Source organism: Triticum urartu, chromosome 4A (assembly GCF_056163025.1).
Source record: "Triticum urartu cultivar PI428250 chromosome 4A, HENAU_Tu73, whole genome shotgun sequence".
Lineage (NCBI taxonomy): Eukaryota > Viridiplantae > Streptophyta > Magnoliopsida > Poales > Poaceae > Triticum > Triticum urartu.
The window spans coordinates 562,843,560-562,987,738 of record NC_141876.1 but is presented as its reverse complement, the minus strand read 5'-3'; positions in this window follow the sequence as shown (position 1 = coordinate 562,987,738).

Below are 144,179 nucleotides of genomic sequence, written 5' to 3'. Positions count from 1 at the left end.
AGCGTGCGCTCAGGGACGTATATGCGTTGGAGCCAGTCGCCCCAAAGTTCAACCCTTGGTCCTCCTACCCGATCACCTTCGATCGCAGGGACCACCCCACTAGTATCCGTCATGGTGAATTCGCCGCCCTGGTCCTAGACCCAATCATTGACGGATTTCACCTCACTCGAGTCCTTATGGATGGCGGCAGCAGTCTGAACCTGCTTTATCAGGACACAGTGCGCAAAATGGGTATAGACCCCTCAAGGATCAAACCCACAAAAACGACCTTTAAGGGCGTCATTCCAGGTGTCGAGGCCCATTGCACAGGCTCAATTACACTGGAAGTGGTCTTCGGATCCCCGGATAACTTCTGAAGCGAAGAGTTAATCTTCGATATAGTCCCGTTTCGCAGTGGTTATCACGCGCTGCTCGGGCAAACCGCATTTGCTAGATTCAATGCGGTACCGCATTATGCATACCTCAAGGTCAAGATGCCAGGACCTCGCGGAGTTATTACAGTCAATGGAAACACAGAGTGCTCTCTCCGAACAGAGGAGCACACCGCAGCCCTCGCAGCAGAAACGCAAAGCAGCCTCTCAAGGCAATCAACCAGTTCGGCGCTTCACAGCCCGGCCACGTTCAAGCGTGCTCGGGGCAATCGGCAAATAGACCGCCTGGCGCGATCAGCGGTGAAACTCATGCCGCGCATACATAATTACGCATTAAAAATACCATGGGCATAGGTGGGGATGGGGGCACAATTGCGGCACGTCCCAAGACGCGGCCTAAACCGCACTAGGGGCTTCCCGTTTGGTTATTTTTCTTTTTCTTTCAGGACCTTAATCTCTGGAAACACTATTCGGCAGCACTATTGCCGAACACATGATGCAGCAACCAAGGAGGCAGACAGCTACGTTATACCACGGAATTCCCAGGTTGATTACAGTAACGAGTGAAATATTCAATTTAATATCATTCCTCAGCTTGCCCTTGGAAGGGACATAGTCCTACTCTTTGCTTATCGCAGTATCTGTATCAATCTGCCTTTACGCAATTTTTTGAACAAACAATGCATGACATTACGATTATTATTGCATTCTTGTTATATAAATATATATATCTTTGTGTTCATTAATGACGCCTTGCAACCGTAAACTTTGGTACGGCCAATACACCAGGGGCTTATGTACCCCACAATGCGGTGTGAAAAGTCCGAACACTTTCACAAGTGCGGCACCTCGAACTTATAGCATTATATGCATCAGCTCCGAATCATGTCTTTGGTCAAATGTTGGGTTTGCCCGGCTCCTATGTTTTGGTACCTTACGTTCCGCTCTATCGGCTAAGGTAGCGCTAGGAGAACTACTGCGATTGTGCCCCGGTTCTGCTGGGTTCAGCACCTCAGTAGAGGAAGCTAAAACTGACTGTCATGATAAGGCGAGAGACTAGTCGCTGTTCGGTGAGGTTTTCGAGTCCCTAAAGACTTATGCCGCTTAGAGCGAGGGGCCGGCCCTGTCCGGCTTAAAGGCGTGTATCGCGCCCCAAATTCAGCCTTCCGAATACCAGGGGCTTCGCCGAAATTTTAAATTATAGAATTCTATGGCTAAGTGAGAGTGATAAAGCATTATTAGTCCGGTTGCCTTGTTCGCTGTGCTGAGCACCTCCCTCAAAGGACCCAAACATGGGAACAAGAGTGCTCAGGTTTATCCCGAACACCCCAGCACTCGTGGCATGGGGGCAGAAGCCGAGGACTAGCCATCTCTCAGATTGGATAAATAGCCAAACATAAGGTAATATTTTATATTCAAACAAGCGTTGCATAGCGCATATGAAACAAGTTTTCATAAATACAGGATAAAACGAGCAAGTCTCATTCAAATATTACATCTTTTGAACACTCATCCGCGATAAGACGGGCACCCGGCAGAACACCCTCGTAGTACATCTCGGGGTGGCGGTGCTCCTTGCCCTCCGGCGGCCCCTCCTTGATCAGCTTCACGGCGTCTAGCTTGACCCAGTGCAATTTCAGACGGGCGAAAGCCCGGCGTGCACCTTCAATGCAGACAGATCGCTTGACGACCTCCAGCCGTGGGCAGGCATCCACAAGCTGCCTCACCAGGCCGAAGAAGCTGTTCGGAAGGGCGTCGCCAGGCCATAGCCGGACTATAAAGCTCTTCATGGACTGATCGGCCGCCTTATGTAGCTCGACCATCTGCTTCAGCTGGTCGCTCATTGGCACCGGATATCCGGCCTCAGCATACTGAGACCAGAACAGCTTCTCCGTCGAGCTTCTGTCCTCGGTCTGGTAAAATTGTGCGGCATCGGACACACTGCGGGGCAAATCTGCGAATGCTCCCGAAGAGCTCCGGATCCGGGTAAGTAATCGGTAATTTACTTTTACATGCTTGCTTTGCATATAGAAAGACTTACCCGCCGCTATCTTCTTCATCGCGTCGATCTCTTGGAGGGCCTTTTGGGCTTCGGCCTTGGCACCTTTTACACTCTCGAGGGCCGCGGCAAGCTCAGACTCCCGCGTCTTTGAGTCAAGCTCCAATGCCTCGTGCTTCGCCACGAGAGCCTGGAGCTCTTGCTGCACCTCGCCCACCCGAGCCTCGTGCTTCTCTCGCTCGGTGCGCTCCTTGGCCGCTTTATCTTCGGCCTTGGTTAGTGCTTGCTTCAGGGCCGCCACCTCGGTCGTGGCCCCTGGCAAACATACGATGATCCTGTCATTTTGCAATCGCGTCCTCTTTTATATATACATATCTATAGATAGGGTATTACTTACCCTTGTTCTCCTCGAGCTGCCTCTTGGCAAGGCCGAGCTCTTTCCTGGACCCCTCGAGGTCCTGCTTCAGTACGGCGACCTCCGCAGTCAGTGCGGCGGACGCCAGCAGCGAAGCCTGCATATGCATATTGACACACTTATATTAGACTCCTGCGATATTATTTGATCCTATGTTCGTTTTTTCTTTGTGAACACCGAACAAAGCATCAGGGGCTACTGTCTATGCGGTAATATTCCTACTACATTTTAAAACACTTACCTCGAAGCCTGTTAGAAGGCTGGCACAGGCTTCAATCAATCCGCTCTTGGCGGATTGAACCTTCTGGATCACTGCACTCATGATAGTGTGGTGCTCCTCGTCGATGGAAGCGTTGCGAAGCGCTTCCAGCAGATTGTCCGGCGCCTCTGGATGGATAGAGGTCACCGGCACAGGCGTCTTGCCCCTCTTAGAAGAAGGCCGCCTGCCCGAGCCTGGAACTGCTGGAGGTTCCGGCGCGGTGTTCGGCTGAGAGCCGAACTCTAAGCTCTCAGGGGCCCCGTCCCCTCGGCTCCCGGAGTCCGGAAGGTCGCCTTGAGGCGCCTCCGGGACTGTCTCCCCTCGATCCGGTGCCTCTTGAGACAACACCTCGGCGTCATCGGCAGGATGAGGGGAGGTGGCGGTCGGGACTGGATCGCTGTCCATGTCCGACGAGCCCAGGGAGCCGTCCGATGATACCTCGATATTGGCTCGTGGCGGCCTGCATAATTATGTTCGGCGTTAGGGAAAGCAGTGCGACAAAGGAATCCTATGAGTTACTCTGGTATCCGAATACTTATGATCTCCCCGAGGGCTTGGCCCTAGGCAACCACTCGTCTTCGCCTTCGTCGGCGGCGATGGAACTGTCCGGAAGGAGAGTCCTTCCCTTCTTGGACCCTTCGGCCTCCCCATTTGGGGCGGCCTTCCTTTTCTTGCCTCCCCCGCCTGGAGGGGGAGCATCTTCTTCTTTCGCCTCGTCTTCGGGGGAGGAGTGTGCCGCAGAGTTATCGGACGATGAGTCCGATAACACCTGGCGCCGGGAACTCTTTCGGGTTCGCTTGGCCTTCTTGGTCTTCTCCGGCACCTTGTAAGGAGCCGGAATCAGCATCTCCATCAGGAGAGCGCCCGCAGTATCTTCGGGCAAAGGGGCCGGATAGTCGATCTTCCTCGACATCTCCACCCAGTCCTTTCAAAGGCATGGAGATTAGACCCCGCACATAATTAAGCTAGGGAAAATAAATGTCTTACGGGACGTATTGAACTCACCGAATGCGCTAGGCGCTTTGCGCTTAGTCCGCGGTCCTCGGCGAGAGAAGGAGGGACCTCGGCGCCCTTGAACAGCACCTTCCAGACGTCCTTGTGCATCGTGTCAAAGAGCTCGCTCAGAGTCTGGTGCCGGGCCGGGTCAAACTCCCACAAGGTAAAATCCCGTTGTTGACACGGGAGGATCCGGCGGATGAGCATAACTTGGACTATGTTGACAAGCTTGAGCTTCTTGCTCGCCATACTCCGGATACATTTCTGGAGTCCATCTAGCTCCACCAACGAACCCCACGACAAGCCCTTCTCTTTCCAAGAGGTGAGCCGTGTAGGGAATCCGGATCGAAACTCGGGGGCTGCCACCCATTTGGCGTCATGCGGCTCGGTGATGTAGAACCACGCCGATTGCCATCCCTTTATTGTCTCCATGAAGGATCCTTTGAGCCATATGACGTTGGGCATCTTGCCCACCATGGCTCCGCCGCATTCTGCTTGTTGGCCTTGTACCACCTTCGGCTTGATATTGAAGGTCTTTAACCACAGGCCGAAGTGGGGCCGGATGCGTAGGAAAGCCTCACACACGACGATGAATGCCGAAATGTTGAGGATGAAGTTCGGGGCCAGATCATGAAAGTCCAGCCATTAGTAGAACATGAGACCACAGACGAATGGATGGAGGGGAAACCCTAGTCCGCGGAGGAAGTGGTGGAGGAAAACTACCCTCTCATGAGGTTCCGGGGTAGGGACGATCTACCCCGCAGCGGGCAGCTGATGCGCGATGTTCGCGGCTAAGTATCCGGCTCCGTGCAGCTTCTTGATGTCTCCCTCCATGACGGAGGAGACCATCCACCTGCCTCCCACTCCGGACATGGTTGGAGAAGGTTGAGGTGGGAAGTGTGGACTTGGGCGCTAGAGCTCGAGTGTGCGAAAACAGATGAGCAAGGGAGGAAGAAGGCGTGGATAGAAAGGTGAATCCTTATCCCTTTATATGGGCGGACGAAACTAAGCGTCCCCACTTGCCTGATAAAACTTGCTTATCCCCCAAGCGCCGTAGTTGATGGCGCGGTTGGGCTACCCATGCACGTATTCATGAGAATCCCGTAATAAGGGGACATGATCTCTGCTTTGACAAGACGTGTCGAAAAACTGCCTCGCGTTATGTGCGGGGCTGGTTGAAGGGAACGGTTCGAATAATCACCGGGCCATGACCTGACGTCATACTATTAAGACAAGTCAGCAAATTAGATCTGCGAAAATATTATTCTCTCTACGGTGGGATGTGGAACTTATTTTGCAGGGTCGGACACTATCCTCGTATTCCAATTCTTCTGTGATGTATTCGGAGAAGGAACCCGCCTTGCAATGTCGAAGACAATACTGCACGCCGGACTCATCGTCATTGAAGCCTGGTTCAGGGGCTACTGAGGGAGTCCTGGATTAGGGGGTCTCCGGACAGCCGGACTATCTCCATTGGTCGGACTATTATACTATGAAGATACAAGATTGAAGACTTCGTCTTGTGTCCGGATGGGACTCTACTTGGCATGGAAGGCAAGCTAGGCAATACGGATATGGATATCTCCTCCTTTGTAACCGACCTTGTGTAACCCTAACCCTCTCCGGTGTCTATATAAACTGAAGGGTTTTAGTCCGTAGGACAACAACCACAACATACAATCATACCATAGGCTAGCTTCTAGGGTTTAGCCTCTCCGATCTCGTGGTAGATCTACTCTTGTACTACCCATATCATCAATATTAATCAAGCAGGACGTAGGGTTTTACCTCCATCAAGAGGGCCTGAACCTGGGTAAAAAACATCGTGTCCCCTGCCTCCTGTTACCATCCGGTCTAGACACACAGTTCGGGACCCCCTACCCGAGATCCGCCGATTTTGACACTGACAGGCACCTTCAAGCCTCCGAGTGCCCGCCTCTCCTGCTACGTGGCTGCCTACACTGGCATGCTTTCAACAGTAAGATTATAATTTTCAACATGGTGGCAGATTCATTCAGCTGGGTGCAATCTCCCATAGCCACCAGCTCGGCACATCTGCTTCAGATGGATGGTATGCTCGGCATCAGCTGTATAGATACCGCTACCATGAACATGAAAGCATGGGTGTTGAAGGACTACAAGGCGGAAGTATGGTCATCAAAGTACTGGACTGAATTTCGATGGAAGATGGTAAATGTGTTCAGTGTCTATTCGGCAAGGTTGTGTCTGAGAACGGAGATATGTTGCTAATCGGTCGCATTTGTTGATTCCTCTCCCTGTTTCACTGTGACAACAAGGGCGGGTTGATCCAGAAATTCCTATGGGAGAACGTTGATCCAAAGCTTCTCGGGATCTCTTTCAAAGAGAGCCTAGTCAAGCATCCGTTCTTCCAGACGAAAGATGGCAGCCGTGTGAGGCTGTCACGTTTTCTCCGAGGGCTGTAAGGGAGCTAGCACTGGTGCTTCCTCTTGATGGTCTCCTTGCTTACTATCACTTTGAGTATCTAGCTAGAAAATACTCCCTTTGTGACCTAAAACGTCTTATATAAGTTTACAGAGAGAGTAATTCCGGACGGAGGGAGTATGATCCAAATGTTAGTGCATGCCTGCACTCACCATGCTTGTTCAAAACTTTCCTTTATAGTTTTTCTACTCTATAACATATGCCGAGAATGTGTATAAAACCTTGTGGAAGATGCAAGGATGATACTGATCTACTTTAACCTCAGTAAGAATCTGTTATGTGAATTGCAAATTGTAGTGTTTTACAGAACTACAATCTACAAGATGGGGAAAATGTTTTACAGAGAATTGTGGTAGCTTACAGATAACAAAACTGATGGATATGCTTGCATGAATAGTAGCCATTGTCCTTGGTACTGAAATAGCAGAATACCAGGTGGTTACCGGTAGGTTCTCGTTAAGCATTAAAACTTCTGGAGTTTCACTTCTTGAGACTTAGGGGTGTGCATTGGACCACTTTTATCAAAATGCCAGTGTACCTATCTACTGCTTCAGCATATTTACCGCTAAAAGTGCTCAACTATTCAATGATTATCTATATGTGGAGTGCTATCAGCACGTGCTTGGTTAGTTGTCTGGCACCCACCATATTAGGTTTGCTTGTATTGGTAGAATCCCAGTTGCAGTTTGCAGTGACAGTTTGAGAATATGCATGCCAAAACCCTGCAAGTTCCTTCGCAGAGGTCTGATACTTTCTCGAACTGGAAGGAAGTTGTGATAGTATCCTGGACTTGCAGTAATGATCTTAGATAGAATCCAGCAAGGAACTACTAGTGTGCCGCAACACTGGTTAATTTAGTTTATTCCCATGGCTTGTGTCCACTTCCAACTTCATGCTAGAATGGGCTGACCCATTCTCAGTGGTTCATTTTTCACTTTTTCTAATCTTGAGAAACATCGTCATTTAGCTTCTGTTTATCCTAGTTGCCTTTTTTCCACCAGACTCGCAGGAAAACAGGTCAATAGCTGTAACATTATTTTGGAACTGAATGGAAGCCTCTCCACATTTGAATTTCCCATTCCATATGAAATTCCTGCAAACTTCAAGTTTCAAAATGCGGATGGGTAAACTACCAAAGGCTGTGGCTGCACCGCGCATGCGTTTTGAAATACTCTGTACTTGAGGCCCCTCACTGTCCATTTCTTCACACCTGCTACATTAAGTTTGAGGACATTTCTTAAACACAGAATGTGATCTTTTCTTATTTACGGGGCATTTGTGAGTTATTTGTAATATCCTGTCATATGGGTATATTTGCTTCCTTCTTGTTGGGCAGCTGACGTGGCCGTCTACAAATATGTCAGGATCTGAACCACAAAAACAGAATGACGCGTTATCTAAAAGTAGCACCACCATCTACGCAGAGCCGAGCTGAATTTTTCATGATGTGATCTCACAGTTACTTCCACAAGAGTTGAGACAGATGGTACGCCTGACATCAGTTATATAGATGACGCTACGGCGTCGGTGAATGTCCAAGTACCGCTGGAGGACTACGAGATGGAGGGTCTGGTCACCGAGGCAGCGGACTGTTGCAGAGAGTATGAGATGATTGTGACACGAGGAACTTCTCCTTGCTTATAATTTTCTTATATGCAAGTCTTCGAAAGATGATTGATGTTGTTTTTCCTCCATGATAAAGCTTGCATTCTGATACGATGTGACTTGCAGCTTGTTCCTCTGTTCTGTTTCGGAAGGTGGTTCAAAAAGTAGATAAACGTAAACCTTTTTTTGTGTCGAAGATAAACATAAACAAGGGAACGAAGGTTTGCCTCCTCTGGATGTGCAACAGCATAGCCATTGTTTTTTTAAAAGCATAGCCATTGGTGGTGCTGACGGGGATATGCACCAGGGGTGGCCCATCTAGAGGACCTGGATGGAGCCTAGTGCAGGGGCCCGCAAGGCCCAGCAGAAGGGCGAACCGAGCAAAAAAAGAGTCAAATCACACCATCTCTATAATAAGTAAATGCCTTTTTTTTCCTGAGGTTGTCGGAATTATCCACAATAATATATTGGCTACAATTGAGGTCTTATCAATGAAATTTCCATTTACACGGGATCTAGGCATAATTCCCAACCCATTCCATATAGAATTGTTTTCATTCCTTCATAAAATAACATGACTTACGGTCATTTGGGAGCAACTAGTTAACGAGCACTCCTTCAGGAGCCTCGCAACGATCAGTGTCATTTGGGGCGCTCTCAACCATTTGCCATGTGTCGCGCTCTGGGCGCCCCCTTCGGATTTTATTTTAATTTTATTTTTCTGCACACGTTTTTGGTTTTTTAAATGGTTTTTCCGAGTTTTTTCGACGTTTTGGTTTTTCACCTGTCTTCCTTAGCTTTTCGACAAAAATAAAAAAACATTGCGCAAAAAAACACGTTTTCTTTTTTTTCTTCCGCGAGAGTCACGGTTTTGCTTCTGCAAGAGGCACAACTATCGATCTGTTCGAGATGGCCAATTGAGTTGGCACGCAGAGCGAAGCCACCGAACACAAAAATTTGACCCGGGAGGAAAGTTTCCCCTGATACAACATCGTTGTTGATGATAGAACGAGCCATCCGACCTTCTGTCGACGGCACAGTGGAACTCTCAATGAAAGCGAAGGAAATATGCCCTAGAGGCAATAATGAAGTTGTTATTTATATTTCCTTATATCGTGATAAATGTTTATTATTCATGCTAGAATTGTATTAACTGGAAACTTAGTACATGTGTGGATACATAGACAAAACGTAGTGTCCCCAGTATGCCTCTACTAGACTAGCTCATTAATCAAAGATGGTTAAATTTCTTAACCATAGACATGTGTTGTCATTTGATGAACGGGATCACATCATTAGAGAATGATGTGATGGACTAGACCCATCCGTTAGCTTAGCATAATGATCGTTTAGTTTTATTGCTATTGCTTTCTTCATGACTTATACATGTTCCTCTGAATATGAGATTATGCAACTCCCGAATACCGAAGGAACACCTTGTGTGCTATCAAACATCTCAACATAACTGGGTGATTATAAAGATGCTCTACAGGTGTCTCTGATGGTGTCTGTTGAGTTGGCATAGATCGAGATTAGAATTTATCACTCCGTGTATCAGAGAGGTCTCTCTGGGCCCTCTCGGTAATGCACATCACTATGAGCCTTGCAAGTAATGTGTCTAATGAGTTAGCCACAGGATGATGCATTACGAAGTGAGTAAAGAGACTTGCCGGTAATGAGACTAAACTAGGTATGGTGATACCGACGATCGAATCTCAGGCAAGTAACATAGCGATGACAAAGGGAACAACGTATGTTGTTATGCGTTTTGACCGATAAAGATCTTTGTAGAATATGTAGGAGCTAATATGAGCATCCAGGTTCCGCTATTGATTATTGACCGGAGATGTGTCTCGGTCATGTCTACATAGTTGTCGAACCCGCAGGGTCTGCACACTTAACGTTCGATGACGATTTGCATTATGAGTTATGTGATTTGATGAACCGAAGTTTGTTCCGAGTCCCGGATGAGATCACGGACACGACGAGGAGTCTCGAAATGGTTGAGACATAAAGATTGATATATTGGAAGGTTATGTTTGGACACCGGAATGGTTTCGTAAAGGTTCGGGCATTTTCCGGAGTATCGGGGGTTACCGGACCCCCCCGGGAGTTAATGGGCCTTCATGGGCCCTAGTGGAGAGAGGAGGTGGTGGCCAGGTGATGGCGCGTGCCCCCCTTTCCTTCTCTCCTCCTCCTCCTTCCCTCCTTCTCCTAATGGGAATAGGAAAGCCCTCCTTCTCCTAATGGGAATAGGAAAGCCCTCCTTCCACTAATGGGAATAGGAAAGGGGGGCGAATCCTACTTGGACCGGGAGTCCAAGTAGAAGTCCCCCCCCATGGCGCGCCCCCTTGGGCCGGCCACCTCTCCTCCCCCTTTATATATGTGGGAGGGGGCACCCCAAAGGCACACCAAGCCTTCTCTTAGCCGTGTGCGGTGCCCCCTCCACAGTTACACACCTCGGTCATATCGTCGTAGTGCTTAGGTGAAGTCCTGCGCCGGTAACTTCATCATCATCATCGCCACGCCGTCGTGCTGATGGAACTCTCCCTCGTCCTCAACTGGATCAAGAGATCGAGGGACGTCATCGAGCTGAACGTGTGCTGAACGCGGAGGTGCCGTATGTTCGGTGGTTGGATCGGTCGGATCGCGAAGACGTTCAACTACATCAACCGCATTACTAAACGCTTCCACTTTCGGTCTACGAGGGTATGTGGACACACTCTCCCATTCGTTGCCATGCTTCTGCTAGATAGATCTTGCGTGATCGTAGGAATTTTTTGGAAATACTACGTTCCCCAACAGTGGCATCCGAGCCAGGTCTATGCGTAGATGTTGTATGCACGAGTAGAACACAAAGAGTTGTGGGCAATAATAGTCATATTGCTTACCAGCAACGTCTTACTTTGATTCGGCGGTATTGTTGGATGAAGCGGCCCGGACCGACATTACATGACCGCATTCATGAAACTAGTTCTATTGACGTGCTTCGCACACAGGTGGCTAGAGGGTGTCTGTTTCTCCAAATTCAGTTGAATTGAGTTTGACTACGCCCGGTCCTTGTTGAAGGTTAAAACAACACACTTGACGAAAAATTGTTGTGGTTTTGATGCGTAGGTAACGGTTTTTGCTAGAAGCCCGTTGCAGCCATGTAAAACTTGCAACAACAAAGTAGAGGATGTCTAACTTGTTTTTGCAGGGCATGTTGTGATGTGATATGGTCAAGACGTGATGAGATATAAATTGTTGTATGAGATGATCATGTTTTGTAACCGTTATCGGCAACTGGCAGGAGCCTTATGGTTGTCGCTTTATTGTATGAAATGCAATTGCCATGTAATTGCTTTACTTTATCACTAAGCGGTAGCGATAGTCATAGAAGCAATAGTTGGCGAGATGACAACAATGCGACGATGGAGATCAAGGTGTCAAGCCGGTGACGATGGTGATCATGACGGTGCTTTGGAGATGGAGATCAAAGGCACAAGATGATGATGGCCATATCATATCACTTATTTTGATTGCATGTGATGTTTATCTTTTATACATCTTATTTTGCTTAGTATGGCGGTAGCATTATAAGATGATCTCTCACTAAATTTCAAGGTATAAGTGTTCTCCCTGAGTATGCACCGTTGCTACAGTTCGTCGTGCCGAGACACCACATGATGATCGGGTGTGATAAGCTCTACATTCACATACAATGGGTGCAAGCCAGTTTTGCACACGCAGAATACTCGGCTTAAACTTGATGAGCCTAGCATATGCAGATATGGCCTCGGAACACTGAGACCGAAAGGACGAACGTGAATCATATAGTAGATATGATCAACATAGTGATGTTCACCATTGAAAACTGCTCCATCTCACGTGATGGTCGGACATGGTTTAGTTGATATGGATCACGTGATCATTTAGATGACTAGAGAGATGTCTATCTAAGTGGGAGTTCTTAAGTAATATGATTAATTGAACTTTAATTTATCATGAAATTAGTACCTGATAGTATTTTGCATGTCTATGTTATTGTAGATCAATGGCCCGTGCTACCATTCCTTTGAATTTTAATGCGTTCCTAGAGAAAGCTAAGTTGAAAGATGATGGTAGCAACTACACGGACTGGATCCGTAACTTGAGGATTATCCATATTGCTGCACAGAAGAATTACGTCCTGGAAGCACGACTAGGTGCAAGACCCGTTGCAGGAGCGACTCCAGACGTTATGAACGTCTGGCAGAGCAAAGCTGATGACTACTCGATAGTTCAGTGGGTCATGCTTTATGGCTTAGAACCGGGACTTCAACGACTTTATGAACGTCATGGAGCATATGAGATGTTCCAGGAGTTGAAGTTAATATTTCAAGCAAATGCCCGGATTGAGAGATATGAAGTCTCCAATAAGTTCTACAGCTGCAAGATGGAGGAGAATAGTTCTGTCAGTGAACATATACTCAGAATGTCTGGGTACCACAACCACTTGACTCGACTGGGAGTTAATCTTCCTGATGATAGTGTCATTGACAGAGTTCTTCAATCACTGCCACCAAGCTACCAAAGCTTCATGATGAACTATAATATGCAAGGGATGGATAAGATAATTCCCGAGCTCTTCACGGTGCTAAAGGCTGCAGAGGTAGAAATCAAGAAGGAGCATCAAGTGTTGATGCTTAACAAGACCACTAGTTTCAAGAAGAAGGGAAAGGGAAGAAGGGGAACTTTAAGAAGAACGACAAGAAAGTTGTTGCAAAAGTGAAGAAGCCCAAGTCTGGACCTAAGCCTGAGACTGAGTACTTTTACTGCAAAGGGACTGGTCACTGGAAGCGGAACTGCCCCAAGTATTTGGCAGATAAGAAGGATGGCAAAGTGAAAGGTATATTTGATATACATGTTATTGATGTGTACCTTACTAATGCTCGTAGTAGCGCCTGTGTATTTGATACTGGTTCTGTTGCTCATATTTGCAACTTGAAATAGGGGTTACAGATTAAAAGAAGATTGGCTAAGGACGAGGTGACGATGCATGTGGGAAATGGTTCCAAAGTCGATGTGATTGCCGTCGGCACGCTACCTCTACATCTACCTTCGAGATTAGTTTTAGACCTGAATAATTGTTATTTGGTGCCAGCGTTAAGCATGAACATTATATTTGGATCTTGTTTGACGCGAGACATTTATTCATTTGAATCAAAGAATAATGGTTGTTCTATTTATATGAGTAATATCTTTTATGGTCATGCACCCTTGATGAGTGGTCTATTTTTGCTGAATCTCGATAGTAGTGATACACATATTCATAGTATTAAAGCCAAAAGATACAAGTTTAATAATGTTAATGCAACTTATTTGTGGCACTGCCGTTTAGGTCATATTGGTGTAAAGCACATGAAGAAACTCCATGGTGATGGACTTTTGGAATCACTTGATTATGAATCACTTGATGCTTGCGAACCATGCCTAATGGGAAGATCACTAAGACTCTGTTCTCTGGAATAATGGAGCGAGCAACAGACTTGTTGGAAATAATACATACTGATCTATGCGGTCCAATGAGTGTTGAGGCTCGTGGCGGGTATCGTTATTTTCTGACCTTCACAGATGATTTGAGTAGATATGGGTATATCTACTTGATGAAACATAAGTCTGAAACATTTGAAAAGTTCAAATAATTTCAGAGTGAAGTGGAAAATCATCGTAACAAGAAAATAATATTTCTACAATCTTATCGTGGAGGTGAATATTTGAGTTATGAGTTTGGTCTTCATTTTAAACAATGCAGAATGGTGTGTCCGAATGTCCTAACCGCACTTTATTAGATATGGTGCGATCTATGATGTCTCTTACATATTTACCGCTATTGTTTTGGGGTTATGCTTTAGAGACGACTGCATTCACATTAAATAGGGCACCATCTAAATCCATTGAGACGACACCATATGAACTGTGGTTTGGCAAGAAACCCAAGTTGTCGTTTCTTAAAGTTTGGGGCTGCGATGCTTATGTGAAAAAGCTTCAACCTGATAAGCTCGAACCCAAATCGGAGAAATGTGTCTTCATAGGATACCCAAAGGAGACTATTGGGTACACCTTCTATCACAGATCCAAAGGCAAGATATTTGTTGCTAAGAATGGATCCTTTCTAGAGAAGGAATTTCTCTCGAAAGAAGTGAGTGGGAGGAAAGTAGAACTTGATGAGGTAATTGTACCTTCTCCCGAATTGTAAAGTAGTTCATCGCAGAAATCAGTTCCAGTGATTCCTACACCAATTAGTGAGGAAGCTAATGATGATGATCATGAAACTTCTGATCAAGTTACTACCGAACCTCGTAGGTCAACCAGAGTAAGATCCGCACCAGAGTGGTACGGTAATCCTGTTCTGGAGGTCATGTTACTTGACCATGACGAACCTATAAACTATGAGGAAGCGATGATGAGCCCAGATTCCACGAAATGGCTTGAGGCCATAAAATTTGAGATGGGATCCATGTATGAGAACAAAGTATGGACTTTGGTTGACTTTCCCGATGATCGGCAAGCAATAGAGAATAAATGGTCTTCAAGAAGAAGACTGACGCTGATGGTAATGTTATTGTCTACAAAGCTCGACTTCTTGCAAAAGGTTTTCGACAAGTTCAAGGATTTGACTACGATGAGACCTTCTCACCCGTAGCGATGCTTAAGTCTGTCCGAATCATGTTAGCAATTTCCGCATTTTATGATTATGAAATTTGGCAAATGGATATCAAAACTGCATTCCTTAATGGATATTTTAAAGAAGAGTTGTATATGATGCAGCTAGAAGGTTTTATCGATCCAAAAGGTGGTAACGAAGTGTGCAAGCTCCAGCGATCCATTTATGGACTGGTGCAAGCCTCTCGGAGTTGGAATATACAATTTGATAGTGTGATCAAAGCATATGGTTTTATACAGACTTTTGGAGAAGCCTGTATTGACAAGAAAGTGAGTGGGAGCTCTGTAGCATTTCTGATATTATATGTGGATGACATATTGTTGATGGGAAATGATACTAAATTTCTGAATAGCACAAAAGGATACTTGAATAAGAATTTCTCAACGAAAGACCTCGGTGAAGCTGCTTGTATATTGGGCATCAAGATCTATAGAGATAGATCAAGACACTTAATTGGACTTTCACAAAGCACATACCTTGATAAAGTTTTGAAGAAGTTCAAAATGGATCAGTGAAAGAAAGGGTTCTTGCCTGTGTTACAAGGTGTGAAGTTGAGTCAGACTCAATGCCCGACCACTGGATAAGATAGAGAGAAAATGAAAGTCATTCCCTATGCCTCAGCCAAAGCTTCTATCATGTATGCAATGTTGTGTACCAGACCTGATGTGTGCCTTGCTATCAGTTTAACAGGGAGGTACCAAAGTAATCCAGGAGTGGATCACTGGATAGCGGTCAAGAACATCCTAAAATACTTGAAAAGGACTAAGGATATGTTTCTCATTTATGGAGGTGACAAAGAGCTCATCGTAAACGGTTACGTTGATGCAAGCTTTGACACTGATCCGGATGAATCTAAGTCACAAACCGGATACATATTTATATTGAATGGTGGAGCTGTCAGTTGGTCCAGTTCCAAGCAGAGCATCGTGGCAGGATCTACGTGTGAAGCAGAGTACATAGCTGCTTCGGAAGCAGCAAATGAAGGAGTCTGGATGAAGGAGTTCATATCTGGTCTAGGTGTCATACCTAGTGCATCGGGTCCAACAAAATATTTTGTGACAATACTGGAGCTATTGCCATGGCGAAGGAATCCAGATTTGACAAGAAAACCAAACACATCAAGAGACGCTTCAATTCCATCCGCGATCAAGTCAAGGAGGGAGACATAGAGATTTGCAAGATACATACGAATCTGAATGTTGCAGAACCATTGACTAAGACTCTCTCACGAGCAAAACATGATCAGCACCAAGACTCCATGGGTGTTAGAATCATTACTATGTAATCTAGATTATTGACTCTAGTGCAAGTGAGAGACTGAAGGAAATATGCCCTAGAGGCAATAATAAAGTTGTTATTTATATTTCCTTATATCATGATAAATGTTTATTATTCATGCTAGAATTGTATTAACCGGAAACTTAGTACATGTGTGGATACATAGACAAAAGAGAGTGTCCCTAGTATGTCTCTACTAGACTAGCTCGTTAATCAAAGATGGTTAAGTTTCTTAACCATAGACATGTGTTGTTATTTGATTAACGGGATCACATCATTAGAGAATGATGTGATGGACAAGACCCATCCGTTAACTTAGCATAATGATCGTTTAGTTTTATTGCTATTGCTTTCTTCATGACTTATACATGTTCCTATGACTATGAGATTATGCAACTCCCGAATACCGGAGGAACAACTTGTGTGCTATCAAACGTCACAATGTAACTGGGTGATTATAAAGATGCTCTATAGGTGTCTCCGATGGTGTTTTTCGAGTTGGTATAGATCAAGATTAGGATTTGTCACTCCGTGTATCGGAGAGGTATCTCTGGGCCCTTTCGGTAATGCACATCACTATGAGCCTTGCAAGCCATGTGTATAATGAGTTAGCCACAGGATGATGCATTACGGAATGAGTAAGGAGACTTGCCGGTAATGAGATTGAACTAGGTATGGTGATACCGACGATCGAATCTCAGGCAAGTAACATACCGATGACAAAGGGAACAACGTATGTTGTTATGCGATTTGACCGATAAAGACCTTCGTAGAATATGTAGGAGCCAATATGAGCATCCAGGTTCCGCTATTGGTTATTGACTGGAGATGTGTCTCGGTCATGTCTACATAGTTCTCGAACCCGTAGGGTCCGCAAGCTTAACGTTCGATGACGATTTGTATTATCAGTTATGTGATTTGATGAACAAATGTTTGTTCCGAGTCCCGGATGAGATCACGGATATGACGAGGAGTCTCGAAATGGTCTAGACATAAAGATTGATATATTGGAAGGTTATGTTTGGACACCGGAATGGTTTCAGAAAGATCGGGCATTTTCCGAAGTACCGGGGGTTACCGGAACCCCCTCGGGAAGTTAATGGACGTGATGCGTCTCCAACGTATCTACATTTTCTGACGCTTTTCCTCTTGGTTTGGACTCTAATTTGCATGAAACTAACCCCGGACTGACGCTGTTTTCAGCAGAACTACCATGGTGTTGTTTTTGTGCAAAAATAAAAGTTCTCAGAATGGAACGAAACTTTTCGAGGAATTTTTATATAATATATAAGAATTTCTGGAGCCAAGACCTACCGAAGTGGGCCCCTGGGTGGGAACAACCCACCAGGGTGCGCCACCCTCTCCTGGCGCGCCCAGGTGATACGTCCATTTTGCATCATGCTTTTATATCGATATTTATTGCATTATGGGCTATTATTACACATTATGTCACAATACTTATGCCTATTCTCTCTTATTTTACAAGGTTTACATGAAGAGGGAGAATGCCGGCAGCTGGAATTTTGGGTTGGAAAAGGAGCACCTATTCTGCACAACACCAAAAGTCCTGAAACTTCACAGGAGCACGTTTCAGAATACATAAAAAATATTGGGTGAAAGAAGTACTAGAGGGGGGCCACCCACCATCCACGAGGGTGGGGGGCGCGCCCCCTACCTCGTGGGCCTCATGGCAGCCCTCTGATGCCCATCTTTGGCTATATGGAGTCTTTCGTCCTGGAAAAAACCACAAGCTAGCTCACGGGACGAAACTCCACCGCCACAAGGCGGAACCTTGGCGGAAACAATCTAGGGCTCCGGCGGAGCTGTTCTGCCGGGGAAACTTCCCTCCGGGAGGGGGAAATCATCACCATCGATCCTCTCATCGGGAGGGGGTCAATATCCATCAACATCTTCACCAGCACCATCTCATCTCAAACCCTAGTTCATCTCTTGTATCCAATCTTTGTCCCAAAACCTCAGATTGGTACCTGTGGGTTGCTAGTAGTGTTGATTATTCCTTGTAGTTGATGCTAGTTGGTTTATTCGGTGGAAGATCATATGTTCAGATCCTTTATGCATATTAATACCGCTCTGATTATGAACATGAATATGATTTGTGAGTAGTTACGTTTGTTCTTGAGGACATGGGAGAAGTCTTGCTATAAGTAGTCATGTGAATTTGGTATTCGTTCGATATTTTGATGAGATGTATGTTGTCTTTCCTCTAGTGGTGTCATGTGAACGTCGACTACATGACACTTCACCATTGTTTGGGCTTAGAGGAAGGCATTGGGAAGTAATAAGTAGATGATGGGTTGCTAGAGTGACAGAAGCTTAAACCCTAGTTTATGAGTTGCTTCGTAAGGGGCTGATTTGGATCCATATGTTTCATGCTATGGTTAGGTTTACCTTAATACTTCTTTTTGTAGTTGCGGATGCTTGCAATAGGGGTTAATCATAAGTGGGATGCTTGTCCAAGGAAGGGAAGTACCCATGCACCGCTCCACCCACATATCAAATTATCAAAGTACCGAACGCGAATCAAATGAACATGATGAAAACTAGCTTGACGATAATTCCCATGTGTCCTCGGGAGCGCTTTCCTTTATATAAGAGTTTGTCCAGGCTTGTCCTTTGCTACAAAAAGGATTGGGCCATCTTGCTGCACCTTATTTACTTTTATTACTTGTTACCTATTACAAATTACCTTATCACAAAACTATCTGTTATCGATAATTTCAGTGCTTGCAGAGAATACCTTACTGAAAACTGCTTATCATTTCCTTCTGCTCCTTGTTGGGTTCGACACTCTTACTTATCGAAAGGACTAAGATAGATCCCCTATACTTTTGGGTCATCAAGACTCGTTTCTGGCACCATTGCCAGGGAGTGAAGCGCCTTTGGTAGGTGGAATTTGGTAAGGAAAAATATATATAGTGTGCTAAAATTTACTGTCACTTGTTACTATGGAACATAATCCTTTGAGGGGCTTGTTCAGGGTATCTTCGCCCCGACCATTAGATCAAATAGTTGCTCCTAAACCTACTGAAAATGTTTACTTTGAAATTCCTTCAGGTATGATAGAGAAACTACTAGCTAATCCTTTCACAGGTGATGGAACATTACATCCCGATTTGCGCCTAATCTATGTGGATGAAGTTTGTGGATTATTTAAGCTTGTAGGTATGCCCGAGGATGTTATCAAGAAGAAGGTCTTCCCATTATCTTTGAAGGGAAAGGCATTGACATGGTTTAGGCTATGTGATGATATGGGATCATGGAACTAAAACCGATTAAAATTGGAATTTCATCAGAAGTTTTATCCTATGCATCTTGTTCATCGTGATCGTAATTATATATATATATATATAATTTTTGGCCTCGCGAAGGATAAAGCATCGCTCAAGCTTGGGGGAGGCTTAAGTCAATGTTATATTCATGCCCCAATCATGAGCTCTCAAGAGAAATTATTATTCAAAAATTTTATGCTCGGCTTCCTCTCGATAATCGCTCCATGCTCGATACTTCTTGTACTGGCTCTTTTATGATGAAGACTATTGAATTCAAATGGGATTTATTGGAAAGAATTAAACGCAACTCTGAAGATTGGGATCTTGACGAAGGTAAGGAGTCAGGTATAACACCTAAGTTTGATTGTGTTAAATCTTTTATGGATACCAATGCTTTCCGTGAATTTAGCACTAATTATGGACTTGACACTGAGATAGTAGCTTCTTTCTATGAATCCTTTGCTACTCATGTTGATCTCCCTAAGGAGAAGTGGTTTAAATATAATCCTCCCATTGAAGTAAAAGTAGTTGCACCTATTAAAGTTGAAGAAAAGACTATCACATATAATGATCCTGTTGTTCCTACTGCTTATATTAAGAAACCACCTTTCCCTGTTAGAATAAAGGATCATGCTAAAGCTTCAACTGTAGTTCGTAAGAGTAATACTAGAACACCTACTCCCTCTAAGAAAATTAAAGTTGAACCTAGTATTGCTATGGTTAAAGATCTCTTGGCTGATAATATTGATGGGCATGTTATTTACTTCTGTGATGAAGCTGTTAGAATTGCTAGACCTGATACTAAAAATAAACATAGACCTATTGTAGGCATGCCTGTTATTTCTGTTAAAATAGGAGATCATTGCTATCATGGCTTATGTGATATGGGTGCTAGTGCAAGTGGAATACCTCATTCCTTATATAAAGAAATTATGCATGATATTGCACCTACTAAGATAGAGGAAATTGATGTTACAATTAAGCTTGCAAATAGAGACACTATTTCACCAGTTGGGATTGTTAGAGATGCTGAAGTCTTGTGTGGGAAAGTTAAATATCATGCTGATTTTCTTGTTCTTGGTTCCCCACAAGATGACTTTTGTCCCATTATATTTGGTAGACCCTTCTTGAACACTGTTAATGCTAAGATAGATTGCAAAAAGGATGTTGTTACTATTGGTTTAGGGGATATGTCTCATGAGTTTAATTTTGCTAAATTTCGTAGACAACCCCATGATAAAGAATTTCCTAGTAAAAGATGAAATTATTGGTCTTGCTTCTATTGCCGTGCCTCCTAATGATCCTTTAGAACAATATCTGCTCGACCATGAAAATGATATGTTTATGAATGGAAGAAGGGAAATAGATGAAGTATTCTTTAAACAGGGACCAATTTTGAAACACAACTTGGCTGTTGAAATCCTAGGGGATCCTCCTCCACCCAAGGGTGACCCCGTGTTTGAGCTTAAACCTTTACCTGATACTCTTAAATATGCTTATCTTGATGAGAAAGAGATACATCCTGTTAATATTAGTGCTAACCTTTCAGAGCATGAATAAAATAAATTATTGAAAACTCTAAAGAAGCACCGTGCTGCTATTGGACATACTCTTGATGATCTTAAGGGCATTAGTCCCACTCTATGCCAGCACAAAATAAAATTGGAGAAAGACGCGGAACCGGTTGTTGATCACCAACGACGGTTAAATCCTAAGATGAAAGAAGTGGTAAGAAAAGAAATACTAAATCTTCTGGAGGCTGGTATAATTTATCCCGTTGCTGATAGTCAGTGGGTAAGTCCTGTCCATTGTGTCCCTAAGAAGGGAGGCATTACTGTTGTTCCTACTGATAAAGATGAACTGATCCCACAAAGAATTGTTACAGGTTATAGAATGGTAATTGATTTCCGCAAATTAAATAAATCTACTAAAAAAGAACATTACCCTTTACCTTTTATTGATCAAATGCTAGAAAGATTATCCAAACATACACATTTTTGCTTTCTAGATGGTTATTCTGGTTTTTGGCAAATACCTGTGTCAAAAGAGGATCAAGAAAAGACAATTTTTACTTGCCCTTTTGGTACCTTTGCTTATAGACGTATGCCTTTTGGTTTATGCAATGCACCTACTACCTTTCAAAGATGTATGACTACTATATTCTCTGACTTTTGTGAAAAGATTGTTGAGGTATTCATGGATGATTTTTCTGTATATGGAACTTCTTTTGATGATTGCTTAAGCAACCTTGATCGAGTTTTGCAGAGATGTGAAGAAACTAATCTTGTCTTGAATTCGAAGAAGTGCCACTTTATGGTTAATGAAGGTATTGTCTTGGGGCATAAAATTTCTGAAAGAGGTATTGAAGTTGATAAAGCTAAAGTTGATGCTATTGAAAAGATCCCGTGTCCTAACGACATTAAAGGTATAAGAAGTTTCCTTGGTCATGCCGGTTTTTATAGGAGGTTCATTAAGGACTTCTCTAAAATTTCTAGGCCTCTCACTAATCTCTTACAAAAAGGTGTTCCTTTTGTCTTTGATGATGATTGTGTAGAAGCATTTGAAATACTTAAGAAAGCTTTGATTTCTGCACCTATTGTTCAACCTCCTGATTGGAATTTACCATTTGAAATTATGTGTGATGCTAGTGATTATGCTGTAGGGGCTATTCTAGGACAAAGGGTTGATAAGAAAATAAATGTTATCCAATATGCTAGTAAAACTCTAGACAGTGCTCAAAGAAATTATGCCACTACTGAAAAAGAATTTTTAGCAGTTGTGTTTGCTTGTGATAAGTTCAGGCCTTATATTGTTGATACTAAAGTAACTGTTCACACTGATCATGCTGCTATTAAATATCTTATGGAAAAGAAAGATGCTAAACCTAGACTTATTAGATGGGTTCTTGTGACACCCCGGCTCAGAAAAAACCGGAACGCCCCATATTCTAGCCCAGAGATCAAGGAGAAGTCTTCTGGAATACGACACTGCTTAGCATAGAACAAACTAGCTTACTATTATTACACGAATATGATTACAAGGTCTTCGATATTACAATGAATAACATCGGCACGGCGACACTACGCCATCCTCAGTTGCTCTATGCCAGCAGCAGAACAACTCGAAGCAGCGGAAAAACTTCTAACAGCGGAACAACGACAACGGTGGTGAACTCCAATCTGCAGGGACTCTGGCTGGAACGCTTATCCTAGCTACACAAAGGGCTACATCCTACGCTTGAGCAAACGCTCGCGAACTGACGAGGAAGCTGAGGGAGTAGCGAGTGGAAACGCTGACTCTGAAACTCCGGATGGATGTGGCGGAGGAGTTGGAGAAGCTGGCGGAGACTGAGGTAAAGCGACACCAAGCAATCTCCTGGCTCAAATGGCGTCTCGGACTAACTCAGAAATAAGAAGACACTCGGCCGTCATGTAACGAGACATGGCTAGGATAGCCGGGTCATCTTGAGGGTTGACGGAGGGAAATTGGATTCGCCTAGGATTCTCAGCGATGGTGGGATAATATTGATAAGCACGGTTCTCCTGCACCATGCTCTCTTGGTGACGAAGACCGGTGACTCCTGCCATTGCGGCAAGCTGAAAGACACGCTCAGGAGTAGCGCCGTAACCACCATGGAAACTGTAGGTGCGCTTACCGACATGAATCGGGGCTGAGAGATGAACATGAGCAACATATTCCCGAATTCTTCCTCCAGCAGAAAACTGGAATACTTGATAATGAGGTGGATCTCCGAGGGGATAAATACTACGCCACATGTCGCCAAGGAGGGTGGCAAAGCTGAGAGGTGCAGGAGTGGGTTGAACTCAATAGGAACAGCACCAGAAGCTAAGGGAAGAGCACTGAACTCATGGAAGTTGACCGCCATCTACGGATGAAACAGGGGTTAATGGTAACCGCAATAAGACTTCTAGCTCACGAACACAGGAACAACACCAAACAAGCAAGCAATCCAGGCATGACCTGCAAGCTGGCATGACACGCCAGGTCAGTACATTGAATGTACTTGCAAGCTCACAATAACCAGAAGCATTCAAGACAAACAACAGCATGGCAATTGCAGTTTAAGCAGGAATTATCATGAGATCATCAGGATAACGTAACATGAAAAACATGAACATAATACTGCTAGAACAATATGATCATGGCAAGAACATATAAATCTGATGATACTAGCATGCAACATGATGACACTACATGCACCATTTATTCTGCTCGGGTTACTTCATAACCATCACATGCATCACTTACCATCCTCGGACATCACACGATCATCTCAGGATCAAATCAAGCTTGGTATAAACAATACCATAGTAATCATTAAATGACCACAAGGAGCTTGATCTTTACCCATGATTCTCGCACAACATCACGAATATCCAACAACTCAGTATCCTCGATACCACGGTGATCATTCCAGTGATCACAACCATGACCAACACTTGGTCGCAAACGGTGATATTTCCGGCGATCACAACCAACTTATCTCATCATCGAACCGGGGTTGTCATTAATCAAGTTATTATTAATACTGTTGACTCACGGTGTGACCGACACGAACTGGGCCCTTATCTGTGGGCGCGGCTATCGATAGATTTAATATACACACTCTGTAGAGGTTAGCACACTGTACCCACACCACGGAACCCTAGCCTCGCACTCCCATTCGGGTGGACCAAAGCGTTCCGACAAAACCGTTCTACTGCCATGACACTCCCCAACCACTCCGACCAACTCCCCTTTGGGCTAAGTCCTGGGTGGCCTCGTGCCTACCAAAGGCACCAACAGCCACCGTCGTGGCAAAAACGGTCCCAAACAGGGACATGAGCTCAAAACCAAACACGGGCACACAAGGCTTATGCCGTCCTACCTGATCAGGGTAGCGCCCGTGCATAACCTTCCCTCACGGGAGGCATCGGTGAGAGGCATGAAAATAGACCCAGTTAGGACCCCCCATAGGGTAAGCGTGGTTGCACTGGTCAGATCGATTTGGTGGCACCATGACTCAGCCAATAGTGTTCAAGTTCAATTTAATCCGGTTAAACTTGTATGCAATATGCTGAGTCATGATAAAATAACATGATGCATTTACAAAGCATAAGCATGATGTCAACATAGTCACGGGATGTAACATAACTATCCACCACGTCAACTAGGAATAATCTCCAACTAAACATGGCATAATGACGAGCATAGATATTACAAGTGCAACACTACTCATAGCATAACATGACCACTAGCATCAACCATAGATATCATGCATAAACATAACAACAATGCAAGCATTTAACCGACGGAATGCAATGAAACATATATAACAACGGTACTCGGGACAAACGGCAGTCATGCACCGAAGACCATCACCACTATCAACATATACTACTAGCAAGCATAAGCATAAAGAATACTAGCAACTAGCAGTGAAGGAACAATGCTTATTAACAGTACTCGGTAACCGACATTAGTCATGCACCAAAGAACATGACCAACCCATCATGTAGTACTATCAAGCATGGCAATATGAAAGTAATACTAGCAACTAGCGGGGCATGATAACCAGGTGCATAACCACATAGCAAGTAAGTAAGCACTAAGACAGAAGCATTATTGGAACAACGATAACCATATTTTAAACAAGCAATCATTTAATAAATATTCAAGTTGAAAACCATGGCTACTACATGACTATAATGCAAGTGGGTATTGTGGCTTGCCTGGGGATGAAGAAACCACCAGGAAGAAGTGCGGTGAAACCGTGAAACGAAACATCCGACGATACGTTCTCGGAGGGGGCTGATTAGAGGCAAGGCAAAATGGTCAATTTCACTGTGAGAACACCTAGTGAAAATGTTACCAAAAGATAGAGCTCGATGAGACAAAGAAGTGAGCGCTGGTTTCACCTCGATCGGAGTTACGGTTGCGGAGTTATGAGGTGTAGAAGATCAGGGACCTATTGGTGAATTTTTTTCAGCAAACAGGCCCCTGGAGGAAAAACTGAATGCGCCTTTGGTCTGAATACGTTTTCTGCGAAGAGAAACGTATTTTCAGCCGCAATAGATAGTGAATACGCTTTCCCAAAACGGAAACGTATTTCCAGAAAAACGTCTCCACTTATCCACGTGGACCAGGGGGAGGAGAGGCTTACTGGTGGGGTCCAAGCCCAGGGGGAGGGCCAGGCGATCGTCGTCTTCCTCCTCCCATGCTCGCTCGTGACAGAGAACAGGGGAGGGACACAGAGGCACTGCCGGCGACGTGGCGGCCGACTTATGCCAGCTCTGGACCGACCGAGCACACCGGCGGGTGAGCGGGGCCACGCCGCACCCGCTCCAAGAAAGAATAGGTACGGGGGAGGCCTGGAGCTGCGGTGGTGGTTGGCTACAAAGAAGAACAGGGGGCGGGCGCCGACGATGGAGCAGACTGCTTCGGCCACCTCAAACCAAGGCGCGGGCACCGGCGGCTTCGGGGTGGAGCACTGCACCCATTCATAGGCAAAGGAGGCGCCGGAGAGTGGTGGAGAGTGTTGAAGCTTAAGCCTGACGACAGTTTCGTCAGTTAACTGTAGCATTTCAGGCTGTTGTCGACAACGGCTAGTTCTCTGTCAGTTAGCTGTTTAGGATTAGTTTTGCTTCAGCAGAATAATCGGTCAGCTCGTTGAGATAGTCGTCGAGCTGATCCAGTTAGTTTGTAGGATGGTGATCGTGTGTCCATGGGATGGCGCGGAGATAACGCACGAGGCACGGCATCCTCGAGGGAGTGGCTCAGCGATCGTGGGATGGCACGATCAGTAGGCTTAGTCATGTCCTGATTTTGTGTTTTCAGTTAGCCTGTAAGCAACTACAAATAAGGAAGGGAAAAACAAAAAGCAGATCAGTTGTGCGCCGCGGAAAATCCTCGTGTTCATCTCTCTCTGTGTGTGTTCGTGAGCTGGGTTTTCACCACTTAGCCCTTACATTTGGCATCAGAGCGGTTATCGTTCCCGGTGACCATGTCGAGCGCCTCTCCGGCGACGATGGAGAGGCTGCGGAAGGAGAAGGAAAAGGAGGATGCGGTGGCGGCTGCAGGGGCTGCGGAGCGCAGGACGTCACGGATGCCGTCACGACCGGCGCGGCACCGTGGACGGAGCCCTACGCGGAGGGGCGACGGCCACGAGATCATCGTCCACGAGCGGACGGTGCAAGAGCGCGCCGCTCCGAGCAGCTCCATCATCTGGCCCATGTTCACCCAGACCAACTACATGGAGTGGGCGTTGGTCATGCAGATCAACATGGAGGCAAGCCTCCTCTGGGAGGCCGTGGAGGGCTTCCCGGTGAGCGTGCCGAACGACAAGGCAGCGCTCGGCGCGATCCTGCGGTCAGTGCCGCCAGAAATGGTGGGCACGCTCGCAGCCAAGAAAACCTCGAAGGAGGCGTGGGAGATGGTCAAGACCATGCGTCTTGGCGTCGCTCGCGTCAAGTAGGCCACTGCACAGCGCCTGCGGAAGGAGTTCGCTCAGATCCAGTTCAAGAGCGGCGAGGGACTAGAGGCGTTTGGGATGCGCATCGACACGCTCGCAAATAGCTTGCGTGTCCTAAGCGACATCGTGGAAGAGGTAACTGTGGTTGAGAAATTCCTGCAAGTTGTGCCCTCACAGTTCACGCAGATCGCCATCTCTATCGAGACATTGCTCGACACCAGTCTCCTCATGGTGGAGGAGCTGATCGGACGCCTGCGCTCGGCCGAGGATCGCTATAACCTCGGTTAGGGCAACGGCGGCAACGGTGGGTAGCTCCTGCTCACGGAGGAGCAGTGGAAGGCCCGCAGCAAGGAGCAGGGCCAGAGCTCGGGCAGCTCTGGCAGTAACGGCAAAGGTCGCAAGGGCAAGAAGAAGAACAAGCCTCACGGCGACGGCGGTGATCGCACGCCGGCCGGAGAACGCGACATGTCAACCGTGAAATGTTACAACTGTAACAAGAATGGCCACTTCTCGCGCGACTGCACCGAGCCTCGCAAGGAGCGCAAGGAGAAGGCAAATCTTGCCCGTGACGCCGATGGCAAGGAAGAAAAAGCTGTGTTCCTCGCCGAGCTGTCCGTCATCACCACCGAGCCCCAAAGGCGCGCCGAGCACGTCCTGCTCAACGAGGAAACGTCACAGGCCCGCGCTGCCGAAGACGAGGGTCGCTGTGACACGTCCTGGTACCTGGATACCGGGGCGTCGAACCACATGTTGGGGCGGCGGGAGATCTTCTCCGAGCTCGACATCGGCACGACGGGGACCGTGAAACTTGGCGATGGATCGGAGGTGCAGATCAAGGGAAAGGGCACCATCGTCTTCAAGACCCGCAGCGGTGAGCACATGACTTTGAATCAGGTGTACTATATACCTCGTCTTTGCAGCAACATCCTCAGCCTAGGGCAGATGGACGAGATCGGCTACGACACGCACATCCGCCATGGCTGGCTTCGCCTTCGCGACGCCAACGATCGTCTGCTCGCGTGCGTGAAGAGGAACAAGGGGCGCCTGTACGTCCTGCATCTGACATCGGCGCGGCCGGTGTGTCTCCTCGCGAGCGGCACGGACCCTGCCTGGCTGTGGCACGCCCGCTACGGCCATCTCAACTTCCGCGCGCTACGCGAGTTGGGGCGCAAGGACATGGCGAGCGGCATACCGCTGCTCGATCGACTGGACCAGGTGTGCGATGGCTGCGTCCTGGGCAAGCAGCATCGGCATCCCTTCCCGCAGGCCACATCGTACCGCGCCACCAAGAACCTGGAAATGGTGCATACGGACTTGTGCGGTCTGATCACGCCGGCGACAGAGGCGGGGAACAACTACTTCCTCCTCATTTTCGACGATTGATCATGGTACATGTGGCTGGAAGTGATCAAGGCCAAGGACGAGGCGTTCGAGCGCTTCCGCAAAGTCAAGGCACGAGCAGAAGCTGAGTCCGGGCATCGCTTGCTTGGTTTTCGTTCGGATCGCGGTGGCGAGTTCAACTCGACTGCGTTCCGTCAGTTCTGCGACGAGGGCGGCATCAAACATTTCACCACCGCTCCGTACACGCCGCAGCAAAATGGCATCGTCGAACGGAGGAACCAGATGATTGTCGAGATGGCGTGCTGTCTGCTGAAAAGCATGAGCGTGCCCGCGACATTCTGGGGTGAGGCGGTGAAGACAGCGGTGTACCTGCTGAACAGGGCACCCACGCACAGCGTCGACAGCATGATGCCATACGAAGCATGGCATGGCCGGAAGCCAGCAGTGTAGCACCTTCGCACTTTCGGGTGCGTCATCCATGTCAAGCGCCTTGGACCAGGGATCGTCAAGCTTGCCGACAGATCTGCTCCGATGATCTTCGTCGGCTACGAGGAGGGCTCAAAGGCTTACAAGGTTTATGACCCTGCCACGAAGAAGGTGCGCGTGACGCGAGACGCCAAGTTCGAGGAGCAGCGGAAGTGGGACTGGTCGAGTGCAGCGAGTGCCGCGACGCGGCCTCTGGACGAACAGTTCGTGGTCATCTACCCAGATGACCTCACGACCACCAATCCCGCGCCTCCTCCATCCAGTTGTGAAGCTGGATCTTCGTCGAGCAGAGCCGCACCGAGCAGAGGCGCATCCGTGGCCAGCGGAGCCACGGCCATGACGAGCACGCCATCGGGGAGAAGCACGGAGACGCCGCGTCACGACGGCGTGGAGCGGGAGGTCACCGCGCCACGATCGCCATCACCTGCATCCACAGAGGATGGCTGGGCCACACCTCCTAACGATGACTACGAGGGCCACGACCTCGACCACTCACCATAGAAGTATCGCAAGATGCGGCATGTACTTAGGAAGCTAGATGAGGATCGGGGGGAGCTCGCGCAGCTCTGCCTCACTGCGGCAGAGGAACCAGACGGCGTCGACGAGGCGCTGTCCGAGGGGTGCTGGAAGGAGGCCATGGACGCTGAACTTGCCGCGATCCACGACAACGCCACCTGGGAGATGGCAGTGCTCCCACCTGGACACAGAGCCATTGGGCTCAAATGGGTGTACAAGGTAAAGAAGGATCCTGCAGGTCACATTGTGAAGCACAAAGCGCGACTCATGGCGAAAGGCTACGCGCAACGGCAAGGCGTGGACTACGACGAGGTGTTCGCGCCGGTGGCGCGCATGGAGACCGTGCGTCTGCTCCTGGCGCTCGCCGCGCACCATGGGTGGGCGGTGCACCACATGGATGTCAAGAGCACGTTCCTGAACGGCAACCTACAGGAGGAGGTGTATGTTCATCAGCCTCCAGGGTACATCGACGACAAGAACAGGCACGGTGTGCTGCGGCTGCGCAAGGCGCTGTACGGGCTGCGGCAGGCACCGCGTGCCTAGAACGCCAAGCTGGACTCGATGCTCATCTCGCTTGGGTTCGAGCGCAGCCCACTCGAGCACGCCGTGTATAGGAGAAACACTCGTGCCTCGACTCTCATCGTCGGTGTATACATGGATGACCTGGTGATCACTGGGTTTGACAAGGGTGACATCGACAAGTTCAAGGAGGAGATGAAGTGCAAGTTCTCCATGAGTGATCTTGGACTTCTATCTTACTACCTCGGTCTCGAGGTGGTTCAGAGAGGTGATGCGAGCACTCTCTGCCAGAGCGCCTACGTCGGCAAGATCCTCGCTGCGGCCAGCATGGTCGGCTGCAAAGCGTCACACACGCCCATGGAAAGCAGGCTGCCACTGCGCAAACGGGACTCTGGGGGAGTCATCGACGCGACACTCTATCGGAGCATCATGGGCAGCCTCCGCTACCTCTGCAACATGCGTCTCGACATCACGTTTGCTGTCGGCATGGTGAGCAGGTACCTGGAGGCACCGGGAGCACCACACTGGGCGGCGGTGAAGCAGATCCTCTGTTACATCGCAGGGACGGCGGGATACGGATGCTATTACAAGCGAGGTGCAGGAGCACCGACGCTGATCGGCTTCAGCGACAGTGACCACGCCGGCGACAAGGACGATCGCAAGAGCACCACTGGCATGGTGTTCTTCCTCGTCTCAAGTGCTGTCACGTGGGCGTCCCAGAAGCAGAAGATCGTCACTCTCTCGTCTTGCGAGGCAGAGTATGTGGCGGCGGCATCGAGCGCATGCCAGGGCATGTGGCTCTGTCAGCTCCTGGGAGATCTGATCGGCGACGCTCCAACGAAGGTGAAGCTGCTCGTTGACAACATGTCAGCGATCGCACTTTGCAAAAACCCCGTCTACCACGAGCGCAACAAGCACATCGACGTCAAGTACCACTTCATCCGCGAGTGCATCGAAGATGGAAAGGTGGACGTTGATCACGTCAGCACTGACGACCAGCTTGCTGATACTCTCACCAAGGCGCTGGGCCGCGTCAAGTTCATCGAGATGCATCTGAAACTCGGCGTCATGGAGGTCTGAATCTGCTCGCCAGGCTTAGGGGGAGAATTGTTGAAGCTTAAGCCTGACGATAGTTTCGTCAGTTAACTGTAGCATTTCAGGCTGTTGTCGACAACGGCTAGTTCTCTGTCAGTTAGCTGTTTAGGATTAGTTTTGCTTCAGCAGAATAATTGGTCAGCTCGTTGAGATAGTCGTCGAGCTGATCCAGTTAGTTTGTAGGCTGGTGATCGTGTGTCCGTGGGATGGCGCGGAGATAATGCACGAGGCATGACATCCTCGAGGGAGTGGCTCAGCGATCGTGGGATGGCACGATCAATAGGCTTAGTCATGTCCTGATTTTGTGTTTCAGTTAGCCTATAAGCAGCTACAAATAAGGAAGGGAAAAACGAAAAGCAGATCAGTTGTGCGCTGCGCAAAATCCTCGTGTTCATCTCTCTGTGTGTGTGTTCGTGAGCTGGGTTTTCACCACTTAGCCCTTACAGAGAGGTGGTGAGACGCGGCGACCGGGGAGGCTCTAGAGAGCTCGGGCGGTGGAGGTACTCGGCGAAGCAGGGGCTCCGGCGAGGGGGCAAGAGGGTGGGGCGGCTGAGTGGGACGAGGGGGAGTCGGTGGACAGGTCAGGGAGGTGAGAGGAAGCTTGGGTTGGCTAGAATCATGCCGAGGCCGAGGTGGCCATGGAGGACGAAGGTGATCCGAGGCGAGGTGGGGCGATTCCAGAGAGCAAATGAGGCGAGGGAGGGAGCGATGAGGAGCGGGGGACCTCGGGCATGCCTTATATAGCTGCGGGGAGGCTTCTCGAGCTCACGGGCGAGCTCCCGACCAAGCTTTAATGGCGGGTAGAGGCTGGACGCGGCACAGGCATGGAGCTAGCGGCTCATTTATGGCGAACCACGACAAGGCACCGATGCAGGGCGACGCAGTAGAGCACGGGCGAGCTCCAGGGCATGAATTGAGGTCAAGACGAGGAGGGGGGAGACGAGCACAGTGGCCGGAACAAGCCAGAGCACGCCTGCAGCCATGACGCAAGCGTGATCACCATGCGCACTGGTGCAAGCGGCGCTCTTTGGCATGGCCAACCATGTCCAGTGGATGGACCCTGGTGCCCTTAGTCCAACTGAAGAAATAAATCGGTCCAGGGGCAAAGAAGAGATTTGCACTTAGCTCCAAAAGTAATTCAGTAACAAGGTGTTTGTAACTTGCTGCGGTTAAACCAGCTGGGTAACGTGGTAACTAGTTTTTCTGATGATGATCAAATGCTAAGGTGATGCTAATCACAAAAAATCAGACTAATAGGAGGAGTTTAGATGATGGTTTCAGTAGAAAGTGCAAAACTGGCCAGAATTGGGGATTTGGATGATGCACTCACATACTTGATCTCTGTGAGCTGAAATTTGGCAGAGAGGGGTTTTATGATGATATAAAGCTGCTGTAAAAATTTCATGCCATTTGGAAATACCAAAGTGGCACTTGCTTCACAAAGCTTCATTCTGGATAGAAACTTGGAAAAATTACACAGGGTAATTGGATCAACCAATTGAGGTAAACCTTGTTGGGAGTAGTTGATATAGGTATAAGAATGTCCTGGTAAAGTTTCAGCTCAATTGAAGCAATATAAAATATAGTTGCTTCACAAACTGAAAATCTGACCAGAAACTAAGATTTGGAGCTGGGCTCACATAGATGAGTTACATGAGCTCATATTTGTTGTAGAGTCATTATTTGACCCTAGGAAAGACCCTGCAAAATTGAAACTCATTTGGATATGCCTAGGATATAACTCCTTCACAAAGTTCCTTCCTGGACAGAAACTTTGGAAAATTGCTGAAAAATATTTACTAGGAAAATTGAGCTGAATTTTGGCATGAGCCAATGATATGGACAGGTAAAGATGTCCAAAAAATTTGGGGTCAATCAAGCAAATATTAATAGCACTTCCTTTGCAAAGTGCCATTTAGGGCAGAATAGGAAAAGAATTATTGGAGGATTATTTTTGAACATGGAAATTAAATATTTTGCCATATTTGAGGAATATATGACCCAAAAAATTTATGAGAATTATTTGGGAATTTTAGGAGTGACAGAAATATAGGTTGCTTCACAACCTAGGGTTTTAAGGGTTATTCCTTTATCAGAAAAGGAATATTACCAACCAAAGACAATTGGGTTAGGTCAAGGATGGAAATGAGATGATCTTGGGATGATGATGAGGGTGACAAGCCACTAGAAAACCTAGGAAGACATGATCTTCCCAAGTTTCAGACCCACATAGCCATGGAAAAGCAAATCAAATTAGGAAATCCAAGAAAATCAAAGGAAAAAGAAAAGGACTGAAATCCAGGCTGTTACAGTTCTCTTGCTACAAGAATTTGATTTGCATATTATTGATAGAAAGGGAGCTGAGAACCTCATTGCAAACAACTTGTCTAGGTTAGAGAATGTTCTTGATGACCCACTACCTATTGATGATAGCTTTCCTGATGAACAATTAGCTATCATAAATGCTTCTCATACTGCTCCATGGTATGCTGATTATGCTAATTATATTGTTGCTAAATTTATACCACCTAGTTTCACATACCAGCAAAATAAAAAGTTCTTCTATGATTTAAGACATTACTTTTGGGATGACCCACACCTTTATAAAGAAGGAGTAGATGCTGTTATGAGACGTTGTGTACCTGAGCATGAACAGGAACATATCCTATGCAAGTGTCACTCTGAGGCTTATGGAGGACACCATGCTGGAGATAGAACTGCACATAAGGTATTACAATCTGGTTTTTATTGGCCTACTCTCTTCAAAGATGCCCGTAAGTTTGTTTTATCTTGCGATGAATGTTAAAGAATTGGTAATATTAGTTGACTTCAAGAAATGTCTATGAATTATTCACTTGTTATTGAACCATTCGATGTTTGGGGTTTTGATTATATGGGACCGTTTCCTTCCTCTAATGGGTATACACATATTTTAGTTGCTGTTGATTACGTTACTAAGTGGATAGAAGCTATTCCAACTAGTAGTGCTGATCATAACACCTCTATTAAGATGCTTAAAGAAGTTATTTTTCCGAGGTTTGGAGTCCCTAGATATTTAATGACTGATGGTGGTTCACATTTTATTCATGGTGCTTTTCGTAAAATGCTTGATAAATATAATGTTGATCATAATTTGCATCTCCTTATCACCCACAGTCTAGTGGTCAAGTAGAATTGAGTAATAGAGAGCTTAAATTAATTTTGCAAAAGACTGTTAATAGATCTAGAAAGAATTGGTCAAAGAAACTTGATGATGCATTATGGGCTTATAGAGCTGCATATAAAAATCCTATGGTTATGTCTCCGTATAAGATGGTTTATGGTAAAGCATGTCACTTACCTCTTGAACTAGAACATAAGGCATATTGGGCCATTAAAGAGCTCAATTATGATTTCAAACTTGCCGGTGAGAAGAGGCTTTTTGACATTAGCTCACTTGATGAATGGAGAACCCATGCTTATGAGAATGCCAAACTATTTAAAGAAAAAGTTAAAAGATGGCATGACAAAAGGATACAAAAATGTGAGTTTAATGTAGGTGATTATGTATTGTTATACAATTCTCATTTAAGATTTTTTGCAGGAAAACTTCTCTCTAAATGGGAAGGTCCTTACGTCATTGAGGAGGTCTATCATTCCGGTGCCATAAAAATGAACAACTTCGAAGGCACAAATCCGAGGGTGGTGAACGGTCAAAGAATCAAACATTAGATCTCAGGTAATCCTATAAATGTTGAAACAAATGTTATTGAAATCGTAACCCCGGAGGAATACATAAAGGACACTTTCCAGAACGTTTCAGACTCTGAAAAGGAATAGGTATGAGGTACGGTAAGTAAACCGACTCCAAAACATTTCTAATAGCAATTTTTCTCCGTTTTGGAATATTTAAGAAAATATGGAAATAAGAAGTAGTCCGGGCAGGACACGAGGCGTCCACGAGGGTGGAGGGCGCGCCCCCTGCCTCATGGGCACCTCGTGTGCTCTCCGGACTCCGTTTTCTTGCACGATACTTCTTTTGGTCGGTAAAAATTCACTATATAATCTCCCGAAGGTTTTGACCATCGTACCACGCAAACATCGTCTGTTTTTGTTTCGAGTTGTTTCTGCTGCAGATTTAGAGCAAGATGTCTTCTCAAGAGTCAGTCAGGGAGAGTCGGGTGTCTCATCCGATACCAGGGCCAAGAGCAAACAGTGATGCCGACCACTTTGGTCCATCAACTGAGAAAGAGATGGAGGCCGACTTGAAAAGGATAGATGCCATGGAGGAGGATCAGGAAGTTACTTCTCATTTCCGAGCCAATTCCACGATGGGGGAACTACAGAGCTCAGCTATTCCAAACTCGGTCATCCCTTCCAACGTTAGATTTCTTTCTTATGAAAATATTAAAAAGAGTGTTACTTGTTCTCCCGCGGCTATGCAACATCCTTGGGTGAAAGGAGCTTTAGCTGTCACGGGCAAGCTTCATAAGGAAATAATGGACCTCAAGCAGCAAGTCAATAAGCTTGAGGAAGAGAATCGTATCCCGAGGGGCATCATCGCCAAGAATATCACATCACCACCCCCGAAGAAAGAGACATGAGAACATGGCTATGGGCACTCCCCTTGGCAACTACCAAGCTTGGGGGAGTGCCCTGGTATCGTATCACCATCACACTTTTATCTTTACCATTTTTTCTTAGTTCGATCCTTTTGGTAATATCTTGATTTAGTAGAATAAAGTTTTTAGTATGATCTAGTTTTGAGTTTTGCTTTATGATCCTTCTATGTAATCGAGTCCGTGAGCTATATATAATAAATATTAGTGTTGAGCAAGGGCTTGATTATCTTGCTATGATCTTGAGGGAATAAAATAAAAGAGAAAGAATAAAAAGAATTAAAGAGATCATATGGATCTTATGGAGAGTATTGACTTCACATATAAACAGTGTGATGAATAAAAGTTGTTGAGAGTTGACAAACATAGTTTTGGTCATCGTTGCAATTAATAGGAATTAATAAAGAAAGAGAGGTTTTCACATATAAATATACTATCTTGGACATCTTTTATGATTGTGAGCACTCATTAAAATATGATATGCTAAAGAGTTGACATTGGACAAGGAAGACAACGTAATGGGTTATGTTTTCTTACATCTGAAATAAATTATATTGTCGTGGATCATCCAACATGTTGAGCTTGCCTTTCCCTCTCATGCTAGACAAATTCTATGCACCAAGTAGAGATACTACTTGTGCTTCCAAATATCCTTAAACCTAGTGTTTCCATGAGAGTCCACCATATCTACCTATGGATTGAGTAAGATCCTTCAAGTAAGTTGTCACCATTGCAAGCAATACAAATTTCTCTCTAAATATGTATGATTTATTAGTGTGGAGAAAATAAGATTTATACGATCTTGTGATGTGGAAGAAATAAAAGCGACAGACTGCATAATAAAGGTACATATCACAAGTGGCAATACAAAGTGACATTCTTTCGCATTAAGATTTTGTGCATCCATCCATAAAAGCACATGACAATCTCGGCTTCCCTCTGCGAAGGGCCTATCTTTATTCTTGTCTTGTACTTCATGCTAGAGTCACGGTGATCTTCACCTTTCCTTTTTACATTTTATCCTTCGGCAAGCACAATGTGTTGGAAAGATCCTGGTATATATGGCTAATTGGATGTGAGTTTTCATGAACTATTATGGTTGACATTACCCTTGAGGTAAAAGGTTGGGAGGCAAAACTATAAGCCCCTATCTTTCTCCGTGTCCGACTAAAACTTCATACCCATAAATATTGCATGAGTGTTAGCAATTGTGAAAGACTAAATGATGGTTGAGTATGTGGACTTGCTGAAAAGCTCTTATATTGACTCTTTCTGATGTTATGATAAATTGCAATTGCTTCAATGACTGAGATTATAGTTTGTTGGTTCTCAATAAAATTTCTGATTCATACTTGAAATTGTGAATGAATTGTTACTTTAGCATAAGAAATCATATGAAAATATTTATATATGTTGTTGTCCTAAGAATGATCATGATGCCCTCATGTCCGTATTTTATTTTATCGACACCTGTATCTCTAAACATGTGGACATATTTTTCGATATCGGCTTTCGCTTGAGGACAAGCGAGGTCTAAGCTTGGGGGAGTTGATACGTCCATTTTGCATCAGTCTTTTATATCGATATTTATTGCATTATGGGCTATTATTACACATTATGTCACAATACTTATGCCTATTCTCTCTTATATTACAAGGTTTACATGAAGAGGGAGAATGCCGGCAGCTGGAATTCTAGGCTGGAAAAGGAGAAAATATTAGAGACCTATTTTGCACAACTCCAAAAGTCCTGGAACTTCACAGGAGCATGTTTCAGAATATATAAAAAATATTGGGAGAAAGAAGTACCAGAGGGGGGCCACCCACCATCCACGAGGGTGGGGGACGCGCCCTACCCCCTGGGCGCGCCCCCTGCCTCGTGGGCCCCCTGGCTGCCCTCTGATGCCCATCTTTGGCTATATGGAGTCTTTAGTCCTAAAAAAATCATAAGCTAGCTCACGGGACGAAACTCCGCCGCCACGAGGCAGAACCTTGGCGGAACCAATCTTGGGCTCCGACGAAGCTGTTCTGCCGGGGAAACTTCCCTCCGGGAGGGGGAAATCATCACCATCGATCGTCTCATTGGATGGGGTCAATCTCCATCAACATCTTCACCAGCACCATCTCATCTCAAACCCTAGTTCATCTCTTGTATCCAATCTTTGTCCCAAAACCTCAGATTGGTACATGTGGGTTGCTAGTAGTGTTGATTACTCCTTGTAGTTGATGCTAGTTGGTTTATTCGGTGGAAGATCATATGTTCAGACCCTTTATGCATGTTAATACCCCTCTGATTATGAACATGAATATGATTTGTGAGTAATTACGTTTGTTCCTGAGGACATGGGAGAAGTATTGCTATAAGTAGTCATGTGAATTTGGTATTCATTCGATATTTTGATGAGATGTATGTTGTCCTTCCTCTAGTGGTGTCATGTGAACGCCGACTACATGACACTTCACCATTGTTTGGGCCTAGAGGAAGGCATTGGGAAGTAATAAGTAGATGATGGGTTGCTAGAGTGACAGAAGCTTAAACCCTAGTTTATGAGTTGCTTCGTAAGGGGCTGATTTGGATCCATATGCTTCATGCTATGGTTAGTGAGGGAGACCTGGATTAGGGGGTCTCCGGACAGCCGGACTATACCCTTTGGCCGGACTGTTGGACTATGAAGATACAAGATTGAAGACTTCGTCCCGTGTCCGGATGGGACCTTCCTTGGCGTGGAAGGCAAGCTTGGCAATATGGATATGTAGATCTCCTCCCTTGTAACCGACTCTGTGTAACCCTAGCCCCCTCCGGTGTCTATATAAACCGGAGGGTTTAGTCCGTAGAACAACAACAATCATACCATAGGCTAGCTTCTAGGGTTTAGCCTCTACGATCTCGTGGTAGATCAACTCTTGTAATACTCATATCATCAAGATCAATCAAGCAAGACGTGTGGTACTACCTCCATCAAGAGGGCCCGAACCTGGGTAAAACATCGTGTCACCTACCTCCTATTACCATCCGCCTTAGACGCACAGTTCGGGACCCCCTACCAGAAATCCGCCGGTTTTGACACCGACATTGGTGCTTTCATTGAGAGTTCCACTGTGCCGTCACCGTAAGGCTCGATGGCCCCTTCGATCATCGGTAACGATGCGGTCCAGGCGGAGGTTTTCATCCCCGAACAGATCTTCGTATTCGGCGGCTTCGCACTGCGGGCCAATTCGCTTGGCCATCTGGAGCAGATCGAGAGCTACGCCCCTGGACATCAGGTCAGGTTCGGAAACTTAAACTACACCGCTGACATTCGTGGAGACTTGATCTTCGACGGATTCGAGCCCATGTCAGGTGCGCCGCACAATCACGACGAGCATGACGTAACTCTACCGTCGGACAGTGTTCGGGAGATCGCATCTGCAACTACTCCGGCCCTCAATCCGGAGAAAATTGCGCCATCTGAGGAAGAGTGGATAGACCCCGCCATGGAGGCCGCACTCTCAGTGGCGATAGAGCCGAATACTGACTTCACCCCTTGCGAGAGCCGTGTCGCTGAACAATTGGATTCGTCCCCGGCCATAGGCTCCGAACCGCCTGCGTCCGTGCCTATCGAATCCGATTGGGCACCGATCATGGAGTTTACTTCCATGGATATCTTTTAGCACTCGCCTTTCAGCGATGTGCTAAATTCATTAAGGTCTCTCTCCTTGACAGGGGAACCTTGGCCGAACTATCCGGCTAGAATGGGATACGGACGACGAAGAAATTCGCTCCCCACCCACCACCCACTTAGTAGCCGCTGTCAACGATCTAACCGACATGCTCGATTTCGACTCCGAAGACATCGACGGCATGGACGGCGATGCAGGAAAGGATCATGAACTAGTGCCCACAGGGCACTAGACAGCCACTTCATCACATGACATATACATGGTGGATACACCCAAAGAAAACGATGACGAGGAACGGGAGGAGAAACCGGAGGATGACCCCTCCAAGAAGAAAACAAAGCGTCGGTGTAGGCGCCGCTCCAAATCCTGCCTCGGCAAAAACAATGATAACAGCGCAAGAGAAAATAACACTCCAGTCAACTCCAGAGGAAACGACGACCACATTGCCCCGGCGGCAGAGCACAATGAAGCTGCAAACGGCGAACATAGTATGGATCCGACGTCCAAACACGGCGACGCCGCGGATAAATCTCATCAACCCCCCTCCGGGGAGGAAAACAGTCCGGACGAAGATGCACACATCATCCCGGAAAGGCACTTGGAACAAGTGAACCTCCGCAGCTGGCTTATTGCCACAGCGAGGAGTCTGAAGAAGCAGAAGCAAAGGCTTAAGGCGGCACAAAATACGCTCAACAACAGGTGGAACAAAATGCTCGACAATGAAGAAAAGCATGGTGGAAGTTACCACACAAAAAGCTATCCAAAGCGCAAGCTATTACCCGAATTCGACGATGAGGCCTTAGAGCCCACACAGCTGAAAAATGAAACGGCCAACTGGCTAGATAAACCACCTTTTGACCGTGATAGAGCGGCTAACAAGGTCGCACATAAGTCAACACACAATCTACATGAGGACTTGTGCCAAAAATCCAGTATGACCAGATTCATCTATGGATCTAGGAAGTGCGCTCCGGCACAAAATCAAAACCGAATACTACAACCGTCTGAACGCCATGATACATCCAAATACAGGGGTGCCGCACACCCCCTATGTTTCACCGATGAGGTGCTGGACCACGAATTCCCAAAAGGATTCAAACCAGTGAACATAGAGGCGTACGACGGGACCACAGACCCTGGGGACTTTATCCTCCATATCCATATGGCTCGCGGAGATGATCTCCATGCCATTAAGTACTTGCCCCGCAAGCTTAAAGGACCAGCTCGGCACTAGCTGAAAAGCCTCCCCAAAAACTCAATTGGAAGTTGGGAGGAGCTCGAGGATGCTTTTCGGACTAATTTTCGAGGGACCTATGTCCGACCTCCGGATGCAGACGATTTAAGTCATATAATCCAACAGCCCGGAGAGTCAGCCCGAAAGCTTTGGAACAGGTATCTCACTAAGAAGAACCAAATCGTCGATTGTCCGGACGCCGAAGCCTTAGTAGCTTTCAAACACAGCGTCCGAGACGAATGGCTCGCCAGACACCTCGGCCAAGAAAAACCGAGAACAATGGCAGCCCTGACAAGCCTCATGACCTGCTTTTGCGCGGGCGAAGATAGCTGGTTAGCCCGCAGTAGCCCCAGCGACCCAAGCACATCCAAAGTCAGGGATGGCAATGGAAAACCACGCCGCAGTAAAAGCAAGCGTCGCAATAAAGAAGACAGCCCAGATAATACGGTGGTAAACGCCGAATTCAGGGGCTCTCGACCAGGTCAGCGGAAAAAGCCTCTCAAAGGCAGCAGAGATGGACCATCTAGCCTAAACAAGATTCTATACAAACTATGTCAGATTCATGGCACCCCCGATAAACCTGCAAATCACACCCACAAAGAATGCTGGGTCTTCAAGCAGGCCGGTAAGCTAAATGCCGAACACAAGGGGGGAGACACCAAGCGAAGATGAGGAAGAACCTCACCAGCAAAGCACTGGAGGACAGAAAAAATTCCCACCACGGTTAAACAGTAAACATGATCCATGTGTAGAAGCAAAAATGCACTCTGAGACATATGCGCCGTAGAGCCCGTCACCCCCAAGTTCACCCCCTGGTTGGCCTGCCCGATCACTTCCGATCGTAGGGATCACCCGACAAGCATCCGACATGAAGGATTGGCTGCCTTGGTGTTAGACCCAATAATAAACGGATACCATCTCACACGAGTCCTTATGGACGGTGGCAGTGGTCTAAATCTGATATATCAGGACACAGTCCGCAAAATGGGGATAGACTCGACAAAAATCAGCTGCAGTAATACTACCTTCAAGGGAGTAATACCAGGCCCAGAGGCCCGCTGCACGGGCTCTCTATTACTAGAGGTTGTATTCGGTTCTTCCGACAACTTCCGAAGCGAAAAGTTAACTTTCTACATCGCTCCATTACGAAGTGGCTATCAAGCACTACTCTTAAGAGCGGCTTTCGCTCGTTTTAATGCAGTACCGCATTACGCTTCTCTCAAGCTTAAGATGCCTGGTCCACATGGCATCATCACAGTTAGTGGAAATATTGAGCGTTCTCTACGCGCGGAAGAACTTGCGGTGGCTTTAACAGCCAAGCACAAGATGGCCTCACCAACCAGAATAAATGACATGCGTCAAGACCACGGACACGGTTAGACGAGTCTGGCACATCACTACATATACATGAGATTGGTTTGATGGTTAAACCCTCATAGACGGTACCAAGGGCTTCCCGTGTGTAATCAGGGCTAGTTCAGCTCAACTTGACTTATCTTGAATTTTAATGGCTTATTGATAATAACCAATTTTCTCGCACGGCAAATTTCACCTAAGTTCTTCTCTTTTATAGATGACAATCATGCTACACCCATCCAGGACACGGCACAATGGAGACACAGGCGCAGACGTGCAGCAGGGACCCGCTCAAAGGTTTCTTTTCAGATTAAGACCCTGCGTAAACCTTTTTTTTACTTTCTCTTGTTGATTCACATCCTCCGGATACTCAATACAACCGAGAAGGATGCTGACGTTATTGGGATGTGGCCACGTCAGGATATTGCACGTACCTAGACACTCGGTGTTTATTATTAAGGGCATTGTTCAGCCCGGCATATGTTATAAAGACCGAATACCTTAGGGAGTGTTCAGGGTCGCGAGTTTGGCCTTATATGCATCAGCTCTAAATCATGTCTTTGGTCAAATGTTGGGTTTGCCCGGTATCGGTGTCAAAACTGGCGGATCTCGGGTAGGGGGTCCCGAACTATGTGTCTAGGCGGATGGTAACAGGAGGCAGGGGACACGATGTTTTACCCAGGTTCGGGCCCTCTTGATGGAGGTAAAACCCTACGTCCTGCTTGATTAATATTGATGATATGGGTAGTACAAGAGTAGATCTACCACGAGATCAGAGAGGCTAAACCCTAGAAGCTAGCCTATCGTATGATTGTTGTTTGTCCTACGGACTAAAACCCTCCGGTTTATATAGACAGTGGAGAGGGCTAGGGTTACACAGAGTCGGTTACAATGGTAGGAGATCTACATATCCGTATCGCCAAGCTTGCCTTCGATGCTAAGGAAAGTCCCTTCCGGACACGGGACAAAGTCTTCAATCTCGTATCTTCATAGTCCAGGAGTCCGGCCGAAGGTATAGTACGGCTATCCGGACACCCCCTAATCCTGGACTCCCTCAGTAGCCCCTGAACCAGGCTTCAATGACGACGAGTCCGGCGCGCAGATTGTCTTCGGCATTGCAAGGCGGGTTCCTCCTCCAAGTACTTCGTAGAAGATTTCGAACACAAAGGTAGTGTCCGGCTATGCAAAATAAGTTTCCACATATTGCCATAGAGAGAATAATATTTACACAAATCTAATCTGCTGACGTATTCCGTAGCGTGACATCACACCACGGCCAAGTCTTCATTTGAATCGTTTTACTGTTCTACCTCAGTGCATTTAGCGAGGCGGTTTCCTTGGCACGTCTTGTCAAAGCAGAGATCGTGTCCCCTTATTCCGGGATTCTCATCAATACGGGCGTGGGTAACCCAACCGCGCCATTGATTACGGTGCTTGGGAGATAAGCGAGTTTTACCAGGCTGGAGGGGATGCATAGTCGCTTCCACCCATATAAGGGGATAAGGATCCACCTTTTCATCCACGCCTTCTTCCTCCTTTGCCTACCCATTTCCGCGCACTCGAGCTCCAGCGCCCAAGTCCACACACCCCACCTCAATCTTCTCCAGCCATTTCCGGAGCGGGAGGCAAGTGGATGGTCTCCTCCGTCACGGAGGGACACATCAAAAGACTGAGGAAGGCCGGATACTTGTCTAACGACATTGCGCACCGGCTTCCCGAAGAGGGGCAGCTCATCCCCACCCCTGGGCCCCATGAGAGGGTGGTGTTCCTCCCTCATTTCCTCCGCGGACTGGGCTTCCCTCTCCACCCATTTGTCCGGGGGCTCATGTTCTACTATGGCCTGGATTTCCATGATCTGGCCCCGAACTTTGTCCTCAACATCTCGGCGTTCATCGTCGTGTGCGAGGCTTTCTTCCACATCTGCCCCCATTTCGGCCTATGGCTCAAGACTTTCAATGTCAAGCCGAAGGTGGCGCGCGGCACCCAGGCGGAGTGCGGAGGCGCCATGGTGGGCAAGATGCCCAACGTCCTATGGCTCGAGGGCTCCTTCGTGGAGTCCCTAAAGGGGTCGCAAACGGGGTGGTTCTACATCACCGAGCCGCGCGACCCTGAATGGGTCGCAGCCCCCGAGTTCCGATCTGGACCCCCTATGCGGCTCGCCTCCTGGAAAGAGATGGGCCTGTCGTGGGGTAAAAAAGGAGAGCTGACCAGACTCCAAACCTGCGTCCAAACCCTGGTGGACAAGAAGCTTAAACTTGTCAACGTAGTCTAGGTTATGCTCATCCGCCGGATCCTCCCGTGTCAACAATGGGCCTTCAACCTGTGGGAGTTCAACCCGGCGCGGAACCGAACTCTAAGCAGGTTCTTCGACACGACGTACAAAGATGCCTGGAAGGTGCTTTTCAAAGGCGCCGAGGCCCCCGCATCCGCTACCGAGGATCGTGGATTCAGCACGCAGCGTCACGCTCGCGCGCTAAGCTGTTTTTACCTTTTACAGGGTATTTAGTTTTTCATAGTTTGACTCCATGCGGGATCTAAGCTCTCTTACCTTTGACAGGATTGGCAGGAGACGTCCGGACAGATCAACTGTCTGGTTCCTTTTCCCGAAGGCCCAGCGGACGCTCGTTTGGCGAAGCTGCTGGTTCCGGCACCCTATGTGGTGCCGGAGAAGAAGGCCAAGAAGAAGGCCATGGGGACTCGAAAGAGTGCCCGGCGCCAGGAGGTGTCGGATTCATCATCCGACGACTCCAAGGCGCACTCCTCCCATGAAGACGAGGAGGAGGAAGAAGAGACCTCTCCCCCTCCAGCGGGGGGGGGGGGGGGGGAAGAAAAGGAAGGCCGCCCCAACTAGGGAGGCCAAAGGGTCCAAGAAGGGGAAGACCCCTCCTCCGGACTACTCCACCAACGCCGACGACGGCGAAGAGGAGTGGCCACACAGGGCCAAGCCCCTGGCGAGATCATAAGTATCCGGATTCCAGAGTGATTCATAGTATTCCCTCATTGCACAGCTTTTCCTTATGTTGAACATGTTTATGCAGTCCACCCAAAGACCGGCTTGACGTGTCGTCGAGCGGTTCCCTGGATTCATCAGATGCGAATTCGCTTCCGACGGCTACCTCCCCCCATCCTACGGATGACGCCGAGGCGGCGTCCCAACAGGTTCCGAGCCAGGAGGAGGAGGTCCTGGAGGCGTCGCAAGGCGACCTCCCGGACTCCAGGCGCGAAGGGGATAGAACCCCCAAGGGTTCCAAGTCCGGCTTTGCGCTGGACACCGCGCCGGAACCTTCAACGGTTCCAGACTGCGGTAGGCAGCCTCCTTCCAAGAGGAGCAAGCCTACTGAGCCGGTGACCTCCGTCCAACCGGAGGCACCGGACAATTTGCTGGAGGTGCTTAACGGCGCCTCCATCGACGAGGAGCACCGCACTATTATGAGTGTAGTGATCCAGAAGGTTCAGTCCGCCAAGAGAGGACTGACTGAAGCCTGTGCCAGCCTTCTAACAGGCTTCGAGGTAAGTAAAGAATATGTAAAAATATTACCGCATAGACAGTAGCCCCTGATGCTCTGTTCGGCATTCGGAAAGAAAAGCCAAATAGAGGATCTAATAATGTTCGCAGGAGTCTAAAAAAAGTAAGTCAATATGCGTATGCAGGCTTCGCTGCTAGCATCCTCCGCACTGACTGCGGAGGTGGGCACGCTGAAGCAGAACCTTGAGCGGTCCGAGAACGAGCTCGGCCATGCCAAGAGGCAACTCGAGGAGACGGAAGGTAAGAAATACCTTATTGAAATATGTGAAAGTTGCAATTGCAAAAAGTGACAGCATTAACGCGGCTATTATAGGGGCCACAACTGAGGTGGCGACCCTTAAGCAAGAGCTGTCCGAGGCTGAGAAGAGGGCGGCTACAGAGCGCACCGAGCGAGAGAAGCATGAGATGCAGGTTGGCGAGGTGCGGCAAGAGCTCCAGGCTCTCGTGACAAAACATGAGAGTTTGGAGCTTGACTCGAAGACGCGAGAGTCTGAGCTCGCAGCGGCCATTGAAGATGCCAAGTCTGCCAAGGCCGAAGCCCAGAAGGCCCTCCAGGAAGTTGAGGCAATAAAAAAGATAGCGGCGGGTAAGGCATTCTTTATGCAAAGCAAGCACGTAAAAGTGAATTACTTGTTACTTACCCGAATCCGGAGCTCTCCAGGAGCATTCGCAGACTTGCCCCATAGCGTGTCGGATGCCGCCGCCTTATACCGATCCGAGGAGGGGAGCTCGACGGAGAAGGTGTTCTGGTCTAGTATGCTAAGGCCGAACACCCGGTGCCCTTAAGCGACTAGCTGAAACAGCTGGTCGAGCTCCATAAGGTGACCGAACAAGCCATGAAGGGCCTCATAGTCCGGCTGTGGCCTGGAGAGGCCATGCCTGGGAGCTACTTCGGGCTGGTGAGGCGGCTGGTGGAGGCCTGTCCAAGGCTCGAAGTCATCAAGCGCTCCGTATGCATCGAGGGTGCCCGTAGGGCGCTTGCCCGTGCGAAGGTGCACTGGGGCAAGTTGGATGCTGAGAAGCTTGTGAAGGACGGGCCACCGCCGGGCAAGGAGCATCGCAAGCCCGAGATGTATTATGAGGGCGTTTTGAAGGGTGCACGCCTTGTGGTGGATGAATGTTCCACGGATGTAATTTTTCAGTAAACTCGCTCGTTTTGTCCTGTGCGCTGAAAACTTGTTCATGTGTGCTAAGAAATGCTTTTTGAATTTAAAATATTACCTTCTGTGCGGCCATTTATCAAATTTGACAGATGGCGAGTTGTCGGCTTTTGCCCCCATGGCACGAGTGCTGGGGTGTTCGGGATAAACATGAGCGCTCTTTTTCCCATTCTTGGGTCCTTCGAGGGAGGCGCTCAACACAACGAACAAGGAAATCGGACTATAATGCTTGAACACTCTCACTTAGCCATAGAATTCTATAATTTTAAATTTCGGCGAAGCCCCTAGTGTTCGGAAGACCGAGTTCGGGGCGCTATCCATGCCTAGGCCGGACAAAGCCGACTCCTCGCTCTAAGCGGCATATGTCTTTAGGGACTCGAAAACCTCTTGAATAGCGACCAGCTCTCACCTCATCATGACGGTCAGTTTTAGCTTTCTCTACTGAGGTGCTTAGCCCAGCTCAACTGGGGCACAATCACAGCAGTTCTCCTAGTGCTACCTTAGCCGATATAACGGAACGTAAGGTACCAAAACATAGGAGCTGGGCAAACCCAACTATTGACCCAAGACATGATTCGGAGCCGATGCATATAATGCTATAAGTTCGGGGTACCGCACTTGTGAAAGTGTTCGGACTTCTCACACCGTATTGTGGGGTACTTAAGCCCCTGGCGTATTGGCCGTACCAAAGTGTACGAGTGCAACATGTCATTAATGAACATATATTCGTAAAAAAGGTAATGCAATAATAGACGGAAGCTATGCATTGTTTATTTAAAAAAGCTGCGATCAAAGCAGAACGATACAAATACTGCAATAAGAAAAAGATGGGACTATTTAACATGTCCTTTCCAGGGGTAAGCTGCGGAATGTTATGTGAAACAGGTATACTGCTCGTTATAGAGACCACCTTAGAGTTCCATAGTGCGGCGTAGTTTTCTGCTTCCCTGGTTGTATCGTTTGTGCGGAAATTGTACTGCCGGACAAGCCATCTGAAGAATGGAGTCCTGAAAATAAGAGAAAATGAAGAAATCGACAGCTCCTAGTGCGGTTTAAGCCGCGTTTCGGGCGTGTCGTGATGGTGCCCCTCCCCTTTTTCCCATGGTATTTCCAGAGCGTAGTTATGTACGCGCAACACTGGTTTCGCAAGTTTGCGAGGGCTGGGGTTGGGGCCGCATTGCTAAGCTTGCTCAGAACATGCCCGGCGGTCTTGTTGTAGGTTACTCCGGGCGCGCTTGACGGTGTCCAGACGTTTAATGGCCGGACTGGAGAATTGCCTTGAGAGGCTGCTTTGTACTTCTGCTGCGATAGCCGCCGTATGCTCCTCCGTTCGGAGAGAGCATTCGGTGTTTCCATTGACCATGATGACTCCTCGAGGGCCTGGCATCTTGAGCTTGAGGTATGCGTAGTGCGGCACCGCATTGAACTTGGCAAATGCGGTTCGCCCGAGCAGTGCGTGATAGCCACTGCGGAACGGGACTATGTCGAAGATTAACTCCTCGCTTCGGAAATTATCCGGAGATCCGAAGACCACTTCAAGAGTAACTGAGCCTGTACAGTTGGCCTCTACACCTGGTATGACGCCTTTAAAGGTCGTTTTAGTGGGTTCAATCCTCGAGGGATCGATGCCCATTTTCCGCACTGTATCCTGGTAAAGCAGGTTCAGGCTGCTGCCGCCGTCCATAAGGACTCTAGTGAGGTGAAATCCGTCAATAATTGGGTCTAGAACCAATGCGGCGAATCCGCCAGGACGGGTGCTAGTGGGGTGGTCCCTTCGATCAAAAGTGATCAGGCAGGAAGACCATGGGTTGAACTTTGGGGCGACTTGCTCCATCGCGTATACGTCCCTTAGCGCACGCTTCCGCTCCCTCTTGGGGACGTGGGTTGCGTATATCATGTTCACCGTCCGCACTTGTGGGGGAAAACCTTTCTGTCCACTGTTGTTCGGCGGCCGGGGCTCCTCCTCGTCATCGCTATGCAGCCCCTTGTCTCTGCTTTCGGCATTTAACTTGCCCGCCTGCTTGAACACCCAACAATCCCTGTTGGTGTGATTGGCTGGTTTTTCGGGGGTGTCATGTATTTGGCATGAGCGGTCGAGTATTCGGTCCAAACTGTACGGGCCCGGAGTATTTCTTTTGAATGGCTTTTTCCGCTGACCGGGTTTAGAGCCTCTGAATCCGGCATTAATTGCCGTATCCTCAGCATTGTCGCCGTTAATGCGGCGCTTTTGCTTGTTGCGACGCGACCTGCCACTGCTGTCCTCGGTATCCGAATTACCAGGGCTCTTGGTCATGTTATTGCTGCGAGCTAGCCAGCTGTCTTCTCCCGCGCAAAAGCGGGTCATAAGTGTCGTGAGGGCTGCCATAGATTTCGGCTTTTCCTGTCCTAGGTGCCGTGCAAGCCACTCGTCGTGGATGTTATGCTTGAAGGCTGCTAGGGCCTCTGCGTCCAGACAGTCGACGATTTGATTTTTCTTGGTTAGGAACCGTGTCCAGAATTGTCTGGCCGATTCCTATGGCTGCTGAATTATGTGGCTAAGGTCATCGGCGTCTGGTGGTCGCACATAAGTGCCCTAGAAATTGTCGAGGAATGCGGCTTCCAGGTCCTCCCAGCAACCAATTGATTCTGCTGGCAAGCTGTTAAGCCAATGCCGAGCTGGTCCTTTAAGCTTGAGTGGGAGGTATTTGATGGCGTGTAGGTCATCACTGCGGGTCATGTGGATATGAAGGAGATAGTCCTTGATCCAAACCGCGGGATCTGTTGTGCCATCATATGATTCGATGTTCATGGGTTTGAAACCCTCAGGGATTTGATGATCCATTACTTCATCTGTGAAGCATAGTGGGTGTGCGGCGCCTCTGTATTGGGCTATGTCACGACGCAGCTCAAATGAGCTTTGTCTACTGTGTTCGGCCCGGCTGGATTGACTGTATCTGGAGTGACGATTACCGTCTCGTTCCGTGGGGCGCCCACGCGATCTGTAGATCGATCTTGTTTGCCTTGCCTTGTCCTCCAATATATCTCGCAGGTCTGGCGCATTTTCCCATGCCTTGGTATTTTTTGAGCGGCGCCGGGGTGCGGCTTGAGAGGCTTCTCTGTCGCGGCCACGGGGTGGCCGATCGGCCGCATCATGCGCTGGTGATGTAGGTTTAGGTGCTTCCTCCTCTAGTCGGGGTAGCAACCTGCGTTTTGGGTAGCTCTTGGAGGGGCGTTCGAGTTCATACTCTTCGGCCGCAAGGACTTCAGTCCATTTGTCGGCTAGCAAATCTTGATCAGCTCTAAGCTGTTGCTGTTTTTTCTTGAGGCTGCTCGCTGTGGCCATAAGCCTGCATTTGAAACGCTCTTGTTCGACGGGATCCTCCGGCACGACAAATTCGTCATCGTTGAGGCTTGCCTCGTCTTCGGAGGGAGGCATATAATTATCGTCCTCAACCTCTCTGTCTGCCGCTCTCTCATGAGGGCTGGCTTCTCCATCCTCCCGTGCTGAATCTTGCTGGAGGTGGTTGTCTTCAGCACTGTCCGGGGTGTTATTATCTCCCGTGCCGGAATCACCGTTTTTGCTTTGGCGGGATTTAGAGCGGCGCTGCTGACGCCGGCGCTTAGGCTACTTCTTGGAGGGGTCATCCTCCGCTGTTCCATCGCCATTGCCTTCTTTTGGGGTGTCCACCATGTATATATCATACGACGAGGTGGCTTTCCAGTGCCCTATAGGCGCTGGTTCTTGATCGTCTCCTGCATCGGTGTCCATACCGTCGATGTCTTCGGAGTCGAAGTCGAGCATGTCGGTTAAATGATCGACAGTGGCTACGAAGTGGGTGGTGGGTGGGCTTTGAATTTCTTCATCATCCGCATCCCAATCTTGCTGACCATAGTCCGGCCATGGCTCTCCTAAAGAGAGATACTTTAGTGAATTCAGAATATCGCCGAAGGGCGAGTGCTGAAAGATGTCCGCGGCGGTGAACTCCATGATCGGCGCCCAATCGGGTTCGATCGGTAGGGGCGCGGAGGGCTCGGAGTCTGGAGAGGAGTCCGGCTCCTTGGAGTCACGGGCTTCGCAGAGAATAGAGCTGGTGTTCGGCTCGATCGCCATAGAGATTGCAGCCCCCCGAGGCGGTGTCGAACCACCCATCCTCGATTGACGCAGTTGGCTCCGAATTAAGGGTCGGAGCTGATGCGGGTGCGGCCTCCAGGGTACTGTTCGGCGGCAGAGCTAGATCATGCCCATCGTGACAGTGCGGCGCGCTCGGCTGCGGCTCGAATCCGTCGAAGATCAAGTCTCCGCGGAGGTCCGCTGTGGAGTTTAAACTTCCCAATCTGACCTGACGGCCAGGGGCGTAGCTTTCGATCTGCTCCAGATGGCCAAGCGAATTGGCCCGCAGTGCAAAGCCGCCGAATACGAAGATCTGTCTGGGGAGAAAGGTCTCACCCTGGATCGCATCGCTGCTAATGATCAGAGAAGCCATCGGGCCTAAAATTGACGACACAGAGGAACTCTCAATGAAAGCACCAATGTCGGTGTCAAAACCGGCGGATCTCGGGTAGGGGGTCCCGAACTGTGCGTCTAGGCGGATGGTAACAGGAGGCAGGGGACACGATGTTGTACCCAGGTTCGGGCCCTCTTGATGGAGGTAAAACCCTATGTCCTGCTTGATTAATATTGATGATATGGGTAGTACAAGAGTAGATCTACCACGAGATCAGAGAGGCTAAACCCTAGAAGCTAGCCTATGGTATGATTGTTGTTTGTCCTACGGACTAAAACCCTCCGGTTTATATAGACACCGGAGAGGGCTAGGGTTACACAGAGTCGGTTACAATGGTAGGAGATCTACATATCCGTATCGCCAAGCTTGCCTTCCACACCAAGGAAAGTCCCTTCCGGACACGGGACGAAGTCTTCAATCTTGTATCTTCATAGTCCAGGAGTCCGGCCGAAGGTATAGTCCGGCTATCCGGACACCTCCTAATCCAGGACTCCCCCACCCGGCTCCCGTGTTTTGCTACCTTACGTTCCTCTCTATCGGCTAAGGCGGCACCGGGAGAACTACTGCGATTGTGCCCTGGTTCATCCGGATGAGAACCTTAGTAGAGAAAGCCGAAAACTGGCTGTCATGATAAAGTGCGAGACTGGTCAACCACTCGATGACTTAGCAGAATCTTCGGGATTCCTCTGCATTAATGAAGGGCCGTTTCCCGGTCACGTATGTACGCGCCCCGTATTCAGACGAACGCGGAAGTACCAGGGGCTATATAGTAGTCCCACCGTCAAACTCCTATGGCTAAGTGAAAGTGTTAAAGCAATATAGTCCGATTGCCTCGTTCGCTGCGCTACCACCTCCTTCATGGACCAAGACGTTGGATCAAGTGTGAATACGCATTTTTTGCAAACACCCTCGCATTATATGCGTGGGGACTGAAGCCGACGACTGCAATCTTTCAGGTTATATACATATATACATAAACGGCCGCACATGAGGCATCATAATACTTTCAGGCAAAAGTATAAACACAGTATTTATAATTCAATAAAACATTGTTTTTACAATGGGAATACATGTCACTAGAACATAATATTCTTCAAGCAATGAGCCTCTATCGAACGAGCGCCTTCAAGGACTTCTTCAAAGTAGTGCTCGGCAGCTACTCGGCTCACGGTCGAACCCTGTGTTGCAATAGTGGTGGCCTCCATCTCTGCCCAGTATGTCTTGACACGGGCAAGTGCCATCCACGCGCCCTCTATGCACGCTGACCTCTTCATAGCGTTGATGTGCGGCAAAGCACCAAGGAATTGTTGCACTAAACTGAAGTAACTATTCGGCCTTGGCCCTTCCGGCCACAGATGATCCACAATAGACCTCATGGCAAGTCCGGACAACCTATGGAGCTCGGCCCACTCGGCCATTCGCTCATTCAATAGCAGCGGACACATTGGAGCATGGAACTGTGACCAGAACAACTTTTCCACTTCACGATCTTTTTGATCCTTGAAGTACTCAGCCGCATCAGCATCACTTGCTACCAAATCCACGTATGCGTCTGCAGAACTCCATAGTTAATCAAGAGGGGCATACTTCGGATCTCCGAACTTCGTCTGCAACAAAAAGGGCTTCCTAGCCGCGATATCTCCAGCTTGACGCAGCTCCTCCTTCGCCGCTCTAATTTTGGAGCGGGCTTCCTTGGCTGCTACCATGGCCTTCTCCAGGTCCATCGCCTTCGCTCGGCTTTCCTTTTCCAGAAGCTGGTAACGGTCGGCGGCATACTTCAACTCAACGGCCATCTTGGCTATTCTTTCCTTGCTTTGGCAATGTGCGGCCTGTTCGGCCCTCAGCTCTTCGACCGCCTTTAGAGCGGCCGCATCGCTAATCCTGGCTTGTTCCTTGGCTCGGCCAAGTTCCGCCCGAAGGGTCTCCACAGTGGTAGCTCCATCTGCAGTCACAACATATTAAAGATACTGGCATCATGCTCCTGTTACTATGTGTTGATCACCGGAGAAAATCACATACCCTGTGCCTCGTCAAGCCGCTTGTTGACAAGCACGATGTCAGCATCTGCCGCATCAAGTTGCCGCTTTAGCTCGGCAAACTCATCAGTCCGGCTAGCCACCGGATCTTCAGCCACCTGCACATGACGGCGGCCTGATCATTAACCGGGACTATGATCCTCTGTTTGCCGTCATTCTCGATGGCAACCAGAGTCTCAGGGGCTACTATCTGCATAGGGCACACCTAACATGTACGGTACTGTCAAAAACATACACTATTTCACGTACCTCAAAGCCTTTCAGCAGACTCATAAAAGCTTCATGCAACCTGCTTTCGGCGGATGAAATCCTCTCAATCACCGTACGCATTAGCGTACGATGCGCTTGTGAGATGGCCGCTTGCTCCAGAAGATCCTTCAGTGCGTCCGACCACACACTGTACAGTTCCGGACTCTTTCTGTTGCTCTCTTTAGGAGCCGAATACTGAGGACTTCGGGTGGTCAAAGGATAACCCTCTGGCCTTGGCGGATCAGGAGAAACCCTCTGTGATGACACTTCAGGGTCGCCCGCCTCATGAGGCGGGGTGGCAGGGGGAGGTGTTTCGCTCTCCATCATCTCCGGAAGAAGATCCCCCAAAGACGAACTCTGTCGAGAAGGGCTACGACCCGAACTACAAGACATATGCTTCGGTTATTGTCTTCAGAAGCAATGTAGGATATTTTTACTATTAAGTACTTTTTGTTTACTTACAGCTCGATAGAGGGATGATCCCCTTGCGGACACTGTGCGACAAGAGTACCCTCCGAGGCAGGACCCTCTGCCGAAGATTTCTTCCCTTGTTTGGAAACCTTTGTTTCTGGGTCTTCAGAGGTGGTCCTCTTCCTTCCTTGGGGAGAGGGAATTTCAGATTCTTCTCCCTGGTTATCCTCCTTCGCGGAGGTGCTAATTCCCCCGGTTTGGATGAATAATGAGTGAGGCCGACTCTCAGCCTCTTTACTCCCCCCTTTGTCTTCCCCTGAGGGCGCCTGATAAGGCGCCGGCTCGAGCATTCTGGCTAGTACTCGATTTGCTGAGCCTCCAGGAAGGGGGGCCGAACACATGATCATCTTCGCCTTTGTTACCCAGTGCTGGTCAAGGAGCGACTCTTCAGAATAATGTTATGATAAATAAAAGGACAGCATGTTCGGCCACGGGATTACTTACCTGGGTATCTGGGCGATTACAGCTCAGACCCGCATCCTCGGTGGTGTCCGGACACTTTATTTGTGGTCCGAAGAACAATTTGTACATCTCTTCGAGCGTCATGCCGAGGAAGTGCTGAACAGTTCGCGGTCCTTCCGGGCTGAATTCCCACATACGGAGGGGTCGACGTTTGCAAGGCGGGACTTGATGAACTAGCATGACTTGCATTACCGTGACCAGACTGACATCTCTCTCGAGGAGATCACGGATGCGACTCTACAATATCGGCACATCATTTACTGGCCCCTAGTTCAGCCCCTTGTTGATCCATGACGTTAGTTGTGGTGGGGGGCCCGAGCGAAAGGCAGGGCGGCTACCCACTTGGCACTTCGGGGAGCTATGATATAAAACCACTCCCGTTTCCATAAACCGGACACCTCTGGGAAGGAACTCTCTGGCCACGGAACATCAGCACTTTTTCTTATCACGGCACCTCCGCACTCTGCGTGTCGCCCCTCGATCATCTTCGGCTTCACATTGAAAGTCTTGAGCCACAGGGCAAAGTGCGGGGTAATGCGGAGGAAGGCCTCACACACGACGATGAACGATGAGATGTGAAGGAGGGAATCCGGGGCCAGGTCATAGAAATCCAGCCCATAATAGAACATGAGCCCCCTAACAAAGGGATCCAGAGCGAGGCCTAGCCCTCGGAGGAAGTGAGAGATGAATACAACGCTCTCGCTGGGTTCAGGAGTGGGAATGACCTGCCCTCGAGCAGGCAACTTGTGCGAGATTTCGAGGGTCAAATACCTGGCCTCTCTTAGATTCTTGATGTCTTCCTCTGTGACAGAGGAAGGCATCCACCGACCTTGGAGGTTGGATCCAGACATGGTTGAAGGTCCGAAGCGCCTGACCTGAGCCTTGGGTGTTGGAACTCGAGGTGGGGGAAGGATTCGGTTGAGCACAAGAGGGAAAAAGGACAAGCCTTGGCCTCTTTATAAAGAGGGTGAATATCAAGCGTCCTCCTCGTGGCCGTTTGGGACTTGCCTAAAATCGAGGAGTCATACCAACAGGCACGATTGGGTTACCTACGTCCGTATTGATGAGAATCCCGTAATAAGGGGGACACGATCTCTGCTTTGACAAGACATGTCAAAAAAACTGCCTCGCGGTATGTGCAGTGCTGGTTGAGAAAAACGGTTCGAATAAAGACCGGGCCATGGCATGATGTCATGTTGCTAAACGTGTCAGCAGATTAGATTTGTGGAAATATTATTCTCTCTACGGTGGTATGTGGAACTTATTTTGCAGAGTCGGACACTATTCTTGTGTTCAAAATCTTCTATGGAGTATTCGGAAGAAGAACCCGCCTTGCAATGCCGAAGACAAATCTGCGCGCCGGACTCATCGTAATTGAAGCCTGGTTAAGGGGCTACAGAGGGAGTCCTGGATTAGGGGGTCTCCGGACAGCCGGACTATATCCTTTGGCCAGACTGTTGGACTATGAAGATACAAGATTGAAGACTTCGTCCCATGTCCGGATGGGACCATCCTTGGCGTGGAAGGCAAGCTTGGCAATACGGATATGTAGATCTCCTCCCTTGTAACCGACTCTGTGTAACCCTAGCCCCCTCCGGTGTCTATATAAACCGGAGGGTTTAGTCCGTAGAACAACAACAATCATACCATAGGCTAGCTTCTAGGGTTTAGCCTCTACGATCTCGTGGTAGATCAACTCTTGTAATACTCATATCATCAAGATCAATCAAGCGGGACGTAGGGTATTACCTCCATCAAGAGGGCCCGAACCAGGGTAAAACATCGTGTCCCCTGCCTCCTGTTACCATCCGCCTTAGACGCACAGTTCGAGACCCCCTACTCGAGATCCGCCGGTTTTGACATTGACAGTTAGGTTTACCTTAATACTTCTTTTTGTAGTTGCGGATGCTTGCAATAGGGGTTAATCATAAGTGGGATGCTTGTCCAAGGAAGGGCAGTACCCAAGCACCGATCCACCCACATATCAAATTATCAAAGTACCGAACGTGAATCATATGAACGTGATGAAAACTAGCTTGACGATAATTCCCATGTGTCCTCGGGAGCGCTTTCCTTTATATAAGAGTTTGTCTAGGATTGTACTTTGCTACAAAAATGATTGGGCCATCTTGCTGCACCTTATTTACTTTTATTACTTGGTACCCATTACAAATTACCTTATCACAAAACTATCTATTACCGATAATTTCAGTGCTTGTAGAGAATACCTTATAGAAAACTGCTTATCATTTCCTTCTGCTCCTCGTTGGGTTCGACACTCTTACTTATCGAAAGGTTGATCCCATATACTTGTGGGTCATCACCAGGTGGGTTATACCCACCTGGTGGCCCCGCAGACCTCAACCCTGACACTATAAATTCCTATTTTTGGAGAAAAATGAGGGAGAAAGAATTATCGCGATCCACGAGATGGAGCCACCGCCAAGCCCTGTTCTTCCTGGGGAGGGAAGATCTGGAGTCCGTTTGGGGCTTCGGAGAGGGGGATCTTCGTTCTTCGTCATCACCAACCCTTCTCCATCGCCAATTCCATATTGCTCCCCACCGGGAGTGAGTAATTCCTTTGTAGGCTCGCTGGTCGGTGATGAGTTGGATGAGATTCATCATGTAATCGAGTTAGTTTTGTTAGGGCATAATCCATAGTATCCACTATGTTCTTAGATTGATGTTACTCTGACTTTGCTATGCTTAAGGCCTGTCACTTTGGGCCCGAGTGCCATGATTTCAGATCTGAATTGTTTATGTTATCATCATTATATCCATGCTCTAGATCCGATCTTGCAAGTTATAGTCACCTACTATGTGTTATGATCCGACAACCCTGGAGTGAAAACAACCGGGCCCACTCCTGGTGATGACCGTAGTTTGAGGAGTTCATGTTTTCACTATGTGTTAATGCTTTGTTCTGGTTCTCTATTAAAAGGAGGCCTTAATATCCCTTAGTTTCCAATATGGACCCCACTGCCACGGGAGGGTAGGATAAAAGATGTCATCAAGTTCTTTTAATAAAGCACGTATGACTATTTACGGAATACATGCCTACATTATATCGATGAACTGGAGCTAGTGTCGTACCTCCCTTGGTCGTTATAACTGTCGCATGATGAATATCATCCAACAAGTCACCAATCCAATGCCTATGAACTTTTCATTATTGTTTCTGCTAAGTTACTACTGTCATCATCACGGTTACACTTGCTACAAAATAACTGCTATCATTGTTACTGTTACTATTGCTGCTGCTACTGCTATCAAAACTATCAAACTACTTTGCTATTGATCACTTTGCTACAGATAATTAATCTCCAGGTGTGGTTGAATTGGTAACTCAGCTGCTAATACCTTCAAATATTCTTTGGCTCACCTTGTGTCGAATCTATAAATTTGGGTTGAATACTTTACCCTCGAAAACTGTCACGATCTCCTATACTTGTGGGTTATCAAGACATTTTTCTGGCACCATTGCCGGGGAGCATAGCTATATTTGTCGAGTCACTTGGGATCATTATCATATTATCACTATGAAGAATCTAAAGGATCCTAAGACTAAGATATTTCCCTCAAGGACGAGGGGAGGTAAGGAACAACCATCCAGTTCTGCTTTAGATTCACCTTTTGTTATGAATAAACTTGCAACACCACCACATGCTATTAATTCTGATATGTCGCAAGTTATTGATGATGCTACTTCTACTATGAATGATGCTTATGATGATGCTAGTACCTTGCTTAATGATGATGTGCCACTTGGTGAATTTCTTGATAAACAAATTGCTAGATTTATACAACATGATGTTGTTGAATCTGATGATGAGCTTGAAACTGAAACTCCTGAAACATCTGCTAGAACTAGCCTTCCTAGATATGAATTGCCTAAGGTACCGGAAGGTTATGTTATGAGTGAAGAAACAACTAGAGATATTCTTGCTGGCAATGATAGAGATGATCTAGAGAAATTACTACACAAGTATAAGGAAAAATCTATGAATGCTAGAATGAAGTGTGATCCTAAGTTTGCTACTTCACCTATCTTTATTGATGATAAGGATTATGAATTCTCTGTCAACCCAGAGTTAATTACTCAGGTTGAATCTGATCCTTTCCATGGTTATGAAACTGAAACTGTTGTGGCACATCTTACTAAGTTGAATTATATAGCCACCCTTTTTACTGATGATGAGAAAACTCGTTATTACTTTATTCTCAAATTATTTCCTTTCTCATTAAAGGGTGATGCTAAAGCTTGGTACAATACTCTTGCTCCTGGTTGTGTGCGTAGTCCCCAGGATATGATTTATTACTTCTTTGAAAAATAGTTTCCTACTCATATGAAACAAGCTGCCTTACAGGAAATAGTTAACTTTGTGAAAACTAAAGAAGAGAGTCTCCCACAAGCTTGGGGGAGGCTTTGCCAGTTACTTAATGCTTTGCCTGATCATCCTCTTAAGAAAAATGAAATACTTGATATCTTCTATAATGGACTGACTGATGCTTCTAGGGAGTTCCTAGATAGTTGTGCTGGTTGTGTTTTCAGGGAACGAACTGTTGGTCAAGCTAAAGAATTATTGAATAACATATTGAAAAATTATGATGATTGGACTATTCCTGAACCACCGCCTAAACCCACTCCGAAGAAGAGGGGTATATTATATCTCAGACGCAAAGATATGCAAGAGGCAAAGAAATCTATGAAGGAAAAAGGTATTAAAGCCGAGGATGTTAAAAATTTACCTCCTATTGAAGAAATACATGGGCTTAATACACCACTGATGCCTAAGATGGTTGAGGTAAATTCTCTAACGAAGTTCAATGATAATGATAATCCTCACAATATGCATCCTAGTCAATGCCTTTATGAGTTTGAAAACTATATTAGAAAACAAGATCACTTCAATGCAAATGTTATGAGACAACTGAAATATAATTCTGATATGATTGCTCGCTTGAGTGACTTGTTATTTAGAATCTCAAATGATGTTAGAGGTGTTGGAAAACATGCTTCTATGGTTCAAACTCAATTAGAGCAAGTTGCTAAATCTTAATGAGAATTGCTCGATGAAATGAATAATAAAATTCATGACTTTGCTGTTAGAGTTGCAACTAGAGGAGGTAAAATGACTCAGGAACCACTTTATCCTGAGGGACACCCTAAAAGAATTGAACAAGATTCACAAAGAGCTAACACTAGTGCACCTAGTCCTTCTAGGAAGAAAAGGTAAAAGAAAAATGATAGGACTTTGCATGCTCCTAGTGAACCTGAAATAGAAAAACCTCCTGATAATGAAAATGAAGTTTTATCTCAGATGCTGAAACTCAATCTGGTAATGAACACTCACCTAGTGATAATGAAAAAGATAATGCTGAGGTTCATAAAGACACTCAACCAAGTAATAAAAGAGAACCAGATAATGATGTTGAGATAGAACCACCTATTGATCTTGATAACCCACAAGCTAAGGATAAAAGATATGACAAAAGAGACTTTGTTGCTAGAAAACACGGTAAATAAAGAGAACCGTGAGTTCAAAAACCTATGCCTTTTCTACCCAAGTCAACTAAAAAGATTGATGATGAAGAATTTGAACACTTTGCTGAAATGCTGAGGCTGGTCTTTTTGCGTACTCGCTTGACTAATATCCTAAAAATGCCTCCATATGCAAAATATATGAAAGACATCATCACAAATAAGATAAAAATACTGAAAGCTGAAATTTCCACTATGCTTGCTAATTACACTTTTAAAGATGGAGTACCTAAATAACTTGGAGATCCGGGAATTCCAACTAAACCTTGCTCTATCAAAAAGAATTGTGTGAAAACTGCTTTGTGTGATTTAGGAGCTGGTGTTAGTGTTCTGCCTTTATCTTTATATAAAAGACTTCACTTGAATAAACTCACACCTACTGAAATATCTTTGCAAATGGCTGATAAATCAACTGCCATACCTATCGGTATATGTGAGGATGTGCCCGTTGTTGTTGCTAATATTACTATTTTGACTGACTTTGTTATACTTGAGATGCCTGAGGACGACAACATGTCGATTATCCTTGGTAGACCCTTCTTGAATACTGCATGGGCTGTTATTGATTGCAACAAAAGCAGGGTCACTTTTCATATTAATGGTAATGAGCATATGGTGCACTTTCCGAAAAAACAATTCCAAGTGAATGGTATTAATGTTATTGGAAAATCTCCGAGAATCACTATTGGAAGTTTTCAAATACCTCTACCTACTGTAAAAAGAAATATGAAATACTTATTATTGGGGAAATGCATATCCCCATTGAGGTAACTTAGTGATTTACAAAAGTTCTTCAGTTTCATGCTAATCGAAAGTGGTTGTTAATAAGACTTGATCAACCTTATTAATGGATCATTTTTGAACGATATGAAGTTGATGAATTTAGTAAGCACTACCTTTTGTCTCCACTTTTTGTTCTCTGTTTTTCAGTTAAATAAAATAAAATACCATGTTTTGTTTGTTTTCTGAATTTCCCGTGCAATAAAAACGACCCAAAAAATAAAAGTTCTCAGAATGCCCTGAAACTTTAATACGATTTTTTCTGAATATTTGAGAAGTTTTGGTGCAATAAACATCAGAGAGAGGTGCACCAGGTGGGCACAACCCACCTAGACGTGCGAGCACCCCCAGGCGTGCCCTCGTGGGTTGTGGTCCCCACGTGGGCCCCCTCACTTATATCTTTAGCCCACATCATCACTTACCTCCAGAAAAAAAAATCCCCATTGCTCTCTCTCTCTCCCGTGTTCTTGAGCTCAAACCCGCGGATTTCGATCTCTTTGCTCGAAGCTCCGTTTCCGAAGCTGTTTCGGGGAATTATTGCTTGGTATGTGACTCCACCATTTGTCCAATTATTTTTTGTTTTAGTGGCTTATATTTTGAATAATTAGCTACTCTTGGTGCTTCTGTAGATGTGCTTGCATGTTAAATTCTTAGTGTTCTAGGTAGTTTGAATGCTTGCTATGGCTTCTATGTATCCCTATGAGTAGTTGCTATCAATTTTGTGAAGTTTTGTTGAGAAAATTTAGCAGACTAAAAATTCAGATTTTTGTTCATAGGAAAAAATTGTACGCGGACATGAATATCTTCAGGAAGTTTGGCTCTAAGAAGAACTCCAAGGGGGTTATTGGGAAGTCTTCTGACGGTGATCTCCACCCTTGAAGGTTGGCAGAGGTACGGCCGTGCGAATGGCCGCACACCCCGTTCCTGCAAGAGGCTGGAATTCTTGAGGAGTTCATGCAATATATTGATAATGCCGGCCTCATCGACTTCATCGCATATGAGTGTGACTAGCACCACATCCTCACAAACATCTTTGTTCAAAGCTTTACTTTCTTGCCTATAAATAATCCTCCTGAAGTGAGCTTTGATTTATATGCTGAAAACCATCAGATACCACTTACTGAGTTTTGTGACATATGCATGATCCCATCTGATGGGAGCTTGGCTGAGCCTAGGCTGGCTGGGATTGAGGATTTTTATTGCACTTTTACAATGGGAGATGAGAGAGGGGTGTCAGCCACCACGGCTGCTAGCATACATTTTCCTGCCATACATTATGTTTCTTTATTTGTTGCTAAGTGCTTGCTTGCTAGAAACAAAGTAGGTGCGCTCAGTGCACTAGACTTTGTTGTTTTACACCGAGCACTAGAGGGCGACAACACTCATAGCTTGGGAGCTATTGTGGCTCGATGCCTCCATCTTAAAAAATCTCAGGGTGAAATACATGGTGGGATTTGCTACTCGTTTGGCGGCTCACTTCGAGGTTGAATACGCCCTCATGATTTCCCTCTGACCAAAGTTTACCTAGACCATGCAGCCATGGATCGCCACCATTATTGATATCGAATCTCCTCACCTCCCTATTCCATATAACCTGGTTTTTATTGTGAGGACTCGTGATGTTATTCCATTGCCTGCTCCTATTTGTTTGATCGTGTTGCCAGGGGCAGATATAGGATCATGCTCACGGACATCATCGCCTACCGGAACGCTCAAGTTGCCGAGGAGGCAGCACAGGAGGAGCCTCCATAGTGGGGTGAGTGGATGCCTGCTCCTCAGGATCCATACTACCCTCCCGCCTACTGATTCACTACCAACTTAGGCCAAAAGCCTAAGCTTGGAGGAGTACGTGTCTCTCACCGACATTACATTCATGTTCACTTATTCCATTTGTCGGTGTTCACACTTTTTCATTGTATCATCCATTCTTAGATTTATTTTCTTGCTTTCTTCTTGTGTGTTTGAAAAACTTTAGAAAAAAATAGTTATAGTTAATTTACTTCATATGCATGCTTAGCTGTAGTATTAAATAGAAAACCCAAAAAGATTTCCGTGTTCTTCTTTTGCTTGTTGGGAGCTTTCCCGTGTAAGTATTTTTTTCTCGTTTTTGCTTTTTATTTGCTTGCTAAAGAAAACCAAAAACTCCAAAAATATTTTAGTGTGTTTCTCTGAATTTCTTTCCTTTTTATTCGAGTTGTACCAAGGAGAAGACCACGATAAAAATGTTGAGTGGCTATCATATGAATAACTGTTGAACTAATAAAGAGCCCATTTTACCTTGTCTTCTCCTGTTGAATAAAATGTTTGCAGATTCCAGCTTAGTCCATGGCACTCTTGCACTATTATTTTTTTTTTCATATCATTCGGTCGTGCAAGTGAAAAGCAATAATGACGACATTCGATGAACTGGCCGTGGCAAAGAGAAACTGGCATGAACTCGACTTGTTCTGTTTGTGTAAATATGTTTGACCTAGCATCCATGCTTCAGCCCATTATGATTAAACATGTTTGCAATGACAATTAGAGATTATAGTTTCTCATGCCATGCATAATTAGCTGGGAGTTGATAATGATTTATCTTGAATATTAACATAGCGTTAAGATGATTGTGATGTAGTATGATGATATGGTATCCTTCTCTGAATGTTCAAGTGGCTTGACTTGGTACATGTTCATGCATGTAGTTGAATCGAAACCGACATAGCCTCTATAATGTTTATGTTCATGGTGTTCATATCCTACTCATGCTAGTGTCCAATGTTACTTACGCATAATGCATGGTTATGATCGTTGTTGCTCTCTAGCTGGCCGCTTCTCAATCTAAATTGCTAGCCTTCGCCTGTGCTAAGTGGGGATTCTGCTTGTACATAAAAAACCTTGAACCCAGAGTTATTCCAGATGAGTCCACCATACCTACCTATATACGGTATTACCCTGCCGTCCTAAGTAATTTTGCATGTGCCACCGCTAAAAACTTCTAAAAATTATCCGTTTTGTGTGCCTGGATCGTTCATGGAACGACAGGAGGTGGTCGATATCTTCCATGCTAAGCGGGTTATTCTCAGGTCGAGTGTTTATTCACTCGCCATCGCACGAGAAAATGGGCAGTAAAAGGGATTCCCAGTCCTGAACTAAAACATGCAAATAATTAAACAAAACCCCCAGGATTGATGTTGGTATGGACGGAACCCGTTGTTTCGGACAAGTCATGGAGTGTGATTGATGGTGGAGGGGGAGTAAACCTTTACTTTTATCGCTTGGGAACCGCCACTAGCATTCTTAGCATGGAAGATGTTGATAACTGATGGTCGTGAAGTAAACGAGAAGGGTGCATGTCTCAAAATATCATTTACCTCTATTTTAAAAATTGAGCTCTGGCATCTCTGCAAATCACTGCTTCCCTCTGCGAAGGGACTATCTATTTACTTTTATGTTGTGTCATCACCCTCTAAAACAAGCGCCAGAAACTGAGTAGAGCACAACTGTCATGATTTATGCAATGTGTGTAGCTAATGTTGGGTGCATCATGACTGGATCTTTTCTACCATGAATTACAATGTTTAGTCGCTGGTTGAACTTTGGAGGTGCTCTTCATTTATGTTTTGCGGTCTTGGAAAGGGCTAGCGAGATACCAATGTCGGTGTCAAAACCGGCGGATCTCGGGTAAAGGGTACCGAACTGTGCGTCTAAGGTCGATGGTAATAGGAGGCAGGGGATACGATGTTTTACCCAGGTTCGGGCCCTCTTGATAGAGGTAATAACCTACGTCCTGCTTGATTGATCTGGATGAGTATGAGGATTACAAGAGTTGATCTACCACGAGATCATTGTGGCTAAACCCTAGAGGTCTAGCATGTCTAATTGTAATTGTCTCTATGGACTAAACCCTCCGGTTTATATAGACACCGGGGGGCCCTAGGGTTATACAAAGTCGGTTACAGAGAAAGGAAATAATACATCCGGACGCCTAGCTTGCCTCCCACGGAAAGGAGAGCCCCATCCGGACATGGGAGGAAGTCTTCTATCTTGTATCCTTATGGCCCAATAGTCCGGCCCATGTCACACAGGCCGGACGCCCGAGGACCCCTTAATCCAGGACTCCCTCAGTATCCCCCGAACCAAGCTTCAATGACGATGTGTTTGGCGCGCTGATAGTCTTCGGCATTGCAAGGCGGGTTCTTCCTACGAACACTTCAAAGCATTTCATCCGAAGAGTCATACTCGGCCTTCCATTTAATGTCGTACCCATTGGCTTCTGCACCTCCACCGCTTCGGCTTCCACGTGTCAAGCGAACATGAAAGGTCAGAGTAATTTTTGCACATACCACCCTGGCCATGTAAGAAGGGTGTCTATTTAAAGGGATTGGATCTCATATCCCATTCCACATCGAGCAGAAAATCCTTAGAGCTTGCTAGGAGAAACCATTCCCGCATGGCTAGCGTTCCCAGTTCTTCCTCCTGCCCCCATGGCTCCGAAAAAGGCGATTGGGGGAAATTCTCGGTATCCCACGGCCAGCTAAGTAAGCTTCAAACACAGGGATCCCCCCCCCATGGATCTAGTCCTTGTCCGGGCAGGATTAACCTCTTTTACGGGTGAAGCCCTGGCAGAAAATTTCCCCAGTCCAGCCAGGGGGAGCGAGTGTGCTTTACATCCTTCTTGATAAGAGGCGTCGGGTTTCCAATCCACCCCTTCCTCCGAGGTCTTCTGGAGTACTACGGCCTCCAATTGCACAAAATCACGCTGTGTTCCATTCTGCACATCACGGGCTACGTTGCTCTTTGCGAGCTATTCCTGGGCTGCGAGGCCCATTTCGAGCTATGGAGGAAACTGTTCTGCCTCGTCCCTCGCTCCCAAAAGGGATCTATATTCGAGGTGGGAGGCGCCGAAATATGGCGCATAGCCGGGACCGGATACTTATCTGGCACGCCGAAGAAGGCGTCTGAAGAGTGGCCCTCAGAATGGTTCTATACTGAGGATGTCGCTCTCCCTGACCCAGTCTGAATGGGCATTCCCAAATTTACCAGTGCTCCATTGAAGAAACGCCACATCTGGCGCCCTCGGAGCGTCGAGGAGGAAGATAGTGCAGAAGTCCAACAATTAATGGGCAAGATAAGGACACTCGCCCAGTCCGGATTATCAATAATCGATGTAATGGCCATTTCCATAGTGCGAGGTGTTCAGCCACGCCAATTCAGGGGGCTTCCCATGTGGCACTACAATGGGGAAGGTGATTCCTCGCGTTGTGGACGAAAGGGTCTGGATTCCCTTACCGCCCTGGCCGCAATACTGGCTGATCTATATAAAGGGGAGAAAGAGGAGTTCACCCATCTTACGCTTCGAGAAGGATTTTCTATGTACAATCCTCCTAGATGGGTGAGTTTTAATCCCATCATTCTACTCAATCCTCTCCCTGAGTCATGCTTAATTGGCATTAACCCTTCCATTTGTAACAGGAATGGCGGAAGGTTATAGCGGGGATCTATAGCCCTGCTCCACAGTCGGAGAACCGTAACCAGGACCTTGACCCCGGATACGAAGAGGATCCGGACATATTTGTAGAGCTCGAGGATGGAGTATTCCACCAGGCGAATTATGATGGCACAGTAGTGCCAATTGTGGCCGACTATCGCGGCCTCCTTCCTGCCTCACATGTAAGTAATCAGGAGACATCTCCTCCGAAAGAGCTTTCTCACTGTACCTCACCCACCGCACTGTCTCATGCTTCAAAGGGGAGGCGCTCGGCGCGCCATGCTACACCAGAGGCGCTTCGTAAGAACGCGGTGCCCGCGCCGAACAAGTCGTCAAAGAGGAAGGCCGACGATAACACGGCCGAACCTTCATCGAAGAGGTATGGCTTTATTTTTTAAATATGCCTCTTGGTCGTCAGGAAGAGCGTTCGCCAGACTATGTCCGGGGATCCTGCCGGTCGCGCCTCCACTAGTCAGATTCCAGACCCTGCCCTAAAGACGGGGGCTGACATGGGAGTGATGCCGATTGCCCTTCCGTAGAGGATTCAGATGATATGTCCCTCACGAACTCTGAAGTGGAGAGTGCCATGAATCATTGGCGTCGGAGGGCCACTCTCCGCGACCCCGGCTTTTCAAAAGAGGAATTCAATGCCTTCAGCTCGGCCGATGCATATATCCGAGCTGCTCGGGATGGGCTTGCCTGAGCCACCGACCAGCATTTAAAATATATGCGAGTAAGTACATGTTTGGTAATCATATACCAGTATCGTCCGAGACTTGAAGCAGTTGATACAACTGATTTAAGGATCATTGTATAATCAGGTACTCAGGGAAAAGAATAGTCTGCTATCTTAAGAGCTAGAAAAGTGTCAGACCCAGCTAGCTACAGCTACCGCCGAATTGGAGAAATCCAAGGGGGCACCGCCTAGTAATGTTTTCCCCCATCAAAAAAAGTATAATCATATACTAGTAATATTAATACTGTTGTGTTTCCGCTGACAGGATCAGTACATCAATTGAGGGAAAAACAAAAAATCGCCCAGGCTGGTGAACAGGAGGCCAAAAGGAAACATGCGGCAGGTGAACGTGTGCTGACGCGGGTCAAGGATGAAAAGAACAAGCTACAGGATTCCAATACCCTGCTGGGCGAAGAACTAAAAGATGTGCGAGCCCAGCTAGCTGACGCCGTCAAGGAGAATAGGAAGCTACAAGGCGGCATATTCAGTATGCTTTTGACCTTACCTTTATGTACTTCAGCGAAGAAATGATCTAATAGATTTATGTCTGCAAGTATGCTGACTGGCCATCCCGAAGAGGAAATGTCCGGCTCTCAAGGCGACCTTCTGCAAGAGCTCTCCCAACTGCACGAGCGAGATCGGCAAGCAATGCGGAGCATTGCCAAAGCTTTGTCGACATCCGCCTCTCCTCCAGGAAGTATGCAGGAGCTTGTGAATCTATTCCAGGGAGCTCGGCGGCGCTTCCGATTATGGAAGATATCGGCCTGCCGAGAAGGTGCGCGAGAGGCCTAGGCCATGGTAAAAACACGGTACACCAAGCTTGATCCGAATCATATGGCCCGGGTCGGACCTCAGGGGTCAGATGGAAAAGAAATTCCAGTTAGTCTGGTGTATGACTAGGTAAAGATAGCCGCCAAGTATTCCCAACAGGATTGTAAGCTAGATAACCTGTTAGATGGCATAGAGGAAGAAGTTTTTGAGTCCAAGTGACTATGTACTTCAATTGAAAAATATGTCCCTAGCCGGATTGTAAAATGATTGTCATGGCAGACCTTTTCACTTCGACCTCTGGACCCGAAGGCTCGGAGTGTTACCGAATACACGCTCAGTAATATAGACCGGGGCATGCGTGGAAACCAGGCGTAGGGGTCATAGTTGATTTAACAGACAAGTTGTATCCGGCTTGCTATGTTATATTACATGTTGATTGTAAGAAACATCTTCCAAGGAGAATAGTTCCGTTAAGGGTTCCTTTCCCTGGGCGGGTATGCGTTAGTATGCATGTACGAACAGTGATTGAAAAATCACAGTATACGTAACATCTGGGGGTTCATGGTGTGATGAATGTTAAACGTCTTCAGTTCGCCGGCCGAATATTCCCTTAAGAACGCTAGCTTTCGACTTCGCCCAGTCTGAGGTACAAGTCCGGATGACCCGGCTGTAACAATCGCAGAGGTGCTCCATTTATGCCCTAGCCGAACAAACGGGAACATAGGGCATAAGCACAAGAGCCAGGCAATCCAGCTTGGCAAAAACTTAGGTCATAATGATGCATATAATGGCGAAGAAAAAGTACATATGCGGAAGAGGACACATATGTGTTGAGCTTGATGCTCGGAAAATAATAACAAGCTTTTGTAAAAGAAGCCCCCAGATATTATGAGTGTATACATTTAAGGATGTGCACATCATAGGTGTGCGGTTTGGCCGGACAAGAGCTAAAGAGCTAGAGAAAAATTAAAGAGGGTAAAAAATGAAAACAAAGGGAGAAGAAGATGAACAAAGAGTACGGCTCTAGGCGCAGGATCTTCGGAGTCTTGCAGCATCCCACGGGTTCGGCTCTAGGTGATTGTCAGATGCATCACGCATGCGGTACGCTCCTCCAATGAGAACCTCATCTATGATAAAGGGACCCTCCCACCTGGGCTTGAGTTTGTCCTTTTTCTTTTTTGGCAAACGTAGAACAAGTTTACCAACATTATAAGTCTTGGCCCGCACTTCTCTACTTTGGTATCTGTCGGGGATATACCACGCGGCGTAAACCGGCCGGAAGTATAACCCGGCCGGACTAGGCGTTTCATTGGTAAACCGCCAGAGGATTGGCGGTTTACGTGATTGACAGTTTACATGTCTGGCGGTTTACGTGTCTGGCGGTTCACTGGTATGACGATTCACGAGCCTGAAGACTCATTGGTGACCCGGCGCGTGTTCCGGACGGATGACAAGGCCCAGGGCCCAGCATGCCGGTTTATGTTAATGGTGGGCCGGTTTAAGAGGAAAGGCATGAGGAACATTATCTTACAAGGAGCTAAGACCTGAACTTGTATCCGGTTTGTATTAAGATAGATTAGTCCTAATCCTAATAGGACTCTACATGTAATTCGCCCCTCCAACATATATAAGGAGGGGCAGGGCTCCTCAAAAGGGGACAAGATTCACAAGTTCCACAGGTTGGACAAGTTAGGTTTAGACAATAGCTCTCGAGATAGAGCACTCTTGTAACCTGATCATGATCATCAATATCAATGAAGCAGGATGTAGGCTTTTACCTCCACCATGAGGGGCCGAACCTGGGTAAAACATCACGTCTCTTGTCCCGCTCAACCCCTCTCAAGCTACCACATAGATGCGTTGGCCTCGCGACTATGTCCTGAAACTAAGGACATCTGCCGTGACAGTTCCATGACAGTTGACGCCCACCGTGGGGCCTGTGCATGGTGGTGATGAGTTCTTGAAGGAGCTCTTCAAGGGATCGAGAAGTTCATGATCGGCCGGATCGAGAAGAACCGACTCGGAAGTATATCGACTGTGAGTTCCTCAATGAAGTTTCAGCGGCGGTATAATCGGATCAGAGTCAGGAAAACTAGCTTCGGTGGCTGTGTGGACGATAAATACAAGTTTGAAAAGGAGAGGATTAAAGGTTGCAGTCTGTTCTGCCACCGCCGTCTTGAAAAGTCGTCAACACCCGGTTGCTACAGGACTATATTGTTTGGTAGGGGACGATTGCTTTTTGATCCAAAAAGTTTACTGATTCGCCTTCTGGTCGGAAGTGTTGCTTTCACGTTCATTGGAAGAAACAAAGTCAAAGCTACGATCTGGAGGAAAAACACGAAGGTGGATTCGTTCGTATGGCCACAAGCCGGACTCCTCTGCCGTCCGTGTCCCTCTGCTTTGAGCCGCCCTGGCGGTTTCCGCGTCCACGACCCGGAAAAGACGGCCACGACCCGTGGCTGGTCTGGACTCCGCCTCCCGTCCGAGTCACTGCCGCGCCTCGCCTCCCGTCCGAGTCACTGTCATGCCTCGGTTCCCGTCTGAGTCGCCATCGCGCCTCGCCTCCCCTAAGTCGCCGTCACCGACCTGTTTTCGTCACCGACGAGCCGCCTTTACAGCGCTTGCCTCGACGAGCCGCCTGCTCCGCTGCGGTCGGCGCCAGCTACCCTCACGGCCAGGGCTAAATCGTCGCCTCCTAACACTCTAGCCGCGGGCGACATACCGAGCCGCCCTTCGCTCCAAGGCCGGCCCTGTCAGCCGCCTCTCCACCGGGCTGAGCCGCCTTCATCGGTCATTCATCAGAGTCCTTCAAACCGTAGAGTTCGTCGGGGCGCCATTAAGCCGCCAACCACATCGCCGACGAGCCGCGGCCGCCTCGGGGCGTCCCCATGGCGCCAAGTTGCCGGCCCTGCATTGCTGAGTTGCCTCACCGGCTGCCTTTTCTTTGCCGCGAGCCCGCGACACCGCTGAAGCTGCAGTGAGCTGCCCCGGTGCGAGAGGTCTCGCCTCCACCCCAAGCAGCCTTGCTGACGCATTACTACATCTCCGAGCCGCCAACAAGCTCACCTTCACAGGCCTCAAGCTATGGTGTTGTCTACGTGAAAAGAAATGGTGTGGCTAACTGGAATCGATCAATCAAGTTGACTGACTCACTACTAGCTAGCTTTGAAGTGAAGATGGGTCAAGCTAGTGGTTGCTTGGTGATTGTTTGAGATGCTGCGCGCCAGTTTTCATGGACGTTGCCTCCGAGCCACCTCTGCTTCTGCTGGACTTTGCCGCTGAGGCCGCGGCCTCGCCTCAAGTTGCTGCCTCCGCCATTGCTACGATAACGGCTGTGTTTCGAGCACTTCACAGCAAGCGTGACTGGGTTCAGGAGAGTTTCTGGAAGCGTTTTCGTGATTGATGAACTGCTTGCAGTCAAGTATCTTTGCAGCTGCCATGAAGCAAATACACCCAGGTAGTACTAATTGCAATGCACGGAGTTCAAGTACGTGCGTCCGTGCTAGACTGCGCTTGGGCCAAATCATCCGTCGTCCGCTCAGGTGATATCCATCCAAATTTGATTTATTAGCACATGTTGTTTTTGTTAAAGAACAAGTTTATCTTTGCCTTGATGTGCAATATTGTTTATGCAGGGCAATTATTTATGACAAAAAAATAATATTATACTTCGGAGATGGAGGCACGCCAACATTTTTTGGCACGGGTGGTCGTCATTACTCGGCGAACTCCCGCGCCGGTTTACAACGCCGTGGCCGTCTCTCGCGGCCGCACCGGTTCACAATGACACGGACAACTCGCCCGTCGACCCTCGCGGCCGGTTCACGCGTCCGCGCCGGTCTACAACATAGAGGACAATTTGCTCGTCCGCGCCGGTTTACAACACCGGGCCAGCTCATCTGCTTAAGCTCCCGCGGCCGACTCACCTGTGAGTAATTTCAGCTTCACCCGGTGATCATCAACTCCGCGGTGATAATCTCTGACCCGATGCATCAGGTGAAATCCATCCGGTATATTTTTATATTATATATTGCTTTCTTTAAAAAAGAGGAGCCATTACTTTGTCTTGCAAGTTCTTCAATGTAGGACAAATTAAATCACAAAGCTCTGAAGCTCTCAAATCCGGTTTAAGAATTTCCGGTTCAAAAAGGAATTAACTGCTCGCAAGTTCGAGTTTAAGAGGCCGTCAGAAAATTTCCGGGTCATCAGAAAGTATTCTGGTTTACAATCCGGTTTAAGGGAAAGATGTCTTCCACGAGCTTTGAAGCTCTCAATATCCGGTTTCACATCCGGTTCGAGAAGGATTTATCTCTTGCAAAAAGTTAAAGGGTGCCAAAGAGGACCTGCTGCCATGATGCGCGGTTTAAACATGGGTATCATGCCTTATTGGCTTATCATATTCTTGATCACTTGGGGGCTTTGGTCGTATCTCAACCATAGTCACACCTCTTGATCGGCGCAATGCCACAATATCACTTGGGGGCTTGGTCGCGTCCGAACCATAGCAACGCCATTTGGTAGGCGGAAAGCCACAACATCACTTGGGGACTTGTGGTCATGTCTGAACCATAGTCACGCCTCTTGATCGGCCTAGTGCCACAACATCACTTGGGGGCTTTGGTCGAACCCGAACCATCGCTACACCTCTTGATCGGTGTAATGCCAATGCATCACTTGGGGACTTGTGGTCACGTCTGAACCATAGTCACGCCTATTGATCGGCCTAAGGCCACAGAATCACTTGGGGGCTTGGTCGAACCCGAACCATTGCCACGCCTTTTGATCGGCATAATGCCATTGTTTCATTTGGGGACCTGGCTGACTTGAACCATAGCTATGCCTATCGGGGGCTTGGTTGTGTCCGGCCATGGTAACGCCATTTGATCGGCTCAATAGCCTCTTTTTGCAAATGGTTTTATCATTCCCTTTGCTTGACATTTGATTTGATAAATATTTCCTTTTACTTCCGTTGCGTTTTTAAACCGACATTGTTAATCCGGTTCGACTGTCAATTACAAATTGGTGGAACACGGTCAAATCTTAATCCGGAGACTATCTGCCCGGTTTGATTTTATGTTACCATCTTATTATGGAGTAAACCGGTGTTCGTTAACCCGGCTTGACCTTCAACTACAAATTGTCAATACATGACCAATTATAATCCGGCGATTATTAACCCGGTCCGGTTCGACTACAAGTTGCCAGTATTATATATGGATAATCCGGTGTCTATCACAACCCGGTACGGTTTTATCATAAACCGGCACAATAAGGAAAGAGTTATCATTACTCGAGATTGGGGTTATCATCTTTACTACAAAAAGTTGGTAAAGCCAACAATGTGATTCAATGTCACAGGTATGATATATTTCATATTTGATTATTCTTAAGTGCAGCCTTGGTTATAAACCCGGGTTATATGTTGGGCGTTATGACCCGTCCGGCGGTAAACCGTCAGGACACTTTAAACTTGTTGTATGCAGAAACAGGTTGAATAAAACATAATTACAAATCACCGGTGTTTATTGAACCAGCCTGGCTTTGGACTATAAGTCGCCAGTATATATTTGGATTGCGCCATTGGAATTATGCGCCTATAAATCATTGGGTATATTATTCAAATAGCCAACATGGCTGGATTTTTATTATGGTTATCAGTAACCAGTATTATGATTAAAGTTTTCAAAGTCGCTTTAGCGCAATGTCTATTATTTTATCAAAGGATATGATTTATTCTAAAATGGAAGGAATAGTCCTAAGTCACTGCAAGCTTACAACCCGGCACTTGGGGGCTACATTATTCAAATTGAGATTACATGCAAGTCTCATGTCACTGCAAGCATGCATCATGACACTTGGGGGCTAATGCAAAGTCATTTTTACTAGTCTTATTAAAGACCCGACTCATCATATTATAATGAGCCGGCCCTTGGGGGCTACCAATTGCTCCTGTCAACAATTCAAGGTACACAAGTTTTCGTCCATAATATTGAAGGATCCATTGCTCAGTTGGTAAAGCACAAAGCTCTTAACCTTGTGGACGTGGGTTCAAGCCCTACGATGGAAGCTACATTATAAGATATTATTTTCATTGAAGTATATATCAAGTCCCAGTTCAGTATTATCTTACTAAGCCGGTCCTTGGGGGTTACACTGATTGAAGTTTTTTATAAGCAAATTACAAGTCCCAGGTTGCTGCAAGCATGACAACCCGGCACTTGGGGGCTACATATATGGAGTATTCAGTTTATATGATTGAGATGAACTAATCGGATTTCTTCAAGGTTGAAACACTTATTGGAGCAAGTCTTAAGTTATCACTATGTTCTCCTCTTAAGACTTGGGGGCTACAGGTATTATGCATATAAAGGAGGAACATCTTCATTTTATCAGTTTTGAGCAAATCAGGAAGATCAATTACATGACCCGGTGTCGACAACAATTATGACCCGGCGCCATCAATATTTATAAACCGGCCATTTTGGTAATATTAAACCGGCAAGTTTTACATCTTCAAACCGGCTGAATATCAGATAAGTATTTTCAGACCCATATTTCTTAAACCGGCGCTTTGGGAGCTGAGTCAAAGGAGTTATTCTTCACAATATTTCTCGGTGACAAACCAATGTCGGCAAATTGATTATGAAGCTGGTCTGTTGACCCGGATTTCCCAGAAGGAGGAAATAACAAGGACTTAAGGATGATCAGGTACCGGTTTACAAAAATTCTTAACCCGGAGCATAACCTGTCAATTTGTTCGTGTGTTTATTTTGCAGCATAAGTTTACCATGAATAAATCCAAGCTAAACTTGGGGGCTAATGTCAGGGATATACCCCGCGGCGTAAACCGGCCGGAAGTATAACCCGACCGGACTAGGCGTTTCATTGGTAAACCGCCAGAGGATTGGCGGTTTACGTGATTGGCGGTTTACATGTCTGGCGGTTTACGTGTCTGGCGGTTCACTGGTATGACGATTCACGAGCCTGAAGACTCATTGTGACCCGGCGCGTGTTCCGGACGGATGACAAGGCCCAAGGCCCAGCATGCCGGTTTATGTTAATGGTGGGCCGGTTTAAGAGGAAAGGCATGAGGAACATTATCTTACAAGGAGCTAAGACCTGGACTTGTATCCGATTTGTATTAAGATAGATTAGTCCTAATCCTAATAGGACTCTACATGTAATACACCCCTCCAACATATATAAGGAGGGGCAGGGCTCCTCAAAAGGGGACAAGATTCACAAGTTCCACAGGTTGGACAAGTTAGGTTTAGACAATAGCTCTTGAGATAGAGCACTCTTGTAACCGTGATCATGATCATCAATATCAATGAAGCAGGATGTAGGCTTTTACCTCCACCGTGAGGGGCCGAACCTGGGTAAAACATCGCGTCTCTCGTCCCGCTCAACCCCTCTCAAGCTACTACATAGATGCGTTGGCCTCGTGACTAAGTCCTGACACTAAGGACATCTGCCGTGATAGTTCCACGATAGTATCTGTGAGCCTGTTGTTGATAGAATGCAGAACGGGCTTTTGCAATGTCACGCTCCTCCTCCAGGGCATCCAGACTGTCCTGCTGATCGAGCTCGGCCTCTCTCTCTTCGTACATGCGCACTCGAGGTGAGTCATGAATGATATCGCAGGGCAAAACTGCCTCTGTGCCGTACACCATGAAGAATGGTGTGTATCCGGTAGTGCGATTGGGCATGGTCCGCAGCCCCCAAAGTACGGAGTCGAGCTCCTCAACCCAGTGCTTGTCTGATTCTTTCAACGACCGCACTAGTCTAGGCTTAATGCCGCTCATAATAAGACCATTAGATTGTTCGACTTGACCATTTGTTTGTCGATGATAGACCGACGCGTAATCGAGCTTAATGCCCAATTTAGCACACCAGGATTTCACTTCATCGGCTGTGAAATTGGAGCCGTTATCGGTGATGATGGTGTGTGGGACACCACAACGGTGCACGACACCAGATATAAAGTCTATCATCAGTCCAGCTTCGGTCGTTTTCACTGGTTTGGCCTCTATCCATTTGGTGAATTTATCTACCATGACTAGCAGATATTTTTTCTTATGGCTTCCTCCTTTAAGGGATCCTACCATATCAAGCCCCCAGACCACAAAAGGCCAAGTAATGGGGATTGTTTGTGAAGCAGTAGGCGGCATATGGCTTTGATTGGCGAAGAGCTGGCATCCGACACAATGTTGGACCAGGTCCTATGCATCTGCTCGGGCCGTCGGCAAAAAGAAACCTGCACGGAAGGCCTTACTTACAAGGGCCCGAGCTGCGGCGTGGTGACTGCCGAGACCAACTTGGATTTCCGCTAGGAGCTGTCGTCCCTCTTCTTCGGAGATACATCTTTGAAGGACTCTGGTATCACTTTTCTTGTAGAGCTCTCCGCCATGGACCTTGTAGGCTTTCGAGCGCCGAACAATGCGGCGAGCCTGTTCCTCAGGGAGCTCTCGCCTATTAAGGTAGGCCAAGAAGGGTTCGGTCCATGGGGCAATTACTACCATTATTAGATGGGCCGATGGTGTTATTTCGGTGGCTGAGCCCCCGATGATATCGGTATTATGTTCGGGATCTGGGGATATAATCAGATCCAGACTAGTGTTGCCACTCTCATCCTGCCACACCACGGGCTTTGAAATCGACGCATAGGCACCAGGATTTATCCTTCTTTGGAACCATCACCAGGTTTTCCAAAAAGGTGTTAGGCGGGATGGGGTCACGCTTGGTGCCCATGCGAGCAAGGACATCTGCCGCTTGATTGCTTTCTCGAGCCACATGATGAAACTCGAGTCCCTCGAACCGAGCTGATATTTTGAGTATGGCGTTGTGATAGGCCGCCATGCATCTTCGGATCCTTGGGGTCGAAGTCTCCATTTATTTGGGATATCGCGAGATTTGAATCCCCGCGCACCTCCGGGCGTTGTATGCCCATGGAGGTAGCCATCCGAAGACCGTGCAATAAGGCCTCGTATTCGGCTGCGTTGTTGGAGTCTGTGTATAATATTTGGAGTACGTACCGGACCGTGTCTCAAGTGGGGGATGTTAAAACGACACCTGCTCCTAAACCGGCCAGCATTTTAGAGCCATCGAAGTACATGACCCAGTTGGAATATGTGCCGTACTCTTTGGGAGTTCGGCCTCTGTCCATTCGGCGATGAAGTCGGGCAATACTTGGGATTTGATGGACCGGCGTGGTTTGTATGTTATGTCAAATGGTCGGAGCTCAATAGCCTAGTTGGCAATCCGACCCATAGCGTCGCGGTTATTTATTATATCATTGAGTGGTACTTCGGAAGCCACCGTGATCGAACACTCTTGAAAGTAGTGTTGCAACTTCCGGGATGCCAAGAAGACCGCGTATGCTATCTTTTGGTAATGCGGGTACCGGGATTTGCATGGTGTGAGGATACTGGATACGTAGTATACCGGTTTCTGAAGTGGAAACTTGTGCCTGTCCTCCTCTCGCTCAATGACGAGCACTGCGCTCACCACCTGGTTGAGGGCTTTGAAATCGACGCATAGGCACCAGGATTTATCCTTCTTTGGAACCATCACCAGGTTTGCTAGCCAGTCCGGGTGTTTTATTTCTCTGATGAATCCGGCCTCGATTAACTTGGCTAGCTCCTCCCCCATGGCTTGTCGTTTAGGTTCGGAAAAGCGCCACGGTGTTTGCTTGACTAGCTTCTATCTCTTCAATATATTGAGGCTGTGTTCGCCAGCCTGCGTGGGATTCCTGGCATATCAGAAGGGTGCCAGGAGAATATGTCCTAGTTCTCGCGCAGGAACGTTCGTAGTGCGGTGTCAACCGTTGGGTCCAGTTGTGCCCCGATGGAAGCTGTCTTCTTGGGGTCCGTCGGGTGGACTTGAAATTTGACTATCTCGTATGCTGGTTTAAAGGAGGTGGATTTGGGACGCTTATCAAGGATTACGTCGTCCCTATCCATCGTAGAGCGTAGTGCGATTAACTCTTCGGCCGCGAGGGCTTCAGACAGTGCCTTCAGGGCCAGGGATGTTGTTTTGTTTTAGGCGCGGAGGGCTATGTCCGGATCACTAGCGAGAGTGATAATACCGTTGGGCCCGGGCATCTTGAGCTTCATATATCCGTAATGAGGTATAGCTTGAAAGCGTGTGAATGCATCTCGTCCCAACAGGGTGTGATATCCACTGTTGAAAGGGGCCACTTGGAAGGTTATCTCTTCGGACCGATAGTTCTTCGGCATGCCGAATACCACGTCGAGTGTAATTTTTCCCGCGCATCATGCCTCCCAGTTGCGAATGATCCCGCGGAAGGTCGTATTACTATGCTCGATGCGGCTCCTGTCTATTTCCATTTTATTCAGTGTGTCCTCATAGATGAGGTTTAGTCCGCTGCCGCCGTCCATGAGCACTTTAGTGAGCCGAAAGCCATCCACAATTGGGTTGAGGACCAAGGCAGCTGGTGCCCGGACTGACCGGATTTTGGGTTCGTCACTAGCGTTGAAAGTTATGTCCGTGTCGTTCCACGGATTTATTGTTGCGACATGGCAGACTTCGGCGAGGTCGCGGAGTGGCCTCTTGTGCCGATTGTTTGAAGCGAAAGTCTCAAAGACTGTCAATACTCTATGGTCGTCGTATTCCGGGGGGAGTTGCTCCGGGGTGTTTTTGGTGAGGATATCCTCGCCGCTCTTGGCCACTTGCTGGAGTATCCAACATGCTCTAAGGCTGTGGGTTGGAACGGTATCCGGGGTCATGTGTATTTTGCATGGCCTATCGAGCCATCCCTTCAGAACGGTTCCGCATCCCATAATGGGTTTAGTTTTCTTTACTATGGGTTCGGGTGCCCCGCGAGGGTGCATCTGTTTTACTCGCCCAAGGGGTTGGGTGGAGACCGGTGGCTCCCAGCGAGCTGTCTGAGTTTTCCAGGTGCTTTCCATTGCGCAGTACTTCTGTACTATAGTTGCCAAGTTTGCGAAGTGTAATACGCGACGACAGTTGATGGCATTGAGGATTCCTTCGTCTATGCAATTACTGCAGAATACTGAAATCGCGTCCTCGTCGCGGCAATCTTTAATCATGTCTTTGACAAGGAGGAACCTGGCCCAAAAGTGATGGACTGTTTCCTGAGACTGTTGTCGTATGCACGTGAGGTCGCATATATCCGGATGACCGGAATTTCTTGTTGAATATTGCATGTGGTGGGTGGGTGGCTTTAAATCCGAACCCTGGCCCAATTTGGAGTCCGGAGTTTGAGAAGCTTCCGAGCTTATTAGTTTGGGTTCCGGGATGTCCAATGATTTTCCGGGCCCCATGCCCGATTCTGGATTCGGAGGGGTTGGAGTGTCGTTCCGCAGACAGGTATCCGGCTCTTCGAGCTCAGAAATCCGAACATATTTCGTCTTCAGCATAGGGGAAGAATTGTTGTTTTGCTCTTCTATGACCGCCACCTGATGGGTGATTGGGTTTAAGCCCAATCTGATCATAGTCAATAGCGACCCCCACGGCGGCGATGCGGTCCAGGAGTTTGTTTAAAGACGACCACTCCACCGGATCCATCCGTCTAGAGTATTCGGAGTCAACATGGAGGCGATTTTCGATGACCCGAGAAGTCATCGTCGGCTTAACGGCCGAATGGGCGGTCATGGTAAAGCCGCCCAGCCGGAGGGTTTGGCCTGAGGACAGAGCTCCTCCAGAGGTGATACTGTCTCTGATAACGAGGCGAGCCACCAACCCTAACTTCGATGTCACAGAGGAACTCTCGATGAAAGCACCAATGTCGGTGTCAAAACCGGCGGATCTCGGGTAGGGGGTCCCGAACTGTGCGTCTAAGGTCGATGGTAACAGGAGGCAGGGGACACGATGTTTTACCCAGGTTCAGGCCCTCTCGATGGAGGTAATACCCTACGTCCTGCTTGATTGATCTTGATGAGTATGAGGATTACAAGAGTTGATCTACCACGAGATCATTGTGGCTAAACCCTAGAGGTCTAGCCTGTCTGATTGTAATTGTCTCTACGGACTAAACCCTCCGGTTTATATAGACATCAGAGGGCCCTAGGGTTATACAAAGTCGGTTACAGAGAAAGTAAATAATACATCCGGACGCCTAGCTTGACTCCCATGCAAAGGAGAGTCCCATCCGGACACGGGAGGAAGTCTTCTATCTTGTATCCTTGTGGCCCAATAGTCCGGCCCATGTCACACAGGCTGGACGCCCGAGGACCTCTTAATCCAGGACTCTCTCAACCACTATTGTCATATTATATCATGGTTGTTTTGACAACGTTTCGCTGTTTGAGATATCTTATTATTGCTCACTAGCTGATTATGTCATTGATATTAGTCATTATAATCTTTAAGAGTTATTGTCGACATGGTTAGTTATAATGTTAGCTGAAAACCTGGGTGATGTTTAAGATTATTTATGCAAACAAGAGCAAAAGAGTTTGTAAAAAAATTCTTTCTCACTTTTAGTTTATCAACTGAATTGCTTGAAGACAAGCAAAGGTTTATGCTCGGGGAGTTGATACGTCTCCAACGTATCTACTTTTTCTCATGCTTTTCCTCTTGTTTTGGACTCTAATTTACATGATTTAAATGAAACTAACCTCGAACTGATGTTGTTTTCAGCAGAACTACCGTGGTGTTGTTTTTGTGCAGAAATAAAAGTTCTTGGAATGGAACAAAACTTTTTGAGGAATTTTTATATAATATATAAGAATTTATGGAGCCAAGACCTACCGGAGAGGGGGCATGGGTGGGCACAACCCACCAGGGCGCGCCCCCCTCTCCTGGTGCTCCCAGGTGGGTTGTACCCACCTGGTGGCCCCGCAGACCTCAACCATAACACTATAAATTCCTATTTTCAGAGAAAAAATCAGAAAGAAAGAATTATCACGATCCACGAGACGCAGCCACCGCCAAGCCCTATTCTTCCTCGGGAGGGCAGATCTGGAGTCCGTTTGGGGCTCTAGAGAGGGGGATCTTCGTTCTTCGTCATCACTAACCCTTCTCCATTGCCAATTCCATGATGCTCCCCACCGGGAGTGAGTAATTCCTTTGTAGGCTTGCTGGTTGGTGAGGACTTGGATGAGATTCATCATGTAATCGAGTTAGTTTTGTTAGGGACTGATCCCTAGTATCCACTATGTTCTTAGATTGATGTTGCTATGACTTTGATATGCTTAATGCTTGTCACTTTGGGCCCAAGTGCCATGATTTTAGATCTGAACCGTTTATGTTATCATCATTATATCCATGTTCTAGATTCGATCTTGCAAGTTATAGTCACCTAGCTACTACGTGTTATGATCCGGCAACCCTGGAGTGACAACAACCGGGCCCACTCCTGGTGATGACCGTAGTTTGAGTTCATGTATTCACTATGTGTTAATGCTTTGTTCCGGTTCTCTATTAAAAGGAGGCCTTAATATTGTAACATCCCAAATTTTCAATTTGGAATGTTATACATAGATCATTAATGCATATCATATTTTATAGCATTTTGTTCCGCGATCCTCGAAATCCTAAGCAACTCAAGGACCCTCGAAGAGAGTTGGGGCTTTCCCTGTTTTCATATTTGAGTTTTATCAAATATTGAAACGAGGATTTTTGGTTTTAATTATTTTTCTCTTCGAAAATATTTCATATTAAAATATATGAGAGGAGATAATATGACTTCTCCAAACTAAATGAAATATTGGAGGAAAAATATTAAAATCAAATATTTGATTTTATCCGGAGTTTATTGCTATTTAATTTGAATTAGAAAAATTGCACGTTTTTCAAAGTTGCATTTTAGGGCCAAGAAAATGTTCATCTTGTTCTAAATATTTTACTAAGACGGTGAAAATTTGTTTTGGCATTTTTAGATTTTTATTTTATTTTCTAGGATTTATTTGGTTCCGGCAAAATTATTAAAAAAACACAGCGTCCGACTAGGCCGAGGCCCAGCCGAGCCAGGACGCCGGCCCGCCTGCCCAGCCGCCGCCTCCCGCGCCGAGTCCGGCCAGGACACGGCCGGCGCAAGTCGTCGCCGCCCAGGACTCCGCCCGGCCCCACCCCAAGCCACCGTCGCCCCTCCCCTTATAAGCCGAAGCCCGGGGCCCCCTTGGACTCCAAGCCGCCGCCCTTCGCTCCGCCGCCCGCAAGCTGCCGCCGCCGCAGCGCCTCCCCCAAGTCACCGCTGCTGCCGCGCACCGCCGCCACCGCTCGCTGCTGCCACACGCTGCCGCCGCCGCACCTCGCCGCCTCGTCGCGGAAGCCGCCGGAGCCGGAGGTATAAGCCGCCGCCGTCGGTTTTCTCTAGAAAATCGATCCGGTTTTTTTAGAAACCCTAGTTCTTTTTTTAAAAAAAAATTGGTTCGCCGGTTTTTCTTAATTTAGTTACTTTGCGGACATTCGTCCGTACGTTCGTTTTAACGAATGGTGTTCACTCGTTAGCCGCAGAAAACGAACGTTCTTTCGTTAGCCTGTTCGTGAGTTTTCTTTTTCTCGGATTTTCCGCGATTATTTTCAATCACGATTTCTGATCCGATTTTCGTTTTAGTTTATATGTTCGCTCGTTTGTCGGAATCAGGCGATTCAAGCGCCTAGATCTTCATCTCGAAACCCTCTTTCCGTTTAACCAGCTTGAACAAGATTTTGCTACTGTAAAATTTAACCTTAGTCCAGATTACTAAACGGATCTTGTTTCTTTCGCAGTTTGAATTCGTTGCTACGTTTGATTTGATTCTTTTTGCAAACCGGAGTTCTTAAGTTGAGCTTTCTGGTTACATCTTCTTGTTTGAGATTTACCCGTGTTTATTTGCTTGATTGCTTATGTATGCTATTGTTTGTTTGCGATAGAACACACGGAGTGCGAAGTGTGCTACTACGAGTCCCTAGGTTTTACGGATCATCAGCAAGGCAAGTAACACTTTGATCATACCCCTTTATCACCCAGTTTTTATGCATTAGTTCCAATCCTCAAACATTGCATGGTTAGGATGTGATTAACATGTGGGTTGGGAAGTAGTTGATGAGGTAGAACCTATTGCCCTGTTATATTCAAACCCTTGCGAGTTACTTCTACGTATTGCTTATATTGCTATGATATGCTCGTAGACGTGGTTGGGTGAGTGAAATCCATGACAGATGTGAGATTGCTAATTAATGGTTCAACTTAAGGTGGCAACTTGAATACACATCTGGGTGGATTGTTTGTTGGGCACCTGGGTGGATTGTTTGTTGGGCACCCGCGAAGAGAGACCTAAGCCACGTTACTTGTTTCAAGTGTGGGAAGACTGGACACTATGCCACGGAGTGCCCTGAAGTGAAGAATGGAAACGGCAATGGGAGCGCTGGATAGAAGCCCAATCCATTCAACAAAGGACAAGTGAACCACGTCAACGTGGAGGAGGTTGAAAAGCAGCCAGACGCGGTTATTGGTAAGTTTTAGGTTAAATCTTTTACCGCCCTTGTTCTTTTTGATACTGGTGCATCGCATTCATACATATCAAGGGAGTTTATGGATAAGTTTAAACTACCAACCCAAACCCTTAGGACCCCTCTATTAGTGAGTTCACCTGGAGCAGAGTATAAGGCTAGTCGATGGTGCGACCAGATACCCTTAACCATTGGTAGCCATGTTTTTCCGTCCGACCTAATAATCTTGGAGTCACAAGGATTGGATGTGATATTAGGCATGGACTGGATGTCAAAGTATGTAGGAAGCATTGACTGTGTTAGTAAGTCAATTCGTCTCACCACCCCCGAGGGAAAAAGGATCAAGTATGTATCTCGGCATGCGCCTAGGAGTAGCCAAGTGATACCCTCACGGGAGTTGTTCAGGAGGAAGCGCCTGTAGTCAAGGATTACCCGGATGTTTTTCCAGAGGAGTTACCAGGCATGCCACCGGATCGAGACATCAATTTTTTGATAGAGCTATTGCCAGGCACCGAGCCTATATCGAAGCAACCATATCGGATGCCCACAAATGATCTGGAGGAGATTTGTCGTGGTATTTCTCACGGGGGGCTTGCGAGTCGACAGATGCCACAAGGGCTTAGTGTGTGGGTAAGACTGCTGCTGATAGGACCGGGAGCGGGTATGCGAGTAGCACGCGGTGGTTCCCCCAGCTTCGGAGCTCTTCGGAGAGATAATACTCCTACTGCTGCATGTCTGAGTGTATCTATCTGGGGTGTGCATCAGACAGTACAAAGTGCTTCTGGATCTGTATCTGGGATCAGTGCCAAGTGCATCTGATCTGGTATATGCCTATATGAGGCATGCTAGTGGCCGGCCATGTATGGCCATGGCTTGTGGCCGTGAGTGTGTGTGAGAATGGGGGAGTGGATGGATGGATGGCTAGCTATATATATAGTGGGAGCTAGCTTACTACCTAAGCTAGGTAGTGGCGTGGGGGACAAGTGGGCATGGGACACCATGCCCATGAGAGATGTGTATGTGACGTGCATGCCTCCTTGTCCCTGGGGCACTTTATAAAACAGTGCCTAGGGACAGATACACTGTAGATGATGTCGCGTTATGACCGTCTCGTCGATGTCTTGTCGGTGTCAGGTCGGGCTGCAGTCGACAGCCGGCTGGTTGGTGCAGTCGGCAGCCGGCTGGTAGGCATAGTCGGCAGTCGGCAGCCGGCCGGGCAGAGCAGTCGGACGGGGAGCCGGCAGGAGCGGCCGGACAGTCGGACTAAGGGGCTTTGCTAGCCCCGATGTCTTGAAATATCGTCTTGCCGTCCTCGGGGTACCCGTGGTCGATTACTCCGACAAGATTAAGAAACAGATCAAGGAGTTATTGGAGAAAGGTTACATTCGACGGAGCTCATCACCATGGGGAGCCCCAGTGCTTTTGGTCGAAAAGAAGGATAAGTGTCTAAGAATGGTTGTTGATTATCGTTCATTAAATGAGGTGACGATCAAGAACAAATACCCACTGCCGATGATCAATGATTTGTTTGACCAGCTGCAAGGAGTCAAGGTGTTTTGAAAGATCGATCTGCGATCTGGATATCACCAGCTGAAGATACGAGAGAAGGACATACCAAAGACCGCATTCACCACATGGTATGGGTTGTATGAATATACGATCATGTCGTTTGGACTGACTAACGCCCCTGCCTATTCCATGAGCATGATGAACAAGGTGTTCATGGAATATTTGGATAAGTTCGTTGTGGTTCTCATTGATGATATAATGGTATACTCGAAGAACGAGGAGGAGCACGAAGAGCATTTGCGCTTAGTTCTCGAGAAACTCAGGGAACATCAGTTGTATGCCAAGTTCAGCAAATGCGAGTTTTGTCTGAAGGAAGTTGGATTCCTTGGACATGTTATATCAGGAGAAGGTGTAGCAGTAGATCCTACCAAGGTTCAGCCAGTCACTGAATGGTTGGCACCCACTTCAGTTAGCGAGATCCACAATTTTCTTGGGCTCGCAGGATACTATCGGAGATTCATTGAGAATTTTTCCCAAATTGTGAAGCCAATGATGGAGTTATTGAAGAAGGATACCAAATTTAGATGGACAGAAGAATGTGAGGCGAGTTTTCAGGAGTTAAGGAAACGTTTGACTACAGCCCCAGTGCTGATTCTGCCAGATATATGCAAGGAGTTTCAAGTGTATTGCGATGCCTCTCGCCTAGGACTTGGAAGTGTGCTTATGCAGGACGGAAGAGTTGTTTCGTATGCCTCGCGACAACTGAAACTGCACGAGTTGAATTATGCCACGCATGATTTGGAATTGGCTGCCGTAGTACATGCGTTGAAGACCTGGAGACATTACCTTATTGGAAATCATTGTGATGTGTACACGGATCATAAGAGTTTGAAGTACATTTTCACATAGAAGGAGGTGAACCTTAGGCAGAGGCGATGGTTGGAGCTTATAAAGGATTATGACATGAAGCTTCACTATCATCCAGGCAAGGCCAATGTCGTAGAAGACGCCTTGAGTCGGAAGAGTTATGCTAATACCCTAGTGAGCACGGGATTGCCAAAGGAGTTAGCAGAGGATCTCAGGGAACTTCGATTGGAGATTATTCCTCGAGGTTTTGTTGCAACAATGGAGGTTCAGTCTACATTGTTAGGAAAGATTCGAGAAGCTCAGAAGGATGACAAAGAGATTGCTGAGATAAAAGAGAGGATGAGCGAAGGAAAGGCCAAAGGTTTTCGTGAGGATGAACACGACACCTTATGGTTCGAGGACCATGTTTATGTGCCCAATAACACAGAGATCAGGAAGTTAATACTTTAGGAGGCTCATGACTCACCATACTCGATACACCCCGGAAACACCAAGATGTATTTGGATTTGAAGGAACGTTTCTGGTGGACTGGTATGAAGAAGGATATTGCCGAGTATGTAGCCGTATGTGATGTATGTCAGAGAGTGAAGGATAAGCATCAAAAGCCAGCAAGATTGTTAAAGCCTATGCCGATACCCTAATGGAAGTAGGATAAACTTGCATGGATTTTATCACCGGATTGTGGGGGAACGTAGCAGAATTTTAAAATTTTCTACGCATCACCAAGATCAATCTATGGAGTCATCTAGAAATGAGGGAGAGAGGAGTGCATCTACAAAACCTTGTAGATCACGAGCGGAAGCGTTCAAGAGAACGGGGTTGATGGAGTCGTACTCGACGTGATCCAAATCACCGAAGATCCTAGCGCTGAACGGACGACACCTCTGCGTTCAACACACGTACGGAGCGAGGACGTCTCCCGCGCCTTGATCCAGCAAGGAGGAGGGAGAGGTTGAGGAAGAGGGCTCCAACAGCAGCACGACGGCGTGGTGGTGATGAAGCTGCAGTACTCCGGTAGGGCTTCGCCAAGCTCTTATGGAGGAGGAGAGGTGTTGGGGAGGGGAGGGGCTGCACCTTGGATGTTGTGTGCAGCCCTCCCCTCACCCCTCTATTTATAGGGGAAGGGGGAAGGGGGCCGGCCCCCTCTAGATGAGATCTAGAGGGGGGCGGCGGCCAAGGGGAGGGGGGCTTGCCCCCCAAGCAAGGGGGCGCCCCCTCTTAGGGATTCCCCAACCCTAGGCGCATGGGCCCTAGGGGGGTGTGGCGCCCCAGCCCACTTGGGCTGGTTCCCTTCTCCATACAGCCCATAAGGCCCTCCGGAAGAGGTGTCCCCTCCCGGTGGACCCCCGGAACCCCTCCGGTGGCCCCGGTACAATACCGATATGCCCCCGAACCTTTCTGGCGACCGTATGACAACTTCCCATGTATAAATCCTTACCTCCGGACCATTCCGGAACTCCTCGTGACGTCCGGGATCTCATCCGGGACTCCGAACAACATTCGGTAATCACATACAAGTCTTCCTAACAACCCTATCGTCACCGAACCTTAAGTGTGTAGACCCTACGGGTTCGGGAGACATGCAGACATGACCAAGACGACTCTCCGGTCAATAACCAACAGCAGGATCTGGATACCCATGTTGGCTCCCACATGCTCCACGATGATCTCATCGGATGAACCACGATGTCGAGGATTCAATCAAGCCGTATACAATTCCTTTTGTCAATCGGTACGTTACTTGCCCGAGACTCGATCGTCGGTATCCCAATACCTTGTTCACTCTCGTTACCGGCAAGTCACTTTACTCACACCATAATGCATGATCCCGTGATCAACCACTTGATCACATTGAGCTCATTATGATGATGCATTACTGAGTGGGCCCAGAGATACCTCTCCGTCATACGGAGTGACAAATCCCAGTCTCGATTCGTGCCAACCCAACAGACACTTTTGGAGATACCTGTAATGTACCTTTATAGTCACCCAGTTACATTGTGATGTTTGGCACACCCAAGGCACTCCTACGGTGTCCGGGAATTGCACAATCTCATGGTCTAAGGAAATGATACTTGACATTCAGAAAAGCTACAGCAAATGAACTACACGATCTTTGAGCTATGCTTAGGATTGGGTCTTGTCCATCACATCATTCTCCTAATGATGTAATCCCGTTATCAATGACATCCAATGTCCATAGCCAGGAAACCGTGACTATCTTTTGATCAACAAGCTAGTCAACTAGAGGCTCACTAGGGACGTGTTGTGGTCTATGTATTCACACATGTATTACAATTTCCGGATAACACAATTATAGCATGAACAATAGACAATTATCATGAACAAAGAAATATAATAATAACCATTTTATTATTGCCTCTAGGGCATATTTCCAATAGTCTCCCACTTGCACTAGAGTCAATATTCTAGTTACATTGTGATGAATTGAACACCCATGCAGTTCTGGTGTTGATCATGTTTTGCTCTAGGGAGAGGTTTAGTCAACGGATCTGCTACATTCAGGTCCGTATGTACTTTACAAATCTCTATGTCTCCATTTTGAACACTTTCACGAATGGAGTTGAAGCGACGCTTGATATGCCTGGTCTTCCTGTGAAACCTGGGCTCCTTGGCAAGGGCAATAGCTCCAGTGTTGTCACAGAAGAGAGTCATCGGGCCCGACGCATTGGGTATGACTCCTAGGTCGGTAATGAACTCCTTAACCCAGACTGCTTCTTGTGCTGCCTCTGAGGCTGCCATGTACTCCGCTTCACATGTAGATCCCGCCACAACACTTTGCCTGCAACTGCACCAGCTTACTGCCCCACCATTCAAAATATACACGTATCCGGTTTGTGACTTAGAGTCATCCAGATCTGTGTCAAAGCTAGCATCGTCGTAACCCTTTACGACGAGCTCTTCGTCACCTCCATAAACGAGAAACATTTCCTTGGTCCTTTTCAGGTACTTCAGGATATTCTTGACCGCTGTCCAGTGTTCCATGCCGGGATTACTTTGGTACCTTCCTACCAAACTTACGGCAAGGTTTACATCAGGTCTGGTACACAGCATAGCATACATGATAGACCCTATGGCCGAGGCATAGGGGACGACACTCATCTTTTCTCTATCTTCTGCCATGGTCGGGCATTGAGCCATGCTCAATCTCGTACCTTGCAATACAGGCAAGAACCCCTTCTTTGACTGATCCATTTTGAACTTCTTCAATATCTTGTCAAGGTACATACTCTGTGAAAGACCAGTGAGGCGTCTCGATCTATCTCTATAGATCTTGATGCCTAATGTATAAGCAGCTTCTCCAAGGTCCTTCATTGAAAAACACTTGTTCAAGTAGGCCCTTATGCTTTCCAAGAATTCAATATCATTTCCCATCAACAGTATGTCATCCACATACAATATGAGAAATGCTACAGAGCTCCCACTCACTTTCTTGTAAATGCAGGCTTCTCCATAAGTCTGCAAAAACCCAAACGCTTTGATCATCTCATCAAAACGAATGTTCCAACTCCGAGATGCTTGCACCAGCCCATAAATTGAGCGTTGGAGCTTGCACACCTTGTCCGCATTCTTAGGATCAACAAAACCTTTTGGCTGCATCATATACAATTCTTCCTTAAGGAAACCATTAAGGAATGCCGTTTTGACGTCCATTTGCCATATCTCATAATCATAGAATGCGGCAATTGCTAACATGATTCGGACGGACTTCAGCTTCGCTACGGGTGAGAAAGTCTCATCGTAGTCAACCCCTTGAACTTGTCGATAACCCTTAGTGACAAGCTGAGCTTTATAGATGGTCACATTACCATCCGCGTCTGCCTTATTCTTAAAGATCCATTTATTTTCTATGGCTCGCCGATCAACGGGCAAGTCAGTCAAAGTCCATACTTCGTTTTCATACATGGATCCTATCTCGGATTTCATGGCTTCCAGCCATTTGTTGGAATCTGGGCCCGCCATCGCTTCTTCATAGTTCGAAGGTTCACCGTTGTCTAACAACATGATTTCCAAGACAGGGTTGCCGTACCACTCTGGTGCGGAACGTGTCCTTGTGGACCTACAAAGTTCAGTAGCAACTTGATCTGAAGTTTCATGATCATCATCATCAGCTTCCTCTCTAGTCGGTGCAGGCACCTCAGGAACATTTTCTTGAGCTGCGCCACTTACCGATTCAAGAGGTAATACTTCATCAAGTTCTACCTTCCTCCCACTTATTTCTTTCGAGAGAAACTCTTTGTCTAAAAAGGACCCATTCTTGGCAACGAAGATCTTGCCTTCGGATCTGAGGTAGAAGGTATACCCAACAGTTTCTTTAGGGTATCCTATGAAGACGCATTTTTCCGATTTGGGTTCGAGCTTTTTAGGTTGAATTTTCTTGACATAAGCATCGCATCCCCGAACTTTTAGAAATGACAGCTTAGGTTTCTTCCCAAACCATAATTCATATGGTGTCGTCTCAACGGATTTCTACGGAGCCCTATTTAAAGTGAATGCGGCAGTCTCTAGAGCATAGCCCCAAAATGATAGCGGTAAATCGGTAAGAGACATCATAGATCGCACCATATCTAATAGAGTGCGATTACGATGTTCGGACACACCATTACGCTAAGGTGTTCCAGGCGGCGTGAATTGTGAAACTATTCCACATTTTCTTAAGTGTGTGCCAAATTCATGACTCAAGTATTCTCCCCCACGATCTGATCGCAAGAACTTGATTTTCCTGTCACATTGATTCTCAACCTCACTCTGAAATTCCTTGAACTTTTCAAAGGTCTCAGACTTGTGTTTCATTAAGTAGACATACCCATATCTACTCAAGTCATCAGTGAGGGTGAGAACATAACGATAGCCACCGTGGGCCTCAACACTCATTGGACCGCACACATCAGTATGTATGATTTCCAATAAGTTGGTTGCTCGCTCCATTGCTCCTGAGAAAGGAGCCTTGGTCATTTTACCCATGAGGCATGGTTTGCACGTGTCAAATGATTCGTAATCAAGAGACTCTAAAAGTCCATCTGCATGGAGCTTCTTCATGCGTTTGACACCTATGTGACCAAGGCGGTAGTGCCACAAGTATGTGGGACTATCATTATCAACCTTACATCTTTTGGTATTCACACTATGAATATGTGTAGCATTACGCTCGAGATTCATTAAGAATAAACCATTCACCATCGGAGCATGACCATAAAATATATCCCTCATATAAATAGAACAACCATTATTCTCGGATTTAAATGAGTAGCCATCTTGTATTAAACGAGATCCTGATACAATGTTCATGCTCAAAGCTGGCACTAAATAACAATTATTGAGGTTTAAAACTAATCTCGTAGGTAAATGTAGAGGTAGCGTGCCGACGGCGATCACATCGACCTTGGAACCATTCCCGACGCGCATTGTCACCTCGTCCTTCACCAGTCTCCGTTTATTCCGCAGCTCCTTCTTTGAGTTACAAATGTGAGCAATCGCACCGGTATCAAATACCCAGGAGCTACTACGAGTACTGGTAAGGTACACATCAATTACTTGTATATCACATATACCTTTCGTGATGCCGGCCTTCTTGTCCGCTAAGTATTTGGGGCAGTTCCGCTCCCAGTGACCACTTCCCTTGCAATAAAAACACTCAGTCTCGGGCTTGGGTCCATTCTTTGGCTTCTTCCCGGCAGCTTGCTTACCGGGCGCGGCAACTCCCTTGCCGTCCTTCTTGAAGTTCTTCGTACCTGTGCCTTTCTTGAACTTAGTGGTTTTATTCACCATCAATACTTGATGTTCCTTTTTGTTGGGGATATGACTATTTGTGTAAGCCATCCAGGAGGGGCCGGGTTACGCAATAGAGGTTCATCAGAAGCCCAAGACCAAGGCATGAAGATGGTGGTTCACTAAAAGGCTTAAAGGCCCACAGGTGACTCTGAGGCCCGTAAAGATAAACCGCCATGATGGTATAACCTGTACTGTAAGTTAGAAGTAACTAATCGCCGAGCCAGACACTGTTTATGAGCCGGCCGGGACTCTGTAGGCCGCAGGGCGTCAACCCGTGTATATAAGGGGACGACCCGCCAGCGGCTTAGAAAAAGAAACAACTGATCGAGAGCCAGGCATAGCGTATCTCGCTCCCTGGTCATCGAAACCTCAAGCAATTCCAACCCAACTAGACGTAGGCCTTCCTTCACCGTAAGGGGCTGAACTAGTATAAACCTCGCATGTCCTTGTCCCGATTAACCCCTTTAAGCTTCCTAGTTGTGATGGCTCCACGATTAAGTCCTTCCAAAAGGACATCTGCCATGACAATTCCACGACAGTTGGCGCCCACCGTGGGGCCAGCGCATGGTGGATTTGAGTTCTTGAAGGGCAGCTTCGAAGGGCTCAAGGGATACACAGTTGGCCGGATGACCAAGAGTCGTCGCGGCAAGATCTACATCGACGACGAAGGCTGGGGCCCCGACGCCGGCTCAATTGAGTACGGGTACCGGGTCCCCTTTGGCGGAATTCACGTCTTCATCGGCCGGATTGGTGAGCCGGGCCCTGAGCCGGACACCTGCACCGACCTCGTCGAGACGGCTCAGCGTGCGAAACCCGCCCGAGCTCAACCCGTCGTGAAGCGTGCCTTTGTGGGTTGCATCCACGGAGGTGAACTTTCTGAAGGATCTGAAGGTGATGGTGAGCCGGCCGTCCTCTCTGACGGTGATTCGTCCGCCGGCTCAACAGATTCGCTGTATCAAGTTCAAGATGGTGTGCTTGGGGGCTGTTCCGATGGCAGCACTATTCTGGACCCCTCAGAGTCGCCAAACTGGGCAGGAGTCTTCATGGCTGGTACTCAACCCGGCCAAAATTCTACGGCCTCAGTGGCAATAATGTCCGGGTTAGGAGCATCCGGGGCAGGAGGCCCTGTGCGCTCACCGGCTCAGGTGCTGATGGATCTCATGGATAAACTTACGGCCTTGTTAACTGCTACAGTCGTCCCTGCGAACCAATCTGAGCATGAGGCAGAGGTGGCACAGGTTCGCGATGATATCGCCCGGGCCAAGGAAACCTTAGCAGCTGAAGATACTAGATTAGCCATAGAGCGGGCGGCTTTGGACGTACGGGCGCAGCAACTTCAGGCAAAGGCCTTTCAGCTCACATTGAGCTTGAACGCATCTAATGAGGTAATGAGGAGGAGACATCAGAAAACTCAGTCCCGTTTACCTCAGATTTATGATCCTCGGAATCTCTTTGCTACACCCGGGGCCGGCCCAAGTAACCCGCCAGGTGCAAATTAGTTTATGACATCCGGAGCGGGAGGCCCAGTCCAGCCTCAGGTGACGGCGCCTCTTCATGGCAATATGGCACCGCCCCATTACGTACCAATACCACAGGGTCACTTCTCCAACCCCATGGAGAACTTAATCGCAGCATCAGCACGTTTGGCGGCTCTCCCAGTAGATGGTGATGATCCGACAGCGGTGGAAACCCGGAGGATTAGGCAACTTGTCCAAACAGCCCTGGCTCAGCAAGAGACCTACTCCTACAGCCGAGACATGATTCACTCAACTCCTCCGCCCTGGTTAGCTCCGCCTCGTCAAAACTGGAGCCCGAGTTACAGTAGACACATGGAGTCAGAGGCCTTGTCAAGTAGCGCTCAGCGCCGGAACAAGCCCGGCGGGTATAACCTGGTTCAAGATCGGATACGTCAGGAGGACGAGTGGGCGGCTCAGCTAGCGGCTCAGCTAGCAGCCCAACAGGACTCACCGGCTTACCCGACGACTTCCGTTGAGGCGGGTGTTGCTACTAGAACCGGAGGAGTTCCTTGTCTGGTACCGGCTCTACGTAATGTACGTCTTCCCAAGGATTTCAAGGGACCTCGAAAGGTGCCGAATTATACGGCTGATTTATAGCCTGGGGCATGGATTGAAAGTTACGAGATGGCCATGGAGCTGCTGGAGGTTAGTGACGAAGCGATGGCTAAATACTTCACCATGATGTTGGACGGAACGGCCCGTTCTTGGTTAAAGGGTTTGCCACCCAATTCCATTAGTTCATAGGCAGAGCTAAAGGCCCGTTTCATCCAGAACTTCAAGGACACTTGCAAGCAGTCTATGTCGATTGTGGACCTGAAAAATTGTAAGCAGGAGGAAGGTGAATCTACGACTCATTGGGTGCGCCGGGTCAAAGACATAATACATTCGTCTGACAAGATGGATGCCGGCTCAGCAGTTCTCATGCTGGAAAAGAATTGCCGCTTTGAGCCTCTGAGACAGAAACTGGGGCACCTTAAGCATGATTGCAACGATATGGGGACGCTGATGGCGGCTTTACACAAGTATGCCGATTCTGATAGTACCAAGGATCCCGGGTCTGATGAGGAAAAGACAGGGAAGGGAAAGAAGAGCGGTAATGGAAAGGGTCAGCAGCATAACCCGGCGAGTCAAGGAGGCAATAAGCGTAAGGCGGACGGTAACCCGGAATTTGTGGCCAATGCACAGAGTAACAATCAGAAGCCAAAGGAAAGCCACCCCCTCGGTTTGGTGGGTCAGGTCCGTCTCTTGAGCAACTACTTAATGAGCCCTGCCCGAAACACGGCACCCGGGAACGACCAGCGACTCATTTATGGAAGGATTGCGCAATCATGAAGGCTTTCAAGAATTCTAATACGTTTGATGGCAATCAAGGCCCAGGCGGCGGCTCAGGAGCTGGCGGCTTTCATGGCCCGGGCGGCGGTTCAGGATCCGGTTTTCAGGGAAGCCAGGGTGGTTATAATCAACAACAGTCTGGTTAAGGAGGTCAGCAGCAGCAGCAGTCGGGTTATCAGAGTCATCCAAAACAGCTAAACAGTGGGCAGTATCACGTGTTCACCACAAGTTTGTGTAAACGTGATCAGAAAGTTCATAAGAGGGCTGTGAATTCTGTTGAGCCGGCAGTCCCTCGTTACTTGAGGTGGTCGGAAGAGCCTATTGTCTGGAGCAGGGAGGATCACCCTCCCCGGGTTGATAATCCAGGTCAACTGGCCCTGGTGGTGGCACCGCTGGTTGGTGTTTATAAATTTACTAAGGTTCTCATGGATGGAGGGAGCAGCATCAGCATCCTCTATTACGAGACCTTTCGGCGCATGGGCTTAACTGACAAGAATTTAAAGACTTCTAACACCGTCTTCCATGGAGTGGTGCCTGGTAAGTCGGCGTATCCTGTGGGTAAGATTGAACTAGAGGTGGCTTTTGGAGACGAGCATGATTCTAGGGCGGAAAGGTTAACTTTTGAAGTGGTCAAAATCAAGAGTCCATATCACGCTTTGTTCGGGCGGCCGGCTTATGCCAAGTTCATGGCGCGGCCGTGTTATGTTTATTTACAGCTCAAGATGTCGGGTTACAAGGGTACCTTCACTGTGCATGGAAGCCAAAAGGTGGCCCTGGAGTGTGAAGAAGGCGATGCGGCTTATGCCGAGTCTGTCTGTGCAGCAGAGGAGCTCAAATTTTATCAAGATAACGTTGACCCGGCGGATATGACCTCCCTCAAGAAGCCGACTACGGAGCATGACCCGGCCATGAAGTTTAAATTGGCTGCAGAGACTAAGCTTGTTGATTTTACTCCGGGCGATTCGTCTAAGCAATTCAGCATCAGTGCCAACTTGGATCCTAAATAGGAAAGCGCGCTCATCGAGTTCATCCGTGAGAACCGGGACATCTTTGCATGGAAGTGTTCTGACATGCCGGGTGTACCGAGAGGACTCGCTGAGCACACTCTTAATATTGATCCGAAGTATAAGCCGGTCAGGCAGTTTCTGCGGCGATTCAATGAGGAACGACGAAAAGCTATAGGAGAAGAGGTCGCCCGACTCTTGGCGGCTGGGTTCATTGTCGAAGTTTTTCAGCCGGAGTGGTTGGCTAACCCGGTGCTCGTGCTCAAGAAAAACGGCACCTGGTGGATGTGTGTGGATTACACGGACTTAAATAAGGCTTGTCTGGCTGATCCTTTCGCTCTCCCCCGTATTGATCAAATCATTGATGCTACGGCGGGTTGTGCGCGTTTGAGCTTTTTGGATGCTTACTCTGGTTATCATCAGATCAAGATGGCATTTAAGGACCAGGAGAAGACGACTTTCATCACTCCGTTTGGAGCCTTCTGCTATGTGTCTATGCCTTTTGGGCTCAAGAGTGCCCAGGTGACTTATCAACGGTATGTACAGAATTGTCTCCACAATCAGATTGGGCGCAATGTTCATGCTTATGTGGATGACATAGTGGTGAAATCCAGAGAGGCGGAAACCTTGATATCTGATCTCAGAGAAACCTTTGACAATCTCCGGGTTTACAAAATGATGCTTAACCCGGAGAAGTGTGTATTTGGTGTGCCTGCAGGCAAGCTTTTGGGATTCTTGGTCTCAAACAGGGGCATTGAGGCTAATCCGGAGAAGATTAAGGCAATCAGTTCTTTGGCTAAACCGGCATGTATCAATGATGTTCAGCAACTGGCGGGTCGTGTTGCCGCTTTAAGCCAGTTCATAAGCCGGTTAGGTGAGAAGGCCCTACCGCTGTACCAACTGATGAAGAAGGCAGACACCTTTGTCTAGAGTAATGCTGCTTTTGAGGATTTGAAGAGGCAGTTATCTGAGCCGCCAGTTCTTGCAGCTCCCATTGACAAAGAGCCTTTTCTGTTATATGTGGCTGCTAATTCACGAGCCGTCAGTGTGGCAATTGTGGTAGAGCGCAAGGAGGCCGGTAAGGAACATCCGGTTCAACGGCCGGTTTATTATGTCAGTGAGGTACTCATCGAGTCAAAACAAAGATATCCTCATTGGCAGAAACTTGTTTACGGGGTGTTCATGGCAAGCCAGAAGCTGAAGCAATACTTCCAAGGTCACCCTATCACTGTGGTAAGTTCTGCCCCCTTGGGAGACATTATTCAAAACAGAGAGGCTACGGGACGAGTCGCCAAGTGGGCCATCGAGCTCGGGCCTCATGGTCTGAAGTACGTACCGCGCACTACCATTAAATCTCAAGCTTTGGTAGATTTCATCAACGACTGGACAGAGCTACAGGCACCTGAGGAGAATCCCGATAAACACTTATTGGACTATTCACTTTGATGGGTCCAGACAGTTGGAAGGCTCGGGGGCTGGAGTCGTGTTAACTTCCCCTCGAGGTGACAAATTTTGTTATGTGCTCCGGCTTACGTTTCCTTGTACTAACAATGCAGCTGAGTACGAGGCCCTACTCCATGGTCTCCGGATGGCCAAAGAGATGAACTTGAGTCGGGTAAGATGCTTGGGAGACTCAGACCTTGTGGCTCAACAGGTGTCAAGCAAGTGGGACTCTAAAGATCCCCTTATGGCGGCTTACCGTCGTGAAGTTGATGCTGTGGCTGGACATTTCAAGGGTTATGTGGTGGAACACATTGATCGAAGGAAGAATGAGGCGGCTGATGCCTTAAGCCGGCTGGGATCTCAGCGTAAGCCGGTGCCGCCTAACACCTTTCTTGATGTTTTGCATAATCCTTCTATTAAGTTACCTACAGAGGAAGATCTGGCAATACCAGACCCGGAGGCACAGCTGGTGGCAGCTCTCCACGTTTTCCCGGATTGGACACTGCCTTATTTGGCTTACATGACCCGGGGAGAGTTGCCTGAAGATGAGACCCTAGCAAGACAAATCGCCCGGTGGTCCAAGTCCATGACAATTGTCAATGGCGAGTTACATCATTGCAGCGTCACTGGAGCGTTTCAACGTTGTGTGTCACCTACAGACGGTCAGGAGATCCTTCATGAGATTCATGAAGGCGATTGTGGTCATCATGCCGGCTCAAAATCTCTTGTGGCCAAAGCTTTCCGTCATGGGTTTTATTGGCTGACGGCTCATGCTGATGCAGAAGACCTGGTCAGTAAATGTGACGGATGTCAGAAATTCTCACGACGAGCGCATGTGCTGGCTCAACAATTGAGGATGATTCCAATTACTTGGCGGTTTGCAGTCTGGGGGCTTGATTTTGTCGGGCCTTTCAAAAGGTTTAAGGATAAAAAGATGCACCTCTTGGTGGCGGTTGACAAGTTCACAAAGTGGGTGGAGGCGGAGCCAGTCAATAAGTGTGATGCAGCCACGGCGGTCCAGTTTATGAAAAAGGTGATTTTTCGCTTTGGTTTTCCAAATAGCATCATAACTGATAATGGCACTAACCTCTCCAAAGGAGCTATGGAGGAGTTCTGTCAACGAGAGCATATCCGGCTTGACGTTTCAACTGTGGGTCATCCTCAATCCAATGGTCAAGCAGAACAAGCTAATCAAGAAATCTTGAGGGGTATCAAGCCCCGGATCTTAGTCCCCTTGCAGCGGACGCTGGGTTGTTGGGTGGAGGAGTTACCTTCTGTACTTTGGAGCATCAATACTACACCTAACAGATCTACGGGTTACACGCCTTTCTTTATGGTGTATGGAGCAGAGGCGGTCCTGCCAAGTGACATCCATCATGACTCACCCCGTGTGGCGGCTTATGTTGAGGAAGACAATGAAAAAGCTCGGCAAGACGCACTTGACCTGTTGGATGAAGAGCGAGACTTGGCAATAGCCCGCTCGGCGATTTACCAGCAAGACCTGCGCCGCTATCACGGCCGCCGGGTTAGGTCCAGAACCTTTCAGGAAGGCGACTTAGTGCTCCGATTCATCCAGGATCAATCTGACATGCACAAGCTATCCCCTCCTTGGGAAGGACCCTTTGTGGTCAGCAAGAATCTGAACAACGGATCATACTACCTTATTGACGTTCGGGAGCACAAAGACTCACGTAAGTCGGAGGAGGAGAACCGTCGGCCGTGGAATATCGCTCATCTTCGGCCTTATTATGCTTGAGCCATCGGCTCTAATGTGTATATACTTATACTATGTATATTACATAAAGCAATAAAGCAGGACCTCTGTCCTTTTTTCCACTCCCAAAAAAGGTTTATGTGTTTTCTTTGTCAGGTGGTGGAGATAACCAAGGAGAAGCGGATCATATCTGAATCCGGCTTTCCTTTGGTCCGGCTTATGATCATATCTGAATCTAGCCGTGATCACTTGGGGGCTTCCTGTTCAAACATAGGTCGTATTCGAACCAAAGAGAACATAGCTGTCGATACCCACTTGATCGGCATATTGCCAAACCCACTTGGGGGCTTCTTGATCATATTTGAATCATAGCTTAACCCCTTTGGGTCTGACGTGGATCATATTCGAATCAGCGTCATTAAACAACTCTTATGTTCACTTGGGGGCTTCCTGTTCAAACATAGGCCGTATTCGAACCAAAGAGAACGTAGCTGTCGATACCCACTTGATCGGCATCGCCACAGCCACTGGGGGCTAACAGATCGTATCTGAATCTTAGCTCAACCCCTTTGGAATGGTTCACTGATCGTATTCGAATCAGAAACCCTTGAATTTTGTTCATTATATTTTACAAGTATCAACATTGGATATCTTGCGACCCTCTTGAAAATACAATGGAATACATTGCAATCCTCCAGGATTAATATTGGTTACATCAGGTTGTTAAGTACCAGGTGAACTTTTATGTGCCAATTTTCAGGAGTTAAACTTACCTTCAGGGGTTGGCTTATATAAGCCGGAAAAGCAGCCGTAAGCATCACAGGGCTTTGCAAGACATTTCTGCAAAGGACATAACAGATTCATATAAACTACAAAGTGCATAGTGACGGCGGCTTATGCAAGTATTAAGGGCCATAAGCATGCGCAAAGGCATAGCAAAACTCAAAGTATTTTCTACTCTGTTACAAGACTCCCTGAGTCTGAATGATGCGGCATTGTTTTTCTACAATGACATAAGCAGGTGGCGCCTGGCAATTTACTCTTGGGGTTGACTTGAAGCCTCCGGGTTATCCTTCTCCGCCTCTCCGCCGGCTGCTTTGTCCTGGAAGGATGATGAGGCCCAGTCAATGCCACTCAAGGCTTCAAACTCAGCTTCATCATCTATTAAACCGGTTGGGTCGACTTCAGGGGCAAAGGTGTGCTTACGGATTGGAGGGATCAAGATGACATCATCATAATGCGGCGTGGGGGTTCTCCGATTCTCCTTGTCATAACCCGGCTGACACTTGGTGAGGTCAGTGTCGTTTCCAATTTGAGTGGCCACAGGGCGTATATCCCTCACGCAGGTGGTGAAATCCTTTTCATCAAATGGAGTGCCCAAGAGCGATGTCGGCCAGGTCTAGCTCTGGTAACCAGGCTTTGGCCCGACTCAAAGCGGCTCTTGCTCCGGCTCTTGCTTGGGCCCGTCTCAACTCTTGAATCCGCTGAGGAAATACAGGAAGCCGTTGTAACACATCTTGCAAGAGGTGGGGCACATCATTTGATAAGGCTACAACGGCCAAGGCACGTTGTGACCCGATGTACAGTTGCTCTACTAGAGTATACACCGCCTTCAATTTGATCAGCGTATTCTTCTTGAGGTTTGTGCTCCCGGGGCTTGCATTTTTAAGTATAAGGTAAACCTCAGGTAACAATTGAAGGAATATTTACAATATTTAATGCTTGCTTAAGATAACTTACCAAAGATCGCTGAGACCATCCGAGATATCTGGCGTTGTAAGCCGGTCAGTTCGGCTGTTGCATTTGCCAGCGACGCCTCTGCTGTCTCGGCCCGGGTCACCAGTCCGACCTTTTCGTCAGTCCAAATTTTCTTCTCCGACTGAAAATTTTTCTTCAGCTTCTCTTGTTCAGAGATGCTGAATTCATATTTGGAGTTAGCCTTTTGAATTTCAATCTCCTGGGCTGCCAGGCGGTTCTTCAGGTCAGCAATCTCCGATTCAAATTGACTTATGGTGGCCTGTATTGCACCGGATAGTAGTCAAGATTACGGTAAATAATATTAAGTCCCAAGCACTTTGCAAGCAAAGATACTTGACACTTGGGGGCTAATGTATACCGAAGCTTTCTAAATTATTAAGCCGGTCCTGGATATTAAGTCCCAAATACTTTGCAAGCAAGGATACTTGATACTTGGGGGCTAATGTGTATCGCAAGTTAAAGGTATCGTGTTACATCTGGTTTAAATATTTTTCTTTAAGCCGGGCAAGTAGCTCTAACAATTTTTCTAAGTCTACAGCATATTTATTCATAAGCAATAGACTTGGGGGCTGGTACAGTAAGTATGATTGAAAGTAAGGAAGCATAAGTCATACCTCAGATTTTTGTTGTATTTGCTTCACCATGTCAATTTCCAGGTCACGGTTGCTTTGCACCAGATTGATATAGCCCGAGATGATCTCTCCAATACTCAAATGAGTATAGTCGGTGATATCCATCTTGGCCTTACGGCGTTCTAGCAACTCCTCTTTAGCCGAGCATTTGGCAAGGACGGTGGGCCTGGCCGGCTCAACGAATTGAGCCTTGAGAAATTCCACTTCTGGGTCAGCCGTTTTGACTGGGCTAGGTGCCTCCGGGTTAACAGAACCATCAAGAATATCTTGAGCCGGCTTAGGCGGCGGTTGATGTGTGGAAGAGTCGGGAGTTTGGGCCGGTTTATCCTTCTTGCTTTTCTTCCTAGGCTTAACCTGCACGCTGTGGGCAAAGCACAGAAATGAGTAAAGAAACATGAAGAAAGAAAAACATAAGGTGAATAAATTAATATTACCCAGGGGCAGTCTTAAAAGCCGGCATGTTTGATTGCATGGACTCGCTGGATGAAGGAGAGGTATCCTGGTAATTGGAGTCAGATGAATTGAGAGGTTGATGGATTAGACCCGCCAAAGGTAAAAAGCGGTATAAGTTGGAGATAACCTCAGTCCGACGCTTCCGGGTTATGTCAGGCAGGCCAGAAGATAGCTATGCATCCTTGCTGGTCTGGGTCTGCCTCCGGTTTTCAAATTGCTGTTGCTTCAAAAGAAAGTCAGGATCTTGGTAAGCCAAAGGGTGTGAAAATCTTACTTTCTGGATTACTCTTCGAATTTTCTGACGCGGCCGAAGCTCGGAGTCGGAGGAGATTATAGTTACCTCTTCCTCGACGGGTTGGCTGTTGCCCGTGTCTTCCTGAAAGAAGGTTAATATCAGTAAGGTAGTGATAAAGGAGAAAGGGATATTAAAAAGTTACCTCTTCCTCATTATCATCAGAATCATCAAGCTGAAACAGCTCAGAAGCGCTCGGCTTCCTTTTCCTTGAAGTGGTGGGCTTGGAAGTTTTCCTTTTGGCTCTCTTGGCCGCCCTGGCTTGCTTGGCCGCCTCATGATCATATTGGATTTTCCAGAAGTTATCATTTGCCTGTAAAAGGTTATAATGGGTTATGCGTAAGAATACAGTATAACATGATAAAAAATAACCCGACGGCTGGAAACTTACTGCAGGGGCCGGGTTCTTCTTGCAAAAAGGTAGTAAGCCGAAAGCATTACTATTCACTGTGCCCTCTTTCAACAAAGACTGAGTTGTAGCTTCCACTATGTCATCTGGTAAGTTGTCAGGATTATGACGCTGAGGGTCATTTTTCTCGCCTGAATAATTACACATTAAGCCGGGGCGGCGGCTTAACGGAATTATTCTCCAAGCAACCCAGACTCGGACCAGGTCAATGCCATCTAAGCCGTTCCCTAAAAGAGCTTTAATCTTCTTGATCTTGGGGGTGAGTGGCAGACGTTCAATAGCAGTCAACTTATCCGGCAGCGGGTGAGTAGGTTCAAGGCGTAATGCACGGAAGCCGGGCAGCGGGTTTTCACCAGCCGGAGAAGTATCTTGGCAGTAGAACCATGTTTGGTTCCAGTCCTTTGGATGACTCGGCAATTCAGCATAAGGGAACATGCAGTCTCTCCGCCTTTGAATCGATATGCCACCAAGCTCCAGACTGGGCCCGTTGGCCCGCTCATTCTACCGGTTCAAATAGAACAATTCCCTGAACAAAAGTAGGATGGGTTCTTCTCCAAGATAGACCTCACAAAAAACTTGGAAGTTGCAGATATTTGACACGCAATTGGGCCCGATGTCTTGAGGTCTTAAGTCAAAGAAGTGCAAAATGTCTCTAAAGAATTTTGAACCGGGAGGAGCAAATCCCCGGCTCATGTGATCGGTAAAAATGATCACCTCCCCTTCCTTGGGTTGAGGTTTCTCTTTAGACGGGTCAGGAGCACGATAAGACATGACATCCTTCTTGGGCAGATGGCCAGACTTTATAAACTCGGACAGTTTGCTCTCTGTAACAATGGATGGAACCCAGTTGCAGGTAACCGGAGGTTTAACAGCTTTGGGTGCCATTGGATAAATTGAAGCCTACAACAAGATAATGGAAATTTTCCGGTTTATTATAACCCGGAGAATAAACATTATTGGGTTATTTAGGATGGCAGCTTAAGAAGGGGCCTAATGACATACATGTAACTATGTGATAATGTTTAACAGCTGCAGGTATTAAAGATGATTAAGGTTTTATTAAGTCACCAGAGGCAAGCGGTGCTGACAGCCGGTATTATCTTAAACCGGTTACGCGGACTACTATGGCTGAAATAGAGTCAACAGACACAGTTTTTGGCTAAGTATGGAGCAAACAGGTTTCACAAATTGCAATTATTATTTTGGATCAAACGATGCTCTGGAAAGAGAAAATTTCTAGACCTAAAACAGTACAGGGAAATTCATATACTCAAGGAGGGCTTCCAAAACAAGGAAATGAGATCTTCTTTCATACAGAATAAGCACACAACATCCTCCGCAGCAGTTCTATGTGGTTTTTATGATCTGAACAAGGTATTAGAGGTAAGAACTAATGGAGGTTGCGTCGGGCGACGATGAATGTCGATGAACTCAAGACAGTACTAATGCAGATCTGAGAAAGGGGGGAAAGAGAACTCACCGATGTGGAAGAACTGCGGAGGGTTGCCGTTGTTCTCTGGTCAAAAAACAGGGTGATGCAGCGGCCTGAGTCGGTGAAGACGAGGTTTCCGACAGTGGCGGCGGCGGAGTTCGAGCGGCAGAAGAGGGAGTGCGAGGAAGAAGACGACCGGAGGAAATGAAAAAGACCTAGGTCGCGCCAATTTATAAGGAGGACCGACTGAGACGGCGCGAGAAACGAGGAGACCAAGACATCATTATCCAACGGCCCCGATGCCTCGATTTTTGGGAGGGTCAGTAAAGGCAAAGATCCGTTGAAGATATGATGAATTAAAATATAAGTTTTATTGAAGATGACGTCACGATGATTTAACCCGGAGCCAGAGGATGACGTCACGGCGGGTTACAATTTTCACGCAATACAGAAGACTAAAGGCCAGTTCATAAGGTTTTCAAAGATTGACATGAACCGGTTCAAATCAATCTGGGGCCTAATGTTGGGGATATGACTATTTGTGTAAGCCATCCAGGAGGGGCCGGGTTACGCAATAGAGGTTCATCAGAAGCCCAAGACCAAGGCATGAAGATGGCGGTTCACTAAAAGGCTTAAAGGCCCACAAGTGACTCTGAGGCCCGTAAAGATAAACTGCCATGATGGTATAACCTGTACTATAAGGTAGAAGTAACTAGTCGCCGAGCCGAACACTGTTTATGAGCCGGCCGGGACTCTGTAGGCCGCAGGGCGCCAACCCGTGTATATAAGGGGACGACCCTCCAGCGGCTTAGAAAAAGAAACAACTGATCGAGAGCCAGGCATAGCGTATCTCGCTCCCTGGTCATCGAAACCTCAAGCAATTCCAACCCAACTAGACGTAGGCCTTCCTTCACCGTAAGGGGCTGAACTAGTATAAACTTCATGTGTCCTTGTCCCGATTAACCCCTTTAAGCTTCCTAGTTGTGATGGCTCCACGATTAAGTCCTTGCAAAAGGACATCTGTCGTGACAATTCCACGACACTTTTTGACTTCTACCTCTGCTGATTTCAGCATTGAATATACCTCAGGAATGGTCTTTTCCATCCCCTGCATATTGAAGTTCATCACAAAGCTCTTGTAGCTCGGTGGAAGCGACTGAAGGATTCTGTCAATGAGCACGTCATCCGGGAGATTAACTCCCAGCTGAGTCAAGCGGTTATGCAACCCAGAAATTTTGAGTATGTGCTCACTGACAGAACTATTTTCCTCCATCTTACAGCTGAAGAACTTGTCGGAGACTTCATATCTCTCGACCCGGGCATGAGCTTGGAAAACCATTTTCAACTCTCCGAACATCTCATATGCTCCGTGTCTCTCAAAACGCTTTTGGAGCCCCGGTTCTAAGCTGTAAAGCATGCCGCACTGAACGAGGGAATAATCATCAGCACGTGTCTGCTAAGCGTTCATAACGTCTTGGTTCTGTGGGACGGGTGCATCACCTAGCGGTGCTTCTAGGACATAATCTTTCTTAGCAGCTATGAGGATGATCCTCAGGTTCTAGACCCAGTCCGTATAGTTGCTGCCATTGTCTTTCAGCTTGGTTTTCTCTAGGAACGCGTTGAAGTTGAGGACAACGTGGGCCATTTGATCTACAAGACATATTGTAAAGATTTAGACCAAGTTCATGATAATTAGGTTCATCTAATCAAATTATTCAATGAACTCCCACTCAGATAGACATCCGTCCAGTCATCTAAGTATAACATGATCCGAGTTAACTAGGCTGTGTCCGATCATCACGTGAGACGGACTAGTCAACATCGGTGAACATCTTCATGTTGATCGTATCTTCTATACGACTCATGCTCGACCTTTCGGTCTTCTGTGTTCCGAGGCCATGTCTGTACATGCTAGGCTCGTCAAGTCAACCTAAGTGTATTGCGTGTGTAAATCTGGCTTACACCCGTTCTATTCGAACGTTAGAATCTATCACACCCGATCATCACGTGGTGCTTCGAAACAACGAACCTTCGCAACGGTGCACAGTTAGGGGGAACACTTTCTTGAAATTATTACGAGGGATCATCTTATTTAAGCTATCGTCGTTCTAAGAAAATAAGATGTAAAACATGATAAACATCACATGCAATCAAATAGTGACATGATATGGCCATTATCATTTGCTCCTTTTGATCTCCATCTTCGGGGCTCCATGATCATCGTTGTCACCGGCATGACACCATGATCTCCATCATCATGATCTCCATCATCGTGTCTTCTTGAAGTTGTCTCGTCATCTATTACTTCTACTACTATGGCTAACGCTTTAGCAATAAAGTAAAGTAATTACATGACGTTTATGTTGACACACAGGTCATAAATAAATAAAGACAACTCCTATGGCTCCTGCCGGTTGTCATACTCATCGACATGCAAGTCGTGATTCCTATTACAAGAACATGATCATCTCATACATCACATATATCATTCATCACATCCTTTGGCCATATCACATCACAAAACACTTGCTGCAAAAACAAGTTAGACATCCTCTAATTGTTGTTGTAAGTTTTTACGTGGCTGCTATAGGATTCTAGCAAGAACGTTTCTTACCTACGCCAAAACCACAACGTGAATTGCCAATTTCTACTTACCCTTCATAAGGACCCTGTTCATCGAATCCGATCCGACTAAAGTGGGAGAGACAGACACCCGCCAGCCACCTTATGCAACTAGTGCATGTCAGTCGGTGGAACCGGTCTCACGTAAGCGTACGTGTAAGGTTGGTCCGGGCCGCTTCATCCCACAATTCCGCCGAATCAAGATAAGACTAGTAACGGCAAGATAATTGACAATATCGACGCCCACAACTGCTTTGTGTTCTACTCGTGCATAGTAACTACGCATAGACCTAGCTCATGATGCCACTGTTGGGGAACGTAGCAGAATTTTAAAATTTTCTACGCATCACCAAGATCAATCTATGGAGTCATCTAGCAACGAGGGAGAGAGGAGTGCATCTACATACCCTTGTAGATCACGAGCGGAAGCGTTCAAGAGAACGGGGTTGATGGAGTCGTACTCGACGTGATCCAAATCACCGAAGATCCTAGCGCCGAACGGACGGCACCTCCGCATTCAACACACGTACGGAGCGAGGACATCTCCCGCGCCTTGATCCAGCAAGGAGGAGGGAGAGGTTGAGGAAGAGGGCTCCAACAGCAGCACGACAACGTGGTGGTGATGAAGCTGCAGTACTCCGGCAGGGCTTCGCCAAGCTCTTATGGAGGAGGAGAGGTGTTGGGGAGGGGAGGGGCTGCGCCCTGGATGTTGTGTGCAGCCCTCCCCTCACCCCTCTATTTATAGGGGAAGGGGGAAGTGGGCCGGCCCCCTCTAGATGAGATCTAGAGGGGGGCGGCGGCCAAGGGGAGGGGGGCTTGCCCCCCAAGCAAGGGGGCGCCCCCCCCCCCTTAGGGTTTCCCCAACCCTAGGCGCATGGGCCCTAGGGGGGTGTGGCGCCCCAGCCCACTTGGGCTGGTTCCCTTCTCCATACAGCCCATAAGGACCTCAGAAAGAGGTGGCCCCTCCCGGTGGACCCCCGGAACCCCTCCGGTGGCCCCGGTACAATACCGATATGCCCCCGAACCTTTCCGGCGACCATATGACAACTTCCCATATATAAATCTTTACCTCCGGACCATTCTGGAACTCCTCGTGACGTCCGGGATCTCATCCGGGACTCCGAACAACATTCGGTAATCACATACAAGTCTTCCTAACAACCCTATCATCACCGAACCTTAAGTGTGTAGACCCTACGGGTTCGGGAGACATGCAGACATGACCAAGACGACTCTCCGGTCAATAACCAACAGCGGGATCTGGATACCCATGTTGGCTCCCACATGCTCCATGATGATCTCATTGGATGAACCACGATGTCGAGGATTCAATCAATCCGTATACAATTCCCTCTGTCAATCGGTACGTTACTTGCCCGAGACTCGATCGTCGGTATCCCAATACCTTGTTCACTCTCGTTACCGGCAAGTCACTTTACTCACACCGTAATGCATGATCCCATGATCAACCACTTGATCACATTGAGCTCATTATGATGATGCATTACTGAGTGGGCCCAAAGATACCTCTCCGTCATACGGAGTGACAAATCCCAGTCTCGATTCGTGCCAACCCAACAGACACTTTTGGAGATACCTGTAATGTACCTTTATAGTCACCCAGTTACATTGTGATGTTTGGCACACCCAAGGCACTCCTACGGTGTCCGGGAGTTGCACAATCTCATGGTCTAAGGAAATGATACTTGACATTCAGAAAAGCTACAGCAAACGAACTACACGATCTTTGAGCTATGCTTAGGATTGGGTCTTGTCCATCACATCATTCTCCTAATGATGTAATCCCGTTATCAATGACATCCAATGTCCATAGCCAGGAAACCGTGACTATCTTTTGATCAACAAGCTAGTCAACTAGAGGCTCACTAGGGACGTGTTGTGGTCTATGTATTCACACATGTATTACGATTTCCGGATAACACAATTATAGCATGAACAATAGACAATTATCATGAACAAAGAAATATAATAATAACCATTTTATTATTGCCTCTAGGGCATATTTCCAACACGGATTGCCTAGGACCAAATCAGGATATGATTCTATATGGGTAATAGTTGACCACTTGACGAAAGTAGCTTACTTTATCCCGGTGAAAACCACCTATACAAGTGAAAAGTTGGCCAAGATATATATGACCAGGATCGTATGTCTGCATGGAGTTCCGAGGACCATCGTATCAGATAGAGGGACACAGTTTACTTCAAAGTTTTGGCATCAGCTGCACCAAACTTTGGGGACAAGGTTGGAGTTCAGCACATCATTCCACTCGCAGACAGATGGACAGACCGAGAGAGTCAACCAGATTCTGGAAGATATGTTGAGGGCCTGTGCGCTAGATTATGGATCTAGTTGGGATGACAATTTGCCCTACGTGGAGTTCTCATACAACAATAGCTACCAAGCCAGTTTGAAGATGGCACCGTTCGAAGCCCTGTATGGACGAAGGTGCATAACACCGTTGATATGGGATGAAGTCGCAGACCGACAGTTGTTTGGACCAGATTTGATCAATGAGTTTGAAGAGAAAGTTAAGTTGATCCGAGATAGAATGAAGATAGCTCAGTCCAGGCAGAAGAGTTTTGCAGATTCGAAACGCAAGGAAATAACCTATGAAATTGGAGAAAGAGCATATCTGCGAGTGTCACCCCTGCGAGGAGTGAAACATTTTGGAGTTAAGGGAAAGATAGCCCCGAGATTTGTAGGACCGTATCGAATTTTGGAACGTATGGGAGAAGTTGCCTACAAGTTGGAGTTACCTGAAGGACTATCAGGAGTTCATGATGTATTTCATGTTTCACAGCTGAAGAAGTGTCATGCTGAGATGGCCGATATACCGTTAAGAGATACCGTACCCTTGGAGGCGATTCAGTTGGATAGTGATTTGACCAATGAGGAGAAGCCAGTCAGGATTTTTGAATTTGCTAGCCGAGTCACTCGCAGCAAGGTTATCAAGTTTTGCAAAGTTCAGTGGAGCCACCATACCGAGGATGAAGCCACCTGGGAACGAGAGGATGATCTTCGCAAAGACCACCCACACCTATTCTCTAGCCAACCCGAATCTCGAGGGCGATATTCATCTTAAGGGGGGTAGGTTTGTAACATCCCAAATTTTCAATTTGGAATGTTATACATAGATCATTCATGCATATCATATTTTATTGCATTTCGTTCCGCGATCCTCGAAATCCTAAGCAACTCAAGGACCCTCGGAGAGAGTTGGGGATTTCCCTGTTTTCATATTTGAGTTTTATCAAATATTGAAACGAGGATTTTTGGTTTTAATTATTTTTCTCTCCAAAAATATTTCATATTAAAATATATGAGAGGAGATAATATGACTTCTCCAAACTAAATGAAATATTGGAGGAAAAATATTAAAATCAAATATTTGATTTTATCCAGAGTTTATTGCTATTTAATTTGAATTAGAAAAATTGCACGTTTTTCAAAGTTGCATTTTAGGGCCAAGAAAATGTTCATCTTGTTCTAAATCTATTATTTAGACGGTAAAAATTTGTTTTGGCATTTTTAGATTTTTATTTTATTTTCTAGGATTTATTTGGTTCCGGTGAAATTATTAAAAAAACGCAGTGCCCGACTGGGCCGAGGCCCAGCCGAGCCAGGCCCCCGGCCCGCCTGCCCAGCCGCCGGCTCCCGCACCGAGTCTGGCCAGGACACGGCTGGCGCAAGCCGTCGCCGCCCGGGACTCCGCCCGGCCCCTCCCCCAAGCCACCGCCGCCCTTCCCCTTATAAGTCGAAGCCCGGGGGGCCCTTGGACCCCAAGCCGCCGCCCACAAGCTGCCGCCGGCGCGCCTCGCCGCCGCCTCGCTGCTGCTGCCAACACACCTCGCCGCCCCACCGCGGAAGCTGCCGGAGCCGGAGGTATAAGCCGCTGCCGCCGGTTTTCTCTAGTAAACAGATCCGGTTTTTTTAGAAACCCTAGTTCGTTTTTTTTTAAATTGGTTCACCGGTTTTTCTCGGTTTACTTACTTTGTGGACGTTCGTCCGTACGTTCTTTTTAACAAACGGTGTTCACTTGTTAGCCACAGACAACGAACGTTCGTTCGTTAGCCTGTTCGTCAGTTTTCTTTTTCTCGGATTTTCCGCGGTTATTTTCAATCGCGATTTCTGATCCGATTTTCATTTTAGTTTATCTTTTCGCTCGTTTGTCAGAATCAGGCGATTCAAGCGCCTAGATCTTCGTCTCGAAACCCTCTTTCCGTTTAACCAACTTGAACAAGCTTTTGCTACAGTAAAATTTGACCTTAGTCTATATTAGTAAATGTATCTTGTTTCTTCTGCAGTTTGAGTTTTGTTGCTCCGTTTGATTTGATTCTTTTCACAAACCGGAGTTCTTAAGTTGAGCTTTCTGGTTAGATCTTCTTGTTTGAGATTTACCCGTGTTTCTTTGCTTGATTGCCTATGTATGCATTTGCGATAGAACACCCAGAGTGTGAAGCGTGCTACTATGAGTCCCTAGGTTTCGCGGATAATCAGCGAGGCAAGTAACACTTTGATCATACCCCTTTATCACCCAGTTTTTATGCATTAGTTCCAATCCTCAAACATTGCATGGTTAGGATGTGATTAATATGTGGGTTGGGAAGTAGTTGACGAGGTAGAACCTATTGCCCTGTTATATTCAAACCCTTGGGAGTTACTTCTACGTATTGCTTATATTGCTATGCTATGCTCGTAGACGTGGTTGGGTGAGTGAAATCCATGACAGATGTGAGATTGCTAATTAATGGTTCAAGTTAAGTGGCAACTTGAATACACATCTAGGTGGATTGTTTGTTGGGCACCTGGGGAATCCAGTGTTGTCCTAGGATATCCCGGAGTACCCGTGTGATAATCCTATGGTCCGCCACCCAGGCTCAAAGGGAACTGAGATATTTTCATGCTAGAAACTTCCGTGTGCAGCCACAAGCTATTATGGGCTCTAACATAGTTGAGTAAGTTGTGTGAAGCTCCCAAAGAGGTGGATCAGCAGGTAGAAGGATGTAGGTTGGTATGGTCTGCCCGTAGTAAGGGGTTAATGCTTCTGAAAGACTGTGTCTCGGTCATCCGTTTCTTAAACACGATGAAGTGCGAAAAATCCAATGGAGGAGATCGAGTCTTGTGGGGAAAAGTGTGCAATCCTCTGCAGAGTGTATAAACTAATCATGGTTAGCCGTGTCCTCGGTTATGGACATCTTGAGTATCTAGTACTTGGAGTATCATAAGTATCTCATCACTCTAAGCTAATATTGTTGGGTTGTTAATTACTTTAATTGGGATTGAGTTGGAGGAACCTTCTCAATGATAGTTAAATAAAATCTATTCCCTTGTTGTAGGGAAAAATTGGCTTTTCGCAAAAAACCATAACCATAGAGCTTTCCACCAGCCAAATATGCATGTAGTGATAGCATTATTCTGTTCTTGCTCTACTGTGTTACTTTGCAAGCATATTCCATGTGCTGACCCATTTTCGGGCTGCAACGTATTATGTTGTAGACTTTTCAGACGAGGAGTAAGGTTCATTAGGTCGTTGCCGTGCAGCTCAGCTATGCCGTTGGAGTTGATGGACTCACTTTTTCTTCCAAGCCTTCCGTTGTTATCGTATTAGATGGCCTTAAGCCATATTTATTGTAATAAGTTCACTTTTGAGACATTCGATGTAATAAGTGTGTGATTGCTACTCTGTTATAAATCCTCGAGTACTGTGTGTGTCAGCATTACTGATCCAGGGTTGACACTGAAGCACAGAGACTTGACCGTTTGAGGTCGGGTCGCTACAAGATGGTATCAGAGCACACGCTGAGTGTAGGACACGACCACTAAGCTAAAACCCTAGATCACTATTCTCTTCTCATTTATGACTCCTCTTCATTTTCTACTCTTTAGGATGGCGGACGCAAGGAACAAGTTTGCACAACCGGATGAAGAAGCACCTTTTGGACAACATTTGAAGGAAGTCACTAGGTACCTGAACATTGGAATACCAAGCTTCACCGGGACTTACAACGCCACCTTACCAGAAGAGGAGCGATGGATGATTCAAGTTCAAGTTCTAGGGAGGACATTCACGCCAGTCACTAAGCCCATAGAGTTTTCCTTCGATGCACCAACCTGGAGTCTAGGAAAGAGTATGGCAGCTCACATCACCATGGGACACATTGGAGAAGTTTATCATAAGGAGCTTAAGGATACTATCTATCAGATTTGTGGGCGCCGAGACAAGCAATGGGAGATGATCAGCACCAGGAAGGATAGACCAATTGCAACTTTCATCCAGGAGTTAAACCAACACATTCGTCGCCAGGAGAACCAGATGTGCACAGGAATGATAGACCTGAAGAAGGCAATGACTAGGATCACGGAACTCGAGGAAGAACTTAAGGCTACTCGTGAAGATTATGAGGAGGAAATCGTCGTACTAGTGGAGAAGAATGACGAGCTGGAAAGGAAGCTAGGAGTATTCCTGGGAGACCCCGCACTAGGAGGAGAAGACGAATTACCCAAGGAGATTCGCCTAGAGGACTAAATTATCATCGACGACACCGACTCGGACCCCGACAATAGCGATGATGACTATGAAGATGAAGCTGGAGCAGACATCATGGAGTCTTCAACCGAAGAATATTTTTTGTAGACCACCACATCAGTAGTAGTACTCCACCATGTAAATAGTATAGTCCGAGCACTTTTGTAATGATAGTTAGATCGATTGTATGCCCTTGCTTGATTGATTGAGTGAAATGTTTGTGTTTATCTCATGTGCATATGGGTAGTGTTTTCTCATTAGACCTCATTCTATTCTAATCTCTCCCCTCTAAACCCATCAGATGCCTCCGAGACGTGACCCCGGATTTACTTTCCCACCGGAGCTCACTCAGTTCATCCAGCAGCAGAATACCCTGATGCAGTTGTTAGTTCAGAACCAAGGCAACAACAACAACAAGCCACCACCACCACCAGTTGATAACTTAGCCTGTTTTCTAAGGTTGCAGCCGCCGGTGTTTTCCAGTAGCACCAAGCCGATAGTGGCAGATGATTGGCTCCGCAGGATTGGAAGGTAGTTAACCACTACAGGATGTACAGATGCTGAGAAGGTGCGTTTTGCCGCACATCAGTTGGATGGACCAGCAGGCTCATGGTGGGAGAATTATACCGTCACCTACCCTATAGCCACTGTTACAAGGGATCAGTTTCAGCAAGCTTTCCGTACATCCCATGTCCCAACTGGAGCTATGAGTATGAAGAAGCGTGAGTTTCGCAATTTACGCTAGGGGAACCGTACTGTGGCTCAGTACGCGGATGAGTTTAGCAAGTTATCTCGCTATGCCCCTGACAATGTGGCCACAGATGCCGCAAAGCGGGAGAAGTTTATGGAAGGGCTGAATGATGAGATGAGCATGCAGTTAATGGTGGCAACATTTAACAACTACCGGGAGTTGGTAGATAAGGCTCTTATGATTGAAGGGAAGCATCAGCAGATTGAGAGCCGTAAGAGGAAGTATGGACAAGGAAGGTATAATTCAGGAGCTCAGCAGAAGCCTCGCCTAACTCCAAACACGGGAGGACTTGTTCATAACCATGGAGGCCACACCCACAATGGAGGAAGTAACCATAATCATACTGGCCCAAGGAATGGGAATGGGAATGGAGGAAGCAACAATCTGAATCGCTCCAATCCAGCCACACCCGCGAAGAGAGACCTAAGCCACCTTACTTGTTTCAAGTGCGGGAAGACTGGACACTATGCCACGGAGTGCCCTAAAGCGAAGAATGGAAACGGCAATGGGAGCGGTGGAAAGAAGCCCAATCCATTCAACAAAGGACAAGTGAACCACGTCAACGTGGAGGAGGTTGAAGAGCAGCCAGACGCGGTTATTGGTAAGTTTTTGGTTAAGTCTTTTACCGCCCTTGTTCTTTTTGATACTGGTGCATCGCATTCATACATATCAAGGGAGTTTGTGGATAAGTTTAAACTACCAACCCAAACCCTTAGGACCCCTCTGTTAGTGAGTTCACCTGGAGTAGAGTATAAGGCTAGTCGATGGTGCGACCAGATACCCTTAACCATTGGTAGCCATGTTTTTCCGACCGACCTAATAATCTTGGAGTCACAAGGATTGGATGTGATATTAGGCATGGACTGGATGTCAAAGTATGTAGGAAGCATTGACTGTGTTAGTAAGTCAATTTGTCTCACCACCCCTGAGGGAAAAAGGATCAAATATGTATCTCGGCATGCGCCTAGGAGTAGCCAAGTGAATACCCTCACGGGAGTTGTTCAGGAGGAAGCGCCTGTAGTCAAGGATTACCCAGATGTTTTTCCAGAGGATTTACCAGGCATGCCACCGGATTGAGACATCGAGTTTTTGATAGAGCTATTGCCAGGCACCGGGCCTATATCGAAGCGACCATATCGGATGCCCACAAATGATCTGGAGGAGATTAAGAAACAGATCAAGGAGTTATTGGAGAAAGGTTACATTCGACGGAGCTCATCACCATGGGTAGCCCCAGTGCTTTTGGTCGAAAAGAAGGATAAGTTTCTAAGAATGGTTTTTGATTATCGTGCGTTAAATGAGGTGACGATCAAGAACAAATACCCATTGCCAATGATCAATGATTTGTTTGACCAGCTACAAGGAGCCAAGGTGTTTTCAAAGATCGATCTGCGATCTGGATATCACCAGCTGAAGATACAAGAGAAGGACATACCAAAGAACGCATTCACCTCACGGTACAGGTTGTATGAATATACGGTCATGTCATTTGGACTGACTAACGCCCCTGCCTATTCCATGAGCATGATGAACAAGGTGTTCATGGAATATTTGGATAAGTTCGTTGTGGTGTTCATTGATGATATAATGGTATACTCGAAGAACGAGGAGGAGCACGAAGAGCATTTGTGCTTAGTTCTCGAGAAACTCAGGGAACATCAGTTGTATGCCAAGTTCAGCAAATGCGAGTTTTGGCTGAAGGAAGTTGGATTCCTTGGACATGTTATATCAGGAGAAGGTGTAGCAGTATATCCTACCAAGGTTCAGTTAGTCACTAAATGGTTGGCACCCACTTCAGTTAGCGAGATCCGCAGTTTTCTTGGACTCGCAGGATACTATCGAAGATTCATTGAGAACTTTTCCAAAATTGCGAAGCCAATGACAGAGTTATTGAAAAAGGATACCAAATTTAGATGGACAGAAGAATGTGAGGCGAGTTTTCAGGAGTTAAGGAAACGTTTGACTACAGCCCTAGTGCTGATTCTGCCGGATATACGCAAGGAGTTTCAAGTGTATTGCGATGCCTCTCGCCTAGGACTTGGAAGTGTGCTTATGCAGGACGGAAGAGTTGTTTCGTATGCCTCGCGACAACTGAAACTACACGAGTTGAATTATGCCATGCATGATTTGGAATTGGCTGCCGTAGTGCATGCGTTGAAGACCTGGAGACATTACCTTATTGGAAATCGGTGTGATGTGTACACGGATCATAAGAGTTTGAAGTACATTTTCACACAGAAGGAGCTGAACCAGAGGCAGAGGAGATGGTTGGAGCTTATAAAGGATTATGACATGAAGCTTCACTATCATCCAGGCAAGGCCAATGTCGTAGAAGACGCCTTGAGTCGGAAGAGTTATGCTAATACCCTAGTGAGCACGGGATTGCCAAAGGAGTTAGCAGATTATCTCAGGGAACTTCGATTGGAGATTATTCCTAGAGGTTTTGTTGCAACAATGGAGGTTTAGTCTACATTGTTAGGAAAGATTCGAGAAGCTCAGAAGGATGACAAAGAGATTGCTGAGATAAAAGAGAGGATGAGCGAAGGAAAGGCCAAAGGTTTTCGTGAGGATGAACACGACACCTTATGGTTCGAGGACCGTGTTTATGTGCCCAATAACACAGAGATCAGGAAGTTAATACTTCAGGAGGCTCATGACTCACCATACTCGATACACCCCGGAAGCACCAAGATGTATTTGGATTTGAAGGAACGTTTCTGGTGGACTGGTATGAAGAAGAATATTGCCGAGTATGTAGCCGTATGTGATGTATGTCAGAGAGTGAAGGCTGAGCATCAAAAGCCAGCAGGATTGTTACAGCCTATGCCGATACCCGAATGGAAGTGGGATAAACTTGGCATGGATTTTATCATCGGATTGCCCAGGACCAAATCAGGATATGATTCTATATGGGTAGTAGTTGACCGCTTGACCAAAGTAGCTCACTTTATCCCGGTGAAAACCACCTATACAAGTGCAAAGTTGGCCAAGATATATATGACCAGGATCGTTTGTCTGCATGGAGTTCCGAGGACCATCGTATCAGATAGAGGGACACAGTTTACTTCAAAGTTTTGGCATCAGCTGCACCAAACTTTGGGGACAAGGTTGGAGTTCAGCACAGCATTCCACTCGCAGACAGATGGACAAACCGAGAGAGTCAACCAGATTCTGGAAGATATGTTGAGGGCCCGTGCGCTAGATTATGGATCTAGCTGGGATGACAATTTGCCCTACGCGGAGTTCTCATACAACAATAGCTACCAAGCCAGTTTGAAGATGGCACCATTCGAAGCCCTGTATGGACGAAGGTGCATAACACCGTTGATATGGGATGAAGTCGGAGACTGATAGTTGTTTGGACCAAATTTGATCGAAGAGTCTGAAGAGAAAGTTAAGTTAATCCGAGATAGACTGAAGATAGCTCAGTCCATGCAGAAGAGTTATGCAGATTCGAAACGCAAGGAAATGACCTATGAAATTGGAGATAGAGCATATCTGTGAGTGTCACCCCTGCGAGGAGTGAAACATTTTGGAGTTAAGGGAAAGTTAGCCCCGAGATTTGTAGGACCGTATCGAATTTTGGAACGTATGGGAGAAGTTTCCTACCAGTTGGAGTTACCTGAAGGACTATCAGGAGTTCATGATGTACTTCATGTTTCACAGCTGAAGAAGTGTCATGCTGAGATGGCCGATATACCGTTAAGAGATACCGTACCCTTGGAGGCGATTCAGTTGGACAGTGATTTGACCTATGAGGAGAAGCCAGTCAGGATTCTTGAATTTGCCAGCCGAGTCACTCGCAGCAAGGTTATCAAGTTTTGCAAAGTTCAGTGGAGCCACCATACCGAGGATGAAGCACCTGGGAACGAGAGGATGATCTTCGCAAAGACCACCCACACCTATTCTCTAGCCAACCCGAATCTCGAGGGCGAGATTCATCTTAAGGGGCTAGGTTTGTAACATCCCAAATTTTCAATTTGGAATGTTATACATAGATCATTCATGCATATCATATTATATTGCATTTCGTTTCGTGATCCTCGAAATCCTAAGCAACTCAAGGACCCTCGGAGAGAGTTGGGGATTTCCCTGTTTTCATATTTGAGTTTTATCAAATATTGAAACGAGGATTTTTGGTTTTAATTATTTTACTCTCCGAAAATATTTCATATTAAAATATATGAGAGGAGATAATATGACTTCTCCAAACTAAATGAAATATTGGAGGAAAATATTAAAATCAAATATTTGATTTTATCCGGAGTTTATTGCTATTTCATTTGAATTAGAAAAATTGCACGTTTTTCAAAGTTGCATTTTAGGGCCAAGAAAATGTTCATCTTGTTCTAAATGTTTTATTTAGACGGTGAAAATTTGCTTTGGCATTTTTAGATTTTTATTTTATTTTCTAGGATTTATTTGATTTCGGCGAAATTATTAAAAAACGCAGCGCCCGACTCGGCCGAGGCCCAGCCGAGCCAGGCCGCCGGCCTGCCTGCCCAGCCGCCGCCTCCCGCGCTGAGTCCGGCCAGGACACAGCCGGCGCAAGCCGTCGCCACCCGGGACTCTGCCCGGCCCCTCCCCTTATAAATCGAAGCCCGGGGGCCCCTTGGACCCGAAGCCGCCGCCCTCCGCCCCGCCGCCCGCAAGCCGCCGCCGCTCGCTGCTGCCGCCGCACCTTGCCGCAGAAGCCGCCGGAGCCGGAGGTATAAGCCGCCACTGGTTTTCTCTAGAAAATCAATCCAGTTTTTTTAGAAACCCTAGTTCGTTTTTTAAAAAAATTGGTTCACTCGTTAGCCACAGACAACGAACGTTCGTTCGTTAGCCTGTACATCAGTTTTCTTTTTCTCGGATTTTCCGCGATTATTTTCAATCGCGATTTCTGATCCGATTTTCATTTTAGTTTATCTTTTCGCTCGTTTGTCGGAATCAGGCGATTCAAGCGCCTAGATCTTCGTCTCGAAACTCTCTTTCTGTTTAACCAACTTGAACAAGCTTTTGCTACTGTAAAATTTGACCTTAGTCTATATTAGTAAACGGATCTTGTTTCTTTCGCAGTTTGAGTTTCATTGCTCCGTTTGATTTGATTCTTTTCACAAACCGGAGTTCTTAAGTTGAGCTTTCTGGTTAGATTTTCTTGTTTGAGATTTACCCGTGTTTCTTTGCTTGATTGCCTATGTATGCTATTGTTTGTTTGCGATAGATCACCCGGAGTGCGAAGCGTGCTACTACGAGTCCCTAGGTTTTGCGGATCATCAGCAAGGCAAGTAACACTTTGATCATACCCCTTTATCACCTAGATTTTATGCGTTAGTTCCAATCCTCAAACATTGCATGGTTAGGATGTGATTAACATGTGGGTTGGGAAGTAGTTGATGAGGTAGAACCTATTGCCCTGTTATATTCAAACCCTTGGGAGTTAATTCTATGTATTGCTTATATTCCTATGCTATGCTCGTAGACGTGGTTGGGTGAGTGAAATCCATGACAGATGTGAGATTGCTAATTAATGGTTCAACTTAAGGTGGCAACTTGAATACACATCTAGGTGGATTGTTTGTTGGGCACCTGGGGAATCCAGTGTTGTCCTAGGATATCCCGGAGTACCCGTGTGATAATCCTATGGTCCGCCACCCAGGCTCAAAGGGAACTGAGATATTTTCATGCGAGAAACTTCCGTGTGCAGCCACAAGCTATTATGGGCTCTAGCATAGTTGAGTAAGTTGCGTGAAGCTCGCAAAGAGGTGGATCAGCAGGTAGAGGGATATAGGTTGGTATGGTCTGCCTGGAGTAAGTGGTTAATGCTTCTGAAAGACTGTGTCTCGGTCATCCGTTTCTCAAACACGATGAAGTGCGAGAAATCCAATGGAGGAGATCGAGTCTTGTGGGGAAAAGTGCTCAAACCTCTGCAGAGTGCATAAACTAATCATGGTTAGCCGTGTCCTCGGTTATGGACATCTTGAGTATCTAGTACTTGGAGTATCATAAGTATCTCATCACTCTAAGCTAATATTGTTGGGTTGTTAATTACTTTAATTGGGATTGAGTTGGAGGAACCTTCTCAATGATGTTTCAACTACCATGATAGTTAAATAAAATCTATTCCTTTGTTGTAGGGAAAATTGGCTTTTCGCAAAAAACCATAACCATAGAGCTTTCCACCAGCCAAATATGCATGTAGTGATAGCATTATTCTGTTCTTGCTCTACTGTGTTACTTTGCCAGCATATTCCATGTGCTGACCCATTTTCGGGCTGCAACGTATTATGTTGCAGACTTTTCAGATGAGGAGTAAGGTTCGTTAGGTCGTTGCCGTGCAGCTCAGCTATGCCGTTGGAGTTGATGGACTCACTTTATCTTCCAAGCCTTCCGTTGTTATCGTATTAGATGGCCTAAAGCCATATTTATTGTAATAAGTTCTCTTTTGAGACATTTGATGTAATAAGTGTGTGATTGCTACTCTGTTATAAATCCTCGAGTACTATGTGTGTCAGCATTACCGATCCAGGGATGACACTGAAGCACAGAGACTTGACCGTTTGAGGTCGGGTCGCTACAAATATCCCTTAGTTTCCAATATAGACCCTGATATGTCTCCGACGTATCTATAATTTTTTATTGTTCCATGCTATTATATTATCTATTTTGGATGTTTAATGGGCTTCAGTATGCTATTTTATATTATTTTTGGGGACTAACCTATTAACCAGAGGCCCAGTGCCAGTTGCTGTTTTTTTGCCTATTTCAGTGTTTCGCGGAAAAGGAATATCAAACGGAATCCAAATGGATCAAAACCTTCACGAGGATCTTCCTTGGAACAAATGCAATCCAGGAGACTTGGAATGGAAGTCAGAGATGCAACGAGGTGGCCATGAGGCAGGAGGGCACGCCCAGGGGGTTGGCGCGCCCCCCACCCTCGTGGGCCCCTCGTAGCACCACCGACCTACTTCTTTCGCCTATATATACTCGTATACCCTGAAAACATCCAGGGGAGCCACGAAACCACTTTTCCACCGCCGCAACCTTCTGTACCCGTGAGATCACATCTTGGGGCTTTTTGCGGCGATCTGCCGGAGGGGGACTCGATCACAGAGGGCTTCTACATCAACACCATAGCCTCTTCGATGATGTGTGAGTAGTTTACCATAGACCGTCGGGTCCATAGTTATTAGCTAGATGGCTTCTTCTCTCTCTTTGGTTCTCAATACAAAGTTCTCCTCGATGTTCTTGGAGATCTATTCGATGTAATACTTTTTGCAGTGTGTTTGCCGAGATCCAATGAATTGTGGGTTTATGATCAAGAATATCTATGAACAATATTTGCTTCTTCTCTGAATTCTTATTTGCATGATTTGATATCTTTGCAAGTCTCTTCGAATTATTGGTTTAGTTTGGCCTACTAGATTGATCTTTCTTGCAATGGGAGAAGTGCTTAGCTTTGGGTTCAATCTTGTGGTGCTCGATCCCAGTGATAGAAAGGGAACCGACATGTATTGTATTGTTGCCATCAAGGATAAAAAGATGGGGTTTATATCATATTGCTTGACTTTATCCATCTACATCATGTCATCTTGCCTAATGCGTTACTCTGTTCTTATGAACTTAATACTCTAGATGCATGCTGGATAGCGGTCGATGTGTGGAGTAATAGTAGTAGATGCAGAATCCTTTCGGTCTACTTGACACAGACGTGATGCCTATGTTCATGATCATGCCTAGATATTCTCTCTATCAATTACTCAGTAGTAATTTGTTCTCCCACCATAATATATGCTCTCATGAGAGAAGCCACTAGTGAAACCTATGGCCCCCGGGTCTACTTTACATCATATAAGTTTCCGATCTATAATTCTAGTTTACTATCTATTTATTTTGCAATCTTTACTTTTCAATCTATACAGCAAAAATACCAAAAATATTTATCTTATTATCTTTATAAGATCTCACTTTTGCAAGTGGTCGTGAAGGGATTGACAACCCCTTTATCGCGTTGGTTGCAAGGTTATTGATTGTTTGTGCAGGTACTAGGCGATTTGTGTGTAGTCTCCTACTGATTGATACCTTGGTTTTCAAAAACTGAGGGAAATACTTACGCTACTTTGCTGCATCACCCTTTCCTCTTCAAGGGAAAACCAACGCATGCTCAAGAGGTAGCAAGAAGGATTTCTGGCACCGTTGCCAGGGAGATCTACGCTCAAGTCAAGACATACCAAGTACCCATCACAAACTCTTCTCCCTCGCATTACATTATTTGCCATTTGCCTCTCGTCTTCCTCTCCCCCACTTCACCTTTGCTGTTTTATTCGCTCCTCTTTCGTTCGTCCTTCTGTTTGCTCGTGTTACCATGTGCCTTCAATTTGTTTGCATCTTCGCTTGCTAAAATCTATTGATATGGATCTCATCCTCTTTCTAATCTTTTTAAAAGATCCAATTATGATGAACCAATTTCTAGTGAGTTGGGTGCACTAGATTATCTTTATGAGGTTTTGCTTGAAATTCGTGAATCTGAAAATTGTGATGAAGTGCTTTAAGAAGTGATTCATGATAGATCTTTGAATAAAAAGCATGATTGCAATGATATTATTGTCAATTCTATGAATGTCAATTGTGCTAATAATATGCAAAACCCTAGGCTTGGGGATGCTAGTTTTGCTATGTCCACTACTTGTTGCACTGATTATGATTGGGGTGATTCTTCTTATGATCTTGAAAATTTATTTAAGCCCCATGATGAATATAAGAATGATAATAATGTTTGCAATATTGAAAGTGGGTTTGGAAGAGTGTCAACTTTAGATCCCATGTATTTGGAGAATGTTCAATCTTATGCAATTTTTGATAAAAGTGGGTTTGGAGAGGTCATGACTTTAGTTAATGTTAATCCCACTATTTTGGAAGAGTGTCAACTTTGCATGCATATGGACTGTGTTGAAAATATTTTATGTGATAGCTATTTTGTTGAATTTACTTATGATCCCACATGTAATTATTATGATAGAGGAAAATATGACTGTAGAAATTTTCATGTTACTAAATTACCTCTCGTTATGTTGAGATTGCTATTGTTTCTTTCCGCTTCCTTGCATATGCTAGTTTTTGCTTGCTATGATAATTTGTTTGCCTATAAGATGCCTATGCATAGGAAGTATGTTAGACTTATATGTGTTTTTCACTGTTTCATGATGCTCTCTTTGTGCTTCAATTCTTGTCTTTCATGTGAGCATCATTGAAATTATCAATGCCTAGCTAGGGGCGTTAAACGATAGCGCTTGTTGGGAGGCAACCCAATTTTATTTTTGTTCCTTGCTTTTTGTTCCTGTTTAGTAATAAATAATTCATCTAGCCTCTGTTTAGATGTGGTTTTATGTTTTAATTAGTGTTTGTGCCAAGTAAAGCCTTTAGGATCTTCTTGGGTGATTATTGTTTGATCTTGCTGATAAAAACAGAAAGTATGCGCTCACAAGAATAATTTTAATTTTTTATCATGGAGCGATAAAATACCAATTCCAACTGCAGTAGATCAATATAAAAATTATGCAGGTCTTCCTAATTTTTCATAATTTTTGGAGTTACTGAAGTATTCAAAACCTCCGGATTGCTACTGATTGTTCTGTTTTTGACAGATTCTGTTTTTCGTGTGTTGTTTGCTTATTTTGATGAATCTATGGCTAGTATCGGGGGGTATGAACCATAGAGAAGTTGGAATACAGTAGGTTTAACACCAATATAAATAAAGAATGATTTCATTACAGTACCTTAAGGTGTTGATTTGTTTTCTTATACTAACGGAGCTCATGAGATTTTCTGATTAAGTGTTGTGTTGTGAAATTTTCACGTTTTTGGGTAAAGATTTGATGGATTTTGGAATAAGGAGTGCCAAGAGCCTAAGCTTGGGGATTCCCAAGGCACCCCAAGGTAAAATTCAAGGACAACCAAAATCCTAAGCTTGGGGATGCCCCGGAAGGCATCCCCTCTTTCATCTTCGTCTATCGGTAACTTTACTTGAGGCTATATTTTTATTCACCACATGATATGTGTTTTTCTTGGAGCGTCTTGTATGATTTGAGTCTTTGATTTTTGGTTTACCACAATCACCCTTTCTTTACACACCTTTTGGGAGAGACACACATGAATCGGAATTTATTAGAATACTCTATGTGCTTCACTTATATCTTTTGAGCTAGATAATTTTGCTCTAGTGCTTCACTTATATATTTTTAGAGCACGGTGGTGGTTTTATTTTATAGAAATTATTGATTTCTCATGCTTCACTTATATTATTTTGAGAGATTTTAGAACAGCATGGTAATTTGCTTTGGCTATAAAATTAGTCCTAATATGATAGGCATCCAAGATGGGTATAATAAAAACTTTCATATAGAGTGCATTGAATACTATGAGAAGTTTGATACTTGATGATTGTTTTGATATATGAAGATGGTGATATTAGAGTCATTCTAGTTAAGTATTTGTGAATTTGAGAAATACTTGTGTTGAAGTTTTCAAGTCCCGTAGCATGCACGTATGGTAATCGTTGTGTGACAAATTTGAAGTATGAGGTGTTCTTTGATTGCTTTCCTTACGAGTGGCGGTCGGGGACAAGCAATGGTCTTTTCCTACCAATCTATCCCCTAGGAGCATGCATGTAGTGCTTGGTTTTGATTACTTGTAGATTTTTGCGATATGTATGTGAGTTCATTATGACTAATGTTGAGTCCATGGATTATACACACTCTCACCCTTCCATCATTGTTAGCCTCTTCGGTACCGTGCATTGCCCTTTCTCACCTCGAGAGTTGGTCCAAACTTCGCCGGTGCATCCAAACCACGTGATATGATACGCTCTATCACACATAAGCCTCCTTATATCTTCCTCAAAACAGCCACCATACCTACCTATTATGGCATTTTGCTTTCGATCTATGAGGGTACGTGGACACACTCTCCCACACGTTGCTATGCTTCTCCTAGATAGATCTTGCATGATCATAGTACTTTTTTTTGAAATACTATGTTCCCCAACAGAAAGCACCAATGTCGGTGTCAAAACCGGCCGATCTCGGGTAGGGGGTCCCGAACTATGCGTCTAAGGATCGAAGGTAACAGGAGATAAAGGGGACACGATGTTTACCAAGGTTCGGGCCCTCTTAATGGAGGCAATACCCTACTTCCTCCTTGATTGACTTTGATGAGTATAGGGATTACAAGAGTTGATCTCCCTCGAGATCATAATGGCTAAACCCTAGATGTCTAGCCTATATGATTTGTGAGCCTCTATGGACTAACCCTCCGGTTTATATAGACACCGGAGGGGCCTAGGGTTGTACAGAGTCAGTTTGCAGAGAAAGGAAACTACACATCCGAACGTCAAGCTTGCCATCCACGCAAAGGAGAGTCCCATCCGGACATGGGGGAAGGCCTTCTGCCTCATATCTTCACGGCCCATCAGTCCGGCCCATATCACATAGCCCGGACACCCGAGGACCCCATAATCCAGGACTCCCTCAATGCTATTTTTGTGCCAGGACAAGTCTTTGTCTTAGGAAACATCTCCCTCTCCCTCTTTGATGACCCGACCAGCCATCTAGGCCAAGTCGAGACTCTCATTCCTAGCTGGATCATTAGATTCGGTAGTAAGGATTGTACCATGGATTCCCGTTGGGAGCTGCTCTCCGTAAGTTGGGTGTCAAACCAGATCGGGAACCAACGCCATACACTTTCCCTGGCCTCAATGTCAAAATCCGGGCCAGGATGATCTTAGGAATCGCTCCTTGGACCTGACCTTGAGTTAGGATCCAAAGAAATGTCCTAAGGCCCAGATGTCAGATCGGGCCGAAGACGAAGCATCGAGATTCATGCTAGATTGGATCTTGGAAAAACTTCTGCTAATCTCAAGACAGATCAGGGCCAGGAGGGATGTCACAAACTCTCTATGTATAAGATATTAGGTTGGATCGGGGGATCCTCAAGAGACGTCGGATTTTTCGACCAACCCACCACCCATCTCGTTGCCACCATCGAACATATAATTAGCGATGATGATACCGACGAGTCTGATAAGGAAGTATGCCAGTGGAGACTAATGCGTCCATTTTGCATCATGCTTTTATATCGATATTTATTGCATTATGGGCTGTCATTACACATTATGTCACAATACTTATGCCTATTCTATCTTATTTTACAAGGTTTACATAAAGAGAGGGAATGCCGGCAGTTGGGATTCTGGGCTGGAAAAGGAGAAAATATTAGAGACCTATTCTGCACAGCTCCAAAAGTCCTGAAACTTCACGGAAGTCATTTTCAGAATATATAAAAAATACTGAGCGCAAGAAGTTCACCAGGGGGGCCACACCCTGCCCACGAGGGTGGGGGCGCGCCCTACCCCCCTGTGCGTGCCCCTGCTTCGTGGGCCCCCTGGTGGGCCTCCGATGGCCATCTTATGCTATATGGAGTCTTTCGATGCGGAAAAAATCATAAGCCATTTTTCCGAATGAGACTCTGCCGCCACGAGGCGGAACCTTGGCGGAACCAATCTAGGGCTCTAGCGGAACTGTTCTGCCGGGGAAACTTCCCTCCGGGAGGGGGAAATCATCGCCATCGTCATCACCAAGGCTCCTCTCATCGGGAGAGGGCAATCTCCATCAACATCTTCACCAGCACCATCTCCTCTCAAAACCCTAGTTCATCTCTTGTATCCAATTCTTGTCTCCAAGTCTAGTTCACCAGCACCATCTCCTCTCAAAACCCTAGTTCACCAACACCATCCACAAGGATGCCCGTAAGTTTGTCTTGTCTTGTGATGAATGTCAAAGAATTGGTAATATTAGTAGACATCAAGAAATGCCTATGAATTATTCACTTGTTATCGAACCATTTGATGTTTGAGGCTTTGATTATATGGGACCTTTTCCTGCCTCTAATGGATATACACATATTTTAGTTGTTGTTGATGACGTTACTAAGTGGGTAGAAGCTATTCCAACTAGTAGTGTTGATCATAACACCTCTATTAAGATGCTTAAAGAAGTTATTTTTCCATGGTTTGGAGTCCCTAGATATTTAATAACTGATGGTGGTTCACATTTTATTCATGGTGCTTTCCCTAAAACGCTTGCTAAATATGATGTTAATTATAGAATTGCATCTCCATTTCACCCTCAGTCTAGTGGTCAAGTAGAATTGAGAAATAGAGATCTTAAATTAATTTTGCAAAAGACTGTTAATAGATCTAGAAAGAATTGGTCCAAGAAACTTGATGATGCATTATGGGCCTATAGAACTGCATATAAAAATTATATGGGTATGCCTCCGTATAAAATGGTTTATGGAAAAGCATGTCACTTACCTCTCGAACTAGAACATAAGGCTTATTGGGCTATTAAAGAGCTCAACTATGATTTCAAACTTGCCGGTGAGAAGAGGTTATTTGACATTAGCTCACTTGATGAATGGAGAACCCAAGCCTACGAAAATGCCAAGTTGTTTAAAGAAAAAGTTAAAAGATGGCATGACAGAAGAATACAAAAGCATGAGTTTAATGTAGGTGATTATGTATTGCTATACAACTCTCGTTTAAGATTTTTTGCAGGAAAACTTCTCTCTAAATGGGAAGGTCCTTACGTTATCGAGGAGGTCTATCGTTCCGGTGCCATAAAAATCAACAACTTCGAAGGCACAAATCCGAAGGTGGTGAATGGTCAAAGAATTAAAAATTATATCTCAAGTAATCCTATAAATGTTGAAACCAATGTTATTGAAACCGTAACCCCGAAGGAATACATAAGGGATACTTTCCGGAACATTTCAGACTCCGAAAAGGAATAGGTATGTGGTATGGTAAGTAAACCGACTCCAAAACAGTTCTAATGGCAATTTTCTTCCGTTTTGGAATATTTAGAAAAATAGAAAAATAAGAAGCAGTCCGGGAAGGACACGAGGGCTCCACAAGGGTGGAGGGCGCGCCCTACCCCCTGGGCGCACCCCCTACCTCATGGGCACCTCGTGTGCTCTGCGGACTCCATTTTCTTACACGTCACGTATTTTGGTCGGTAAAAATTCAATATATAATCTCTCGGAGGTTTTGACTCCCGTATCACGCAAATATCTCCTGTCTTTGTTTCGAGCTGTCCTGCTCCAGATTTGAGCAACATGTCGTCCCAGGATTCGGGAGGAGAGAGTTATGTGGATGATTACCTTGCTGATCCTAAAGTCTATGGGGATGTGGAGCGTTGTGGTTGGACTACGGAAGAAGAAGAGGACTATGAACCTAAGGGAAAGGAGGAGACGAGCTCAGATGAAGATGAACTCCCACTACCTCAACCTGGGGACATGCATGTGGAGTTCAAAAGGTCAAGCCTCCCTGATAGAGTAAAGAAACCTAAGATTGAGTTTATCCCTTTCCACCTCTTGCAGGAAAACAAATAGGAAATTTGCAAAAAGATACTGAGCCTGGAGCAGGAGATCGAGGACCTAAGGGACGAAAATTCTGTCCTCAAGCGCAAATTAAGGAAGAAGCCTACGCCATCAACAAAACCACCATCTTCTTCACCAACAAAGGAGACATAATCACATGGGTATGGGCACTCCCCTAGGCAACTGCCAAGCTTGGGGGAGTGCCCCGGTATCGTATCACCATCACTTTTATCTTTACCATTTTTCTTAGTTCGATTCTTTTGATAATATCTTGATCTAGTAGAATAAAAGCTTTTAGTATGATCTAGTTGTGAGTTTTGCTTTATGATTTTTCAATGTAATCGAGTCCGTGAGCTATATATAATAAAGATTAGTGTTGAGTCAAGGGCTTGATTATTTTGCCATGATCTTGAGTGAATAAAGAAAAGAGAAAGAATAAAAAAAGAAACAAAGAGATCATATGGATCTTATGGAGAGTAATGAGCTCACATAGAAAGAGTATGATGAATAAAAGTTGTTGAGAGTTGACAAACATAGTTTTGGTCATCATTGCAATTAATAGGAAAGTAATAAAGAAAGAGAGGTCTTCACATATAAATACACTATCTTGGACATCTTTTATGATTGTGAGCACTCATTAAAATATGACATGCTAAAGAGTTGTAATTGGACAAGGAAGACAACGCAATGGGTTATGTTTTCTTACATCTAAGATAAATTATATTGTCTTGGATCATCCAACATGATTGAGCTTGCCTTTCCCCCTCATGCTAGCCAAATTCATCGCACCAAGTAGAGATACTACTTGTGCTTCCAAACACCCTTAAACCAGTTTTGCCATGAGAGTCCACCATATCTACCTATGGATTGAGTAAGATCCTCCAAGTAAGTTGTCATCGGTGCAAGCAATAAAAATTGCTCTCTAAATATGTATGACTTATTAGTGTGGGAGAAAATAAGCTTTATACGATCGTGTGATATGGAAGAAATAAAAGCGACGGACTTCATACTAAAGGTCCATATCACAACTGGCAATATAAAGTGATGTTCTTTTGCATCAAGATTTTGTGCATCCAACCATAAAAGCGCATGACAACCTCTGCTTCCCTCTGCGAAGGGCCTATCTTTTACTTATATCTTCTACCTTGCATAAGAGTCATGGTGATCTTCACCCTTCCTTTTTACATTTTATCTTTTGGCAAGCACAACATGTTGGAAAGATCTTGGTATATATGGCTAATTGGATGTGAGTTTTCATGAACTATTATTGTTGACATTACCCTTGAGGTAAAACGTTGGGAGGCAAAACTATAAGCCCCTATCTTTCCCTGTGTCCGATTAAAACTCCATACTCATAAGTATTGTGTGAGTGTTAGCAATTGTGAAAGTCTATATGATAGTTGAGTATGTGGACTTGCTGAAAAGCTCTTATATTGACTCTTTCCTATGTTATGATAAATTGCAATTGCTCCAATGACTGAGATTACAGTTTGTTAGTTTTCAATGAAGTTTATGATTCATACTTGAAATTGTGATTGAATTATTACCCTAGCATAAGAGATCATATGACAAGAATTATATAAGTTGCTGTTCTAAGAATGATCGTGATGCCCTCATGCCCATATTTTATTTTTTTATCGACACCTCTATCTCTAAACATGTGGACATATTTTTTGATTTCGGCTTTCGCTTGAGGACAAGCGATGTCTAAGCTTGGGGGAGTTGATACGTCCATTTTGCATCATGCTTTTATATCGATATTTATTGCATTATGGGCTGTAATTACACATTATGTCACAATACTTATGTCTATTCTCTCTTATTTTACAAGGTTTACATAAAAGAGGGAGAATGCTGGCAGCTGGGATTCTGGGCTGGAAAAGGAGCAAATATTAGAGACCTATTCTACACAGCTCCAAAAGTCCTGAAACTTCACGGAAGTCATTTTCAGTATATATAAAAAATACTGAGCGCAAGAAGTTCACCAGGGGGGCCACACCCTGCCCACGAGGGTGGGGGCGCGCCCTACCCCCCTGGGCGTGCCCCCTGCCTCGTGGGCCCCCTGGTGGCCCTCGGATGGCCATCTTCTGCTATATGGAGTCTTTCGATGACGAAAAAATCATAAGCCATCTTTCCGGACAAGACTCCGCCGCCACGAGGCAGAACCTTGGCGGAACCAATCTAGGGCTCTGGCGGAACTGTTCTGCCGGGGAAACTTCCCTCCAGGAGGGGGAAATCATCGCCATTGTCATCACCAACGCTCCTCTCATCGGGAGAGGGAAATCTCCATCAACATCTTCACCAGCACCATCTGTCGGGGGTTTGGTGCGACATATGCCAACGGATGGCTAATAATGGTGGCGGCGAGTAGAACGTCGCCGGTGCCTAGAAACGGGATGAGGCGAAGACATGCACGCCGGCGAATCTTACCCAGCTTCGGGGCTCTCCGGGGAGATAATACCCCTACTGCTGCTCTGCGGGGTCTCCGCATGATCACTATGGCCAAGTGTTTACACGGTTGCTCCTTGAGCTGTTTCTGGTGGTAGAAGAGGACAAGGCTAGCTCTCTCCTTCTATCTGTATGGTCTAGAACTACTGGGATCCAACCTCCTTGCATGGGTGCCCTGGGGGTTTATATAGGCCTACCCCCCAGGGGTACAATGGTAATTCGACTGGGCGCGGGCCCAGCCATCAGTGCCTCCGACCTCCGACTTCTCCGCCGACTGCTGGGGCCCGCCGACTGGTGGGCCCCGCCGACTGGTCTGGTACGGAGCCGACAGGCCACGTCCGCCGCGGGCGGGTCTCGCCGGCCGCTGATTACTGTAGCCGTGCTTCTGATGATGCAGGCTTGGTCATGGGGTCGTGGCAACAGCCCCGCCACCTGGCGGGCGATCACTGTGGCCACTCCCCATCTCATCTTGATTAATGGCGTGTGGGCCCCGGGGGAGGGCTCGGCCGACTTCCCCGGGCCGACTCCCGATGGGTCCGACTGGCGGTTCTCCCGCCGTCTCCCGAGGTCTCGCTGACTGGTGGGCCCCGCTGCCTCCATGCCATACAGACAAGCCATCATGGGCGCAGGACTTGGTACTGTGGTGCTGATGTCAGGGCCGGCCGGGCAACAGTGCCACGCCGCACGGAGATCTTCCTGGGTACGGCATGCTGTGGCCATGCCTGCCCTTGGTAAGGGGCGGGAGTGGGCTTCACTGTAGCCACGCCTCTGCCCCGTACCCTTTGATGAGGTCATGGGTTTGCTGGAGTCGCCGGCCGACTCCCCAAAGCCGGCTTCTTTGGAAGTCGTCCCTAGAACTCGGCCGTGAGCGGGCAGTCGGTCGCCCTGCCGTCGACTCCTCAGGAGACGGCTCTTCGCCCTGGGGTCTTGAGGGGCGCAGCCTGCCCCGATGTCTTGAAAGGTTATGGGACTCGGGTTGGCCTACCCGTGGCCCATTACTCCGACAGTAGTCCCCGAAGCTGGTGAGGCGCCACGGACGATCGACCAAGAAGCCTCAGCAGTTTCTCTTTCTGGGTGCTCAACACCTGGTCTTGATTGACCTCTGCCGGGCCGTCTAGAAGGAGTCGGACTTGCTCAACTCGGACTTCACTCAATTTCGACTTGCTCGGTATCTCAAACGTCACGGCGGGATTTTAAGTGGCGTGCTAGCTAAGCCTCCATGCCGCCGCCCGTTCTTGGCCTGTCACGCGAGGGCACGTGGCTAGGCCGTCCTGCCAGCCCACGCGTGCGATGGGACAGGCCCATGGGCGGGGCCCGCCACTACCGTGCCTCGGCCCCCGAGCGGATCCGCTGCGGCCCCAGTGGACGGTTGGGATTCCCGTGGAGTTACTGCGCGCAGTAACTTTATGTGGATCATGGGGGTCGTGGGGTTGTGGGCGCAGTAAATCCCCACGTCCGCCCCCTCGGCTTCGCAGCCCACGGGGCTATAAGTAGGGGGAAGAGGGGGGGCACGCGCGCCCCTCCTTCCCACTACTCCTCGCTCTCTTCCTCCTTGCCGCTCCTCGCACTCCTCCTTCCTCTTCTCTTCTTCGCTCCGCCGCACGCCCAAGCTCCGGCGAACGCTGTGGCGACAACTCGCAATGAGTTCTTCCTCCGCTGCCGCGCCTCCCCCAGTGCGTTCCGGCACCTGGGACGGTTCCGAGGTTCATGAAGACCACATTGAGTTCCTCCGCCGGACCCGTCGGCTTCCCGGCGAGGATCGCGTGCAGGTGCGTCTTGCGCCGGAGGGGGAGATTTCCACCGCCCCGCAGGAGGGCGAGCGGGTCATCTTCCGCTCGCACTGCCTGCGTGGGCTGGGGCTGCCGGTGAGCAGCTTTTTCCGGTCTTTCTTGGAGTTCTACGGCCTCCAGCCGCACCACCTCATCCCCAACACAGTGGTGCTGCTGTCCGCCTTTGTGTCCTTGTGCGAAGGCTTCCTCGGAGTCCTCCCAACCCTCGAGCTCTGGGGGGAGTTCTTCTCCAAGCTCGGCACCCAGGCTGCGGGCGTGCCGGCTCAATGCGGCGCCTTCATCGATCTACGAAGGTCAGGAGCCGACAACCCCTTCCCCTCCATCTCGCTGATAAAGTCGGTGAAGATGTGGCAGAGATCCTACTTCTACGTCAGGAACGTCGCCACGAGGGGCGACTGGGTCAATCTGCCGGCTTTTGAAGCCAGCCCGCCGGCTGGGAGACTGCCCAACTGGTCGTACCGGGCCAGGTCGCTGACGCCTACGGGAACCGGCTCCATCACGCGACTCCGAGTGCTGACGCAGTCGGAGGGTCTGACTGGTCCGGACCTGCTGGCCGCCTTCATCTCGCGCCGAGTTCTCCCACTCCAAGGCCGCCCTCACATGATATGCCAGATGAGCGGGCACCGCGACCCGAGTCGGATGTGCACCAAGGACATGCCTCACGAAGAGGTGGCCTTCATGGTGAACTACCTCTCGGACAGCAGGCTCCTGGAGGACTGGCGATTCGGCAAGGAGCCGTACTCCCGCGCCAACCCCCAGCCCGTGGTGAGTCGCCTTTCTTTTCTTTCTTTAGATTGTCTTCTTCTTGCCGAGTTTTGTTTTGACCAGTCGGCTGTGGTTAGAATCCCCTTCTTCACCCACCAGCTGGCACCTCGGGGCCGGCCCGTGAGTTCGTCGCCGACCGGGCGGAGAGCGACATCAACGACCCCGATCTGGGGGCGGCGGCTCTGGAAGACGACGCCGAGGGAGGAGGAGGGACAGCAGGCGACTTCAGGCCTTCGGCTACCTTCGCCGACTAGCCTGAAGACAGCGCCGAGGGAGAAGTCGCCCCTCGCCATCGGCAAGGAGCCAGCCAGCCTGGCGCGGGCTCTTCTACCATGCCGGGCGCTCCAGGCGGCGGGAAGAAGCGCAGGGCCGCGCCGACTTTGTTCGGTAGTCGGCCGAAGAAGCCCAAGGGCTCGGCTGCGGCGACCCGGCGGGACGAGGCAGCCGTGAAGGCCAACCGCTTCCGTAAGGAAGTGAAGAAGCCGCCGTTGGTCTCCGCGTAAGTATTCTGTCTTCAAAGTTTTATTCTTTCTTCGTGATTTGTCTGAGTCTCTGCTTGCCCCTCTTTCTTCAGGGCTCCCCTCTCTCTTGAGCTGGTCGCCGCCGCCTCCGTCATGGGGTCAGCGGAGACGTCCGCCACCACTCGGCGGATTGACCCCACTGCTGACATCCGGGAGGCGACGGAGCGGAATGCGCAGGAGAGGCGCAACGAAGAAGAGGCCCTCCGCCTGGAGAAGGCGGAGGCCGACAGGGCGGAGGCCTCCGCTAAGAAAAAACTAGCGGAGGCCGAAGCCGCCGCCGCGGTGAAGCAGCAGGCTGAGGAAGCCGCACGCCACCAGTCGGCCTTGCTTGTCACCCCGCTGAACTTTGCGCCGCCGCCTCCGGAGTTCACGGGGCCAACTGGAGAAGCCGGCGGGGAGAACCTCGTCGAGGAGAGGGAAGGCGGCGACCCCTATACTCCGGACGTGCACGTTCTGCCGCCGCCTCTGCCGCCGTCTGAAGGCGCGCAAGGTGAGCAGCCAGCGGACCCTCCGGTGCCGCTGAACGAAGACGAGGCCGTGGCGAGGCTACTCCTCCAAGTCAGCTCGCCAGAACGCCGTCGTCTGGAGAAGGCGACTTCGGCACCCCGCCCCCTGGAAGCCGGCACCGCCAGCTCGGCGGCCCCAGACGCCGAAGCGACGAGGACCGCACCTGTTGGGTGGGTGCGAGGAGGCGGCACAGGGCCGCTGAACCGGGCGCTCCTGGACGTCCAGGCGAAGCTCTGTGCTGAGGGCGACGCTCTCCAGAGTTGCACCAAGGCATTCCTTAGCATCGCGGGCAGCCGTGCGGGTATGTTTTTTTTTCCTTTGATCTTTGTTTTCTTGCTCCTCTCTGTGGGGGCGCGCCAGCGCACCCACTAGGTGTAGTCCCCGAGTTTCTGGCCGGCTACTGAGCAGGCGGCCCGGAACTCCAATTGATGAACTTCTGGGTACTAACTTCTGGCGGCTGCGCAAGACGCCCTCGTCAAACGTGCTGCGGCGATCGCCGAGTACACCGACACCAGCATCTTCGTCCCCGAGCGGTCTGAAGACGGCGAGGAGGTACCGCCGGGGTGGTTTGGGATGAACCCAGACTACGGCGAAGACTCGGCGGAGGTGATTGGCTCCAGCGTCGAGGAGGAGGACGAAGCGGAGGATGGAGGCGAGGCGGAGGCACCAGAAGACGGAGCAGACGGCCAGCCTCAGCCCGATCGCGCCTCCAGCAATGAGCCGCGTGCGACCGAGTCGACTGCCGCCGAAGGTGATCAAGCCGAGACTAGCCCTCCGGCTGCCCCGACGCCTGATGCTAGCGCCTCCTCCGACCCTCCGAATCCGTCTGTTGCCTCCTAAGCTGCCGCTGTATCTTTTATTTTATCTGCTTCAGTAGTCTTTGAAGAACTTGTTAATTCGCACAATTCCACCCGTGGGGTGTATTTTGAACCTCTACTCGATAATTCGGCCAAAGGCCTATGTTATGTAAATATATATATATATATATATATATATATATATATCTTTTCTTGCTCATTGTTCTTTTGGCTTTTTTCCTTTGCCGCTTTCTCTTAGTTGCCTGCCTTGCCAATCGGACAGCCGCTCTGCAGACTGTTGTTGGATCAAGTGCTAGGCTACTTTGGGAAAGCAAGTACTTAGCCGATTTCAAGATTGTTTGAGCAAGTTGGATAGAAGACGACAATCCGACTATCCGAGAGTCGGTTTGCGAGAAAGGCTGGAAGCCGTCTTGAGCTGTGCTTTATGCTTTGAGCCCTTAACCCTTTTTCATGCGAACACCCATTCTACCTTACCTCTGCCCACCGTACAGTCGCTCTACGAGCTGCGGCTTCTGACAGAAGACGGTTTAGGTGTTTACACACTACTTGTCCGACTGCAGGAAGCATTTCATAGTGCAAGGCGGCAAGTCCCCGGGTCGACTTGTCGAGCCCGGTGCCAAGCGGCATGACAAAGAGTAACACACTTGTAGGCATAATTTTTATCATACAGACAAAAGAGGGCAGTCCCCGAGCTCGTCTCGGGGGGCCCGAAGTCTTGGTACTTTAATACAAAAGGTAGCGTGGTACATACTGCATCAACTGTAAAATCTTCGGAGGAGATTTGCATTCCATGGCCGCTCTGTCTCCTTGCCGGAGTCGTCCCTCTTGCGTGCTCGGGGCTTCTGAGTGTCGATCAGGTAGTAGGAATCGTTGCCCAGTACTTTGCTGATGATGAAAGGGCCTTCCCAAGGCGCCGACAGCTTGTGTTGGCCGGCTGTTCACTGGATCAGCCGGAGCACAAGGTCGCCTTCTTGGAAAGATCTTGGCCTGACCTTCCTGTTGTGGTATCGGCGCAGGCTCTGCTGGTAGATGCTGGACCGGCTGAGTGCCAACAGCCGGCCCTCTTCCGGCAGATCGACGCCGTCTTGTCGTGCTTCTTCTGCTTCCTCCTCGGTGTACATGGTGACTCGTGGGGAGTCAAACTCTATGTCCGTTGGGATGACGGCTTCGGCACCGTAGACGAGGAAGAAGGGCGTGAAGCCGGTTGACTTGTTTGGAGTCGTGCGCAGACTCCAGAGGACGGCTGGCAGCTCATCGAGCCAGCAGCCAGCCGAGCGCTCCAGAGGTTCGATCAACCGAGGCATGATGCCGGACAGGATGAGGTCGTTTGCTCGCTCCACTTGGCTGTTCACTGGATCAGCCGGAGCACAAGGTCGCCTTCTTGGAAAGATCTTGGCCTGACCTTCCTGTTGTGGTATCGGCGCAGGCTCTGCTGGTAGATGCTGGACCGGCTGAGTGCCAACAGCCGGCCCTCTTCCGGCAGATCGACACCATCTTGTCGTGCTTCTTCTGCTTCCTCCTCGGTGTACATGGTGACTCGTGGGGAGTCAAACTCTATGTCCGTTGGGATGACGGCTTCGGCACCGTAGACGAGGAAGAAGGGCGTGAAGCCGGTTGACTTGTTTGGAGTCGTGCGCAGACTCCAGAGGACGGCTGGCAGCTCATCGAGCCAGCAGCCAGCCGAGCGCTCCAGAGGTTCGATCAACCGAGGCATGATGCCGGACAGGATGAGGCCGTTTGCTCGCTCCACTTGGCCGTTTTACTGCGGATGGGCGACGGACGCTAGGTCCAGTCGGATGCCCTGTGTTGCGCAGAAACGGGCCAAGGCACCTTTGGCAAAATTTGTGCCATTGTCGGTGATGATGCTATGTGGTATGCCGTACCAAATTGTGATATCGGTGATGAAGGTCACGGCAGTCGGACCGTTCAGTTTCTTAATTGGCTTCGCTTCCACCCACTTGGTGAACTTGTCCACTGCGACAAGTAGGTGAGTTAAACCACCTCGTGATGTCTTGAATGGTCCCACCATGTCTAGACCCCAAACTACAAAAGGCCAGGCAATGGGGATGGTCTTGAGCGCAGAAGCCGACTGGTGCGGCTTGGAGCGGAACTTCTGGCACCCTTTGCATTTTTGGACCAACTCCTTGGCCTCTTCCAAGGCAGTCGGCCAGAAGAAACCGTGCCGAAAGGCTTTGGCGACGAGTGCTCTTGAAGTCGCATGGTGGCCGCATTCGCCTTGATGGATGTCGTTGAGAATCGCCTGGCCTTGCTCTAGCTCTACGCAACGCTGGTAGACACCAGTGACAATGCGGCTGACCAGCTCTCTATTGATTATGGTATAGGCTGCCGCCCGGTGTTGTACTTGCTGAGCTGAGGTCTCATCAGTTGGTAGCTCTTTTTTCACCAGGAATTTGAGGATGGGCTGGGCCCATGAGGGTGCTGCTATTTCTTCGACTACCAGAACTGCGACTTGGACGAGGGTGGCTAGGCTGGGAGGCGGCGGGTCGGAGTCAACAGCCACTTGCTGGGTTGATGAAGTCCCCAGGCCGACTGGCGCGGTCCTTGGGCCGAGTTCTGGAATCTTCGAGTCCGCCACCGCAGTCCCCGGGCCGGGCTCGACTGTGGCGGCTTTGGAGTCATCCGCCAAAGTCCCCGTTCCGTCTGCCGGAGCTCTGGAGTCGGATCCGCCGTCTTCGGGAGGAGCCGGCACAAAAATTGAGTCTGATTCTGGTGAAGGCTTGACAGACGGCTTGAGGAGGCATTGAAGGGTGACGCCAGATGGTATTGCTTGGCGGGTAGAGCCGATTCGTGCCAAGGCGTCTGCTTGGTCGTTGTCGTTTCTTGGCACATGGAGGAACTCGCACCCTTCAAAATACCCACTGAGTTGCTCCACGAGGTAACGGTAGCTCGCCATGTTTGCGTCTTTCGCGTCCCAGTCGCCAGATGACTATTGGACCACTAAGTCCGAGTCGCCATAACACAAGATCCGGCGCATGCCAAGTTCTTTGGCAAGCCGGAGCCCGTAAATGAGCGCCTCGTACTCGGCAACGTTGTTGGAGGCGGCAAAATGGATTTGCAGTGCATACTTGAGCTTGTCGCCTTTGGGAGAGGTGAGGACGATGCTGGCTCCCAAGCCGGTGCGCATCTTGGAGCCGTCGAAGTGCATCCGCCAATGGGTGGAGTCAGGCGCTGGAGGCAGGTACTGGGTCTCGGCCCAGTCGACGAGGAAGTCGGCCAGTGCTTGTGTTTTGATAGCGGTGCGGGGCTGGTAGTAGATGGTGTAAGGAGCCAGCTCTATGGCCCACTTGGCCACTCGACCAGAAGCATCTCGGCTACCGATGATCTCGGGAAGTGGAGCCGTGCAGACCACCGTGATTGGATGCTCTTGAAAATAAGGCTTTAATTTCTTGGCAGCAAAGTGTATGCCATAGCACATCTTCTGGTAGTGGGGGTAGTTCTGCTTGAAGGTCGACAGTACCTCGCTCAGGTAATATACTGGTCTCTGGACAGGCAGTGCCTTGCCTTCCTCCTTGCGCTCCACTACCATGACTGTACTGACTACCTGGCTGGTGGCAGCGATGTACAGGAGCATAGGTTCCTTAGGAGTCGGAGCCGCCAGGACGGGTGGAGTAGTCAGCATCTTGTTCAACTGGTGAAAAGCTTCGTCCGCCTTATGGTTCCACTCGAAAAAAGTGGTCTTCTTCATGAGTTGGTATAAGGGGAGAGCTTTCTCGCCCAGCCGACTGATGAATCGGCTGATGGATGCTAAGCAGCCGGTGAACTTCTGCACATCCAGCAGTCGGCTGGGTACCTCCATTCTCTCGATGGCCTTGATTTTTACTGGGTTGCATTCTATGCCGCGTTCAGAGACCAGGAAACCTAGCAGCTGGCCGGCTGGTACTCCGAAGACACACTTCTCGGGGTTGAGCTTGATCTGGAACCGGCGTAGGTTCTCAAAGGTCTCCTTGAGGTCTTCCAACAATGTTCCACGCTTTTCCGTCTTCACCACCACATCATCTACGTAGACGTGGGCGTTCCTGCCGAGCTGCTTGAGGAGGCACTTCTGCATGCAACGCTAAAAGGTGGCGCCGGCATTCCTTAAGCCGAATGTCATGGTGAGGTAGCAGAATGCTCCAAATGGCGTGATGAAGGCGGTCTTCAATCTGTCAGCCGGGTTCAGCTTGATCTGGTGATATCCTGAGTATGCATCCAAAAAACTCAACAACTCGCATCCGGCTATGGAGTCTATCACCTGGTCAATTCTTGGTAGAGCAAATGGGTCCTTGGGGCAGGCCTTGTTGAGGCTCGTGTAGTCAATACACATTCGCCATTGCTTGTTCTTCTTTAGCACCAGGACCGGATTTGCCAGCCACTCCGGGAAGAAAACTTTCGTAATGAAGCCGGCTGCTAGGAGTTGGGCTATCTCTTCTCTGACAACTCTTCTCTTTTCTTCTGATAAGCAGCGCAGGGCTGCCTGACCGGCTTTGCATCAGATCGGACATGTAACTTGTGCTTGGCGAAATCCGTCGGTACACCTGGCATGTCTTTGGGAGACCATGCGAAGATGTCCCAATTCTCACAGAGAAAATCGACGAGCTCGCCTTCCTATTTGCAGTCGAGGTTTGCACCTACGACGGCGTACCTCTCTGGGTGCTCCGGATGCAAGGGTATCTTCTTTGTCTCTTTGGCCGGCTTGAACGAACCTTCGGCTTCCGACTCCTTTGGGTCGGGCGATATCTCCGGCTGCTTGCCGGCCATCGCCACAACTCATTCAAGGAGTCACTTCTTGGCTGCGATCACCAGGGACTCGGCTAGCCGACTGCTCTCGGCCGCGCAAGCGGACGACTTCCGGTAGTCGCCGGCCACAGTCAGAATTCCCCTGGAATTGGGCATCTTCATCTTGAGGTAGGCGTAGTGGGGGACCGCCATGAACTTGGCCAAGGCGGGTCGGCCAAGCAGTGCATGGTATGGGCTCTCAAGGTCCACCACCTCAAACCAAACAGACTCTCTTCGGAAGTGATCTTTGTCCCCAAAGAGGACGTCAATCAGGATCTTGCCGATTGGTGAGCACGAAAGCCCAGGAACAATGCCGTGGAACACAGTCCGGCTGTTCTGAAGCTGTCTTTGCTTGATTCCTAACTTCTCCATGGTGTCCTTGTACAGGATATTGACGCTGCTGCCCCCGTCTATCAGAACTTGCGAGAAACGCGCGGCCCGTTTGTCCGTGGCAAAGGTGTCGTCCAGGACCAAGGCGTAGGAGCCCGGACTCGGCATCACTTCTGGGTGGTCAGCCCTGCTCCAGCTGATGGGCTTCTCAGACCAGTGCATGAACTCTGGCGTCTCTGAGGCTACTGCGTTCACCTCTTGTCGATCCGGTGGCGGGCGTCATTCTCTCCAACTCCCTCTTGGCGGCCAAGGCGGTCACCGAGAGTCGGATGGTCAACAGGCGGCGGGGAGACTCGCCTCTCCTTGCGGGGAGGGGGAGGCGGACAGTCATCCCGTCATTCCACTGCTCTCGGGCGGCCGTCTCGGTCGCGCTCTATGGTAATGCGAGTCCGACTGTGGCTGATAGCCGGCTCCTTGTCCTTTCTTCCTCGGCCGCCGCCAGTCGGCGTCCGAGACGTCGCGCCTTGATCTCGGTGTGGGTCGTCGTTTGGCCGCTATGGCGCCTCCGTGCGGCAGCCGGCCTCGTTCTGTGCAGCGGCCGCGTCGAGGAGCCGCTGGACTCGCTCCATCATGAGGCGGCGTTCTTCGCCCTCGAAATTGTCCAGCTCATCCGCCGCTGCCTGGGCTGCTCGGATGTTCTCCGCCGGTGTAGTGTACACGGGGCGGCTAGCCCCAAACAGGCTGGCGATGGCTACGCCACGCTGCTGGACCGCGCCAAGGCGGCTGGGCCCTACCGGGGCCGGCGAGTCGCCAACGGCGCGATCCATCTCCCGCTGGTAAGCTTCTGCCAAGCGTCTCATGCTGGCCAGCTTCTTCGCGCCTTCAACGAGCTGAAGGTGGCGCGCTTCTAACGTCTCCGCGTCAGCATCTTCCGGAATGGGCACAGTCAGGTCTTGTAGCGCTGCGCCGAGTGAGTCGGGCGCTCCTCCACCAGGGAACTCTTCATGACTGATGACTAGCACCTCTGTGACGGTGCTTCCGTTGCTCTCTGCGTGGGGGAGAGGTTCGTCGTAGACCACCATGTTGGTTGGGAACGCGTCGATCGACGCGGTGTCGGAGTCGACCAGCATCGGGTCGGTGGAGCCTACGGACTCCAAGTCTACGGCAGGCTCGCCGAAAACGTGGAGTTGATCGAGGAGGCCCGTGAGGAGGTTTTCGGGGCCGCCCACGCCTGCGTCGGACGCATGTTCGTCGGAGAGGCGGACCTCGCCGACAAGTTCGGCCAAGGAGCTGGCTCCGCAGGCGATCTCAACGCCGCGCAGCGCGTCGATGCAAACTTCGCCTGGCGTGCCTGGCTGGCTGCGCTCGCCAGGGACAAAAAGGGTTCCCGTCCAGAACAGATCTCCGGACGGCGGTGCACCAGGCCCCACGGTGGGCGCCAAATGTCGGGGGTTTGGTGCGACATATGCCAACGGATGGCTTATCATGGTGGGGGCGAGTAGAACGTCGCCGGTTCCTGGAAACGGGATGAGGCAAAGACATGCACGCCGGCGAATCTTACCCAGCTTTGGGGCTTTCCGGGGAGATAATACCCCTACTGTTGCTCTGCGGGGTCTCCGCATGATCACTATGGCCAAGTGTTTACACGGTTGCTCCTTGAGCTGTTTCTGGTGGTAAAGAGGGCAAGGCTAGCTCTCTCCTTCTATCTGTATGGTCTAGAACTATTGGGATCCAACCCCCTTGCATGGGTGCCCTGGGGGGTTTATATAGGCCTACCTCCCAGGGGTACAATGGTAATTCGACTAGGCGCGGGCCCAGCCGTCATTGCCTCCGACCTCCGACTTCTCCGCCGACTGCTAGGGCCCGCCGACTGGTGGGCCCCGCCGACTGGTCTGGTACGGAGCCGACAGGCCGCGTCCGCCGCGGGCGGGTCTCGCTGGCCGCTGATTACTGTAGCCGTGCTTCTGATGACGCAGGCTTGGTCATGGGGTCGTGGCAACAGCCCCGCCGCCTGGCGGGCGATCACTGTGGCCACTCCCCAACTCATCTTGATTAATGGCGCGTGGGCCCCGGGGGAGGGCTCGGCCGACTCCCGACGGGTCCGACTGGCGGTTCTCCCGCTGTCTCCCGAGGTCTCACTGACTGGTGGGCCCCGCTGCCTCCAGGCCGTACAGACAAGCCGTCATGGGCGCAGGACTTGGTACTGTGGTGCTAATGTGAGGGCCGGCCGGGCAACAGTGCCACGCCGCACGGAGATCTTCCCGGGTATGGCGTGCTGTGGACATGTCTGCCCTTGGTAAGGGGCGGGAGTGGGCTTCACTGTAGCCACGCCTCTACCCCGTCCCCTTTGATGAGGTCATGGGTTTGCTGGAGTCGCCGGCCGACTCCCCAAAGCCGGCTTCTCTGGAAGTCGTCCCTGGAACTCGGCCGTGAGCGGGCAGTCGGCCGCCCTGCCGTCGACTCCTTAGGAGACGGCTCTTCGCCCTGGGGTCTTGAGGGGCGCAGCCTGCCCCGATGTCTTGAAAGGTTATGGGACTCGGGTTGGCCTACCCATGGCCCATTACTCCGACACCATCTCCTCTCAAAACCCTAGTTCATCTCTTGTATCCAATTTTGTCTCCAAGTCCAGGATTGGTAGCTGTTGATACGTCTCCAACGTATCTATATTTTTTGATTGCTCCATGCTATATTATCTACTGTTTTGGACATTATTGGGATTTATTATCCACTTTTATATTATCTACTGTTTTGGACATCACGGAGGGCTTCTACATCAAAACCATAGCCTCTCCGATGAAGTGTGAGTAGTTTACCTCAGACCTTCGGGTCCATAGTTATTAGCTAGAAGGCTTCTTCTCTCTATTTGGATCTCAATACAATGTTCTCCCCCTCTCTTGTGGAGATCTATTCGATGTAATCTTCATTTTGCGGTGTGTTTGTTAAGACTGATAAATTGTGGGTTTATGATCAAGATTATCTATGATCAATATTTGAATCTTCTCTGAATTATTTTATGTATGATTGGTTATCTTTGCAAGTCTCTTTGAATTATCAGTTTGGTTTGGCCTACTAGATTGATCTTTCTTGCAATGGGAGAAGTGCTTAGCTTTGGGTTCAATCTTGCGGTGTCCTTTCCCAGTGACAGTAGGGGCAGCAAGGCACATATTGTATTGTTTCCATCGAGGATAACAAGATGGGGTTTTATCATATTGCATGAATTTATCCCTCTGCATCATGTCATCTTGCTTAAGGTGTTACTCTATTTTCATGAACTTAATACTCTAGATGCATGCTGGATAGCGGTCGATGAGTGGAGTAATAGTAGTAGATGCAGGCAGGAGTCGGTCTACTTGTCTCGGACATGATGCCTATATACATGACCATACCTAGATATTCTCATAACTATGCTCAATTCTGTCAATTGCTCAAGAGTAATTCGTTCACCCACCGTAAAATACTTATGCTCTTGAGAGAAGCCACTAGTGAAACCTATGGCCCCCGGGTCTATCTTCATCATATTAATATTCCAATACTTAGTTATTTCCTTTGCTTTTTACTTTTCTTTTATTTTACTTTGCATCTTTATCACAAAAATACCAAAAATATTATCTTATCATATCTATCGGATCTCACTCTCGTAAGTGACCATGAAGGGATTGACAACCCCTTATCGCGTTGGTTGCGAGGAGTTATTCATTTTGTGCAGGTACGAGGGACTCGCGCGTAGCCTCCTACTGGATTGATACCTTGGTTCTCAAAAACTGAGGGAAATACTTACGCTACTTTGCTGCATCATCCTTTCCTCTTCAAGGAAATCCAACGCGGTGCTCAAGAGGTAGCAAGAAGATTTCTGGCGCCGTTGTCGGGGAGTCTACGCAAAAGTCAACATACCAAGTACCCATCACAACCCTTATCTCCCGCATTACATTATTTTCCATTTGCCTCTCGTTTTCCTCTCCCCCACTTCACCCTTGTCGTTTTATTCGCCCTCTCTCTCTCTATCCTCCCTCTCTTTCTCTATTTGCCTCTTTTTGCCCGTTTCTTGTTTGCTCGTGTGTTGGATTGCTTGCTTGTCGTTATGGCTAGTCCTCTATCCTCTCTGTTGTATCCCAATAATGAAGTCCTAAATTTTAAACAAAGGGAGGGAGAAAGTCTAAAAGATGCTTAATATAGAATTTGCAATGCTCAAAATAGATCTTCCAGGAAGTAATCTACTTCTGTTTTTCTCCGCAATTTTTATGTAGGTGCTAATCCTTGGTATATATATATATATATCCTTGATGCCATTACCGGAGGGAATTTCTTAGGTAGCCATACTTTTGATTCTTACAATGCTATGATAGATTTGTTTGGCTCACCCCCTCTTTTGGTTAATGGAATTGTATTAACTTTGGAGCATGTAATGCAAAGGCTCAAAATTATTGAAAATAAGGTTGCTACCGTAGAGTTAATTGAAAATTAGGATAAAAAGATCCACAACCGAATCTCTCAATATGGATCTAAAGTAGGAGTCACTTTGAAAAATATTAAAGAGAAGGAACCCATAGTTAATGAGAAAATAAATCATGATTCTATTGGGTCACGTAGTAATTTCAAAAAAATTCCTACGCACACGCAAGATCATGGTGTCACACCCTAGCTAGTTCAAGCATTAGAGTGTGCATCATGTTTAAATTTCTCTTAAATTTGAAATGGGGAAAGCAGAAACCCCCAACACCCCCCTGGAAACAACTAGGGTTTACTGAAATTATTTTCAATGAACCTGAAATGCCCTTCTAAAAAGTTCACCCTCCTTGTCTTGGGTTAAAACCTCTGGCAAAATTGGTGCACAATTTTCTAGGTCAACAGAAGGTCATTGAATTAAATCATAAGTATTTGAATTTGGGCATTTAAATGCTATAAAATAATTTAAATGCTCAAATAATCCTGGAAATAAATGTTTGTTGTTGGAAATAATCTAAACAGAGCCCACAATTATTT